General features: G+C 37.7%; 3 protein-coding genes and 1 long non-coding RNA gene across 6 annotated transcripts; 1 reads left to right on the top strand and 3 right to left on the bottom strand.

The window, feature by feature from the left end:
* Positions 1 to 977: 977 nt before the first annotated feature.
* Positions 978 to 26576, top strand: LOC141393428 (uncharacterized). 3 transcript variants are annotated; one of them, XR_012410091.1, is made up of 5 exons: positions 978 to 1148; positions 1778 to 2005; positions 19745 to 20141; positions 25999 to 26068; positions 26148 to 26576. It is a non-coding gene; the product is annotated as an uncharacterized lncRNA (long non-coding RNA). The 3 variants fall into 3 exon arrangements; XR_012410093.1 differs by having other exon boundaries at positions 1065 to 1300; XR_012410092.1 differs by lacking the exons at positions 978 to 1148; positions 1778 to 2005 and adding an exon at positions 19176 to 19443.
* A 17175-nt stretch (positions 26577 to 43751) lies between these two features.
* LOC141393427 (hydroxysteroid dehydrogenase-like protein 1) lies at positions 43752 to 73239 on the bottom strand. The gene is made up of 5 exons (XM_073966421.1): positions 72557 to 73239; positions 45463 to 45585; positions 45187 to 45297; positions 44343 to 44791; positions 43752 to 43998 (listed from the first exon to the last, which is right to left on the bottom strand). The coding sequence occupies exons 1-5, from the start codon at positions 72741 to 72743 to the stop codon at positions 43885 to 43887; spliced, it is 984 nt and encodes a 327-aa protein (XP_073822522.1). The 5' UTR covers positions 72744 to 73239; the 3' UTR covers positions 43752 to 43884.
* A 17088-nt stretch (positions 73240 to 90327) lies between these two features.
* LOC141392584 (hydroxysteroid dehydrogenase-like protein 1) lies at positions 90328 to 98492 on the bottom strand. The gene is made up of 5 exons (XM_073965516.1): positions 98321 to 98492; positions 98132 to 98254; positions 97938 to 98048; positions 90478 to 90929; positions 90328 to 90345 (listed from the first exon to the last, which is right to left on the bottom strand). Exons 1-5 carry the CDS (start codon positions 98490 to 98492, stop codon positions 90328 to 90330), a joined length of 876 nt encoding a protein of 291 aa, XP_073821617.1.
* A 12456-nt stretch (positions 98493 to 110948) lies between these two features.
* On the bottom strand, positions 110949 to 115405 carry LOC141393426 (hydroxysteroid dehydrogenase-like protein 1). The gene is made up of 5 exons (XM_073966420.1): positions 115192 to 115405; positions 115017 to 115139; positions 112408 to 112518; positions 111883 to 112334; positions 110949 to 111818 (listed from the first exon to the last, which is right to left on the bottom strand). The coding sequence occupies exons 1-5, from the start codon at positions 115349 to 115351 to the stop codon at positions 111690 to 111692; spliced, it is 975 nt and encodes a 324-aa protein (XP_073822521.1). The 5' UTR covers positions 115352 to 115405; the 3' UTR covers positions 110949 to 111689.
* Positions 115406 to 121896: the final 6491 nt, after the last annotated feature.

Here is a 121896-nt window from a genome sequence, read left to right as displayed (position 1 = left end):
TGTATGTGATTTTATTCATAATAACACATTTTGACAAGTGGTATGAAGATCAGCTGTTTTTGGTATTACACCTTATTATTCCACCATGGACTGTATAGACCGTGGTAACACCTCACAAATTTGACAAATACTGCACAACCTGATTCGCAGTGAGGCATTTATGAGCTCGAGGAGTTGTCTATAAAAAGACATACTGCATTTATGAACTCAAGACAATGCCACACGGCATTTTCATGAAATCAGCCTATTTCTTGGTCGTCTATATCATAAAATATTCGAAGTTAGATACATTGGGAATACCTACTAATGGGTACTTTACACGATATGTTTTTTACATATGAGTTGTCATTTCTCCCATATAAAATATATATGCAAAGTGACAGCTCATATGTAAAAAACATATCGTGTAAAGTACCCATAAGCAACTAAACATGTTTTTGGAACTTCTAATGATCATTCCTAGCTTTATTTCCATATATATGTACATCCAGATTTTTTTTGAGACGGATTCTTTAATCAGAGACGGAGTCTAATCTGTTTCATTTTGAATATTTTCCTTTAATGAAAAAATTTTTTTATGTTTTATTGATCTGCTCTTTAAATCCTCTCTAACTGTATTTTTTGAAAAACAGAATATGTCACAATATACACAATGATATTGGACTAAGGAAAATCTTCTTGTCATTTTCGTTTAGAGAGAATTTTGGAAGAATTTGACGACAGATGTATGCGTGAGTGTGTGTCTATGGCGTCTCCTTTAATGTGTATTTCATGTTGGTGCTGGCTGACTGCTACCCGTTGTCGAGTATTTGGTTGGAAACCAATGGATGGATTAGCATATGTTTGTCACCACTTTTCGAAATAATCTATATCCGTTGGTACATTTGTATGTACAAACATACATACATATCTATGTACATACAAATACTCACCTATTTATTTAGATATGTATTATTGAGTGGTTTTTCTTCTTTTGCAATTCAAAAAAAAGAACTATGGAAGAAAAGAGACGTTTTACTTTTATTTTTGGACTTATTTTCAAATTTCTAAATATTGATGTACTCAGTTAAGACCAAAACTTGCTGCAGTTAATAACCCAAAAAGTAACAGTTTGTGAATTTTTTCAAATTCGAAAACAAGAAACAAAGGTTCGTTAAATTAAATATCCAAAAAAAGGATTATTCGATTTGTGTACTTTGATTTATGCGTGTGTGTGTGTGCAAAGAAATTGTCTATAAATTTGGTGCTTCGAGGCCAAGGGTATAATAAAACTTTTCAATAAAAATGTGTGCCTCTAAATGTGCGTCTATTTTGGAATAACTGACAAATCAAAATGACTGAATTCAACATTTTTTATGAGATTATTAAGAAATATTTGGCTTGGAGCCAATTTAATTTAAAATTTTGTTTTTGTTTTTCTGGTCCAGTGCATGGAAAAATCATCACTTAATTTAATAATTTTATCAAGAAAATGATTTTCCGAAATATTCAAATAAATATTTTGTGGTTGTTGCTAAAAATTGGCAAATGATGTTTTTGGTTTTTTATAACCTTCATAAAAAATGTGGTCGGAATTTTATTGGCTTCGATCAACTGATAATCTGCAAAAATCGGCTTAATCAAATACATTTTACTACTTTTGTTAGATAATTATAAATAAAAAAAATATTGCCAATTTGTATAATGGAAAATTAATAGCAATAAAAATGTATCTTTTTATTTATTTCTTTTATATTTTGTTATTGTTGTAATTTCTTTGTCTGCTTCTCTAATCTAGCCAACACCAAACATGAGTGAGGGACAGAATTTGCTGACCACCTTCATCATCTTGTTCTTCTTGTTGCTCCTCTTATGGATGATTTACGCAATGTTCTAAATCAGAATCAGAATCTTCGCCCCACCACTTCGCCTGCCATTCATGAGGAAAACACCCACAAATATGTTGTTGACTAAATAAATAGAGGGCCGTTGCTGTTAATTAATTTATTTAAAAAAAAAAAAATACGTAAGTAATTAAATACAATTCAAAACACTTTGTTAAACAAATAAATACTATTAAATTACTATCGCATCAATCTCATACAGTTTTGGATATTAGGGTATACCGTTAGTAGTTGTTTAAATTTACATTACATGTAACAAGATAGACAAGATATCATACCTATTAAATTCACTATTATATAACAAAATTCAAATAAAAATTTTATGAAAGTATGTTAAATTCGGTGTCTTAAACTTTTTTATACCCTCTGATTTTAGCAATTTCGGTCAATAAGTAAAAAATCGTTAAGTTCGATCGGGCCGAACTTTTTATACCTCCACCATAAAATATCCTTAGTTTAATTTCCTGTCCAAGTGCCTAAATCAGAAAATGTAACAAAATATGTCTTCAATCGGGCGGCTCCTTTATATGGGAGCTACATCGAAGACTGGACCTATTTTGACATTATTTCGTGGCGAAGTTTTGAGAACACTTACTTACTTTACTTAGAACATTTGTTCCGTAGACCGAACTAAGAAAAGATCTCCAATTCTCTCTGTTTAGTGCTTCGCTTTTTGGAATACAGCGCCTTGTCATCTCTTCATCCACTTGTTTGCGCCATCTATTCTTTGGCCTGCCAATTCTGCGTGCACCGCCATGTGGCTCGAATTTATATGCCTTTTTAGCGGGTTCATCATCGCTCATTCTTATTATATGGCTTAGCCAACGCAATCGCTGCATTTCGATACGTTTAACAATATTGATGTCGTAGTATAGCAGATACAGCTCGTGGTTCATACGACGTCGATATTCACCGCCAACGCAGATCGGTCGGATCGGTGTTTTTAAATTGCTTACTTAAGCCACAGTAGCATATGTTGGGCAATACAATTCTTCTTTTTTATTTCAAAACTGATGTCGTTTGTTATGTTTACGGAGGTGCCGAGGTAGACGAAGTTTTTTACTACCTCAAAATTATAGGAACCTGCTTCAACAGTTGGTCCGATCTCAACGGACGCATTGCGCGCCGACACCATCAACTTGGTCTTCTCGCCATTTACCGCCAGACCCACTTTAGTAGATTCTCCTTCGACCTTCATAAAGGTATCGGTTACTTCATTTACTGATCGTCCCATGATGTCTATATCATCAGCATAAGCAAGTAACATGTGGCTATTGGTGTAGATTGTGCCATTTCTTTTGACGTTTGCTTCTCGTATTACCTTTTCCAGCAGGATGTTGAAAAGATCAGACGAAAGGTTGTATCCTTGCCTGAAACCTCTTTTGGTACAAAACTCTTCGGAGAGGTTTTTTTAACTGAAGATCTTGTGTCAGTTAGAGTCATTTTACAAAGCCGAATGAGCTTTGCGGGGATACCAAATTCAGACACGGCTTGGAATACCTTTGAACGTAGCGGGCTGTTTATAATCGACAAAAAGGTGGTAGGTGTCGATCTGCATCTCTTGGGTCTTCTCCAGGATTTCCCGCAGGGTAAATATCTGGTCAATGGTGGACTTGCCATGTCTAAAGGCGCATTTGTATGGTCCGATTATTTCGTTGACCATGGGCTTTAGTCGTTCGCACAATATCCCTGACACTATCTTGTAGGTGATAGGGAGAAGACTTATGCCCCTATAGTTGGAGCATAAAGTCTTATCTCCTTTCTTATGGACGGGACACAGGATGCTCATGTTCCAATCGTCGGGTACGTGTTCTTCCTGGCAGATGGAGCTAACTAGCAGATGCACACACCTTATCAGCGTGTCGCCTCCGTTTTTAAACAGCTCGGCTGGTAGGCCATCAGCTCCTGCTGCATTATTATTCTTCAGCCGATTGATTGCTGTCTTTACCTCATCTTGGCCGGGTGGTGTTCATTCAATACCATCTTCTGGGTTTGGATCTGTGGTATCTTCGTCGTCTTCGCTGCTATTGGATACCAACAGTATTGAAAAATGGTCTTTCCATATCCTTAGCACACTATCTGTATCAGTTACCAGATTACCTTGCTGGTCTCTACAGGAGGATGTGCCTGTACCAAAGCCGTCAGTTTGATGCTTGACTCTTTGGTAGAATTTTCGGACTACATTTTGGCTCCTGTACATCTCGATTTTTTCACACTCCCGCTTTTCCATCTCTCTCCTTTTCCTGCGGAAAAGACGTTTCTCCTCTCTCCTTTTCTCCCTGTATCTCTCTCGTGCGCTACGCGTTGCTAAGGATTGTAAAGTAGCACTATATGCCGCATTTTTCTCTTCGGTGGCAGCGCGACACTCCTGATCATACCATGGATTCCTTGGTGGAGGCCTCTGGTATCCATGTATGGATTTTGCGGCTGTTTGCATGGAGTGGGCAATGCTTTGCCATTGCGCTGATATGTTATCGGGATGAGGAGTGCTATGATTAAGCAGTTGGGCTAGTTGAGTGGAATATGCTGTGGCTATCTGTTGTGATTGCAGCTTACCGATGTCTAACTTTCGTGTTGTGTCTGTTCGTACTTTGTTTGCTACGTTTAAACGGGTGCGTACCTTTGCTGCAACAAGGTAGTGGTCCGAATCAATGTTTGCGCCTCGGAACGATCGTACATCCAACACGCTCGATGAATGTCTTCCATCTATCACAATGTGATCAATTTGATCTCTTGTTTTCTGATCTGGAGACAGCCAGGTGCCCTTATGAATATCGAGATTGATCGACTTGAATCTGGTACTGCTAACTGCCATGTTTCTTGCAGCTGCAAAGTCTATCAGCTTCATACTATTGTCAGACTGTGGGCCAAAGATATTCACCTTTCCAATTTTGGCATTAAAATCGCCTAGTATAATTTTAATGTCATGGGCAGGGCAACGGTCATAAGTTTCTTCTGGGTGCTCGTAAAATATATCTTTGGTCTGTACGTCCTTGTCTTCAGTGGGAGCATGAGCGCAAATAATGCTGATGTTGAAGAATTTAGCTTTTAATCGAATTGCAGCGAGTCTTTCATTCACTGGGGTGAAGCTGGAGACCAGATGTTTATACCTCCGACCAACTACAAATCCGCAAGCAAACTCATTCTTTGTGTCATGGCAGCTATAATACAGTGCGTCACCTTTAGGTGTTGTTGTGACGCCTTTCCCAATCCATTGTATTTCCTGTATGGCGGTAATGTCGACCTTGTACTTTTCAAGTACGTCTGCCAATGCGAAGACTGCACCTTCTCTATAAAGAGTGCGAACATTCCAGGTGCAGATGCGCAGATCATGGTCCTTAAAACGTTTGCGGGGTTCGTCAACTTTAGAGGGGTTTGTTTTTCTTTCGTTTTTTCATAGTAGGCTGTTTTTTCTAGGGGAGGATAACTAAACCGACGCCCAAACACAAGTTTTTAACGTTCTTATGGGTGAACGCGCGGCACATATTAGCTCACTGCCTTTAACGGATGTTAAAGGCAGTTCCCCAGGTGACACCACGGGGAGGTCTGTGTCCACGTGAGATGAAAGAGGGACCAAGATAAGTCCTGGGCTTTGCCATGTTAAAGCCGATCAGGACCGTTGCTTGGTATCTTCCATCCCCTACGTTACTGGGTACCTCAAATGTCAAATTACAGATAGTTTGGCGAACAAATGTAGCTAAACTCTTCAAAATACATAAAATTGGGAGGTACCGTCATATGGGGGCCATACCCACATATGTTGACAATTGTTGGTGGAGAAGTTTTGTGACCACTGGGAACCTCAAATGTCAAATAACAGGTAGTTCGGAAAAAAAGTAGCTAACTTTCTCAAAAATACCTAAAATCGGGAGGTACGGTTATATGGGGGCTTATATTGACAACTGTCAGTGGAGAGAACAAATGACAAATTACGACTAGTTCGGTCAAAAATTGTGTCTACAATCCTTAAAATACTGAAAATCGGAAGGCACCGTTATATGGGAGCTGTACCAAAACATCGAACTATGTTGACAATTTTTTGTGGAGATAGTTTATGAACCCTACGGACCTCAAGTGTTAAATCACAGGTATTTCGGTCCAAAAATACCGAAAACCGAGAGGTACCGTTATATGGGTGCTATAACAAAACAAGGACCTATGTTGACGATTTTTGGTGAAGATGTTTTGTGATCACTGAGAAACTCAAATGTGAAATTACAGGTAGCTCGGTCCAAAGTTTAGCTAAAATCCGCAAAATACCGAAAATCTGGATGTACCCTTATAAGGGAATTATACCAAAACATGGACCTATGTTGACGATTTCAGGTGAAAATATTTTGTGACCTCTGGGTAGCTCAAATGCGAAATTACAGGTATCTCGATCCAAAAGTGTAGCTAAAATCCGGAAAATACCGAAAATCGGGAGGAACCGTTTTATGGGGGCTATTCCAAAACATGACCTGTAATGACGGTTTTGGTAGAGATATTCTGTGGCTACTGGGAACCTCAAATATTAAGTCACAGGTAATTCGGTTGAAAAATGTAGCCAAAATTTTCAAAATACCGAAAATCGGCAGATATCGTTACCAAAACATGGACCTGTGTTGACGATTTTCTGTGGAGATTTGTGATAACTGGGAACCTCAAATGTGAAATTACAGGTACTTCGGTCCAAAAGTGTAGCTTAAATCCGCAAACTACAACAAACAAATCGGGAGGTATCGTTAGGTGGGGCCATACCAAAACATGGGCCTATGTTGACGATTTTCTGTGGAGATTTGTGGCCACTGGGAACTTCAAATGTGAAATAACAGGTAGTTTGGTCGAAAGATGTAGCTAAAAGCATCTAAATACCGGAAATCGGGAGGTTCCTTCATATGTGGTTTATACCAAAACGAAGAGAGAAACTCGGGTGCAAAAATATAGCGTTCTAACTCAATTATTGCGGACACAGTGATTACCACAAAAGGACAGACGGGCATGGATATATCGGCTCATAATTTTATCCTGATCAATAATATAAAAATGACCAAATCAATGCGTTACAAAAGGAACAACAAACAAACCATCATACTATGGATGAGGGTATAAAAATGGTTTGTAATTAGTTGATCTCTCCAAATTATCCAATACCTTTTCTTGTTATGCAAGATTATACTTTGTTGCAACGAAGTGGTGGTCCTATTCGGTATTGCTCTTTGAATCGGTTGTACGTCTAATACTTCCGATGAGTGTCTTGCATACCCTATATCCAAAACATACTTTGTTGGGTAAAGTTTCTTCCAAAAAATCCAATTTTGTTGTATATTATATTGATTATGCGGTATATAAGGTAATGTACAGTATCCATTAATATATTGCAGTTTTTTATTCAAACCTGCTTTATTACATTATTACGAATTCAGTTGACGTTTTAGACAATTAGAATGTCGAAAATTTTAAAGAAAATTCCCATACATGCCATACCTTTGTGTTGATCATTAAAAATTTATGTTTCTCAACTAAAAATGTTGTCGGTAATAACACTTTAAGTGTTTGTTGGCCACGATGTTTATACGAATACAAATTACCAAATAAATCATTTGAATGTCTTAATTGAGGGAAATAAACATACATTGTTAACATTTGTTTTATAGTTCTATAAATCTGAAGAATTGAAGGAATACCCACAGAATTGTGGGTTTTGGGAATTTTTTGGAAAAACATTATCATTAATTATGTAGATCTGACTTAGTTGAGTTTCTTTCTTTTAAATCAATTTGTCTGAGTTCATTACTTTCCAAACGTAACACATACATACATGTTGAGAAATGTAATAGACGTTTCCGCTATGGCATTTTTAACTTTGAAATCATTATATATTAGTCATTAGAGGATTGTCTATTTTGAAAAACACTTGTCGTTTGTTCATTGACAAGTGCCATACCTCCATAACATTTAATGTATATGTATGTTTGTTTGCCTTCAGTGTTTCCTTAAACAATGAATATTTTTAACTTTAGTAATCTATATTTATTTGTGTATATGGATTTGTCCCCTTTTCAGGGTTTCGGGGAGATTATTCGGACTCCACAAATAGAATGCCCCCAGTTTAGCAAGAAAAAAAGTTCATAGCTTCATAATAATGCATTTAAAAAACGAATATGTATGTTTGTATATATAGAATATATATGTGGACACACACACGTCTCTTATAAACATTCATATATGTACAGAACACTGAACGAACAACAACAATAGCGTTGTGATATTTGGAAAAAATTATACGTAACGTATAAAGAAAAGTCTGTGTTGTGCACCCACATAGACAACGAAAAGCGAAAACACAAGAGATGACCGACCGATCATCACACGCATGGAATTAAACACCAACAAAAAATACGCCGTGTAGTGTAGGAAAAATTCGTGATGTAAAGTTTGTGGTTAATCGGATAAATGGGAAAAAATATTCGCAATATAGGTTTCGTTAGCTATAGTCGGGACGGGGCCGACCATGTGTACCCCTGTGCATAAGGTTTTCACTGGTAAACATTTCTTTTAGGGAATATTATCCGACTACCACCAAAAATAATATACCCCTCTCTCTTTCTGGGACCCCCATGAGCATCCAAAATTTGGTGACCATCCGATCAAAATTACGACCTGTAGCTTGATTGCAACCTGCAACCACCTTTGCCAACCTGCTTTACACCAATGTAAAGGTAATATTTTCTTCTTCCATTGACAGGCTTTGCCGTTGGAATACCCCTACTAGAAGCCGATATATTCAAAAAGAATAAAACTCAGAATTTGTCTCCAAATGAGTTTTCCCCTTTTCTGACCTAAAATTTATCGGACTATCACCAAAATCAATAGGCTTCTTCCTCTGTGGAGCCCCCATCTACCCCCAAAATTTCGTCACTATCCGATCAAAATTCCAACTTGTAGCGTGATTACAAAAAATGGAAACAAATGCGTTTATTACTGAATTTTGCAATATCTCGGTTTGCTCACTTACGCCAACATACTTTGCATCAATATAAACGATATCTTTACTTCTTCCATTGACGGGTATTCCTTTCAGAATACTCCAACCAGAAGCGGAGATATTCGCATAAGAAAAAAACGTTCACTTTTCTCCACATAAGCTTTTTGCTTATACCGACTCCTGAATATTATCCGACCATTCCCAAACTAAATAGGCTTCTTCCGCTGGGGGACCCGCATCAACTCCCAAAAAATTCGTGACGATCCGATCAAAATTGCGACCTGTAGCGTGATTACAAACAAATCGGAAAATGGGATGCATTATCGACTATTGCGATATCTCTGTTGTTTGAGCAGCTACGATAACCTACTTTACATCGTTGTAAAGGTGATATTTTCTACTTTCCTCGCCAGGTTTTGCTTTTGATATACCTCCTCATGAAACAGAGATATTGGCTTTATAATAAAATGTTGACTTTTCTCCAAATGAGTGTTTGCCCATTCCGACCCCTAATTATTATCCGACCATCACCAAAATCAATAGGCTTCTTCATCTGTGAAACCCCCATTAACCCTCACCTACGCCGACCTAGTTTGCATCATTGTCAAGACGGGATCTTCTACTTTCATAGTCAGGCTTTGCTTTTGGAAAGTTTTCAACCAAAGCTGTGATATTCGTCAATGTAATTAAAATCGCAAAAATGAAAATTGGGGTTTTATTTGCTACTATTGCGATATCTTCGTTGTTTGATCACCTACGAGCACCTGTTTTACATCATTAGAAATGTGATATTTTCTACTTTCATTGTCAGGTTTTGCTTTTGGTATACCCCATACAGAAGCTGAGATATTCGCTTTGGAAAAAAACGTTGTCTTTTTATCCACCTAAGTTTTTTTGCCCTTTCCGACCCCTAAATATTATCCGACCATCACCAAAATAAGCAGGTCCCTCCGGGACCCCTATCAACATCCAAAATTTCGTGACGATCCGATCAAAATTGCGACCTGCTGCGTGATTACAAGGTTTAGATGGACAGACGGACGGACACACATAGCCAGATCGACTCAGCTCGTCGAGACATTCATTTTGGTATATATAAGTATGGGTCTACGACCATTATTTCGATGCGTTACAAACTTTTTGGCCAAAAACAACTTATAATACCCTCCCCACATAGTGGTGTAGGGTATAACAAGTAAAACAGTATCAGTCGGCTTTGCCGAGGGAGATATACCCTCAGCCTGTGTGAATTGAAACACTTTTTCCAAAAATGTATGTATTTAGGGAGTTTTTTGATTATTTTGACGTATGAACTTGTCGACGAAAATATGGATTTGGATTAAAGCTAAAAAGTTTTGCGGAGTTGGTAGCTAAGGAATGGACTACATTTTGAAATTGGTTCTTATTATCAGGAAACATGGACTTGTCCATGAAAAAAATAATATCGCTGTAAGTAAACAAGGCCACTAGGAGTACCTTCGGTAAAAATTTACAAAGGATCCGCGAACAGACTCTTAACTGCACCTAAACAAATATTTTGAAAAATATGGAGCACTTTTAAACATAAGCAAAGTATGGAAAAAATATTTCGAGATCTATCTTAGCGAATAATTTCGAGATTTGCCGTGCTGGCTGTAGCGGGTTTTTCTGAAGAAGTGTGGACTTGCCACTTAAAAAACTTGTACCATCGTAATAGAACCCTTGAGTGCAACATGTTGTAAGAAAAATCGAGAGGAGGTCCCAAACTGCACTTTTCCGAAAAATAGTTCATTTTCTAACCGAATCTATGTATCGTAGAATTATTACGATGTAAAATAAAGACCAAATCGGTTACTGTCATCGAGAGTTATCGTTCGCACCATTTTAGCGAAAAGTTTTGAACTTTTGTAGGGGAGGTGCCCAAATGAGCAGACCAATATGACCCATCTTCGAACTTGAATTAGGTTTGTGCAAAATATTACAACTGCCAAATTTTTGACCGAATCGGTTTATCCGTTCGAGAGTCGTGTGCTCCATCCACTACACATGGTACCATAGCTGGTTTTTACAACTTTCGGGTCATTTTTTTGGAAGTATGAACTTGCCCCTGAAAAAAAAACTTGTACCACCGTAATGGGGGCAGCGAATACAAGTTGTTACAACAAAAATCAAAACAATTCGAGAGAAGGTCTTAAACTACTTAAACTTTTAAACTTAAACTTTTCCGAAATTTTGTGTGGGAAGTACCTGAAGTAGTGGACCGATATAGTCCATATTCGAAGTTTATCTATGTCTGGTAGAAATATTACGATGTGCAAAGCATGGCTCAAATCCGTTATTCCCATCGGGAGTTATCGTGCGCATAATTTTTGCGAAAAAATTTGAACTTTTGTGAAAGCCAAACTTTGGATCAAATCCGTTCGGGAGGTAGTGCGCTCCAGCCAGCCAGACATACAGATAGACGGACGGAATTTGCTAAATCGACTCCAAATTGTCTGAAACGGATTTTGTCCAAATAAAATTGGTGTATAAAACCGTAATTTCGATGAGGCACATTTTGCCCGTATGAAAGTGTATATATCCTCGTTAACATAAATACTGAGGGTATTAAAAGTGACAACCCATTTGTAAAAAATATCGTGTATAGTATCCATAAGATGTACAACGTTTGGACGAAATCGGTTTCTCCCATCGAGGATTATTCTACGTACTACCTAATTTAGTTGGTACAGGCAGGCTTTTTTTGGAGATTTAGGGCCAGGACTTATGGGCTTGCACCCAAACAAATCCGCCGTCGTAATAGGTCACGCAAATTTCTGGAAGAGATTTCAAAACGATCCGCGCTGTTAAACTGCCCTTTTCCCAAATTTTGTGTGGGAGGTACCCGAAAGACGGGACCGATATAGGCCATATTCCAACCTGATACATGACTAGATGAAATAATACGATGTGAAAAGTTTGAACAAATCTGAAACTCCCTGCATGAGTTGCGGATTTGCCATTTTAGTTGGAAGCGTCGAGGTTTCTAGGGGCTTTTAGGCCAGGACAATCTGCTGAAAAAAGTTCAAAACGATCCGAGAGGAGCTCTTCACTTTTTCCGAATTTTGTGTGAGAGGTACACGATGGAGTGGACCGATATAGTCCACATTCGAATGGAATGGTCTATTTACTTAAATAAAGTTTCGACAAAATATTATGATACCCAAAATTTGATATAAATTTGTTGATACGTTCAAGGGTTATCGTGCAGCCAGACATACAGACAAACGGACGGGCATTGCTAAATCGACTCCAAATTGTCTGAAACGGATTTCGTCCAACCATACTTGGGGTCTAAATCCATTATTTCGAGGAGGCACATTTTGGCCGTATGGAAGTGTAGATACCCTCGTTAGTCTAAAGACTGAGGGTATGCTGTTCGTTGTGGTTCTGTTTAAAGCGATAATATGTTTTCTTAGACAAGTCCATGCTTCCTGGCATACTGGTCCAAAAGTTATACGATGACCCACTACAAAATTCAGAAAAGACTCTAAATACGTGCGATCTGTTCATAGATGAACGCTTCAATTCACATAGGCTGAGGGTATATCTCTGTCGGCACACTCAAACCTATATAATAACAAACAATACCAATTACCCTTAAAAAGCCAGAACATGAATAATAACTTCTTTATCAGGACCAAAACGAAGGTTCCAAAGGACGAAAAATCGAACGTCGTATATAAAATAAAATGTAATGGGGAATCGTCCAACATATGCACTCAGGTATATGTTGGCACAACAAAAAACAACTAAAAACTAGAATAAGTGACCATAAGTCAAAGCAGAAGAATAAAAGCAAAACACAAGAACAAAAAAACTGTCATGCAGAACACTGTGCAAACACAGGACACACGTCTAATTTTAAAGGCGTTGAAATATTGGCAAAGGAAAGAAACTACAAACGTAGATTTATGCTGGATAGGCTTCATATCATAAATGTGCCAGGGAAAATCATAAAAAGTACAAAATGGATACGGAACACTGTGCAAACATTTTAGAAATGCAATAGATAAATATAAAAAGCTTTAGTTTAGTTGTAAAATACTCGTGCAAACTTAAAGATGTGCACATTTGACTTTCGCTAAGGAAAGGAATCTTAAATATAATTATTGTTAAAATATTTTTGTTTAATATTTATATGTAAATAATTGTTAATTGTTCTTTTAAAGTCAATTTCCCTGATGATGACCTTCGGAGAGGGTCGAAATATTGGTAAAATAAAACTAAAATTAAAAAACAAAATCCTTTTGTTTTTATTTTCTGACCAAAAGCCAAACAAAATCAAGAAGTTAATACAGTTCAAAATCAACAATAATTCAAACAAAATTGTATAAAATACTAGCAGACCCCGGTCCGCGTTGCTGGTCCATCGTAATGAGTTTTAGTGACAACATTTTGTCGGACTTTGTCGGTCCCTGTCTTTATCCTAAAGCGATCTAATTATAAAAGTTAAAAAAATTATTAAATCGAATTCTCCCGCTTATTTAGGCCTATATGTTTTAGCTTTTCATGGCTGATGGACCGTTGAACCTCACCATTTAAGTACATTTGTAAATATATAGTATAGACAACCACCGTTGTCTAGAAAACTAATTTGCAACCTGATGCACTCATAAGTTTAACAAATACACCGATTATAAAATAATAGGCCACGAAATTCGTCTAAAAATATATAGCATTTTGGACCACGGGACATTCCTGAATATTTTCTGAAAATTTTGAAATTTTGGAAAAATAATCTTTTGAAAATAGTGGGCGTGGTCATCAGTTGGTCCGGCCCTAGGGTGCACACAACTTCATTGCCTACCAAAATGTATGCTGAAACCGATATAATCATAAGTTTGGCTTATACATACATATAGCGTTTAACAGAAAGGCATGTGGAAGGTACCCCACATAACAACGGCAAACTTTGAGCTTTTGCTGCACATTTTATAGAAATCCCTTCAGTAGTATTGGAGTTATGACATACTAAAAAAACAGGCTTGGTCGGGCCTATAGGCCCCAAAGAAGTACCTAGATTGTAGATTAATCCGTAAATTTTTATTCCGATACATACATAATTTTTGCAAATATAAAGTTTTTTTTTTTTAAATATCGCATAGGGGAGGTACCCCGCCCCCTCTGGAATTCAATAAAATATGCAACCTGTTTTCGGGGGCGTGGTAAACTTTTCTTTCCAAAAAACCTAAGTTGGGTTATGACAGCATTTGATTTTTATTCATAAAGGTAAGGCGTTTTTTTAAATATGCCCTCTTCAAAATTCAAGAAAATATGCCTGTACATTCCCTGACATTTTCACGAATATTGGTTCAGTAGTTTTGTAGATGTAACATATTTTAAAAAGTGGGTATGGTCAAGTCTGTGGTTCCTAAAAAAGTAGGTAAGGTCGGAGACACAACCACAATTGTCTCGCAAATTAACTTCCAAATAGATACATTCGTAATTATTGTAAACATAACATTTTTAAAAAAGTAGTGTATAGGCGAAGTTCCCCGCCCTTTCCGAAATTCAACTGAATTTGTAGCCTATTTTAAGCGGGGATCATCTCTATACATTCCCTGGCAATTTCAGGAAAATCGGTTCAGTAGTTTTTGTAGAAATGATAAAAATAGAAAATTGAAAAAAGTGGACGTAAAAGTGGGCATGGTCAAATTTTCTTTGCATAAAAACCCAAGTCGAAAATCGGTCCAGCCGTTCTCAAGTGATGCCATTACCAACGAACGATATTTGATTTTTATTTATAAAGATTTAAAAGTTTAGACAAATCGCGATTTTCTTGAAAATCCCCTGTAGATATAACCTAATTAGAAAGTGAGCGTGGTCGGATCTTAAGTCACGAAATAAGTACGTAAGATTGGAGACACAATCGCCATTGACTCGCAAATAAATTCCCAAACCGATACATTCGTATTTGTTGCAAATATTGCATTTTTACAAAAATAGGGCATAGGGGAGGTACCCGCCCGATCCGAAAGTCAAAAAATATGTAGCCTATTTTTATCGGGGACCAACCCTGTACATTCGCTGAAAGTTTAAGGAAAATCGATTTAGTAGTTTCGTAGATATAACATATTTAAAAAAGTGGGCGTTGTCCAGTCTTAATGCCCCAAATAAGCACGTAAGGTCGGAGACACAATCGCCATTGACTCGGAAATTAGTTTTCAAGGCGATACATTTGTAATTGTTGCAAATATTGCATTTTTACAAAAATAGGCCATAGGGGAGGTACCCCGCCCGATCCGAAATTCAACCAAATATGTAGCCTATTTCAACCGGGGGCCATCATTCTACGTTCCCTGCAAATTTCAGGAAAATCTATTGAATAGTTCCGTAGATATAACATATTTATAAAAGTGGGCGGAAAAGTGGGCGTGGCCAATTTTTCTTTGCATAAAAACCTAAACTGGACTATGACTAACATTTCCACAAAAAATTATCCAAATCGCTCTAGCCGTTTTCAACTGATTCAATTACCAACAAACGACAATTGAGTTTTATATATAAAGATTAGGAGGTCCAAACTTTGGACAAAATCGGTTAATCCGTTCGAAAGATATTCTGCTAAATTGTTTGCATATTAAAACAAGTAAGAAAAGTCTATAGTCGGACGGAGCCGACCATGGGATACCCTATACCACTATCCCTGTACAATCGCTCTCCACGGAACTTCTTTTCAATGATTGTGAAAATTTAATTATCAAATATCAGAGATGTAAAGTATAATACTTATGACCAAAACCAACAAGTTATCTAGCATGACAAAGACATTTTTGTAGCAGGAAAGGAACATTTAGTTCACACAAACTAAAATGTAATGAAACCCGCTTATGTAGTACTACTATGTACTTCCAATTTCACACAAAAGATTCAGTCCATTTAACCCGTTAAGTATTATCTGATCTTCACGGTGGTTTGTACGCTTCTTCTTCATCATAAACTCAAACTTTGTTTAAAATTTTGCGGGTTATTATTTTGACCTACAGAGCCGCTACAAAATTGGTTAAAATTTTGTTTTTGGTTCATTTCATCCCCTGAACATTTCACGATCATCACCAAAAACTAATCATTTCAATTCTGGCCCGAACCCAACCTCCTTAAAAAATTCGTTACAATCGGTCCATAATTGCGGCCTTAAGCTTGTTTACAATTTTTAATGGACGGACACACATCGTTAAATCGCTTTATCTTGTCGAGATATGAATTTTGGCATACTAAATAAGGGGTCTAGGTGTTACATAAACTTTTGGAGAGACAATATGTAGCATGGTATAAAAATGTGGTTCTCTACACAGAACCCATTATATATTAGGCAGTAGGCCCGTTATCTAGCAAACACTTCATTGCAATTTACATCAGAGGAAAGGTCTGTAGTTTTTTTTCCTTATATAGGCTACTTTGCGAAATATATATGGTAAATTTCAAATTTCTTTTGCAATTCTATTGGAAGAAATGTTAAAAAATTTTTTGCAAGCACATCCGCAATTTTTGGAACATAGATTAAGAAAAAAGTCGTTGTTTCAAATCTGTTCGCGTTCACAAAATTGGATGCTGCGCTCTAAAGTTAAGGGCGGTTTTATTCCCTTATAAAGAAAAAATATTTAAAAATTCCATTTTTGCTGTAATAAGAAAATGTATATATAAAGCGTTAACAGCATTTAATATCTATCCGTAGATGCCTAAATATTTACTAAATGTATTTCTATTTTCGCGGAAAATCAAGAAATACTGAAAAAATCTTGGAGTAAATTTAATTTATTCTAATTTAGAGTCCACATAAAACTCGAAAAAATAAATTAAAAATACGTACAGATTCTAGACAACGCGTAGAAAAATATGAGACCAAAATTTTAAAGATAGGATTTATAACTGCCATATTACAGCAACTATAAAAGACGAAAACTTATTGTTGGAATATTATTTCAAAAGTATATTTTTTGTTCAATACGAAAAATAGAAAAAACTTTTTTGGGAGTTATTCTACTATTTCGCTAAATTTTGATGCAAGGACTGACGGACTTTGCTGAAACTTCTTCAGGGAAAATGCGATGACAAACCCGAACGTGTATTTGCTTACTTTGATAAACAATAGGATTATGAAATAGAAAGTAATATTGAAATTACAACCAAAGAAAAAACATAAAAGTTAAAAAACGTATAATTCGCGAATTCGTTAAAATCAGTTAAGGCGGATGCGCTTTTCAGATACAGCGAGTGCATCTCTATCAATATGTAGCGATTTTTCCACTTTTCATTCAGCGGCCAAAGTGTGCCGTCAGCTGCATCTTACTGTTCAAAAAACCTTTATGTGGGTAAAAATTGCGCGATGTACATAAGATTATAAGGCGCATCCGGTTTCAGTGACCGCCTATAAAAAATACGTCATTATAACAAATTTTAAACAAATTCGGCAAGAACCGCGGATGTGCTACCAAATTCTATTTTATATGAAATACGAATATTACTCCAGAATCTCGGTAATTTATGCCATACGGTTTTGGAAAATAATATCATCGCGTATAAAGGATTCCATTTATGTAAAAATAACCAAAGAAAATCGCGGTTCAATGCGCGGAATCATCAAAATATAATTTTGCAGAAATTCCTACTTTCAAGGTATCTATAACTGCCGTTTTAGTGGATGGATTTGAAAGCGGAAGGGTTCATTAGATCCGGCGCGTAAAAAAACTAAAATCACGCGGGGTTCAAGGGTACCTAAGTCACAGTTGTGAATTTTGAAGCCAAAAAATAGGGTTTTAAAGAAAATTTACGCACCAAAATTTCGACTTTGTACTCCTATTTCTAGGGAGCTGTGTGAAGCACATTCATGAGATATACATCAAACGACGTGGAATCACGAGTTCTACAATCCAATAAACAGTTTGGGTAATTATCTGGTTGCGCCCTCCAATTATAAGAAAAATTCAAAAAACCCAGATTTCAAAACTTCAAAATGTCAGCATCGATTTTAGGGGGATGCAGTGTATACATCAAAAAGTCATACATTAGAACCATGTAGCCCAAGGGGTATTCTCCAATTCTTTCTTTGAGCTCAGGTCTAAATTTTCCGTCGTTTGACCAGAAATCAAGAAAAAACACAAAAAAACTTGTAAACTTCAACACATTTTTACCCATTTTTTAATATAACCACCAACACAGCTTCCACATAAATTATTTGTTATGTTTCATTTTATGCGACCACGGCTAAAACACTTCAGTTAATATAAATATATTCATATTCTATAAATTATATTGACAGTTCGCGACTTATTAAATGGTGAACCTCAACTTCAACGATTGTAAAACATTTTTGAATATTGCCATATGTCCTCAAGGAATTAAAATATCGACCAAAAATAAAATGTTTATATTTTTCATACAAAATTAATGGTCCATTTCACCCGCTAAAGAATATCAGATAATCAGTCAAAATTGTAGGCATCTTTTTCGACCTATACTCTTACCCTGTGCAAAATTTCGTGACTATTGCGACTTCTAGCGAGTTTATTTTTACACTTCAAACAAATAACGGAATATATTAGGCTGTAACTCTGTTATCCGATCATGCACACCAACATAATTGGCATCAATTGAAAGGTCAAGCGTTCCACTTTAAGGTATGTCTCACTTGTCCGGAATGCCACTTCCAGGAATTAAGATATAAGCTGTATATTAAACATTTTCACAATTTTCACACAAAAGTTTTAGTCCATTTAACCCTCTAAATATTATCCGATCGCCATCTCAAATTGCAAGCTTCTCCTTTGTGATATACTCTACCTTATTTAAAATTACGCGTTGATCGGACTGTTATTGAGACCTTCAGAGCCGCTAGAAAATTGGATAAATATTATGTTTTTGGTCCATTTCACCCGCTAAATATTTCACGATCATCACCAATAAGAATAGGGATCTATTCTGATCTGAACCCGACCTCCATACAAAATTTCGTGACGATCGGTCCACAATTGCGGCCTGGAGCGTGTTTACAATTTATAATGGACAGACGGACGGACGGACGAACGGACACACATCTCAAAATCGCTTTATCTCGTCGAGATATGAAGATTGGTATACCACATTGGGGGTCTCCGACGAATATTTCGCGGTGTTACATGAATTTTTACCAAAACAAACTTATAATACCCTTTTCCGCATTGTGGTATAGGGTATAACAAATATTTCTTCTTTTCATAATCGAATATTTCACAACACTAACATGGCATGCAGAACGGAGTTCACTGTCTGTATGAATTTTCCAACAATAACAAACAAATAAAGAAAACAATAATAACAACAAACTCAATGATGTTTTTTAATAACTTATTCGTGTTCATCTCTGCTTTCTTAAGGAATATTAAAATGTGAAAAAGAAAATTTTTCTTTTTATTTAATTTATTTGTTTTTGCTGTTGTTGTTGATGTGTTGGTAATTTTGGAATTTATTTGATTGTGTTTCCAAGCATTTCGCAGATGAATTTTCCAACGTATCCAAAATAAAAATTTCAGTTTGAACGTGTCAATCGCTTCGAACGGTTTTTCGAACAACCAACCAGAAAATCTTTTTTGAAAAGTGCGTTGCGTATAAAAATATATATAAATTTATTAATTTAATTAAATAAACCAACAACAGAAAATAAAGAATAAAAAGACAATTAAGATATTTTTTACTAATTGTGGACATTTGAAAATAAAATTTGTTGAACTAAATTATTAAAATAAAAAAATTAAAAAAACGAAAATTATTTTGAAATATAATTAAAAAAATAATGGAGTTTTAAGACTAATTAAATTAATATTGAAAACATATTGATGCCGTCCGTGTTTCTTCAAGTGATTTTAATAAAACGTATTTTCCTTTTTTCTCGCTCCAGTACCAAGCACCACCATCAACCAACAGATTCAAAATGAGTGAAGCCCACAATTTGATGACCACCTTCCTCATCCTTGCCTTCTTGTTGACCATCATGTATGTCCTCTACGAAGTTGCTTTCTAAAGACCCAATCTACGACATGAAACCCATATCCCATTATCATCACGACCGTCGTCTTCGTCCACATTGTTGTTATGATTAGCAGCAATTGCCGTCGTCGTCGTCGCTGTCGTCATCATCATCATCATCATCATCGTTCGTTTCTACATAAACTCCGTTGCCTTTTCTATTAAGAAAATCAAAATTCCACATTATGATGAAGTACTTTAAGCAGCAATTAGTATCTAAAGGATTTAGATAACTTTTTTTCATCGTAGTTAAATAAGGATAACAAAAGGTAAGTTTAAAATACAAAAGATAACATTAAAATGATGTGGCAGTGCTTTGAAAAGAGCGAACATAAAATAATTTATTTCGTTATCAACTCTCTCCTAAAAACGGGAAAAATAATTCTTGGAGTTGAGCTGGTTGTTCGAAGATTTTCACTTGCAAAAAATCTTCGATTCACTTGCAAAAAATCTTCGATCATCCAGCTCTACTCCAACGAGAAAAATTAATAGAATTTGAAACAATTCTTAGTCGGCGGCGAAGTGGACAAAATAGGCACAACCTCACATTTTTAGTTTTCTACTTCTACCGTAGCGTGAAAACGGATTGATAGTGGATTGTCCGGTCAAAACCACATTGGCATGTTGTAAAGTTAAAATTGCCCATAGATGTTAGATGTCCACCGCGTACGCTCAATAGTATTTGACACACATGGCATATATACATACTTTATTCAAAACTAGCCGAAAAAAGTGGTAAGGTTCCACATGAAACAAAAATCTAAAACAACAAATGTGATAAATTTGCATATGCAGCACCCTAATGTACATCAATTAGTCAATACATATAAGATTCATTCATTAACATTACTTTCAAAATTCTCAATTTAATTAAATTATGAAACAAACTGAATTTGAGATATAAAAAAGAGGCTATATTACCGCTATATGAAATTTAAAGTGAAATAAATTTTATTTTAAGTTGATGTGCAACAAATTTTTTACTTATGGATGGTGACTACACTGGTGGTACAACTAGACAATTATACATATCTTGTTGTTGTTGAATGAAAGTGAACGAACAAAATATCCAGACCAACCAATTAAGCAGCTGGCTGGCTGACCAGAAAAACAAAACACCACTTGAATTCATCTATGGCAAATGGAAATTGAGCAGTACCGTTCGCATTCAGTTCAACCTTCAGTTTTTCTCCGTTTCGCTTTGATCGGTAATCTGAAATGTTTTCTTTTTCATGACATTGTGAGATGTGTATCCGTTTATATATCCACTCTACCTATTGAGGTATACGTGCCGATAGACATCAATCCTATAAACCCCTCCCCCCCTGCTTTGGACACATGCTACACATGCCATTTCATTTTTACATATATAAAGTGAAAATTTATGTTTCATCGTCAATCTTTTGAGGAAAAAAAGAATATGTAGAACAAAATTTGTCAACTGGGGTGATAAGAGACATTTTGAGTGAAACGTGCGCAACTTTTCCATCAAAAAATTTTGCTTCTATTTTTTTCCCGCTGCTTTGCCGGATAAAAATTATAAAAAAAAATATATAAAAATATATCTTTAATTTACACTGTCCTACAGGGGAAGCAATTGAAAATGGTTCAAAGTCGTTTAATGTTGTAAAAATAATATTTCATTTTGAGTGCAATGCTCAATTGTACCAATTTGGAATCTAATTGTAGCTGTCTTTGAAATCAAATGGACGTTTTCTTTGAATTTGTTGGATATGACTTTAATACTCGTATACTAAAGGTGAAAACACAAAGAAAATTTCTTGCTCCACGCTCATTTTATGCAAAATAATAAAAAATGACAGATCCTATTTGAGTTGGATCGTACTTGTCCCTTATTCTTTTACATAAAATGAGCTTGGAACAAGCACAAATTTTTCATTGTGTTCTAGCCGTTACATATCCTACAATAAGAGTTGCCTAATTTCTAAAAAAGAATATCGATAGGATTGTGTTCCGTAATCGAGGACTATGAATCCTTTAATTTCCAACGTTTATGCACATTAGGGTGACCTCTAAATGTTTTTCATTTTATCCAGAAAACATAAATATGAAATTTTATGGTGATCGGTTAACGTTAACCCGTGCGCCCTGAGCGATCTTTATTTCCATAGTAAGACTAGTTTACATTAGCTATCAATGTCAATGACACGAAATAAAAACATTCCATATCTACCCACGCAGGCAATATGGAGACGTAATTTCACTGCATTCTTGCTGGTGTGAACGCAAAACGTAAATGGAGTAAGGAAAATCTTCAATATTGCACAGATAAGCGACTGCATAACGATAGAACAATCTCTAATTTGTATGGGAACCAAAGGTGAATTTTCACGAAATTGCTCTACTGGTCAAATTTATTGTCTACTGGCCCATTACAGAACATTTGTTCCATAGGCCGAACTAAGAAAAGATCTCCAATTCTCTCTATTTAGTGCTTTGCTCTCTGGAATACCGCGCCTTGTAATCTCTTTATCCACTTGATTGCGCCATCTATTCTTTGGCCTGTCAATTCTGCGGGCACGCCAAGCGGTCCGTATTTATACGCCTTTTTAGCGGGTTCATCTTCGCTCATTCTTATGATATGGCCTAGCCAACGCAATCGCTGAATCTCGATACGTTTAACTATATTGATGTCGTTGTATAGCAGATACAGCTCGTGGTTCATGCGACGTCGATATTCACCGTCAACGCAGATTGGTCCGTAGATCTTTCGAAGAATTTTTGTCTCAAACACACCAAGCACTGCCATGTCTGCTTGCGCAAGTACCCAGGCTTCGGAGCCATACATCTGCACGGGTAGCATCAGTGTTTTGTAGAGCGTTATTTTTGTTTGACGAGATGTGGCTTTGTTTTTAAACTGCTTACTTAAACCAAAGTAGCATCTGTTGGCCAATACAATTGTTCTTTTTATTTCACAACTGATGTCGTTTGTTGTGTTTACGGCGGTGACGAGGTATACGAAGTCTTTTACTACCTCAAAATTATAGGAACCAACTTCAACAGTTGAGCCGATCTCAATGGACGCATTGCGCGTCAACACCATCAACTTGGTCTTCTCGCCGTTTACCGCCAGACCCACTATTGTAGATTCCTCTTCGACCTTCATAAAGGTATCGGTTACTTCTTTTACTGATCGTCCCATGATGATATCATCAGCATAAGCAAGTAACATGTGGCTATTGGTGTAGATTGTGCCACTTCTTTTGACGTTTGCCTCTCGTATAACCTTTTCCAGCAGGATGTTGAAGAGATCACACGAAAGGCTGTCTCCTTGCCTGAAAACTTTTTTGGTACAAAACACTTCGGTGAGGTTCTTTCCTATTTTAACTGAAGATCGTGTGTCAGTTAGAGTCATTTTACAAAGCCGAATGAGCATTGCGGGGTTACCAAATTCAGACATGGCTTGGAATACCTTTGAGCGCAGCGGGCAGTCGAAGGCTGCTTCATAATCGACAAAAAGGTGGTAGGTGTCGATCTGCATCCCTTGGGTCTTCTCTAGGATTTTTCGCAGGGTAAATATCTGGTCAATGGTGGACTTGCCAGGTCTAAAGCTGCATTGGTAGGGTCCAATTATTTCGTTGACCATGCGATTTAGTCGTTCGCACAATATCCCTGACACGATCTTGTAGGCAATATGGAGTAGACTTATGCCCCTATAGTTAGAGCATACAGTCTTATCTCCCTTCTTGTGACGGGGCACAGGATACTCAGGTTCCAATCGTCGGGTACTCGTTCTCCCTGCCAGATGGTGCTAACTAGCTGATGAATACTCCTTATCAGCGTGTCGCCTTCGGTTTTGAACAGCTCGGCTGGCAAGCCATCGGCTCCTGTTGCCTTATTATTCTTCAGCCGATTTAATGCTGTCTTTACCTCATCTTGGCTGGGCGGTATACATTCAATACCATCTTCTGGGATTGGGACTGTGGTATCTTCCTCGTCGTCGCTGCTATTGGATACCAACAGTTTTGAAAAATGTTCTTTCCATATCCTGAGTACACTATCTGTATCAGTTACCAAATTACCTTGCTGGTCTCTGCAGTAGGATGTGCCTGTACCAAAGCCATCAGTTTGATGCTTGACTCTTTGGTAGAATTTTCTTCATTCACTTCATTCTGGCTCCTGTACATCTCGATTTTTTCACACTCCCGCTTTTCCATCTCTCTCTTTTTCCTGCGGAAAAGACGTTTCTCCTCTCTCCTTTTCTCCCTATATCTCTCTCATGCGCTACGCGTTGCTACGGATTGTAAAGTAGCCCTATATGCCGCATTTTTCTCTTCGGTGGCAGCACGACACTCCTGATCATACTAAGGATTCCTTGGTGGAGGTCTCTGGTATCCAAGTATGAATTTTGCGGCTGTTTGCATGGAGTAGGCAATGCTTTGCCATTGCGCTGATATGTTATCGGGATGAGGAGTGATTTGATTAAGCAATTGGGCTAGTTGAGTGGAATATGCTATGGCTATCTGTTGTGATTGCCGCTTACCGATGTCTAACTTTCGTGTTGTGTCTGTTCGTACTTTGTTAGCTACGTTTAAGTGGGTGCGTACCTTTGCTGCAACAAGGTAGTGGTCCGAATCAATGTTTGCGCCTCGGAACGATCGTACATCCAACACGCTCGTTGAATGTATTCCATTTATCACAACATGATCAATTTGATTACTTGTTCTTTGATCTGGAGACAGCCAGGTGCCCTTATGAATATCGAGATGATTAAATCTGGTACTGCTAACTACCATGTTTTTTGCAGCTGCAAAGTCTATCAGCCTCATACCATTTTCAGATGTTTCACAGTGGAGACTGAATTTCCCGACAGTTGGGCCAAATATATTCTCCTTTCCAATTTTGACATTAAAATCGCCTAGAATAATTTTAATGTCATGGGCAGGGCAACGGTCCTATGTTTCTTCTAAGCGCTGGTAAAATATATCTTTGGTCTGTTCGTCCTTTTCTTCAGTGGGAGCATGAGCGCAAATAAAGCTGATGTTGAAGAATTTAGCTTTTATTCGAATTGCAGCAAGTCTTTCATTCACTGGGTTGAAGCTGGATACCAGATGTTTTAGTCTCCGACTAACTACAAATCCGCAACCAAACTCATGCTTTACGTCATGGCAGCTATAATAGAGTGCGTCACTCTTAGGTGTTGTTGTGACGCCTTTCCCAATCCATCGTATTTCCTGTATGGCAGTAATATTGGCCTTGTACTTTTCAAGTACGTCTGCCAATGCGAAGACTGCACCTTCTCTATAAAGAGTGCGAACATTCCAGGTGCAGATTCGCAGATCATGGTCCTTAAAACGTTTGTGGGGTTCGACAGCATTAGAGGTTTTTTTCTTTTCTTTCGTTTTTTCATAGTAGGCTGTTTTTTCTAGGGGAGGGTTACTAACCCGGCGCCCAAACCCAAGTTTTTAACGTTCTTATGGGTGAACGCGCGGCACATGTTAGCTCACTACCTTTAACGGGTCTTAAAGGCAGTTCCCCAGGTGACACCACGGTGAGGTCAGTGTCCACTTGAGATGAAAGAGGGACCAAAATAAATCCTGGGCTTTGCCATGTTAAAACCGTTCCTTGGTATCTTCCATCCCCTACGTCACCCAAAATTAAATATGAACTGTTGTTTAAAGTGTCCCATAATAATTGTTTGTACATTCTAACGGACTTTGTAGCACTGTGTTAATTATGCAATAACGCAGAATATTCATGATTATAAACTACCTCCACCGCCAAGATTTCTTTCCCCGGGCTGTTCATAATCCGTACACTGAAACGTGTTGAGTTTTATGTTCATTGTTTTGTTTTTGGGAATGTTTCAAAATGAGATATTTAGAATTTATTGCTGAATCGTATTTTTATCGGAAAAAAGAAAAGAAAGAAATGATGGCTAACATAAACAAATAACGCCGGCCAAGAAGTTGACTAATTTAAAAAAAAACAATTCTTGGGCATAACAAACAAAATCACACATATAAAAAGTAAAGCACTGCCAACAAAATTATGTTACTCAATATATAAAAATAATATTATTTACTTTTTAATAAATATTTATGCAGCTAAAAAATGAAAAACACACACTAATTAAAATGTATTTTTTATTGCATTTTCTTTTAGCTGACTGACGCCATAGACCAAACCGCAGCATATAAGTTCCTTAGCGGTTCTGTTTGTGCCACCCACAAAGGTAAGGAAAACACAATAACTCGCTTAAGTTTGTAAACAAAACAATTAATCATTTGTTTTTCTTCTTGTTTTCTTTTTAGGATAATGTGATCTGGTCAGCATTTGCATATTATTTTATTTTAATTAAATGAAATATTGTTTTTTATAAGTAACTAAACTTTTTACCATAGATTTTGACATTTTTGTTAATGTCTCAGTTTTCATTTTTGTTTAACTAGTCACTAGTATTAACATTTATATATTTATTTATTTACTTATACAAATATTTTTATGAAAAATCCCAACATCAAGAATCGGAAACCAGGATGTGTTGTAATAAAGTTTTGTTTTCGTCCAGAAGTGTTCATGAGAAAATTCCATCAATTCCATCCTCATCCTGGGAAGAACAAAATCGAAGTTTAAAAAAATGGTATCTGTGTAAAAATTAACATCTAAAGTTTGTTTTGAGTTCCTTCCCAACACTTTTTAGACGAAATGACGAAATAAAAATTACAATAAAACATTAAAAAGTGGGTTTTATTTTGGCCATAGGATATATTGCCACATACTATTAAACTTACTTGGGTGGGTGTACAGTGAAATTTGTTCCTACAATTCAACATTGAACAAGTAGAAAAACAAAAACAAGTATCAGTCGGCTTTGCCGGCAGAGATATACCCTCAACCTATGTGAATTGAAACTTTCTCAAAGTGTTTTTGTGGGTCTTTCCAAATTGTTGGCCCTTTTTGGATATTTGAACTTGCCGACAAAAATGTGGATTAGGATTAAAGTTCAAAAATGTTGCAGAGGAGATACTTAAAGGAATGGATCGGCATAGTCCATTATGTACTTGGATCTTATTTTGGGAATCATATCTTTTCGATAGATATCGCGTCACTAGTCATTTCATTGGTCATCGTATAACTTTTGTATCACTATGCCAGGAAGCATGGACTTGTGTACGGAAAACATAATGCCGCTGTAAACAGGGCCATAATGAACAGCTTCGGTATACATTTCCAAAGGATGACAAATTACAACATTGACATCCTAGGCCTGAGCGAGGTGAGATGGTTGAAGAGCGACGTCACAAATATGGTCTCGGGTCACCAATTCCTGCACTCGGGTCATAAAAATCTTCGAATTAACGGTGTGGGACTACTACTATCTCCGAATGCCAGAAAAGCTCTCATTCAACATATCGCGATTTCTGACCGCCTAATCTCTGTCCGGTTTCGAACAAATTTCCGAAACATCACTGTCCTATGATCCCACCGACCCTGATGATGAAAAAACACGCCGTGGTGCTGATATTGATAGCGATCACCATCTTCTTGTAGGCCGCTTCAAACTACGTCGCGACGCCATCCACACCGCCAAGAAAAAAATCCAGATACAACATAAAGAAACTGCAAAATCCATAAATAGCTGTGCAATACAAAAATGCAGTAGCACAATACTTAAATTCCCCTCGCAGAGAGCACACTTGGTCGAAAAGATGCGCGCTGCCAAAGTGCGAACCAAATACTCGGCACCTATAAGCGCAGCCACAAACCATGGTTATCTGACGAAACCCTCCGAGAAATCGCGAACCGCAGAAGGCTTAAAAACAAGATCAACCGAAGTAAATCTGCTACTGATAAAATAAATGCCCGAACCTTATACCGCCAGTCGGCCGCCAAAGTTACATATATGGCAAGGAGAGATAGAGAAGCTTATTATAGTAGCATCGCAGAATCAGCAAAAATCGCATCATCAATGGGTAATATAAGAGATGTACATGCTGCTATTAAACAGCTGAGTGGCAAACAATCACGTACCACAAAAATACTCAAAGATGGAAATGGCAATGATCTCACCAACCCAAAGGAGAAACTGCTGCGCGATTTCTTCTCGGCATCGAGCTCTGTCGCAGTCTCCACCGACGCGCAGGGTTACACCTGGAATGAAAATAGGCGTATGCCTAGAAGAGAAATCTCCACTGCCACACCTAATTTTGCAGAAGTACTTCAAACATTATCCAAACTGAAGAACTCTAAAGCACCGGGCCCAGAATTACTTCAGAATTACTGAAATACGGTGGCGAACCCATCGAAGAAGCTCTCACGCTGATAATTAAAAGTATTTGTGAGCATGAGACTATTCCAAGTTGCTGGAAGGAGGTAGTAGTCGTAACAATGCCAAAAAACAGGAGATCTGAGACTATGCAGTAATTGGAGAGGCATCACCTTATTAAATGCGGTCAATAAAATTCTTGCGTCGATAATAAGGAAAGAGGAAGCAGACTTTAGACCAGAGAGATCCTGTACTGACCACATTAACACAGTACGCATAATCATCGAGCAGTCTATCGAATTTAACAGCAGTTTATACCTGCTTTTTGTGGACTTTGAGTGAGCTTTCGACACAGTATCCAGACCAGCACTATGGGATGCACTGAGCTCCAAGGGTATCCCAGATAAAATTATAAGCCTCATTCGCGAATTATATACAGATGCGAAATCCAGAGTACGTTTTAAAGGCGAAGAAAGCCTGCCCTTCGAACTACACTCAGGGGTGAAGGAAGGATGTGTCCTTTCGTCCAGCTATTGCGAATTATGTTGGTCTGAAGATAAATGCGAAGAAAACCAAACTAATGCGGATCGGTTCTAATAACACAGCTCAGTTATCGCTCCATGGGCAGCTTCCACTCTCTACACAAAATCTGGAGAAGCAAACAACATATCAACCAAAACAAAGCTCAACATTTTCAATAGCTGTGTAAAATCTGTTCTTTTGTATGGTTGCAGTACCTGGAGTACAACACAGGTCTCTCTTAGGAAGATTCAAGCCTTTTACAATAGATGCCTGAAACAAATCCTACGAATCTTTTGGCCTAACTGGGTAACTAATGAGCAACTTTACGTGATGGCGAACTGCAATCCAATAGAACATGAAATCCGCAGACGCAAATGGACATGGATTGGGCACATTTTGAGGACACCTCCTAGTGAAATCTCAAGACAATCTCTAGATTGGAACCCACAAGGCCATCGAAATCCTGGCAGGCCTCGAAATACATGGATCCGTGTTGTGAAGAAGGAATGTCTCTCTTGCAATCTTCCCTGGAATCAAGCAAAAATTCTAGCTAACGATCGACATAGATGGAATTTGTAGACGCCCTATGTTCCTCGAGAACTTTTATATAATTAAACTTTTGCAGGGGAGGTACCTTAAGGAGAGAACCAATATGGGCCATATGGACCGAATCTGCAGATCCGTTCGAGAGTTATCTTGCGCCCCACCAACAAGAGTCTTTTTTGTAAGTTTAAGGCTATTTTGTCAGGATGTATGGATTTGCCCCTGTTGGAACTTGTACCGTCGTATGGGGAGCAGTGAGCTGGTCCTAAACTTAATTTTTCCGAAATTTTGTGTGGTAGGTTCCCGAAGGAGTGGACCGATTGAGTCCATATTGAAACCTCATCTAAGTCTGGTAGAAATTTTTGGATGTGGAAAATATGGACTCAGTCGGTTACTCCCTTCAAAAGTTATCGTGCGCACAAATTTTCCGAACATTTTCGAACTTTTGTGGTGGAGGTACCCGAAGGAGTGGACCGATATGGTCTATCTTCGAACTTAAACTAAGTTTAGACAAAATATTACGATATCCAAAATTTGGTTCGAAACGGTTTATCCGTTCGAGAGTTATCGTGCGCACCATCCAGACAGACAGACGGACGGACATTGCTAAATCGGCTCCAAATTGTCTAAAATGGATTTCGTCCAAACATACTTTGCCCGTATTAAAGTGTATATAACCTCGTTTGCATAAATGTTGAGTGTATAAATATCAGTCGGCTTGGCCGGCAGAGATATTTCCACAGCCTTCGACCTAAAGAAAAGAAGTAAGACACAACATTTCTGACGTCTATATAATACGATGTACACCGTTTCGATCGAATCGGATTCTCCCTTCGAAGGCTATCTTAGTACTACCCAATTTAGTTGGTACAGACAAGCTTTTGGACCATTATCTTAAGAAGTAAGGACTTGCCGCTGAAAAAACATGCACCGTCGTTATGGGGAAAGCGAATACAAGTTGTTACAACAAAAATCAGAGAGAGTCCAAATTTAGGACCGATTCGGCTGATCAGTTCGAGAGTTATCGTGCATTCCGGCCACTGGACATGGTGCCATAGAATTTTTTTACAGCTTTTGAACTATTTTCTCAGGAAGTATGGAAGTGTATCATCGTAATGGAGACAGCGAACACAAGTTGTTAAAAAAAGAAGCACAACAATTCGAGAGCAGGCCTTAAACTGCACTATTCTCAAATTTTGTGTGGAAGGTACTCGAAGGAGTGGACCTATACAGTCCATATTCTAAACTGATGTATGTATCGTAGAAATATTACGATGTGCAAAGTATGGACCTGATTTTACTTAAAAAGAAAGGTACCTCACTCCTCTCAGTGAATTGACTGACGTCACGAGTGAAGTAGAAGAGAAAAGTCTTGTCTAGTCTGCGGCCGCCTGTTTCCTTAATCCCAATTTTGCTGATTCATGCTGTTTTTAATTGTTCATTAAATCCGGCAGAAAGCAGTACCCGATGTTTGGTGATTCAGTCGACCAATGGAGCTCAGCATCTAGCACATGCTGTTGAACTTTTCTCTTGGAACATTTGGTGCAATCGAACGCCTGTCATTTAGCTGGTATTAAAGCTTGTTGTATCTGCAACAATCATCACAATTGATCCAAAAGGTTTGACACATCTAACATATGCTGTCGAGTACTTCTGCGACTGTTTGAGTTTCCCATCTTTCAAATTGAGCTCAGCCAACTTAATTTCTATAGATTCATTTTTGAGGAACACTGTTTAGTATTCAAAGCACTCAAGGTGTTTGTCGTCAAAGTAGGAGGTCTGATCAAAAATAACTGTTATAAGCTTATGGAAACTATCAGTATTAATTGATTACTCATAGGACGTTTGGTATTGAAAATGGGATATATCGGTACACGTGTTGATTTTCGGTATTTTTATGGTTGATGCCACAATGGCTGAAAGTTGGTATTTACTTTTCGTTAGGGGTTTAAACATTCCACCTGATATTTGCCGGTACATGTCCACGTCATCATATAGAACAGTGCCCTCCGATTTTCGTTGCGGAGTAGGTACCTGAAGGAATGCATATGGATAGTCAATTTTGGAAATGGATCTTGTTATACCCTCCACCATATGGAGGGTATAATTAAATTTGTCATTCCGTTTGTAACACATCGAAATATACGTCGGAGACCCTATAAAGTATACATATTATTGATCAGCATAAAATTCTATGTCGATTTGACCATGTCCGTCCGTCCGTCCGTCAGTCCGTCTGTCTGTTGAAATCAAGATACAGCTCGCAATTTTAAAGATAGAGAGTCAAAATTTGGCACAGAAGTTGCTATTACTTGCAGGATGGTTGGTATTGAAAATGGGATATATCGGTCCCCGTTTTGATATAGCTCCCATAGAACGGTACCTCCCGATTTTCGGTATTTTGAAGGTTTTCGCTTCATTATCACACCGAAATGGCTGAAATTCGGTACGTAGTCTTCTTTAGGGCTACAAAACTTTCTCCCAGAATTTTGTCGGTGTCGGTCCATACATTCATATAGCCCCCATAGAACGGTACCTCCCGTTTTTCGGTATTTTGAAGGTTTTCGCTTCATTATCACACCGAAATGGCTGAAATTTGGTATTTAGACTTCGTTGGGGGTACTCAAACTTCCCCTTAAAATTTGTCGGTATAGGTTCACGCCTTTATATAGCCCCCATGGAAAGGCACCTCCCGATTTTTCGTGTTTTGAAGGTTGTGTCTTCAATATTCCACCAAAATGGCTGAAATTTGGTATTTAGTCTTCAATGTGATATAAAACTATTCGCCAGAAATATGTCTGTACAGGTCCACTCTTTCCTATTGCCCCATTTCTGACTAAAATTCGTCGGTATAGGTCCACGTTTCGATATAGCTCCCATAGAACGGTACCTCCCGATTTTCGTAATACTGAAGACTGCGACGTCAATATCCAACCGAAATGGCTGAAATTCGTTATTTCGTCTTCCAAGAGTAATAAAATATTCCAGAAGAGTATTATCAGTATAGGTCCACGTCTTCCTATATCCCCATAGAAGCGTACTTTTTGATTTTCGGTATTTTTTTAAGTTTTAGCCACATTCTCTTACCGAAATATAGGAAATTTGGTATTTAGTCTTCTTTGAGCCTAAAAACTTTCCGTAAGAAATTTGTCGGTATAGATCGACGTTTTGAAATAGCCCCCATAGGCTGGTGCCTCACATTGTTTTACCGAAATTGCTGAAATTTAGTATTAAGTCTTCTTCATACACGAAAGGAAACAAATTATTCCATTTTACTTCAATACAACTTGTGGTGGAGGGTATAACAAGTTCGGCCCGGCCGAACTTAACGCCGTTCTTACTTGTTTTGGCAGTCATTTCTTTTCGATATATAGCGAGCCCTCCAGCCATTATAGCTTGTCACAGTATAACTTACAGGTTTTGCACCAATACGTCAGGAAGTATGGAGTTACACTGTAAATAGGACCACAAGAAGTAGCATCGGAATAAACTAACAAAGGATATTCGAACGGACCGTAAACTGCACATAAATGTTGAACCTAAGAAGAAGGCCGATATAAACCCGGCAAAAAATTTTGGAAGTTGTGCAATTGGAGTTATGATTTCACAACATCTTTCGATGTAGTCCAACAGAGTTATGAAAAATGCACTCCGTTCGATACATTTTATAAGCAGTTGCTGTAGTGATCCGTACAGAAAATAACCAGTTGGTTGATCCCTACATATTTCTTCAAAAGACAAACACGAGTGTATATATTTCGGAGAATTTGTTATAAAATAAAGAAATAAAAACTTAAGTTGCGAACATTTTTGCGGTAATTCACGAGACGGAAATTTTTAATGGAGCGGAGTTGGAGTCCATGTCGAAAGCTGAACTAGTGATAGGAAGGCAACATAAAAAATATTTTGGATGATGAAGCCAAATCAGATGCGCTTGGATTAAATTGAGAACGAAGGAAGTAAGCTCAAATGTTATTGAATATAATGGAATCTTTTTTTTAGTTTGTGTTTATATAAAAAATATATTAAAGTTTTTTGAGTTCTTGTTTTACACAAATAATAAATGCATTTTATTTATTTTGGGATATTTCGCAATGGCTTGCATTTTTATTGCATCTTTAGACTGATTAAAAATTCAATCCGAAGAATGAATATAAATTCAATCCAAAGCACTGCATCTTAAGCTGTAATTTGTATCGAAAATGGAGTGCATCCTAGCTGTGTGCCGTGGAAGCTTAATGGAGTGCATCCTAGCTGCGCGCTCTCTTGTAAAATTCATAAGTGAATTTAACGGCAATTGTACTGTACACTTGTACAGATTAAACTGCATCCACGGATGCAAACTTTTTGCTGGGAAACTATTTCGAAAGTAAAACTACATTTGGACAAAATATTAGGACATCCGAAGTTTGGGCGGTTGCTCCGTTCAACAAATATAGCGCGAAAATTTTGGAATTTTTGTGAGGGGTACACGCAGTAGTGGACCGATATAACTTATACTATGTTTTGGTCAAAATATTACGAATGGCAAAATTTGGACCGAATCGGCTGATTCGTTCCAGAGTTATTGTGCGTTCCAGCCACTACACATGGTGCCGCATGGGTTTTTTAAAGCTTTCGGGCCATTTTCTGAGGAAGTATGGATGTGCCCCTGAAAGAACTTGTACCGTCATATCGAGGGCAGCGAATGCAACTTGTTGCAAACACGTTTCGAGAGCAGGTCTTAAATGTACCCGAAAGAGCGCACCGATATAGTTGATCTATGTCTGGTAGAAATATCACCATGCGCAAAATATGGATCAAATTGGTTAGTCTATTCGGGAATGCGCATAATTTTTGACACCAGTTTTGAACTTTGTCCATCTTCGAACTTGATATAAGTTTGGAAAAATATTACGAGAGACAAATTTAGAACCAAATCGGTTGATCGGTTCAAGAGTTATCGTCCGCACCAGACAGACAGGCGGATATGGTAAATCGGCTCCGAATTGTCAGAAACAGATTTCGTCAAAACATACATGGGATCTAAAACCATTATTTCAATGGGACACATTTTTGGTCGTATCAAGGTGTAACGAGGGTATAGCCTAAAGGCTAAGGGTGTAAAAAGAGAAGGAAAGTCATCACCCTAGTATACAACTGAGTTCTTCGGGTATACATTACAAGTACATCTACCTCGATAGATAATGAGATCATATACCTCTTTAGTGTTCAGGTTTCCGTTTACTTATCTTTATAGGAACATTTAGTTCCAAGGCGTTAAATATTAAATAAAATATTAAATAAAACCTTTGAAATTTTCTGAAAAATCAAAACTTTTGCTGAACACAAGCAAGCATATAATCTATGCAATCATTTTACCTCAATCCCATATGTTACGCTTAAACACATTTCAGCAAATGAATTACTTATTTTACTGCTTCAATTACATACAATAAGACTTTGCTGCAAGGTTATTAGACAACCTTTGATTTATGACGATGACGTTTAACAACCATAACAATGGAGCAAAGAAACGAAAAAAAAATAATTGTGTCAATAGCTGCCGAACATAAATAACTTGAATTACCGCTTACAATGGAGGGCTTAAAAATAAACAAGTGAAACTTTAACAGAAAAAAACAATAAAAATAAACTCGCAGTTCCAACTCAAACATCACATACGATGGACGGCTGCAATGATTCCCCAAACATGTTTTTTTCGGGTTATAGAGTTTTAGTTTTCAAACTTGATTTTTTTTTGGTGGAAATTTTTTGAACACCATAATTTTTGGCTTGAAGGTCATACAACCAACATTAGCAATGTACTACCACCAATCTAAGCCAAGAACAAGTAGTACCTACGAAGTTCTGTTAGGTAATTTCATGGAAGATTTCAACATTATGAGCTTAAAATGTCTTTAATTACAATTATTTTTAAATGACTGAATGTCAATCCCACAAGCAACATGAAAGAAACACACTCCATGCTACATGAAGTATGATCCAACCATACAGTTTCTAGTTTCATGTGTTACTTGTAAAGGAAATCTTCATGCAATGCCGCAACAACAACAGCGGTGGAATTGTAGATGTGAATGCAATCAAGCGTCAATTGATGCCAATTGTTTCCTCTGACTTGAAGTATCTGCTGCTTCATCGACCACCACATGGAAGTGTTTAACGGTCAACGACATGAGTGCTGTTGTTGAAGTAAATTTTTTACAGATATGAATTTTTTCTACATTTCGAAACTGGTTACATACGAAATTGAAAGTTTAACTGAAATTATGCAACAGTCAGGTTGTTTTGTTGTTGTTGTTGTTTCTTATGACCAACATTCAGGTTTGAATGATAAAATGCAGTGATGGAACTGGTCTTGCAGTTTTGGCAAAAATATGTAAATGCATTTATGGCCATGTGTTTACAAAAAATAAAAGGAAAATGATTCAAAACTTGGCAATTCAGCTAAAAGCGAATATATTTAAAATTTTGCAATTAAGAATTTTGAGTAGAACATGTACGACAATAAAATAAAGTTCTATTTACAACCACAAAAGTAAAGGCACTGTGTAGAGTTCTTTGAACTTATTAAGCGATGAATTATTGTTCATTTCATACCGGCGAAATGTGCATAACCGAGTATGTTTGGGCGAAATCCGTTTCAGTCAATTTGGAGTCGATTTAGCAATGCCTGTCTGTATGGCTAGATCGCACGATAACTCTCGAACGGATCAATCGATTCGGTCCAAAATTTGTCCTACCTAATATTGTGTCCAAACTTAGTTTAAGTTCGAAGATGAACCATATCGGCCCACTCCCTCGGGTACCTCCCCTAGAAAAATTCAAAAATGTTCGGAAAAATTCTGCACACGATTACTTTTGAAGGGATTAATCGATTTGGTCGTGAAATCTCTACCAGACATAGATGAAGATCCAATATGGACTCTATCGATCAGCTTCTTCGGGTTATTCCCACACACAATTTCGAAAAAGTTTAGTTCAAGACCTGCTCTCGAATCGCTTTGATTTTTATACCCTCCACTATAGTATTATTAAGTTTGTCATTCCGTTTGTAACACGTCGAACTAATCATTTGCGACCCTATAAAGTATATATATTCTTGATCAGGATAAAATTCTAAGACGATCTAGCCATGTCCGTCTGTTGTAATCACTCTAGCGTCCGCAATAATTGAGATAGAGTGCTGCACCCGAGGGTCTTTTTTCCATAGGCAGGTCAAGTTCGAAGATAGGCTATATCGGTCCACTCTTTGGTATAGCCCCATATAACGGTACTTTCGGATTTTGACGTTCTTCGCCACATTTGCAACCCTAATTAGCTTTAATTTGGCACTTAGGGTTCCTAGTGATCAACAAACTTATATCCCAAAGGATATGGGCGTAGGTCCATGCTTTGGTATAGTCCCCATATAACGGTACCTCCCGATTTTCGGTATTTTGAGAATTTTAGCCACAATGTTTAACCGAACTATCTGCAATTTGACATTTGATGTTCTCAGTGGTCATGAAACATCGTCAACATAGGTCCATGTTTTGGTATAGCCCCCATATATCGGTACCTCCCGATTTTCGATATTTTGAGAATTTTAGCTACAATTTTTAACCGCCATTTTAATTTGCCATTTGAGGTTCTCAGTGGTCATGAAATATCTCCACCAAACATCGTCAACATAGGTCCATGTTTTGGTATAGCCCCCATATAACGGTACCTCCAGATTTTCGGTATTTTGAGAATTTTTGCCACAATTTGTAACCGAACTATCTGCAATTTGACATTTGAGGTTCTCAGTGGTCATGAAACATCTCCACCAAACATCGTCAACATAGGTCCATGTTTTGGTATGGCCCCCTTATAACCGTACCTCCCGATTTTCGGTTTTTTGAGCATTTTAGTTACAATTTTTAACCGAACTAGCTGTAATTTGACATTTCAGGTTCTCAGTGGTCATGAAACATCTCCACGAAACATCGTCAACATAGGTCCATGTTTTGGTATAGGCCCCATATAACGGTATCTCCCGATTTTCGGTATTTTGAGAATTTTAGCTGCAATTTTTAACCGAACTAGCTGTAATGATCGGTATTTTGAGAATGTTAGCTACAATTTTGTCTATTCAAAAATGATCGTCAATATAGGTCCTTGTTTTGGTATATCCCCCCATTTAACTGTACCTCCCGATTTTCGGGAATTTTCAGTGGTCACGAAATTTCTTCACTAAAATTCGTCAACATGGGTCCATTTTTGAGGGTCTACATTGTTTTGATGAAACTACCCTCAATTTGACTCTTAAAGTTCCCTGCAGCTATAAAACTTTTCCGCCATAAAAATTAAAGATAGGTTGACTCTTTGATATAGCCCCGTAGGTGGCTAGCTGAACACATTTTTTAGATTAGATTAGATAACACTGTGCAACAAAATGGAGGTGAAAGTCTGGGGCACGAAAAATTCCTCTTGGGGAAGAAAGGCCTTGGTGAGTATATTATGAACCCCGAAGGACAGATCCGCCGTGAGTCGAACTTCCGCGTTATGGCGTGATGAAATTTTTGTTAGAGACCCTGTGGGCCGCAGGAATTAGGAATTAATTAATGCTAATTCATGATGGCTTACAGGGTCTCATGCAAAAACTTCATCACGCCATAACGCGGAAGTTCGACTCACGGCGCATCTGTCCTTCGGGGTTTTTAATATACACACACCAAGGGCTTTCATCTCCAAAAGGAATTATCTCTGCCCCAACATTTGTGTTCACAGTGTAATTTAAGCAATAGTGGGAGGCAGTTGGAGTCTACCCATTGTCGAAAAGTTGTTCCACCTAAAATTGTGAAAGGACCCTAATTATTCCATTTTAATTAAGACAATTTTATGGTGGAGGGAATAAAAAGTTCGGCCCGGCCGAACTTAACGACTTTTTACTTGTTTTTGTAGCAACTTGTGTTCCCTTCCCCTTTACGACGGTACCACTTATTATAGGGACAGGCCTCTACTTCTTAAGGAAGTAGACCGAAAGGTGTAAAAAGTAGGGGTTGGAGCGTAACAGTAACTCTAGAACGGATCAGCCGATTCGGTGCAAAAATTCGACTTCGTAATGTTTTGTGCAAACTTAGTTTCAGGCAAATGGTGCGCATGATAACTCTCGAAGGCAGTAATCGATTTGATCCATACTTTGCACATCGCAATATTTCTAAGAAACATAGATCAAGTGAGAATATGTCAACTCCTTCGGGTACCTCCCACACCAAATTTCATTCTGAAAAGTGCAATATAAGAGCTGCTCTTTAATCGCTTTGATATTTTTTGTAACAACTTGTATTCGCTGCCCCCTTCCCCTTCTTCATAAAATACCCAGAAAGCTTTTAACGAGGGTTTTATCTAAGGCTGAGGTAAGTTCAATCGCAGCCATAGTCAACTCAAGGACCCGCGGAACCTTAAGTGAAAACACGAGTGATGACAATTCAATTCTTTATTATCAACTATTGGTGCTATACTTGAATATGTTGATTGTTCGTCTCTTATTGTGGGCTCAGATTCAATCGTCTTCGGGTGACACGAGAAAGAGAGGTGTTGATAAAGTTGTGGTAGTGGTTCGGCGATGCTCGTACCAAATGGTAGTGGTTGTTGTGTTGGTACTCCGCTGTAGTACTCGTACGAAGCGACTCGTCTTGTTGTATTCGGATTGATGATACTCGGCTTGGTGTTGTCGTCGGCTTGTTCTTGTTGTGACCCTCGGCTGTTATATTCGAAGTCGCGGAAGCGAACGAATCCCAGTGTATACACAAGAAGCGAACGAGTCGCGGATGCGAACGAATCGCAGGAAGCTTCGACTATGTTTAGTACCAGGTGGACTGCGGACACTGCCAACACTTCACGACTCCTAGTGTACAAAACCGAAATACTTAGATGTGGAGCAAAAGGAAGCGAATAAGAATTATTTTCCCACACTTAAGAATTGATTGCAATTTTTTATACACTGAGGTCAAATAATTCCACTGCAATGCACGTTATGAACTGATGGAATTTTATGAAGATTGTAGAGTATGTAATGACCAATGGTAAATTCATAAATAGCGGGACTCATAGAAATATGTACATTAAAGTGGGACATATAATGAGTTAAATAAACAGTAATAAATGTAATGGTCACGTTACAAGCTGTAAAAAATCCCCTATATCACTCATCATGTGTAGTGGCAGAAGCGCACGATAACCCTCGATTCGGTTCAAGATGTGTACTATCGGTTCGAAGTTGTGTACTATCGGTCCAGACCTTGCGGTACCTCTATGGCCTATGTCGTTGTATAGTTGATACAGCTCGTGGTTCATTAACGAAGATTGGTCTGTAGATCTTTCGAAGAATTTTTCTCTCAAACACTCCAAGCACTGCCTTATCTGCTTGCGCAAGTACCCAGTGTTTTGTAAAGCGTTATTTTTGTTTGACGAGTTGTTGCTTTGTTTTTGAAGTGCTTACTTAAGACAAAGTAGCATCTGTTGGCCAATACAATTCTTCTTTTTATTTCACAACTGATGTCGTTTCTTGTTTTTACGGCGGTGCCGAAGAATACGAAGTATTTTACTACCTCAAAATTATAGGAACCAACTTCAACAGTTGGTCCGATCTCAATGGACGCATTGCGCGTCGACACCATCAGCTTGGTCTTCTCGCCGTTAACCGGCAGACCCACATTAGCAGATTCTCCTTCGACCTTCATAAAGGTATCGGTTACTTCTTTTACTGATCGTCCCATGATGTCTATATCATCAGCATAATCAAGTAACATGTGGCTATTGGTGTAGATTGTGCCACTTCTTTTGACGTTTGCCTCTCGTATAACCTTTTCTAACAGGATGTTGTAAGGATCACACGAAAGGCTGTCTCCTTGCCTGAAACCTCTTTTGGTACAAAACTCTTCGGAGAGGTTCTTTCCTATTTTAACTAAAGATCTTGTGTCAGTTAGAGTCATTTTACAAAGCCGAATGAGCTTTGCGGGGATACCAAATTCAGACATTGCTTGGAATACCTTTGAACGTAGCGGGCTGTCGAAGGCTGCTTTATAATCGACAAAAAGGTGGTAGGTGTCGATCTGCATATCTTGGGTCTTCTCCAGGATTTGCCGCAGGGTAAATATCTGGTCAATGCTGGGCTTGCCAGGTCTAAAGCCGCATTGGTAAGGTCAAATTATTTCGTTGACAATGAACTTTAGTCGTTCGCACATATCCCTGACACTATCTTGTAGGCGATAGGGAGAAGACTTATGCCCCTGCAGTTGGAGCATAAAGTCTTATCTCCTTTCTTATGGGCCGGTTTTAAACAGCTCGGCTGGTAGGCCATCAGCTCCTGCTGCCTTATTATTCTTCAACCGGTTTATTGCCGTCTTTACCTCATCTTGGCCGGGTGGTATACATTCAATACCATCTTCTGGGATTGGATCTGTGGAATCTTCGTCGACTTCGCTACCATTGGATACCAACAGTTTGGAAAAATGCTCTTTCCATATCCTTAGCACACTATCTGTATCAGTTACCAGATTACCTTGCTGGTCTCTACAGGAGGATGTGCCAGTTCCAAATCCATCAGTTTGATGTTTTACTCTTTAGTAGAAATTTCTGACTTCATTATGTCTCCTGTACATCTCGATTTGTTCATACTCCCGCTTTTCCATCTCTCTCTTTTTCCTGCGAAGAAGACGTTTCTTCTCTCTCCTTTTCTCCTGATATCTCTCTCGTGCGCTACACGTTGCTACGGATTGTAAAGTAGCCCTATATGCCGCATTTTTCTCTTCGGTAGTAGCACGACACTCCTGATCATACCATCGATTCCTTGGTGGAGGTCTCTGGTATCCAAGTATGGATTTTGCGTCTGTTTGCATGGAGTGGGCAATATTTTACCATTGAGCTGATATATTATCGGGATGAGGAGTGCTTTGATCAAGCAATTGGGCTAGTTGAGTGGAATATGCTGTGGCTATCTGTTGTGATTGCAGGTTACCGATGTCTAACTTTCGTGTTGTGTCTGTTCGTACTTTGTTTGATACGTTTAACCGGGTGCGTAACTTTGCTGCAACTAGGTAGTGGTCCGAGTCTATGTTTGCTCCTCGGAACGAGCGCACATCCAACACGCTCGATGAATGTCTTCCATCTATCACTACATGATCAATTTGATTTCTTGTTTTCTGATCTGGAGACAGCCAGGTGCCCTTATGGATGTCGAGATGTTTAAATCTGGTGCTGCTAACTACCATGGTTTTTTGCCGATGCGAAGTCTATCAGCATCATGCCATTGTCAGATGTTTCATTGTGGAGATCAAAGTTATTTTCCTTTCCAATTTTGGCATTAAAATTGCTTAGAATAATTTTAATTTCATGGGCAGAACAACGGTCATATGTTTCTTCTATGCGCTCATAAAATATATCTTTGGTCTGTTCATCCTTGTCTTCAGTGGGAGTATGAGCACAAATTAAGCTGATGTAGAGGGATTTTGCTTTTATTCGAATTGTAGCAAGTCTTTCATTCACGGGTGTGAAGTTGGAGACCAGCTACAAATCCGCAACCAAACTCATGCTTTATGTCATGGCAGCTATAATATAGTGCGTCACATTTAGGTGTTGTTGTGACGCCTTTCCCGTTCCAACGTATTACCTGTATGGTAGTAATGTCGGTCTTGTACTTTTCAAGTACATCTGCCAATGCGTAAACTGCACCTTCTCTATAAAGTGTGCGAACATTCCAGGTGCAGATTCGCAGATCATGGTCCTTAAAACGTTTGCGGGTGTCGTCAACTTTAGAGGGATTTGTTTTTCTTTTCTTTCGTTTTTTCATAGTAGGCTGTTTTTTTCTAGGGGAGGGGTACTAACTCGAAGCTCAAACCCAAGTTTTTAACGTTCTTAACGCGGCACATGTTAGCTCACTATCTTTAACGGGTGTTAAAGGCAGTTCCTCAGGTGACACCACGGGGAGATCAGTGTCCACTTGAGATGAAAGAGGGACCAAGATTAATCCTGGGCTTTGCCATGTTAAAGCCGGTCAGGACCGTTCCTTGGTTTTCCCATCCCCTACGTCACCCAGTCAACTGTTCTACGTTGAAGAATTTGAAAAACTATTTGGAGCTCTGAATGCCTTTCCAAAAGCTCTCAAATGCTTAAAGACCCACTGGAAATACGGTTATCAACATTACCCGAAGTAACCAGTGCTGTGGGCGTGCGATTAAAGTTATCCTGCCGCAATAAGGACAATCTCCCACTGAAATTTATCCTCTCCAATGACATCGTGAATATTTTCCTCACTTGTGTGTTTGATTATCCTATGTAATGTTACATATATGTGTTTCCAAAGCGTTTGTACGAGTTTTTATCGGATCCCCTTATGTGTAAGATTGCATATAATCATAAATAAAAACTCATCATAATATCCTACACGGATACGAGGTCGTTTAAGATCTTTGATCATGCGCTGTATATGCAAATAGCCACGTACCTATCCAAATTCGGTCCGATTTCTAATCGATTTTCTAAGGGAGTTTTTGTTTGGTTGCTGTCGAAAAAAAATAATAAAATTCGCATATACAATTTTTAAATTTTTTAAATATAATGCAACATATAATAATTGGAGATAGTGTTGATTCAACTTAACAACAAAATGATAACAACAGTGAAAATCATTCGAACGTTTGAAATAAGAATCTTTCAAAAAAAAAAAAAAAACATTATAAAAATTGTCTAAAAGTGGGGATTTGTTCTGTGGTGGTGTGTCAATAGAAAGCCGTCGGCGAAAAAATTTTGTTTTTTTCATTTTCATGGCTTCTCTTCCGATTTCCATATAACTTTCGGACCGAATTCGGTCAGAATTTGGATCCGAAACCGGAAGCAGCATCAGATTTTCGGACAATTTGGTTTGCTGGTTATCTATGATCAGAGCAGAGAAGAGGGTTTTGGTTCTTTTAATGTATAAATAGACACTGAAGCCGGTAGCAAGCATCTTTTGGAAGACTTTAGCCCTCCTCAACATATAAATTATTAGTTACTGTATCCACATATATAAGTCGACGACTTATCCAGAACAGGCTGTGAAAGTAATCTTTAATACCGCCAATTACTCCACACTGTGGATGTCCGGCCTATTTTATCTAATTCCTTATTCCAAACCTTTCCTCTTTTGCAATTTGCTCTGCTCAAGCCGAAACTTTCATTGTTGTGAACGGTTTGTTAATGTATTGGGCGCCACTTTGGTGCAATGATTAGCTCGTCCTTGCACAACCTGACAAGAACTCTTTTTTAGCGGTGGTGGATATTCTTTCTCCACTTCTTGTCCGATCAGATATTGTTTCTAAAACCCGTTTTGATGATCGGTTGTATGGTTATCCCGCATTCTAGCGACGTGTCCAAATATTTTTATATTATTTTCCACAACTCTGTTTTAGCTTTAGGGGCTTAAATACGAAATACCGAACTAAATTGTTGCCATTTGTTTATTGATTTTAGTTCAGGGAACTAAAATGAACTGCGCCGATCTACCTTGATCATAGGTTCATTCCAATGAACCCCTCATTCGAACTAAATAATTCTAAAACACAAGTTCGAAAATGATGAGTTTTATTTTTTTAAAACAATTATTTTTATTTTTACAAAATCTTAAAAATTAAGGGACAAACTTATTAATACGTATTTTTAAAATTAGAAAAACAAATACATTGCCTAGAAAAGATACTTTGGAATCAATTAAATTACATGGCCTTCTCTTTGTGTTGGGTATCCAGGTACTCTTGACGTAATTTTTTACACATTTTTCCTCCAATACGTGTTCTCACTCTTTCGGGTGATAATTTCATAATGAAATACTGCAAAAAATCAAAAAAGAATTTTTGAAATTTCAATTTAAAAAATTCTAGAAAGTAGTTTAGTAAATTCACATTGACAAAACATTGATTACAAATTACAAATAATATGCCTATTCCAGAACCTGCAAGAATCAACAAGTTTTTACTTCGATAACAATTTTTTCTTTATAGAAAAAAATAGTAAAAATTAGTAGTTTCTTGCATTTCTGGGACAGACCAAATATTTGAATCAAAAAAAAAAAAAAAAATATATATATATATATATATATATATATATATATATATATATATATATATATATATATATATATATATATATATATATATATATATATATTCCTCACCTGTAAACCATGTGACCAATAACCTGTGGTCTCCTTGGTTTTACCCAAAGTAAAAACGGTTGAACGTGCATAGGCCTGAGCACTGGGCACCATTAAACTACCCTGCATCACTGTCTCGGAATACTGATTCATTTTGGTGACAACAAATAATGGTGTCACACACTGCACTTCAATGTTATGTTCCGACAATTCTTGTTCAATGGCCAAGCTGAAGGTTCGTACAAAACGTTTTGTGGCCCCGTATACAGCCATATAGGGCAAAGGTTGTAATTCACTACCCGATGAAATGTTGACAATGATTCCTTTACCCTGTTTCTTCATGTAGGGTATGATCATGTGAGTCATCATGGTCACGGAACCAATGTTAATATTGATAATATCCCATAACACATCTTCCGGAACATTTTCCAAGGCATCGGGATAATCGTACATTTTACCAACATTATTAACTAGAGAGAGGGAAAAAGGTATGTTCAATATAGGAGAAGAGTATAGGTTAGATGTTTAACAATTGCTTTAAAATATTTCTAATAGCGCTTATTACCATGATAATGACTATATATATATATCAATAGCTCTATTCCTTTACGTGGAAGAATCTTCAAGTTTTACAATTTTTTACTCGAAAAGCGTTCCTTAACTTCAGACACCATACAATTCATATGGGAGCAGTTTACACCTTTTAATTCTTTTGCCGGTTTTACAATTTTAAAAAGTAAAGGAACAAACCGTATTTATATAACAAGATTGTTCAATTTATTTATTATGCTAATAGGAGCTAATTTAAAGGTCATATTACTAAATCCCCAAAATCCGTAAAACATTAGATTCCTTCCCCACTTACCCAATATTCCCACTGGTATGCCAGCCAATTCATTTTCAATATGGCTGTAAACCTCTTTGCCCTTGGAAAAGTCGGCAGCAATCCATTTCGTTTTAACTTTGTATTCAGATTCTGTAATCCAAGAAAATAAAAAATCACATAAAAACAAACAAATTGCAAAATATTTCTCAGTCAACCGCTAAAAACCGTTAAATGTTTTTTTATTTGCACAGATGTATACGAGTATGTAGTCTCTATATTCCGCTAGTCTTCACACATCCATCCGCGTGTACTTACCAATTTGATTACAAACCTCCACTAATTTTGCTTTGGTACGTGAAATGAGCACCACATTAAGACCTTGTTTGGCCAACTCTTTAGCGTATTCCTTGCCAATGCCATCGGTGGCTCCCGTAATTACTGAAAACAGAAAAAAATCATAGAAGCTTGAGTTACAAATATGAAACCATAAACAGTAGAAAAACTGGCAATAATCGTTATATTAAAATAGCTTAACGAACACCAAAGAAAACAACCAAAAGCCGAAATAAAAATGAAGTAATTAACACTTACATGTTAATTAGTAAAAGTTTAGACCAAAATTATTTACCAAAAAGTAATGAAATGACGTCTTTTGAATGTTTATACAAATTACATTAACAACAATCGCTATGGAGAGGTTTTTAGGCAGTGCATCAATTAACGGTAGCAGCATTTTAAATCTTAACTAGTTAACCAGAATTTGTCGGCTTAACAAATGCTGAATACCCCCAACCTATGACTGTACAAAAATAAAACTTTAATAGGTGTGGCTGACCTAAATATCCTATAAAAAGATATCTTAGCTATTCGTAGGTGGCAAAATAAGAGTTGGAAGTTTTCATTTTAATTTCATAGACGTTTTTGGGTTAGGTATCTACATACCGATATCGACATACTAGTTGGGCGCCGTTGGATTTTTTGAGCTTTTGGGTCATTATGTCGTTGTAATCGGTATTTTAAATGATATGTTTTTTACATATGGATTGTCAGTTTATATATACAAAATGTATGTGCAAGGTGCAAGTGACAACACATTTGTAAAATAAAATATGGTGTAAAGTACCCATGGGTGACGTAGGGGATGGAAGATACCAAGGAACGGTCCTGACCGGTTTTAGCATGGCAAAGCCCAGGATTTATCTTGGTCCCTCTTTCATCTCAAGTGGACACTAACCTCCCCGTGGTGTCACCTGGGGAACTGCCTTTAACACCCGTTAAAGGTAGTGAGCTAACATGTGCCGCGCGTTCACCCATGAGAGCGTTATAAACATAGGTTTGGGCGTCGGGTTAGTAACCCTCCCCTAGAAAAAACAGCCTACTATGAAAAAACGAAAGAAAAGAAAAACAAACCCCTCTAAAGTTGACGAACCCCGCAAACGTTTTAAGGACCAACTGATCTGCGAATCTGCACCTGGAATGTTCGCACTCTTTATAGAGAAGGTGCAGTCTTCGCATTGGCAGACGTACTTAAAAATTACAAGGCCGACATTACTGCCATACTGTAAATACGATGGATTGGGAAAGGCGTCACAACAACACCTAAACGTGACGCACTGTATTATAGCTGCCATGACGTAAAGCATGAGTTTGGTTGCGGATTTGTAGTTAGTCGGTGACTAAAACGTCTGGTATCCAGCTTCACCCCACTGAATGAAAGACTTGCTGCAATTCGAATAAAAGCAAAATTCTTCAACATCAGCTTTATTTGCGCTCATGCTCCCACTGAAGAAAGGGACGAACAGACCAAAGATATATTTTACGAGCGCTTAGAAGAAACATATGACCGTTGCCCTGCCCACGACATTAAAATCATTCTAGGCGATTTTAATGCCAAAATTGGAAACGAAAATATCTTTCGTCCAACAGTCGAAAAATTCAGTCTCCACAATGAAACATCTGATAATTGCATGAGGCTGATAGACTTCGCAGCGGCAAAAAAACATGGTAGTTAGCAGCACCAGATCTAATCATCTCAACATTCATAAGGGCACCTGGCTGTCTCCAGATCAAAGAACAAGTAATCAGATTGATTATGTTGTGATAGATGGAAGACATTCATCGAGCGTGTTGGATGTACGATCGTTCCGAGGTGCACACAAAGACTCGGACCACTACCTTGTTGCAGCAAAGGTACGTACCAGATTAAACGTAGCAAACAAAGTACGAACAGACACAACACGGAAGTTGGACATCGGTAAGCTGCAATCACAACAGATAGCCACAGCATATTCCACTCAACTGGCCCAACTGCTTAATCAGAGCACTTCTCGTCCCGATAACATATCAGCACAATGGCAAAGCATTGCCCACTCCATGCAAACACCCGCAAAATGCATTCTTGGATACTAGAGATCTCCACCAAGGGGTGTCGTGCTGCCACCGAAGAGAAAAATGAGGCATATAGGGCTACTTTACAACGCGTAGCGCACGAGAGAGATACAGCAACGCGTAGCGCACGAGAGAGATACAGGGAGAAAAGGAGAGAGGAGAAACGTCTTTTTCGCAGGAAAAAGAGAGAGTTGGAAAAGCGGGAGTGTGAAAAAATCGAGATGTACAGGAGCCAGAATGAAGTCCGAAAATTCTACCAAAAAGTCAAACTGATGGCTTTGGTACAGGCACATCCTCCTGTAAAGACCAGCAAGGTAATTTGGTAACTGATACCGATAGTTACTCAGGATATGGAAAGAACATTTTTCAAAACTGTTGGTATCCAGCGAAGATGACGAAGATACCACAGATCCAATCCCAGAAGATGGTATTGAATGTATACCGCCCAGCCAACATGAGGTAAAGACAGCAATAAATCGGCTGAAGAATAATAAGGCAGCCGGAGCCGATGGCTTACCAGCCGAGCTGTTCAAAACCGGAGGCGACACGTTGATAAGGTGTATTCATCAGCTAGTTAGCACCATCTGGCAGGAAGAACGAGTACCCGACGATTGGAATAGAATAGAACAAATGTTCTGTAATGGGCCAGCTAAGTAAGTAAGCAAATCGTCATTTAATTGTTGCTATCTTTCAATCTCCTGCCATTGCCTGTTTATGCGATTATTTTTCGCAATTCTGATTGCAGATTGTATTTCTTTATTTAATTCGTAATATAATTCTTAGTTTCGATTTTTATGTTTTCGACTTTCCTCCATCAGATCCAGTATCTCCTTTGTCGTCCATTCATTCTTTTGTCTTTTTTGCGATTCCCAGATTTTTTTAATAGAATTCTACATCTGTTCAATATCTGCAGCTTCAATTCTTCTAAATTCTTGATCAATGATTTCCCTCATTGTCCTAAACCTTGGTTCCTACAGTTTTCCAGTATTGAGTTTTCCACGTATTTTTCTCTTTGAGTTTCTCTTCAATTTTGCTCGTATTTTTGTCATTAACAGGATATGGTCCGATGGAACATCTGCCCCTGGATATGTGGATGTTTTCATTACACATGAAGAGAAGCGTTTATTGATCAAAATATAATCTATCTGGTTCCGTATTATATTTGTTGGTTTGTCTTGAGGCGGTTTCCAGGTATATAATCTTCTTTTTGTAATTTTCAACTCATATTCCTAACAAATTGAATAAGTCTGTCAGCTCTATCATTTCTCTCGCCTAGACCAAATTTGCCTGTTATGCCTTGTCCAACTTTGGCATTAAAGTCTCCTTGGGGTTTTGTCATATTTATTAAGTATCTTACATCTTCGTAAAAATGTTCCACTTTTTTTCTTAAACATTTTTTTAAACATTGTCTTCAAAATTTTACATATTGTATGTTACTGTGTGTGTTCCCGCACAGCAAAACTTGAAAACTGTTCTTTTATAAAGCAAAAAATTGCAAAGCTTTTAGATTCTTGTAGATTCTGGAACCGAACATTTAGGTGAATGTTGTTACCATATCTGTGTAAGATAAAAATTTGTTAATTACCGTAAATGTTGTTTTATTTATTTTATTTATATTTACAAGATCCTCTTCCCTCCTATAAATATACATAAACAACAATATTGACCTTGAATTCGCTACTCTAGTGTTCAATACAAGACATCATATTTTGCTATAAATACCATAGTTTATATTTATATATAAATCGCTGATAAACACATTTCCTTGCAGTTTATAAACAAATTATTTATTTGTCTATTGCATCAAAAATATAAAATTGTTTTTATTACATTCCATGTGCAAATTCCTGACATTTAACAGAATTTTGCTATAAACATTTGTGAGGAGAATATGCAATGACGTACAAAGAAAGGTCCACCTGATGATGCAGAGATGACACGCCAACGAAAAGAATATTGATGAAATAGAGGCAATATGTTTTTGGAAATGGGTAGAGACATTTTGTGTTTTACGTCATGTTTGAGGAATTCATTTGACAATTAAGAAATTCAAATAAAAATAAAAAAAAAAAAACAAAACAAAAACTATTAAAAACTATTCTCTAACTAATAACTAATAACTGGCAGAGCGAGGAATTGGCTACCAATAGGACACGGTTTCTGGAGTCCATGTTAAAAATTACTTAAAGAAAGAATTAAATTGTTTGCAAAGCTTCATATTTAAATGCTAAATATGTATGTAATAAGATAATTTCTGGCTGTGACTTTTATGTGCAGAAATATTTAATTTTTTAACAGTTCATATAACTAAACTTTTATGTACAAAAACAAACAACTTGCGAAACTTTTCAAATCTATATATGAAAAACAGGTCAAAAAATTAATAACTTTTAGATTTTTGCTGATTCTGGAACAATGCGTTGATTTGAATCAATTAATGTGATTAATTTTGGCTATGGCGCTGACAAATTCGATGTATCTATGTGTGATACCCAAAAAAAAGTAGCAAATCAGGAAAAGTTAGCCTGCTTTGTTTTGTCCTTAACTCAGCTGAAGTAAAATACAGGAACAGAAGACAAAGGGATTCCAAAAAAGAAATGCGACTAGAGTTGATAAACTGGTAAGTTGTATGCATGAATTCATTAGTACCATCATAAACAAGTCGAGTTAACGGAACAAGTGTTAAAATATTTAATAAATTATTGAAGGTCTAAGTTAATTTGAATTTACAAATGTTTTCTACTTTGAACCTACAGTTAGAGTATTAAATGTTTGCAAACCAATAATATAACGCAATTTAAAAGAAACACACTTGTATACCCGTCAGCCTTCAAAGAAACTTGGTAAATATACTTTGATACGATACAAAATTTACCTAACCGAATTGATGGCTAGGGACCCCATGAATGTTTGGACGAAATTAGTTTCAAACAATGGGGGTCGACTGATGCAAGTGTGACTGATGCAAGTGTTAACTCTCGAATGGATCAAACGATTTGATCCTAACATTGCACCTCGGTCGATCAAGTTCGAAAATGTGCCATATCGGTCAACTTCTTTGGGTACCTATTTAATTAATTAATTCTCTTTCGAGTTGAGCTGTTATGACCTTCGAAACACATTGAAGAAATAGGAGTGTATCGAAGTCCGATGCATTCAACCATTTGCTACGTTTCACGGGTGGTTAAGTCACAATCTTTCGCTAAAATGGTGCAAATGATAACTTTCGAAGGGAGTTAAAAATTTGGTACAAACTTTACACCCTGTAATAGTTTTTTTCAGATAGACCAGGGGCTCAATTCTTGTTCTATGAAAATTTGAAATGAAAAATATTTCCTTTATAAAATGTTGGCATGCCCGGACATGCTGTCGAATGTGACGCTAGAATTTTGGGGTTGTTTGTGGTCAGAATGCTGCTACATCGACCATAACTTCAACTCAGTTCTCACATCTGCCGTCCATCTGCAGATATTTACATATTTTTCACGCGGATAAAGGTGTAAACATCAGTTAAATGTATTTATTTATTTATTTACAAATGGCATCAGGGAAGGTACCTGACGCCAAGAGATATCACGCAACCTTGGGAACTCCCTGTTTCACTCCACGAGGTTTAAACTTCTTATTTCTGACTTCCACGTATGGCTGGCGTCCACACATATAATTGATTATCCAACGTTTCAAACATGGCCGAAGGGTTGTCTGTTCTATATCCTCAAACAGCGAGGAGTGTTTAACAGTATCAAAGGCTTTTAATCACCACCATCATCACTGTTCTATCACACGGTTTGCTATGGTTGAATTCTCGAATGGATGGCTTGCAGCGCTGTTGTCGTGCTGTGCTCCTTACGGAACCCCATACTGATGATCGGCTACGGGCCACCAGTCCCGGTTCCGTTTGGGGACCAAATGGTAGTAGCCTTATGGTTACGAGATCGTAGCTGGGACTTAATTCTGGGACCACGGGTACCAGTTGCCCCTAGGTGGGATGGCCTAGTCTGGTAAATGTTGTCGGTCCTCTTGTGGGAGTATCGTGGTGATGGTGGTTGCACCCAAATCGTGGATAGAGTCTACGGCTTGATTGTGGAGTTGCATTTCAACCGGCTGTCTGAATCATAGGAAGACAGGAATTTTAGATGGGTTCCGCACCAAACCAAGGTGTTGAACAGGGCCAAACACTTGACCACAAATACTCGCCTCGCCGTCCAGCTGTTTTACCATTATCATGGAAATTCCATCGGGGCCCAACGCTTTGGATGATTTAGCGTTCCTGATGACATTCGTAACATCATCCATTGGCTTGTGCTGCTCGGATCAGTCAGCTTAACGTTGACATTTGTTCCGCTTATGCTCACCGACCAACTTGTTAACTTTCAGTGTGACTCTGGGGTCACTGGGGTTGGCACGTCGAAGCTCATCAAACTCATTTGCTAATCCCGTCGCCTCTGCTGGGAAGTTTGGTCTCAATTCGGGCATTCGATCAGCAGCTACATGGCTAACGACTGCAGCGGAAGCACATTGGAAGAATAAGACAGATTTCTGAAGCTGAGATTAGTGAACTCTGAAACAATGTCAATTGGTTTTATCAGGATTGATGAAAGTGCGGCGTTCATAGGTGATGAAATCGCGCGGTCTGCTGATGGAGACAATTATGGGGAGATGGTCTGATCCAAGAGGAACGACGGATTGTTAGGTAACGATGGTTATGTCTGGCGAACTGTGACAGTCTGCTCTAATTCTGGTAAGAGCGTCCTCATTGACCGTGCAAAACGTAGTGCTATCAATCTGCTCAGCCAGCACTATACCCCTCCGGGACCGATTTCCATAACTCATGATGAGCATTAAATCTCCTAAGACCAGGCGTTATAACATGACACGTTATATCCTGGAGTATAGCTATTTTTCGGCGGGATGTATATGTTCAGCAACTCTACCCCGGCACTTGCACACCTCACTACTACATCTATTCATTCCATGTAGGGCCATTAGAGCCATGCTCAATTGAAATAGGTCTGTATGGAACAGACTGGTGCAACAGGAAAGATAATCCCCCACCTGCAATCCTGGTGCGATCCTTCCTCAGTACGTTGCAACCATCATAACGCTGAAAGCTGCAGTTGTTGTTGAGCTTGGTTTCCTGCACCTCCACGGCCATGATATTCTTCGGACTCATGAAATCCACTGTTTTCTCGATCTTACATCGGAGTCCATTGAAATTAAATTGCAAAAAGGGTTAATTTTCAGGGATTGGAACAACAACGAATGGTGTTAAGTGCTGCGTGTGCGACTGCTGTTGGGGTGTTTGCGTGGGAGTCGCATATTCTGATGATGACGATTCATTGTGGGCTGTGTTCACACGCATGGATGAGTCCAGAACAAACCCAGAGATGCATATACTCCAGCCATGTATTGTATCTCACCGAAATTAGAGTGTAGTGGATGGGTATGTAACAAATCTAAGATGGTCCTGTGTTTTCCTCCATTCCGGCACGGGCCAAAGGAATACGGAGCAGACATTCCGCGATGTGCTGTTCCCAACACAGGAAAACGATATAAATACAAACATGTTTACACTGATGTGGCAGCCGCTGACCGGAACACGAATTTTGTGTGGTTCCGGGTCAATCCGGTATCGAAGAACCCGCCGTCGCGGTATTTTTTTGTATTGGTCAAAAAGGATCACGTTTTCATATACTGTACCTCCCGATTTTCGGTATTTTTAAGATTTTAGCCTCATTATTTCAGCGAAATGGCCTGATGTATAATCTTCCTGGGAGCTACAAAACTTTTCTCCAATATATTGGGAATTTTTAAAGTTGTAGCCACATTTCCCAACCGAAATAGCGGAAATTTTGGTATTTAGTCAACGTTGAGGTTAAAAAAAATTGTGCAGAGCATCGTAGGTATAGGTCCACGTTTTCATATACTTCTAATAATTTATAATGGAGGGTATCAAAATTCGATCCGGCCAAACTTAACGCCAGGAGGACAATCGGAAGAGTGGTGCGAATACGAATAATTATATTTGTCAATCCTCTTCAAAAGTCAACCTCACCCACTGTCTTCTTGCGACTTGGTGTCCTCTGTTTACGCAAACGAAGCTCTGGCGACCGATGATGGGCGGTATAACTCGTTGCACGGAAGAAATACCAGCATCAATACCAAAATATCTGTAAGAGTCAACTCGAACTACTTGGGGAATAGGATCTACAGATATCTGCGTTGTTATGGCGGACAAAGCAGTAAGGATGGCAGCGGATGAGCCCATATATGTAGGTCAACGGTGGCGCCCACAGACTTCCAAGAAGTTTACGCTCGTGCTTAGACGTTGTTAAGTGCTCTTCCTTGTGCTCACAAGCAAAGAAGAAATCCTGACGAGTTTTGTCACCAAAAACATGAAAGAAAGAACCGAAAGAAATTTAATTCTCCCAGGAGGTCATAGGCATATGCCAAATCCTTCCGCAACAGCGGCAAGCTCCACATGTCTGGGAGGGAGCACTTCATGTTCAGACAGTGTTTCAGAAACCTCTTGAGGCCCTATGCTCCTCAAGGTGTTAAGCGGAAAAGAAACTTAACGCCGTATTCACTTGTTAAACCTAAGTATATACTGGCTAGGTCATGTTCAAGATGCTTTACCAAAAAGGAGTTCCAATACATTCCTAACTTCGTACATTCCTAACTTGGTAAGCGATACATGACCTCATGATCCACAAATCAATCACTCATTAACAAATATTGGTTGCACCTGGGTGCAATGACTTGAGTAAGCCGACATTTTTCCTGAGTATTTCAGCTACGTAATACATCCCTATATCATTGAGCTTATACATATTGCACCTGTTCAACAAAAGGGTAGTAACTCAAAATTTGGAAATGTTCGCTTTTTAATAAAAAACGATAGATAATGATCAACTCCATCCACTGTAAAAATCGCACATTTGTTTGTCTACTCTTTCGTCAAAAAATACCGTTATTCCACTCTTCGTGTACTCAGAGTTCCTAGTTAAGTATGAACAGGTTTTTGTCTCTACTGACAAGTTAGACATTTTGAGTTGCTTTCCTTTTGTTGATCAGGTGCGATATGTATAATGATGTTAGTGGGAAATACTCGTATATATACGCAGATATGTATTTTCTTCATCATTTTGAATAAATTCAATTTGAAATACTGAAACATGTCAATCTAGATTCTAAAGACCACTGGGTCTTTAGGCCACGAGAACGCAACTAATAACTAGTTTTCCAAAAATAGTTCTTACTAATGTTATTTCAACTAATCTTCTAAACAAAATAATCATGAACTTGAACTTGACTTGAGGTTCAGGTTTTCAATTGCGTGAAATGAGAATTTTTAATAATGCGAAATATAACCATTAAACTATTTGAATGAAGTAATTTCACGCACTTTACAAAAGTATGAATAATATGATGGTAAATGCGGGTTCACTAAGCCACAGATTATGACGTATCACAGAGCGTAAACAATGCAAGGTCGTTTAAAGCTTCATTATAACTAAGCCGTTTGTCTTTCATTGTGTTATAATAAATTATCAGAAAAAATACCAACAAAAGAGAAAAAAACATAAAGAGAAAACAAACAAAATATTACACAAAAGTCGTGGTACTGCCTGAAGAAGTAGAGTATAAAACGCTTGGGATGAATGAACATAAAGTTGTATAAACAATTAAACGCACGCACGATTCACAAACAATTTGATAAGCATACAGTGTGAGCTGTAACCGCATCAAAACTTAATCGAAGCATAAAAAGCCGGTTAGTTGTTCCTCCAATGTGTTTATTTTAATGAATACATGACTAATGTATCGCCAGCATGCTCGGAAAGTGACGATGCGGTACATGTTACTAGTTCTGTGTTACACTAAGTACAATTACGGAGTTAACTTTCTTAAAATTACCTTGGAAGATACCAAGGAACGGTCCTGACCGCTTTAACATTGCAAGTCCAGGATTAATCTTGGTCCGTCTTTCATCTCAAGTGGACACTGACCTCACCGTGGTGTCACCTGGGGAACTGCCTTTAACACCCGTTAAATGTAGTGAGCTAACATGTGCCGCGCGTTCACCCATAAGAACGTAAAAAACTTGGGTTTGGGCGTCGGGTTAGTCACCCTCCCCTAGAAAAAAAGATCCTACTATGAAAAAACAAAAGAAAAAAAAAACAAATCCCTCAAAAGTTGACGACCCCCGCAAACGTTTAAGGACCATGATCTGCGAATTTGCACCTGAAATGTTGCAGTTTACGCATTGGCAGATGTACTTGAAAAGTACAATGCCGACATTACTACCATAAAGGAAATACGATGGAACGGGAAAGGCGTCACAACAACACCTAAAGGTGACGCACTGTATTATAGCTGCCATGACACAAAGCATGAGTTTGGTTGCGGATTTGTAGTTGGTCGGAGGTTAAAACATCTGGTCTCCAGCTTCACCCCAGTGAATGAAAGACTCGCTACAATTCGAATAAAAGCTAAATTCTTCAACATCAGCTTTATTTGCGCTCATGCTTCCACTGAAGACAAGGACGAACAGACCAAAGATATATTTTACGAGCGCTTAGAAGAAACTTATTACCGATTTTAATCCCAAAATTGGAAAGAAGAATATCTTCGGTCCAACAGTCGGGGAATTCAGTCTCCACATTGAAACATCTGACAAGGGTATGAGGCTGATAGACTTTGCAGCTGCAAAAAACATGGTCGTTAGCAGTACCAGATTTAAGCATCTCGATATTCATAAGGGCACCTGGCTGTCGCCAGATCAAAGAACAAGAAATGAAATTGATCGCGTTGTGATAGATGGTAGACATGCATCAAGCGTGTTGGATGTACGATCGTTCCGAGGTGCAAACATAGACTCGGACCACTACCTTGATGTAGTACGCACCATATTAAACGTAGCAAACAAAGTGCGAACAGACACAACACGGAAGTTGGACATCGGTAAGCTGCAATCACAACAGATAGGCCCAGCATATTCCACTCAACTGGCCCAACTGCTTAATCAAAGCACTCCTCGTCCCGATAACATATCAGGACAATGGCAAAACATTGCCCAATCCATGCAAACAGCCGCAAAATCAGTACTTGCATACCAGAGACCTCCACCAAGGAATCCATGGTATGACAGGAGTGTCGTGCTGCTACCGAAGAGAAAAAATGCGGCATATAGGGCTACTTTACAAGCAGTAGCAACGAGAGAGGTATCGGGAGAAAAGGAGAGAGGAGAAACGTCTTTTCCGCAGGAAAAAGAGAGAGATGGAAAAGCGGGAGTGTGAAAAAATCGAGATGTACAGGAGCCAGAATGAAATCCGAAAATTCTACCAAAGAGTCAAGCATCAATGGATGGATTTGGTACAGGCACATCCTCCTGTAGAGACCAGCAAGGTAATTTGGTAACTGATACAGATAGTGTGCTAAGCATATGGAATGATCATTTTTCCAAACTGTTGGTATCAATTAGTAGCGAAGTCGACGAAGATACCACAGATCCAATCCTAGAAGATGGTATTGAATGTATACCGCCCAGCCAAGGTGAGGTAAAGACAACAATAAATCGGCTGAAGAATAATAAGGCAGCAGGAGCCGATGGCTTGCCAGCCGAGCTGTTCAAAACCGGAGGCGACACGCTAATAAGGTGTATTCATCAGCTAGTTAGCTCCATCTGACAGGAAGAACGAGTACCCGACGATTGGAACCTGAGTATCCTGTGCCCCGTCCACAAGAAGGGAGATAAGACTGTATGCTCTAACTATAGGCGCATAAGTCTACTCCCTATTGCATACAAGATCGTGTCAGGGATATTGTGCGAACGACTAAAGACTATGGTCAACGAGATAATTGGACCATACCAATGCGGCTTTAGACCTGGCAAGATATTTACCCTGCGGCAAAGCCTGGAGAAGACCCAAGAGATGCAGATCGACACCTACCACCTTTTTGTCGATTATAAAGCAGCCTTCGACAGCCCGCTGCGTTCAAAGGTATTCCAAGCCATGTCTGAATTTGGTATCCCCGCAAAGCTCATTCGGTTTTGTAAAATGACTTTAACTGAAACGAGGTCCTCAGTTACAATAGGAAAGAACCTCTCCGAAGAGTTTGGTACCAAAAGAGGTTTCAGACAAGGAGACAGCCTTTCAACATTTTGCTGGAAAAGGTAATACTAGATGCAAATGTCAGAAGAAATGACACAATTTACACCAATAGCCACATGTTACTTGCTTATGCTGATGACATAGACATCATGGGATGATCCGTAAAGGAAGTAACTGATACCTTTATGAAGGTCGAAGGAGAATCTGCTAAAGTGGGTCTGGCGGTAAACGGTGAGAAGACCAAGTTGATGGTGTCGACGCGCAATGCGTCCATTGAGCACGGACCGACTGTGGAAGTTGGTTCCTGTAATATTGAGGTAGTAAAAGACTTCATCTACCTCGGCACACCCGTAAACACAACAAATGACATCAGTTGTGAAATAAAAAGAAGAATTGTATTGGCCAACAGATGCTACTTTGGTTTAAGTAAGCAGTTTAAAGACAAAGACACATCTCGTCAAACAAAAATAACGCTCTACAAAACACTGATACTACCCGTGCTGATGTATGGCTCCGAAGCCTGGGTACTTGCGCAAGCAGACATGGCAGTGCTTGGTGTTTTTGAGAGAAAAATTCTTCGACAGATCTACGGACCAATCTGCGTTGACGGTATGAACCACGAGCTGTATCTGCTATACAACGACACCAATATTGTTAAACGTATCGAGATGCAGCGATTGCGTTGGCTAGGCCATATCATAAGAATGAGCGATGATGAACCCGCTAAAAAGGCGTATAAATACGGACCGCTTGTCGGTGCACGCAGAATTGGCAGGACAAGGAATAGATGGCGCAAACAAGTGGATGAAGAGATAAAAAGGCGCGGTATTCCAGAGAGCTAAGCAACAAATAGAGAGAAATGGAGATCTTTTCTTAGTTCGGCCTATGGAACAAATGTTCTGTAATGGGCCAGCTAAGTAAGTAAGTAGGTGGTATAAAACATTCCACCCGAAATTTGTCACTATATGTCCACGTCATCATGCAGACCCCATTGAAGAATATCTCCAGATTTTCGCTATTTTGCCGGTGGTGACCTCAATATCCAAACGAAATGGATGAAATTTGGTATTTAGCCTTCGCAGGGGGTATAAAATATTCCACCTGAAATTTGTCGCTATACGTCCACGTCTTCAGGCAAACACCATAGAAGGGTACCTTCCGATTTTCAGCATTTTGAAGGTGGTGACATCAATGAAATGGCTGAAATTTGGTAATTAGTCTTCGCAGCCTCCCTCATAGAGGGGTACCTCCCGATTTTCGGTATTTGGAAGGTTTCAGCGTCATTGGCATACCAAAATGGATGAAATTTAGTATTTAGTTTTCGCAGGTGGTATAAAATATTCTACCTAAAATTTGTGTACGTTTTCATATAGCCACCAAAAGTGTACCTCCCGATTTTCGGTATTTTGAAGGTTGTGGCCTCAATATGCAACCGAAATGGCTGAAATTTGTTCAGTTGGGGGTATTTCACTTCCCACTTGAAATTTGTCGGTAAATGCCCACATCTTCATATAGCCCCCATAGAACGGTACCTCCCGAATTTCGGTATTTGGAAGGTTCCAGCGTCATTATTAGACCGAAATGGATGAAATTTGTTATTTAGTGTTAGCAGGGGGTATAAAACATTCCACCTGAAATTTGTAGCTATACGTCCATGTCTTCATGCAGCCCCCATATAAGGGTACATATCGATTTTCGGTATTGTAAATGTTGTGGCATCAATATACCGCCGAAGTGGCTGAAATTTTGTATTTAGTCTTCGTTGGTGGCATAAAACTTTCCACCGGAAATTTGTCGGTATATGTAGGTCCACGTCTTCACATAGCCCACCACAGAATGTTCCCTCAGGACTTTCGGTATTTTGAAAGTTTCAGCGTCATTATCAAACCGAAATAGATGAAATTTTGTATTCAGTTTTCGATGGGTATACAAAACATTCCAGAAGAGAACTATCAGCATAGGTTCTGATTTTCATATAGCCCCCTTAAAAGGGTACCTCCCGATTTTCGCTATTTTGAATGTTGTGGCCTCAATATCCAAAAGAAATGGCTGAAATTTGGTCTTCATTGGAGGCATACAACTTTCCAGCAGAAATTTGTCGGTATAGTTTCAAGTCTTCATATAGCAAAGAACGGTACCCCGGTAACGGAATAACTGAAATTTGACATTTTGTTTTCTCTAGAGATACCAAATATTATAACACTAGCAAAATGCCCGCTACTTCGTATGCGGAAAAGGAATAATATACAAATAAGCAATATTTAATTTGGTGAAGACTGAAAATTTTGATGAACTAATACCTATTCGAATTGATATTTAATTCCATTCAAGTATTGTTCGTACACGTTTTGTTCGAGTTTCAAAAGAAGACCTCTACACTTCAACTGCGGCCTACATTTTAAATTCCAGTCCATGTTTTATTAGAACGGTATGGGTATTTTTGAACATTTGATCCACATTTTCCAACCGAATTTTGGAATTTGTGATATCAAAATGTAGAAAACCTTTATTCAAAATATGTTGCCCTATATAACAGTTAATTTTTGAGACATATTATTTTATGCCTTTTTATTCTCAGGGTGTAAAAACCTTCTTGTAAAACATTAGCCGCATATATCTATTTTTTCAAATGAACTAACTATAACGTTTAGAATAGACATCAAAAATAAAAACAATTTTGTTGAAAAGGTAAGTTTGACTTTTTGATATCAGAACATTATTAAGAAACCGAATTAGTGTTAACATAGAAATAATAGTACATTATTCAGTACAATTTTTAAAATCCAGGACCTTAGCTCAAGTGTTACAGTTTTAGCTCTACTTGTTCACCAATGCTAATGGTATTACATCTAGAAACCTTTCATACATTTAAAGGCGGATTTTAATAAACATTCTGATCCAATCTCAACAGTAATCCTCATAACAAATTTCATTTATCGATTCACTTAATACCAGTGCTTCAATATTTAGTATTAGACCACCTCTAACAATGAACTTGACAAATAGTACATTTCGTATTTCTCAATAAATCAGCCCGCCCTCAACCAAATTTTAGAAATTTGTATGTATTCAAAAAATCCTTATCTAAACACCATACAACAATTCGAAGTTCCACCTATATCCCTTCATGCAACACTAAACTGGTACCAAATTTAGTACTTATAACCTGTATAAGTTTCAAAACTTACTTCCTTTTATCCAAAACTATATCCCAACCGCGATTTAGTATTTTTCGTATACATAAGTGCGAATTTCAAAAACTTCCTGTCTATCTCCACTCTAAACATCAACTGCTATACTAATACTGAATTTCACAATTTCAGCCTACCCCTGTACACAATAGCAATTTGAACCAAATCCTGTGCCACTTAGTAATTTTCGTACACTTATTGTACGTATATCCACATCCATATCTATTCATAATACCATTAATACTTTTCGTATGAAAGTACGAATTTCAATAACTATCTCCAACAGTAACTCTAAATTGTACCAAATTTAGTACCATTTAGTACTTTTCGTACCCATAAGTACGAATTTTCAAAACTTCCTCAATCCTACACTTCAATAATAACCTTTACACGAAATTTCAGGATTCCAGCTCTTTCCGTTCACCCAAATATAAATTGTACCAAACTTAGTACCATTTAGTACTTTCCGTACTCATAAGTACGAATTTCCAAGAATAATTCAATCCTACATTTTCAAATTTCAGGATTGCAGCACTATTCGTTCCCCCAAATCCAAACTGTACGAAATTTAGTACTTTTCGTACCCATAAGTACGAATTTCCAAAACATCTCCAATTCTTCACTCCAACAGTAATCTTAACTCGAAATTTCAGGATTCCAGTTCTATCCATTCCCTCAAATATAAATTGTACCAAATTTAGTACAATTTAGTACTTTCCGTACCCATAAGTAAAAATTTTCAAAACTACTCAATCCTACACTACATAAGTAATCATAATTCCAAATTGCAGGATTCCAGCTCTATCCGTCCAACTAAATTCAAATTGTACCAAATTTAGTACCATTTAGTACTTTCCGTCCCCATAAGTATGAATTTCAAAACTGCCTCAATTCTTCACTCCATCAGTAATCTTAATTCCAAATTTCAGGATTCCAGCTCTATCGGTTCACCCAAATCTAAATTGAGTACCATTTAGTACTTTTCGTACCACTAAGCACGAATTTCCAAAACTTGCTGAATCCTACACCCCAATAGTAATCTTAATTCAAAATTTCAGAATTCCAGCTCTATCCGTTCTCCTATGTTTAAATTGTACCAAATTTAGTACCATTTAGTACTATCCGTACACATAAGTACGAATTTCCAAGACTAACTCAATCATACAGTCCAACAGTAATCTTAATTCCAAATTTCAGGATTCCAGTTCTATACATTCACCCAAATCTAAATTGTACCAAATTTAGTACTTTCCGTACCCATAAGTACGAATTTCCAAAACTACCTCAATCCTTCACTCCATCAGTAATCTTAATTCCAAATTTCAGTTTTCCAGGTCTATCCGTTCACACAAATCCAAAATGTACCAAATTTAGTACCATTTAGTACTTTTCGTACACATAAGTATGCATTTTTAAAACTACCCACATATCTCAATCTTACACTTTGACGGTAATCTAAATTCCAAATGTAAGGTTTTAAGCTCTATCCGTTCACCCAAATCGAAATTGTACCAAATTTAGTACCATTTAGTACTTTAGTAACATGAGTACGAATTTTTAAAACGTCTTACAAACCTTGATTTCCATACCAAGTTTCAAGATTCTAGCTATAGCCGTTCAAAATATACAATTGGTACTAAATTTTATAACTTTTAGTACTTTTTGTACACTTATAGGTCGAAATTCCAAAAACCCTTTGGTACATCTTTCTAACTCTCCATCAGTGACCCTCATTCCAAATTTCAGAATTCTAGCTCTTCCCGTTTGCCTAATACAAAGGGTACCATATTTAGTACCTTTTAGTACTTTTCGTACCCTTCCAGTTCGAATTTCCAAAAACCCAGCCTTATCTTACCCCTACACACCAACAGCAACCCACACTCAAAATTTCAAGCTTCTAGCTTCAGCCGTTTCGTCTGGGCGATGATCTGTCACTCACTCACTCACTCACTTATCACTAAGCTCTTTTATATAATAAGATGTACAAAACATCCCCTACAAATAATAACTGAAATTTGACATTTTGTTTTCTCTAGAGATACCAAATATTATAACATGTACAAAACATCCCCTACAAAAATCACATATTATAGGTCTATGTTTTGGTTTAGCCCCCAATTAAGTGTACCACCTAGGTTTTTGAAGATTTAAGTCACAGTTTTCAACCGAATAGGTTGGAATTTTGTATTTCCAACGATAATACCCCATGTGAGCTCTTTTAAAGGGTTTGCTACATTTTCCTTGGAAAGTGGATGTAACGTGGTATTTTGGAATCTCAATGGTTAGAAAACCTCCACACAGAAAATTATCAATACAAATTGATTATAATAAGTTAAGATATTCTACTCCTTCAAGGGATAAACCTTAACGTGGAGGAAGAGCTTAGTACAAGGTGGCGCAAAAGTAATCCTCCTATCAGAAAATGCTATAATTTTTGCGATTGGCCCCTAATGTCAGTTCTGTTTTGACATTTGTGAAGTAAACACATGCGAAATACACGTTGATAAACAATGTTACGCTACACTACTCCAGAACGCGGAATATTGGTGACTATTTATTTGACCAATAATCGGTCGGTGACTTTGGCACAACGGGATTTTCGTCGCAGACGTTTAGCCGCTCGCTTCGAAGAGACTGGCACAACACGAGATGCTGCCAGGCATGTCAGACCCCGGAGTATCCGTTCTGCAGAGAATATTGCTGCTGTAGCCGAGGATGTCACGGAAGCGCCTTCGACATAGACCAGACGACGTGCCACGCAAATGGGTATCAGTTGACGGTCGATATTTGAATATGTTTCCGTACAAAGTCCAGACGGTGCATCAGCTGTTAAAAGGTTGACCGCCAATCGCGTCTAACATACGATCAATCCATCCTTAATCACCACCAAGAGGAAGATGATTATTCATCAAAAATAATCATGAGTGATAAGGCGCTCCAGACTTCTTTTTGTGGGGCTTTTGAAGTCGCGGGTTTATGTCAACAAGCCTCAGACTCTTTCAGCTCTTAAAGGCAATATCCGCCAAGAATGTTAGGACCTATCGCCGGAAGTTTTGGCCAAAGTGATGTAAAATGCCATAAAAAGGCTCAAATGACAATAAACTGTGGCGGCGGCCATTTATCTGATATCATATTCTCGACTTGATGTAAAAAACTTAAAAGACCAAATAAAAATAATCCACAAGAAAAATCAAAGTTTTTCATTTTTTTTAAATTACAGCCAAAAACTTCGGAAGATTACTTTTGCGCCACCTTGTACTTTCATAAAATAAAGGATACTTGTTGTTCCTCTTTACTTCAATATGTTTCGTGGTGGAGGGTGTAAAATGTTCGACCCCACTGAATTTAACGGCGTTCTCATTTGTTTTTTTTTAATTAGCTTTAATTTCACATTTCTTAATCCCAGTAGTCGTGGCAACTTCTCCACCAAAAAATTTGGTTATGAACCCATCGTTTTTTTTTATGTGATTATCATATTTTAAGTCTTTTAAATGTTTAAGCTAAATATTCTGGGTAGGTGTATGTTGGCAGTAATATAGCATGAATAGTGGAACTGATATTAGATCAGTAGTTCCATGCGCTAAGTGGAAGTCTTCATACTTTAACATTTGGTTATATTTAAATCTCAACATTATTATAATATGTTGATTCCAATATTATAACGGGTATGCAGAGATATCTGGAAATCGAAAGGGGCGTTTATGGGGAAATTTATGTGAAAAAAATTACATACATATTTACATATTTATGTGAATATGTCAAATGTTTACATTGCACTGATCACATTCATCTCAGGAGACCTTGTGTTGGCATGCTGTATCCGAAGGTTGTAACCACTGTTTTTGTTATTGCTACTATTTTGTAAATATTTATTTTGGCTAAATAAAATTCAACAACCTACAACAACAACGCACTGTTTGTAAAAGAAATACAAAACTAAATAAACAAATAAATAACAACAACAATTTTATGGCACTTGAATTTTTTGCACAGAAAGGCAAAAATTTGCTATTGGCGGGCCGGGCCGGGCATCAAAAATCCAACTATCGTCAGACATTGCGGAATAAACAAACAACAACCACATACGATACATGACTGGACATAAAAACTGCAATGTTATCACCGCTAATGAGTCCGCGCATACATCCATACAAATATTACATTACGCAGCGTCTTTTTGGAGGATTTAATATTGCTTTTTATGATTACATTGATGCAAAACAATACCCTCGTATTCATCAATACCCTAGCATTATTCAAGTTTAAAATTTTATTGTGTTTTATTGTTTTCGTTCCTCCTTTTTGCAAAATCTATATAAAGATTGCTATAAATAAACTAATTAATTGTCTTCAAAATTCTATATGCATGGGGTTTATTAGTTCTCGAGAATACGCAGCATTTATTGGTTTGACGTATGTATGTATACATAAATAATTAACTCCCCTTACTTATTCAACAACTATATTTTTTTCGAAACGAAATAATAATATTGAATTCATAAACCAGGTTTTTTTAAATTGTTTGCTTGTTTGTGAAGTTTCTTTCTGCATAAAAACCTGTCAGGATAGGAAAAAGAAGTTTTCAATTCATTTTCATAACTTAAAAGCACATACTCGTATGTACGTACATAGATCATTAAATTATGTTGGGCATTAACATACTGGGAGTAGGTCAACACTTAGAAACATTGAAATAACAGTTGGAATTAGGAATCTAATTGAGTATGTTTGAACGAAACTGACAGTCATCGAGGTCAAATCTCAAAGTGTAGCTGAATAAGTACCCAGCAAAATCTTCGATGCCAAGGATGCTATTGAATCATGGGTGCAAGTGATCTGGCATGTCATCTTTTTAGCATTTTCACTCATGAATTTTATATGAGCGTGACCACCATAAGATGACATTCATTTTCGGATCTTAAGATGACATTCATTGTCGGATCCTAAGCATGTCATTTTGTCCAATGCTTTGACATGTCATTTTCACCTACCCTTTGGAATGACATTGTCATGTCTTGTTTGGAAAATGGAAAATTCTGTATTGAAATATGATTTTCATGACAAACCAAAATCTTTATTACTTCAAACTAATTCATGAAATAACTAGAACTAATTTATCAGCATAAAGTTTACACCCAAAATTTCAATTTTATCACCGCAACAGAGTTTACTTCGTCTACTCTCACCCACTGATTTTGTTTCATCTTACAAAAGCTTTTCTATTATCTTCTCATCACCAGTTCAGATTTCGACATGGACTCCAACAGCACTCCTTTAAGAATTTCTAGTTCATGAACCTACATTTATGGCCTGTTCCCGTACTTTATAAAATGGTAAAAGTCGTAAAAGTTGTAAAAGGCCTAAACGATTTTCATATAAATTTTGTGTACGGGAACGCAAAATGTGTAAAAGTGGTACAAATTGTAAAAACTTTTTAGTTCTGGAACAGAGCTTTAATTTGTAATTTTATAACAAAATTTTTGGAAATGTATACTCTTTTGTTTTGATGTCGCTACATGTAGGGATGTACAAATTGACTTGTTTTTTTTTTGTAGTGATCTGTACAAATGATTCAAATGCTGATGAAAAGATCGGATCTTTCACGACTTCCTTTGCATGGGTTTAAATGCTAATGAAAAGATCGGATCTTTCACGACTTGCTTTGAACCAAGGCAAAATATGCCATGAAATCAAGTCATCGCATAGAACCCCTTCCTTCAAATTTTGCTGGGTACTTTCCTAATCTCTAAATAATAATTTACATATTTAGCTAAACACATGTTTTTATTTTCCAGAAAATTGTCCTAATAGTACGATGACTGTTAGTTTTGAATTATAGTGCGTACTCCCCTTTAGACAATTTGAAGTCGTCCGCCTGTCTGACTGGTGGGCACGATAAACTTTGTTTTAGCTCGACGATAGGCCATATGGGACCTCTCCTTCGATCATCTCTCTTATAAAAGTTCAAAATGTTTCTCTGATATGGTGCACACGGTAACTCTCAAAGCCATTAGCCGATTTGGTCCGAATTTCCCAATTTTAGCATCTTAATATTTCTTTCTTCAGGTTGGAATATGGACTATATCGGTCCACTCCTCCCACACAAAATTAGTGTGGACATGTCTCGGTCGTTCTCAAGTTTTTGCAACAAGTTTTCCTTGTGACCCCAATTATGACAAATACAATTTTTCGGGGCCAATGCCATACTTGCTGAGCCATAAAAAACATGCCGACACCAAATAAAGTTACTGATGAACATACACGAACACGAACACAAACACATAATTGTAGAGGTGACGGCCCCTAGTGGAAGATTCCTCCGAGTCAATCCGGTGCATAGAACCGGCCGCCGTGGGATTGACTGGTTCAGGACAAGTAAATTGTGGGCAACGGTTAAATCATTCTCGAATCCTGAAAAGAAGGATGACAGAAAAGCAGTTACTTTCAACGGCGTGGCAGTAACTGACCCAAAGAGGTGCGCGTGTTATTTTAACCTGCAGTTCATAGAGCACCCCGAGAGTGATAGGGCGAAGAGAAGTGTGCTACGCCGTATAAGAAAAGCTCTTCCAGCCGCGGAGGTACCCCCACTATTTACGATGAGCGATGTTGCAGGTGCCATCCGAAATGCGAAATCATCCAAAGCGTTGGGCCCACACCGAATATCGATGGTAATGCTTAAGCAACTGGATGAACCTGGAGTTGACAAGTTAACAAGTGTCCTCAACCTATCGTTAGCCACCCATATCATGCCAGATGGTGCACTGATTCCGACCACTAACTACCCCAAATACTGGGTGTAACGTTCGATAGCATGTTTAAGTCGTCCGCGCATGCCACAGATATTTGCGATAAGATCAAGTCGCTGGCCGGCAGCAATAGGCCAGTCTGCGGTAAGCTATGCGGCGCCAGCGTGGTCTGCAAAGGTTAGCACTACGCAGTGGAAGAGGATTCGAACCTGCCAGAATGCTGCCCTGAGGACTGCAACAGGGTGCCTCCTCATGACACCAGTGGACCATCTTCATGAGGAGACGAAGATTTTACCGGTGCGTCAACACAATAAAATGTTGTCGATGCAGTACCTGCTTGGGTGTTATCGCAGTGAGCATCCCTGTCACGATTTAATGGACAGGCTTCCTCCACCCAGGCACGTCAGGAGAGATCTTCATGATCTCGAGAGAGAGGTCCAAAGGTATAAAAGAGAACCTCTAGACCAACGAGCTTATCAGGCAGGCTTGGATAGCATTCACACTGACATGGTTGCACAGGCAGTACAGAGATACAGTGTGAATGCCGTACTTGGCGACCACCCCCCATCACAGCAGAAGAACGCCAGCTGCCAAGACAAACACGAGTCGTTTTAGCCCAGCCGCCTCAATTCGTATTTGGCTCGAAATGACGCCACGATACCCAATACCATTGGGAAGCCATTGCTTTCTCAGACATGTTCCCCAAAATGTTCCAATATTTAGGATTTACTCCTTAATGCAACACCGTGTGCCTTAACCAAATTTAAATGGAAGGTACTTACACCTCGAAAGTTTTTGCTGATTCTGAAACTACAATGCTCATAGATGAGAAATATAAAGAAACAAAAAAAATCACCGGAGGGACTTTAAAATAAATCGCGATTTAAATTCACATTTTTAGGGGTTCTTTAGGTTTTCACGATTTTGCTTGGAAACCGCGAGTCCTATGTAAATGGGCTTAAAGAAAATGTTATAGCTGTGAAAATTCTCCACAAGATTGACTTTTATGATACTTTCGTAGTTTTCACCGTTTTTGAGTTATAGAAGTTCAAATTGAGACAATGCACTGACTGCAATTTCACAAATAAAACTTTTATATCTTGAAAATGGTACAATACAGGAAAAAATGAATCACCCAGTCTTGTAGAGGATTTTCACAGCTTCAACATTTTCTTTAGTCCCATTGTGAATTTTGATCGCGATTTATTTAAAAATCCTTCCGGCGATTTTTTCTGTTTTCTTTATTTTTCTTATCTATGAACATTGCTGCATCAGAATCCGCGAAATCTTCCCATATGTAAGCGGTTTTCATCAAAAGTTAGTTAAGGGGCACTGAACATGATATTGTGTTATAAGGAGGCGATACAGTCAGTGCTTTGTCTCAATTTGAACTTCTATATCACAAAAACGGTAAAACCTACAAAAATATCATAAAGAACAATCTTGTAGCGAATTTTCACAGCTACAACATTTTCTGTAGGCCCTTTTATATAGGACTCGCGGTTTCCAAGCAAAATCGTGAAAACCTAAAGAACTCCTAAAAATGTGAACTTAAATCGCGATTTATTTGAAAATCCCTCCGGCGATTTTTTTTTGTTTCTTGATATTTCTCATCTATGAGCATTGTAGTTTCAGAATCTGCAAAAACTTCCCAGGTGTAAGCACCTTCCATTTAAATTTAGTTAAGGCATACCGTGACAACCATATCAAATACTAAATACTAATACTAAATACCAAATTTCAGTCATTCAGTGACTAAAACTTTTAAAACTTTTAATTTGTATACCCCAACTAAGACTAAATTCCCAATTTCAGCAATTTCGGTGGTATATTGAGGCCACAAACTTCAAAATACCGAAAACCGGGAGATACCGTTCTATGGGAGCTATATGAAGACGTGGACCTATACCCACAAATATCAGGTGGGAACGTTCATGCCCGCAACGAATACTAAATAACAAATTTCAGCTATTTCCGTGGGGATTTGAGGCCACAACCTTCAAAATACCGAAAATCGGGAGGTTTTGTCCTATGGAGCTAGATCAACAAGTAAGGCCTATATTACCAAATATCTGAGGAAAAGTATTGTAGCCCCATATACGCCTGAATAACAAATTTCAGTCACAAATTTCTGAGGGAAAGTTTTGTAGCCTCTAAGAAAACTAAATACGAAATTTCAACCACTGTGGCAAGACAATGTGGCTCAAACCTACAAAGTACCGAAAATTAGGAGATACGGTTCTATTGAGGCTGCTATATCAAAACGTGGACCTATACCGGCGCATATCAGGTGGAATGTTTAATACGCCAAACGAAGACTAATTACCAAATTTCAGCTATTTCCCTAGGAAAAATATCGAAAATCAAAAAATTTCTTGAAAGTTTGGTAGCCCCAAAGAAGACTAAATATAACAATTTCAGCCATTGAAACCTTTAAAACGCCGAAAAGCGGAAGGAACCGTTCTATGGGGGCTATAGGGCAGGGCGGGGTTATGGACCGATATAGTTCATATTCCAGCCTGATACATGACTTGATGAAATAATCCGATGTGCAAAGTCGGCACCAATCATAAACTCCCTGCGAGAATTATCTTGCGGATTTGCCATTTTGGTTGGTGCCATCAGGGTTTCTTGGAGCTTTTAGGGCAAAATCTTATGAAGTGTGGACTTGCGCAAGAAAACAATTGTACCGTAGTAAAGGGAGACGCAAGGACAATCTACTGGAAAAAAAAAACAAGTTAAAAAGGATCAGTGGGCTTTGCCGACAGAGATGTACCCTCAGCCTGTGTGATTTTAAAAACTTTATATTTATGGGGGTTTCAAAATTTTGGACTCATGAACCGACACAAATATGGATTTCGATAGAAGCTCAAACGTTTTGCGGGGAAGGTACCTAAAGGAAGGGACCGACATAGTACGTTTTGGAAGTGGGTCTTATTTTGAGTCCATTTTGGAAGTGGGTCTTTTTTTGGGTGTTATTCCCCTTGATAGATATCGCAACCACCTGTCGTTTTAGTTTGTCACCATATAATTCAGAAGTTTTGGACAATTATATCAGGAAGCATAATATCGCTGTAAACAGGACCACTAGGTACGATATCTATTTTCAGGGGATCCTCGAACAGACTCTCAACCGGGTTGCTCTGTTTATGAGATATCGCTCGTACAATTTTAGCGAATATTTTCGAATTTTTGTGGGGGATGTATCGAAAGGAGTTGACCTACAAGCACCACCTTCGAATTTCATCTAATATTCGAAGAAATATTACGATATGCAAAGTGTAGACCAACTCAGTATTTGGCTCGAGAGTTGTGCTCTCCAGCTACTACATATGGTGCCATAGAAGGTTCTTACAGCTTTCGGGCTGTTTTCTCACGAAGTATGGACTTGCCCCTGAACAAACTTTTACCGTCGTAATTGAGGCAGCGAATGAAAGTTGCTTCAACAAAAATCAAAGTGATACCAGAACAGGTGTGCACAAATATAGTCCATATTCCAACTTGATATATATTTAGTAGATATAATATATGAGAGTTATCATGCGCACAATATTTCCGAACATTTTTGAACTCATGTGGGGGAGGTACCTGAAGGAGTGGACTGATATGGCTTATATTAGAACTTTAACAAAGTTTGGACAATATATTACGAAGGCCAAATTTTGGACCGAATAGGCGGATCCGTTCGAGAGCTGTCTTGCGCTCCAACCACTACACACGGTGTCATAGGGGTTTTTTTTGCAGCTTTCGGGCTATTTTCTTAGGAAGTATGGACTTGTCCCTGATGAAACTTAAGCTGTCGCTACAACAAAAATCAAAGCGATTCGAGAGCAGGACCTAAACTGAACTTTTGCGAAATTTTGTGTGGGAGGTACCCGAAGTAGTGGACCGATTGGGGCCATATTGGAACCTTATCTAAGTCTAGCAGAAATTTCACGATGTGTTAAGCATGGTCCAAATCGCTTACTCCCTTCAAGAGTTATTGTGCGCACAAAATGTCCGAACATTTCCGAAGTTTTGTGGGGAGGTACCGGAAGGAGTGGACCGATATAACCCATCTTCGAAGTTAAACTAAGTTTATCGTGCGCACCAGCCAGACAGACAGGCGGATAGACGGACGGACATGGGTAAATCAACTCCAAATTGTCTGAAACGGATTTCGTCCAAACATACTTGGGGCCTAAAATCATTATTTCGATGAGGCACATTTTGCCCGTGTATATACGAGTACCCTCGAGCAAATTGTCTGAAACGAATTTCGTCTAAACATACTCGGGGTCTAAAACCGTTCTTTCGATGAGGCACAGCTTTGGTCGTATCAAATTGTATGTATATACCCTTTCTAGCCTAAAGGCTGAGGGTATAAACATAGGGGATATAGATTACTTTACGACTTTTGCTACAAGTTATTCGTTATTGATTTAAAGTTCTGTTGGTCTTTTGTGAAATCATTTGAATACATCTAATACAATCAAAAATATTTCAAAATATTAAACTTGGGAAAGCTTTCGTCTTTTGAAATTAATACTAATAATAAGCTTTTGCAATTATGACAATAGTACCATATCTTTGCCCTTCCAACTAATTTTGGGATGTAATAATACGCATGCCTTAAAAATCATCCACCGGCAAAATTCTTATGTTCTTCAATCACACAACAGACTGGCCTTCTATTACCATACACATGTGAAAGTTCTCAGCAGTAGTTCCTAAAAATATTGATACGTATCGAAACAATTGAATAAAAACACAAAACCTTAACACTCTTATTTTTGTTAAAGTTTTTTTCTTGAAACATTTTAAACTATTCCAAAATCCACAGGCAAATTTTCATAATACAATTTAATTGCCTGCTTTTTGCATATTATGAATATTTATTGTCCGATATCGAAAGTCTTTGTTACAGCAATTTAATTAGGAGAATTTTAATGCACATTTTATTTTCACTTTTCATACTCTTTCTTCTCACCTGCCCATTTTCCGTATTTATCCACCAGTGTTGTTGGTAGCTGAGGTTGAAAATATGGCTGCAGCAGAGATTTGATTATCGATACCACGGAAACAAAATTATCGTAAATAAATACGGCAAGAGCCCATATTCCGACAAAATAAACGAAACCGGATAGTAGGGATAACATGTCGAACGCGAATAACATAGTGAACTATTTGTGGACGGATTGTAATTTCTTTATCGGAAGTTGCCACTGTTTTTAGTACTACTTTTAGTAAATATTACAACAACAACAAAACATTAACATGGGTTATCTTCACTAAACTGATAATGAAACGCCCGCTGTCGGTCAATCAGTTTGCTCTGTTTGTTATCAGCAAAGCGAATAAACTATGTTTGTTGTTTGACTTTTGCACACAAAAATTTAGATTAAATGCAATATTGTTTTTTTATTTATTTTTAGTTTTTCAATTTTCCACCATCAACCATTACTTCCTTATCATTAACATTGTACACTTTCCGTTGTACATCAATAATGTTAAATGATTTTAATTATTTATTTTTTTTTTCGTTCAGTTACATTTGAACAACCATCATTACACAAGCGTGTTGTTATCACGAGCCTCTTGAATTTAGCACTAAATTTCCATCAATTGTTTATTTGGTTTCCATGCTTCACCATCCGGCAATTGGACACAATCAAACAACCTATGCGAGGTTCGCTTGCTGCATAAGCTGTTGCTGTTTGATGGCAAATGAGTTCGAATGAAGCTTGGTTTCGTTATCAACACTTAAGCCATGGTTTATGTTTCATAGCAGGCAAACGATGCCACCAATTACAATGGGTTGTTGACTGAGTCTTCAGACTTCTTTAAGCATGTGTTTGATACGAACATGTATTACAGTGAATTGGCAATGACAACAATCCATCTTCTGTCTCGAAATTAATTAATTTGTTTGTTGCAATAATAAAAAACTACATATATTCAAAATCCCGTTATTTAATTAAATCCCATACCTGAAGATTGGTAAATTAGAATTTCTATAAACTGAATGTATAACCTCTTAATTGAATTCATTATCATATTCCGAAAGGTCTGGATGAAACGTTCATGCGAAAAATGTGACCAAAACTTAAAAATACTAAAAACCGAGTTAAACTTTATATGGGAACATAAAACGACAAAAACCCTAGTTGGGTTTTGTTGTGTCAGATCCAGCTGGGATTTTATGGTTCCATCTAAACAGGGTTAAATATTGACTTTTTAAAGCAATTCTGGGCTATATCTCTCAAACCTATGCGAATCTTCATCTGACCTCTGAAGCAAATTTGTAGATAAGGGGAAGAATAAAATATTTGAAGAAATAATTAACTCGAAAAACTATCCAGCAAACCAAATTTCGGATGTCCGACACATCAGAACAATTTCGGAAGCAAAATCGTTCAGATTTCGTTTCGATTTCTATACGATTTTTCGTAGGGGAATTCATTCAGATTCAGGAGAGAATGTCGGAAGTAAATTTGCCTTCGAATATACCAATGTTTTTCTTCCGATTTCGGTACGAATTCTGAGCGAAAGGTCGGAAACCAATGCCCTTCGCACAACAACTATCTTTTGCAGGTATCTAACAACAAGGGGTTAATTTCATTTTAGTTCGTTGTCATTTTAGTGGTTGGTTATAAAATTCGCAAATACAATTTTTAAATATTATAAATATAAATTCAACATTTTATAATTCACATAAACTCAACATATTTGTACACAATGTTTACTTTGTTCTACTATAACTACGAAATAATAACAACAGTGGAAATATCATTACAACGTTTGAAATTACAATCTTCCAATAAGAAAAAAAAAACATAACAAAGAAAAATTGGTCAATAAAAAGGCGTCAGGGAACATTTTTCCTTTGATCTTCCTACGACATTACTCCGAAATCGTTCAGAAATCTTTACGAAGATTCGGAAGGTATATCCGATTTTCATACGACATTATTCCGAAATCGTTCAGAAATCTGTACCAAGATTCGGAAGAAAAAATTCCCATTACGAATTTCCCAAGGATTTTCTTCCGATATCGTTCGAAACCGGAACGACATCAATACGATTTCGCTCCGACATTTCGTTCCAAAATTATGTCAACCACTTCATACAACTTTCGTTAAGATATCGCTACAATTGCGGTTCCGACATCGGACGTAGCGTCCGAATTTTGTTCCGATTTAGTTACGATGTCGGTACGATTGGTTAGCTGGGTATATTCATTGCCTCAAATTTTATAAAATACCGAAAATTTCCATAATTTTTATACATTGTATACATTTCGCACCATATCTCCAAAAGCGTTAATTTTTTCTGAAAATTTTCTTTTGGAAAAATATTCGCTGGAATGTAATCCGCAACTCTCCAGAACATTCCAGTGGTTTAAAGTGTCTCTATTACGTTGTTTTCAGTACATTTTTTAACGACAATTTAATTGGTTGGTTGGTTGGTTTACGTGGTGGCTATAATCTTCATAGCCTCAATTAGTATATTAAAATATACCGTTTTGAAAACCACACCACTCGGGTAGAGATTGTTATTCCGTTATGTGTTGGTAAATTATATCCAGCCTGATAAATTGAGAAACCTCAGAAGGTCCCCCAGACCTAGTTCGGTTGTCTCAGAAAGATCGTGTAGGAACGGTCGTCCAAGAGTTTTAAATATTCTTTGCAATTGTGCAGGGCAGGAACAGAGGAGGTGTTCAACCGTTTCATCCTCTTCTTCGTTTCCGCAGCTGCGACAGTAGTCATTGTGTGGAATATGTAAGCGCTTTGCATGGTTACCAATGGCCCAATGACCGGTTAGCACCGCAATTAGTCTTGCCAGGTTCCGTCGATTTTGGCTAATCAGGAACTTTGTACGTTTGATGTTGTAGTGTGGCCATGTAGATTTTGATATTTTGCAGGTTTCAGTCTTGTCCCATCTGATCTCTGCTTGTGAAAGATAGTATTTGAAGATATCCCCTTTAACTACTCCCATTGGTGTTGCGACTGACGCCCTTGGAAGTTCGTTAGAGGCAGATCCCGCTCTAGCTAGTTCGTCTGCTTTTTCGTTTCCAACAAGACCCTTATGACCTGGGATCCAAGTAAGAACTACTCTGGTCAGAAGCCCTAGCTTAGCAAGTTCTTCTTTACATTCCTTCACCAGCTTTGATGAGACAATGTTTGACTTCAATGCTAGGAGCGCCGCTTGGCTGTCGACAAAAATTCCTATTGAGTTGGGTGAGGGGTGCTGTAGAAGTATATTACAAGCTTCCTTTATAGCCAGTATCTCCGCCTGAAAAACACTGCAAACTTCAGGTAGCTTTGTGGATTTAGATATGTTTGCTTCTTCCGAGTAGACACCAGAGTCGACTCCACAATTCATCTTAGAGCCGTCCGTGTATACACTGATGTCGTACCCCGTTAGTGGAGTTATATTTTTCCATTCTTTCCTGCTTGGAAATTTAACTTTAAAAGGCTGATCAAAAGTTATTGCAGGTGTGCAGTAATCAGCATTAGTTGCTATTTTTCTTGGTAGTTTGAGAAGCACACAGGCATGTCCGTAAGCTCTTTCTCTCCACGTTCCTAGAGCACGTAGCCTTGCAGCACTGCAGGCCGCAGTTGCTTTGATGTGTAGATCTATTGGCAGTATATGCATCATTGTATTGAGGGCTTCAGCCGGACAAGTTCTCATTGCCCCTGTCACCCCGATGCATGCCGATCTTTGTATGCTGTATAGTTTTCTCTGAATTGTTTTCTTTCCCACTGTTGGCCACCAAACTAGTGCTCCATATGTGAGTATTGGTCTTATTATGCTGGTGTACATCCATAACACCATTTTGGGTTTGAGACCCCAGCGGCTCCCAAACATTTTGCGACATGTGTAGTATGCAACGGTTGCTTTATGAGCACGATGTTCCATGTTACGTTTCCATGACAGTTTTGAATCTAGGATAACGCCTAGGTATTTGGCGTGATCTGATAGTGGTATTTCTTGACCTCGTAGTCGAGGAAGATTGGTGATTGCATATTTGGTTTTTGTAGTAAATAGCACCATCTCAGTCTTCCCTGGATTCACCCCCAGACCACTACTTGTGGCCCATGTATCCAGTGATTTCAGGGCTCCGCTCATGATGTCACTCAGCACGGACGGAAATAAACCAGAGACGAGCATTACCACATCGTCCGCATAAGCAACCACCTTAATCCACATATGGTCAAGTTTGCTTAGGATTTCATTAATCACAAGGAGCCAAAGCAGTGGCGAGATCACCCCTCCCTGTGGGGTTCCTCGATTTACGTGCTTCGACAGCATGCTATTTCCCAGTGTGGCATTAATGACTCTACTCTGCAGCATGGTGGTAATCCAACCACTGATGAATGGTTCCACGCCGAAGTTATATAGAGCATGTTCTATTGCTGAGGTGCTAACGTTGTTGAAAGCGCCTTCTATATCCAAGAAAGCAGCTAAGGTGTATTGTTTGTGCTCCAAGGACATCTCAATAGTCCTAACGACTTCATGTAGGGCTGTGTCTGTCGAGCGTCCTTTAAGGTAAGCGCGTTGACTTGAAGATATGTTATTTGAGTTCTCCATCTTTTCTCGATTATACACGTCGATGAGCCTTTCGAGTGTTTTAAGCAGAAATGATGAGAGACTTATGGGTCTAAAGTCTTTAGCATTTTCGTGACTACGTTTTCCAGCTTTGGGTATGAAAACAACCTTTACCTGTCTCCAACTCGTAGCGACGTAGTTTAGGGATAGACATCTACTGTAGATGTGTATTAACCAAGGGTTAATTATGCTCTCCGCGCTTTGAAGCATTTTTGGTATAATACCATCTGGCCCCGGAGATTTGTAGGGAGAGAAGCTATTAATAGCCCATGTGACTTTACTCGGACTTATTATCTTTTCGGCTTCAATGTTGTCTTTATTTATAGCTGTATTGGGTTGCTCTTCGAATGCTCTTCAGAATGTTCTGAAGGATTGCTTAGAACTTTATTTGGAAGATTTTTGTAAAAGGATACTTGGTTCAACTCCCATTAGTTTACCTGATACTGACCAGAATATCAATTTCAAAATTTTCTATATTTTATCGATTTTGATGCCATAGATGGAGTGGTCTTTTTGGTTTTTATGTGGTCTCCTCAAAGGACAAGTTCTACTAGTTTAGGGCTACAATATTGCCAAAGACAGACAAGGAAAAATTCCTAATCGTAAAATCCGAACTCTATCTGACAGGACAAAACCCTACTAGGGTTTTTGTAGTCTCTAGTATACATTTACACAGAAAAAAATATTTCAAGAATGTACAAAATAAAAGAATTAATAAAAGTAGCTAAATTTGTCTCTGGTTTGCTTTTTTTTGCTTTACGAAAAGCGTTCATGAAATACAGAAATTTGAACCTTGGCAAGACTTTATGAACACTATTTCTGAAATGCAGTAATTATTTTTTCTGTGTAGTGTAAAGCGTTTAGCTGTATCTCAGTTAGGTTGTTGATACAGCACAACACAACACGTTTGTTGATACAGTGCCAATGTGATGATGAGACAATGAGACTATTCAATAGAAAAAGAGAACAAATTTTAGAGAATTTACCGGGACAAGTGAGGAAATATGAGAGCAAATAATGGGAATGTAGGGAAAAATAGTAAAGTTATTTTGCATCTCATGAAATGGTTTTAGAATGGATATAAGAAACTGCACATGTATCTTATGTGAGGTATCTGTACAGTATGAAAAACTACATCACGAACGAAAATATCTAAAAATTCTTGACATATTTTTTTCTGTGTAGAAGTTGTTTGCATTTCCAGTGTTGCATAGTGATATATATTCAAAGGCAAATAACACTTGATTTTAGGTAAACAAAAATATATGCAAATATTTGAGCAATGTGCATTCGCAATGAGCGTAATGTGCACACAAAATTAATTTGGGCAAATATGGGAAAGCAAATTCTGATCAAAAATTTGCATAATGCGACCTTCCTTTGAGACTCTTTACTGTTACCCAGAGCTTGTGTGAGTTAGCTTCATCCATTTTTCTCTGGGATTTTCATTGGGCAGAGCGAGAATTCTTGGCTTATCTAAAGGTGAGCGTTGTTTTGTGAGTCGCGCAGCAACTGATTGGGATTCTAACGTGGAATTCCGCTGGAATAAAGCGTTTGGTCGCTCGTTGGATGGTGGTTAAATGATTCTATCAGGCATGTCACAAAAACTAAACTTACACTCTACCAGACTCTGATACTACCCGCACTTATGTATGGAACTGAAGCATGGGTACTTGCGAAAGCAGATGAGACAGAACTTGGTGTGTGTTGAGAGAAAAATTCTTAAAAAAGATTTTTTGACCAATATGCGTTGGCGGTGAATACCGACGTCGTATGAACCACGGCTGTACACACAGAAAAAAATGGCCTCCCTAACATATGTCCCAAACATATTTTGCAGCAAACATATATTTGTTTGCAAGCAGTCTCAAACATAACATATGTTGGGTCCTGCAAACAAATATACAGTTAGGCAACAAATGTATTGCAAAAACCAAAATTGTAGAAACTTTCATATTAATTGTTCGTTTATGGCAACCAATTATGTAAAAACTGTACGGTTTTTTGTGCAAATCTCTTGCTATAGGTCCTTACAACAATATTCCGTCAAAATATGCAAAGGTTATTTGCGATTTATAACATATACGGTCAAAAATAAGAATTAACTACTACTTGGGGGTGACAATAAAAGTATTGCAACGGGAAAATCAGTACTATTAAACTATAACATTTTTGCAAATTATTATGTATTTTTATGACTATGACTTTTGTATTGAATGTAATAAAGTTTAGTGATAAAAATGCGGTCATAGAGGGTTTTCAGACAGTTAAAAAACGCATGGGACCATATTATACAATAAACAATGACGAATCGGCCACAGGCAAGTATGCAAAGAATGAATATTTGACTTAATATGTATTGTAGGATAATGGAACAATGCAACACAGTCCGATTTTGGCTTTGAGAACATCGAAATACCTCTGGAAACTATATTGAAAAAATGGACACCAGTGTAGTATTTTGAATCGACCTACAACAGAGCTGTATTTCCTCCCTCAATAGTATTGTAATGACTTTATTTTTACTATCCTCTGCTATCATAATACATCCCAAAAAGTGCGACAAATCCAATAAAACCCATCAAATATGGAAATTAAGCCCCTCTGGAATTTACCGAATACCGAATTTTTGGGTACTATATTCTTTACCAAGGAAAAAAGTATGCAAAACGGGTTCACGGACATAATAATGACTGGGAAGACATCCCCACTGGCGTTATTAGGAAATATTTAATAGTCATTATTCTGAAAGTCAGTAAAAGGGATTCAGAAAGCTCAAACAAGTTCAATTGCCACCATCCCAAAGGCCAGATCATGACATATTAATCTTATTTGTTTAAGTTGCTGATGTAATATAACAACACTAAACTGAATCCCTTATAAATTTTTTGGGTCCAGTTTAAGAAAAAAAAAACTCGAGAAAGGTCCTCCAACGAAAGATCAATATTTAATAAAAATTGCGGAACCAGTACCCTTAGAGTGTAACACATCGAACCTTAATTTTTGGTTTAAGTAAGCTCATTAACGCTTCAATGAATGCTTAAAGTGAATAGACAACTCAATAAGGAACACAACTTTGGTAGTTCTCCAAGAAACTATCGATTTGGTAATTTTTGCAATACATTTATTCTCACCCCCAAATAGTTGTTAGTTCTTATTTTTGACCGTATTTTTATAAATAAACAAGTAAAAAGTCGTTAAGTTCGGCCGGGCCGAACTTTTTATACCCTCCACCATAAAATAGTCTTAATTAAAATGGAATAATTAGGGTCCTTTTACAATTTTAGGTGGAACAACTTTTCGATAATGGTTAGACTCCTACTGCCTCCCGCTATTGCTTAAATTACACTGTGAACACAAATGTTGGGACAGAGATAAATCCTTTTGGAGATGAAAGCCCTTGGTGTGTGTATATTAAAAACCCCGAAGGACAGATGCGCCGTGATTCGAACTTCCGCGTTATGGCGTTATGAAGTTTTTGCAAGAGACCCTGTAAGCCATCATGAATTAGCATTATATCTTTGTTTGTTGTTTTTGTAGAGCACTTAAGCAACAGTAAACAAAGATATAACGCTAATTCCTGATGGCCCACAGGGTCTCTAACAAAAATTTCATCACGCCATAAGGCGGAAGTTCGACTCACGGCGGATCTGTCCTTCGGGGTTCATAATATACTCACCAAGGCCTTTCTTCCCCAAGAGGAATTTTCCGTGCCACAGGCTTTCACCTCCATTTTGTTGCACAATGTTATCTGATCTAATCTAAAAACATGTGTTCAGCTAGGTGAAAGGTACCACCTAAATTTTTTGGCGGAAAAGTTTTATAGCTGCAGGGAACTTCAAGAGTCAAATTGAGTTGACGAATTTTAGTGAAGAAATTTCGTGACCACTGAAAATTCCCGAAAATCGGGAGGTACAGTTATATGGGGGGATATACCAAAACATGGACCTATATTGACGATGTTTGGTGGAGATGTTTCATGACCACTGAGAACTTCAAATGTCAAATTGCAGATATTTCGGTTACAAATTGTGGCTAAAATTCTCAAAATACCGAAAATCGGGAGGTACCGTTATATGGGGGCTATACCAAAACATGGACCTATGTTGACGATGTTTGGTGGAGATGTTTCATGACCACTGAGAACTTCAAATGTCAAATTGCAGATATTTCGGTTACAAATTGTGGCTAAAATTCTCAAAATACCGAAAATCGGGAGGTACCGTTATATGGGAGCTATACCAAAACATGGACCTATGTTGACGATGCTTGGTGGAGATATGTCATGACCACTGAGAACCTCAAATGACAAATTACAGCTAGTTCGGTTAAAAATTTTAGCTAAAATTCTCAAAATACCGAAAATCGGGAGGTACCGTTATATGGGGACTATACCAAAACATGGACCTATGCCCATATCCTTTGGGATATAAGTTTGTTGATCACTAGGAACCCTAAGTGCCAAATTATAGCTAATTCGGTCTGCAAATGTGGCGAAGAACGTCAAAATACCTCAAATCCGGAGGTACCGTTATATGGGGGCTATACCAAAAAGTGGACCGATATAGCCCATCTTCGAACTTGACCTGCCTATGGAAAAAAGACTTTCGGGTGCAAAATTTCAGCACTCTATCTCAATTATTGCGGACGCTAGAGTGATTACAACAGACGGACAGACGGACAGACAGACGGACATGGCTAGATCGTCTTAGAATTTTATCCTGATCAAGAATATATATACTTTATAGGGTCGCAAATGATTAGTTCGATGTGTTACAAACAGAATGACAAACTTAATATACCCTCCATACTATGGTGGAGGGTATAAAAACAAACGAACTTTGCATATTTTGACGGGATATTGTTTTGGAGACCAATAGAAAGAGCTTTGCTATTGGTCTCTCATAAGAGATGCGAACGCATATACGGCCAGAGGTAAAAATGCACTATATAGAATAAAGATATAATGTTACTGGCCTACGTAGACGATATTGACATAACAGCCACCTTTGTAAAAATTGAAATTGGAGTCCGCCAAAGTGGGTCTGGCAGTCAACGGCGATAAGACGAAGTTTATGGTATCAACACGCAAGATGACCAATGGACTCGGACCAACTGTGGATGTTCAGAACTAAAATTTTGAGGTAGTAAATGACCTTATTTACCTCGGCACCGCCATGAATAAAACCAACAACATCAGATTTGAAATCAACAGTTCAAAAGCAAAACCACCTCCCGTCAAACCAAACTTAAGTGGAGTACACACGGTCAGTTTTGCTTAAATAATCGGTTGCTTGCCAGTGTGGCCGCTAATTTTTGTCAGTCATCAGGCAACCACAAAATATTTTGTGGTTGCTGGACAGTTTGACATTTATCGATATTTTTCGAAAAATCGACAGTCAAAACTGATCGTGTGTATCCCGCTTTACACTCTACCAGACACTGATACTACCCGTACTTATGTATGGAACTGAAGCATGGGTACTTGCGAAAGCAGATGAGACAGAACTTGGTGTGTTTGAGAGAAAAATTCTTTGGACAAATATGCGTTGCCGACGTCGTACGAACCACGGCTGTACCAGCCGACCGACATCGATATAGTAGAACGTATCAAGCTACAACGATTGCGTTGGCTGCGCCATGTCAGCAGGATGTTTGAAGATGCCCTCGCCAGAAAGACATTTAAATACGAACCACACGTCGGTATAAGCCTCCAAGGGAACGCCAAAACTCCGAAACATGACATCCAAAATTGGAGAAGTAAAACAAAAGATCGGTGCGTTTGGAAATCTATTCTTAGTTCGGCTTATGGTGCAAGACGTTCTGTTTAGTATAAAAGCCATCTAAGTGAGTAAGATCAGTAGTGCGATTCTCTATCTCTTTTTTTTGAGTTACCGACAATTGTCGGTAAAATTAAAATGCTTATAATTTCGGTAATCACCGATTTTTTTCGGTAACTTAGCGACGAATAAAAAGTAGTCGTAAAGTTCTACCGATAGCAATAGTGTTGTCAACTTTTATATGAACTTTTCTTTCATAATTTTGCTTTTTAATTTTACCGATTTTTGTCGCACTACAGTTGAAGTAGATCGGCACAACTCTACTACATTAAAACATGGAGTAAGTTGTGCAATTCCACATTGATTGCACCATTTTCAATTTTGTTGGATATTTTAGTTAAATTCTATTTTAAGTGAAAGATAAAAGATAAGTAATACCAAAATTTTTATAAATGAAAATAAATACTTTAATTTTTTTAATTGTAATGTATTTGTAAAGTAATTTTCAATCTCAATTTTGTTTTTACATTTGAAAAAAAAAACGACAAGTTTTTACAATTAATACAAGTTAAATAGGTTTACTTTTGCGGAAAGGCAAGCAATACGTTAACAAAACTGTCATTATTGTTCGATGGTGTGTACCTTCACACAACACATTGAATATTGTTATCGTCAATGTTGTTATTTCACATCTATAAACAGAAAAGCTCAAACTTCTACAATAAAACAACGGGTTGATGTCCACGATTAGTGGATAAACCGCGTACTGCAGTAATCAAAAGCTATTTCTGTTTTCATTACTATGATTCGTTTTTGTAAGCATATTCAAGTTTATATGTACATGAAATGATGAATGATGTATTTAGTTTAAGTTTTTATAGCCTACACCATACTGCGGTAAGGGGAATTACGGGGTGTTAAGCGAAATAGACCTACGTCCATCCGCCCGTTCGCAACGCACATTTATTGTCCGATTCAGATGAAAATTGGGGAAGATAATTTTTTTGGCCATAGGAAAAACACTATTACATTTGGTGAAAATCGGTTTCGATTTAGATATAGCTCACATGTATATTTTCACACGATTTGAGCTATTTTGTGCACAAAACTTGCAAATTCTTTCCAATGTTGATGTATTTGGAAAATGTCACCGAATTCTGAGTAGAAATGAGTTCTCCTTCGTTATAAAATGAAAAACTTTTTTATGGAATATAATTCTTATGGAATATAATTCTTATCAGGCCCGTGTGGGGATTGCTAGATCCTCCATCGGGACCCTCCCATTTTCGAATTGGGGAATCTCGCCATATTTTTTTAACAAATATGGAGGGCACCAAGGAAATAATATACCTGGGGGTGACCAAAATCTAGCCTAGAGAACGGCAGCTGGTCCTCTAGTACCATAGGCAAGGAGATGTTGAATCAACAAGAATGGTTGTCTTTGGATAACAAACAGCGCGGTAGAGTCTACTAAAACGGTGTTTGTACAGCGAAAGCGGATATCGGCCTTGCATCAAGCGGTTCACTATAGAAATGTGATATACTTTAGGCAGGATGGAGTCTATGATCTGGCAGCCCCAGGACCATTCTAGGATACTGTAGGGTAATCACCTACATATCTGAAGATCAAATGATTACTGAAACTTCGAAAAGAGTAAGAGAAAATTAACTCCCTTCAACGTTGACGAATATTGGAACTCGGAAAAGGATTAGGATTGGACAATGGAACGTAAGGACTCTTAGTGAAACATCAAGAGTGGCACAACTAGAATCACAATTTGCTAAATATAAACTGGGCATTCTGGCAATAAGTGAAATGCGATGGTGTCGCACAGGAGAAGAAACATACAGTAATGGAAACACTATTCTATTCAGCGGAAAGGAAAGGCACAGGGAAAGTGGTGTCGGATTTATAATAGCCAAATCTTTGAGGAAAACTTTGAAATCATGGTTGCCGATTTCCGACCCAATAATAACAGCACGTTTTCAGACAAATATTAGGAAACATATCACGATTGTGCAATGTTACGCTCCAACTGAGGATTCGGAGGATGAAATGAAAGACGAATTCTACAGCCAACTTACGGCTACTCTCAAAAATATACCATCCTTCTGCTTAGTGGAGACTTTAATGCGACGATTGGAAGCGAAAACAATGGATTGTCACATATAATGGGTAAGAATGCACCTGGAAGAAAGAATAAAAATGGAGAGAGACTGATAGAAATCTGCCAAAGTTTTGACCTAGTTATTGGAGGATCAATATTTCCACACAAGGCAATACACAAATACACATGGTCACACCCCAATGGCCATTCCCGAAATCAAATAGACCACATCGACGCCTCCAAACAATAGTATGCTAAGTCGACTTAGCATGTTTTCAAGTTCTTTACATTTTTATATTTAACGTCCCTTAACTTAAATTGATCGGACAATCCGAACAGGAGTTATAAACAAATATTTACTTAGCCTAGTACTGAAGGTCAAAGAAATGTCCAAACTTTTAGAGCTTGTCCTGCAAAACTCGCTTTTCAGAATTAGCAAACTATTATTTGGAGGTGTTGAACGTCCTTTAACTTAAATTCTATCTAATTTTGGTAATGATCGGTCAATCCGAACAGAAGTTATAAACAAATATTGACTTAGCATAGTACTGAAGTTCAAAAAAATTTCCAAACTTTGAGAGCTTCTCCTGCAAAACTCACTTTTTAATTAAATTACCGAAAAAAAAACGATCCAACCATTTGCGACAATTGGAGAGGGATAACTCTCCTTAATACTATCTACAACACTATTGCAATTTTAATAAATAAAAGGTTTAATTTGTGGAGGAAACTTTAAGAGAAGAACAGACAGGGTTTCGACCACATCGCAGCTGCATCGACCAGATCAACACACTACGAATCATAATTGACCAGTCAATTGAATGGCGAGCTCCATTATACCTGGTGTTTATCGACTTCCAAAAGGCATTTGATTCTATTAAACGAAACGCCATATGGGAGTGCCTGCGCATTAGAGGTGTACGACTAAAAATAATAAATATAATCAAACGAATGTACGACGGGTCCACGCTACATGTTATACATAATGGGATGCCCTTCTTTTTGCTGTTGGTTTGGACGAAATCATGACAAAAGTAGGCCAGAAGAAAAGAGGAATAGTATGGAAGCTACATAATCATTTAGAGGACCTTGACTTCTCGGACGATATCTGCCTAATATCACACAAATTCAGGGACATGCAAACAAAAATAAATGACTTGGTGGATACAGCAGAGTCAATAGGCCTAGAAATAAATATACAAAAAACAAATGCGATGTGTATAAACAACACTTCATCGAACAAAATAAAAATAAAAGGCCAGGAAATAACATATGCGCAATCTTTCTGTTACCTTGGATCGATCATATCAAATGATGGCGATATTGGAAAGGATGTATTAAACACTATTATAAACTAAATTAAGAATATTTAATGCATGTGTGAAATCTACCCTATTGTATGGCAGTGAAACGACGACGAAACAAACGGCTCAATTATTACAATCCTTCATCAACAAATGCCTACGAATAATATGCCGTATATTTTGGCCCAACACAATCAGAAATACAGAGCTATGGTCCTTGACAAATGAAGAGCCTATATTGCGGCAATTATTAAGTAAGAAATGGAGTTGGATAGGCCACACTCTGCGGAAGCCTCAACACAGCATCACAGGGACAGCCCTAGAATGGAACCCACTGGGCACCCGACATCCAGGCCGTCCAAGCAATACATGGCGAAGAACAACGATGAAGGAACTTGAAAAATAAAATAAATCATTCCATTTATTGTGCCACAATAAACCTCTGCATAAAACTCTTGTAGAAGCCCTGTGTTCCCAAGTGGAATAATAAAGAAAATAAAAAAAATTCTTATGAGGGCGAGTATTCGGTATATTATCAATCCTATACGAATGGGAGTAATAAATGAAACCAAAACAGCGGAAACTATTGGTTTTGGGATCCGTCATTTCAACAAAATCTGCAATATTATCCCATTATAGGATAGTTGTTTTTGAACGTAGAAGCTTGAAATTTGCCAGAGCATGTATTTTAAGTTTATGTATCAGATACCATCAAAAACGAATTTCGATTTGGGTGTGGGTTTCGTCTTCGGGCATTTTTGGTGACGATACAGTAGTTCGTTCGATTTCATGTATTTGAGGCACCAATCAAGCTATGTATGCCCAATTTTCATCAAATTTTAAATGTTTGATGGAATTAGATCTAGATTTGTATATACATAAATCTATATACATATGTATATATTCTGCCCCGATTTTATATAATTGATACACCAAACATGCTATGTCTGTCCAATTTTAACAAAAACTTAGAAAATATGTGTGGAAACAATTTTGATTATTTCATTGAAATCCGTTCAAATATAACACCCGTACATATTTTCGCCCGGTTTCATGTAGTTGATTCGCCAAACATGCTGTGTTTGTCCAGTTTTGGTGAAATTTTGAATGTGTGGAGGAATTTAGTCTAAACAGAATTTAGCAAATTAATTCAAAATTGATTAAGATTAAATATTTTTGTATTTTATGCAACACAAACATGTTGTTTTTCTACATATGTATGTATATTTTTCATGTCTCTGATGCGCTAAACAAGCTATGCAAATGTTTATTATGAACTTCATGCAAATAGCGGTCTATAGCAATACTGACCTATTAAAATTAGTTAAGATTATTAAGATATAAATCTATTCGGTTTTATATATATGTACATTCACTGTGGTAGGGTATCATATAGTCGACTCCGTCCGACTTTCATCTTTTCCTTATTGTTTTTTTTAGTTTTTATCTACATTTTCGGGCAAAAACTTTTCCATCTAAAACGTCTCCACATGAAATTGTGGGCTTAAAGAAAGAAAACAAATTATTCCATATAAATTTAGAATATTTCATGGTGGAGGACATATAAATTTCGGCCCGGCCGAACTTAATGTTTTCACTTGTTTTATATATTATTACATTACTAAAAATGTTAGTAATTATTTCTATTTTTTAACTTTCGTTATTGGACAAGACTGAATGATCCTTTTTTACTTTTTATACCCTACACCACTATGTGGTAAGGGGTATTATGTGTTAGTGCATTTGTATGTAACATACAAAAGGAAGCGAGATAGACCCATAGTTCCTTCTAGGGATATACATAGAATCACTTTCTGAGTCGATTTATGCATGTCCGTCCGTCCGTCCGTTCGCAACATACAGGTCGCATTTGTTGACCGATTTCGCTGAAAATTGGGGAATACCATTTTTTTTAGCCGTCGGAAGATCAAGTTCGAAGATGGGATATATCGGTCCACGTTTTGGTATAGCCCCCATATAACGGTACCCCCCGATTTACGGTATTTTGACGTTTTCAGCTACATTTTCAGACCGATTTGGCTATAATTTGACATTTAGGGTTCTTAAGTGTCAATAAACATATATAACAAAACTTGTGGGCATAGGTCCACGTTTTGGTATAGCCCCCATATAACGGTACCCCCCAATTTGCGGTATTTTGCCGTTTTTAGCTACATTTTCAGACCGATTTAGCTATAACTTGACATTTAGGGTTCTTAAGTATCAATAATCTTATATAACAAAAGTTGTGGACATAGGTCCACGTTTTGGTATAGCCCCCATATAACGGTACCCCGCAATTTACGGTATTTTGACGTTTTTAGCTACATTTTCAGACCGATGTAGCTATAATTTAACATTTAGGGTTCTTAAGTGTCAATAAACTTATATAACAAAAGTTGTGGACATAGGTCCCCGTTTTGGTATAGCCCCCATATAATGGTACCCTCCGATTTGCGGTATTTTGACGTTTTTAGCTACATTTCAGACCGATGTAGCTATAATTTGACATTTAAAGTTCTTAAATGTCAATAAACTTATATAACAAAAGTTGTGGACATAGGTCCCCGTTTTGGTATAGCCCCCATATAACGGTGCCCCCCGATTTACGGTGTTTTGATGTTTTTAGCTACATTTTCAGACCGATATAGCTATAATTTGACATTTAGGGTTCTTAAGTGTCAATAAACTTATATAACAAAAGTTGTGGACATAGGTCCACGTTTTGGTATAGCCCCCATATAACGGTACCCTCCGATTTGCGGTATTTTGACGTTTTTAGCTACATTTTCAGACCGATGTAGCTATAATTTAACATTTAGGGTTCTTAAGTGTCAATAAACTTATATAACAAAAGTTGTGGACATAGGTCCCCGTTTTGGTATAGCCCCCATATAATGGTACCCTCCGATTTGCGGTATTTTGACGTTTTTAGCTACATTTCAGACCGATGTAGCTATAATTTGACATTTAAAGTTCTTAAATGTCAATAAACTTATATGACAAAACTTGTGGACATAGGTCCACGTTTTGGTATAGCCCCCATATAACGGTCCATTAAAGTTCATATTTTCGTATAGCCCAAATACCTCCGAACTAGCTGTTAATGACATTTGAAGTTCCCACGATATTTTGAAGATTCTAGCTAAATTTTTTAACCGAATTAGGAGTTATTTGACATTAAAGGCTCCCATCAAAAACTGTCAACATAGGCCCATGTTTTATTATAACCCCTATATAACAGTACCTCCCAATTTCTAGCCCACCAAAAATTGTCAACATACATAGTTAGATATAGGCATCATAAAAAATTGCCTCCCGAATGAAGCATAAATTTTACATTTGAGGTTCCCAATGGCCGCGAAATTGCTCCACTAAAAATTGTCAAGATAGGTCCACGGTTCGGTATAGTCCCCATATAACGATACCTCCCGATTTAAGGTATTTTAGGGATCTTAGCCACAGTTTTTGCTTGAACTAGCTGAAATTTTACATATGTGGTTCCCAGTGGCCACGAAATTTGGCCACTTCAAATTGTTAAGATAGGTCCATGTTTTTTTGTAGCCCACATATAACGGTACCTCCCGATTTTAGGTATTTTAACTATTTTCCCCAAATATGGCTCCAATTTGCCATTTGGAGTTTAATGAGTTCAAAAAATTTACTTTAATGTTTGTTTTGGGTTATTAAAAAACTTCTCCACCAAGAATTATGGACATACATATGTCCACGTTTTGATATAGCCCCGAATTTTGGTATAGCTTCCATATTAATTAAAAACTAATTATTCCATTTTTACATATTTCGACTGGTGTAGGGTATTACATAGTCGGCCCCGCCCGACTTTTGTCTTTTCCTACTGGTTATTAATACTTTATTGTAAGAAAAAACTATTACTACCAATGTTACTGCTGCTAATGTTATAATTAACCATATTGCCTTCTTATATTAGTTCGTTTCATGTATGTTGTGTCATCTGCAAGTGTGAATGCAACCAGTTTAAGGAGTACACATCTCATGCGCACAGGTAAACATTTCCAAAATGTATCCTGTAAAAGTGAAATTCTATACTTTATCAAAGCAGTTATTGTATTCTTCCTCCACTCACATGTATGCCATGCCAGAAATATCCTGTAGTGGTACTGCTTTTACCCAATGTATATACGGCCTGTTTGGCATACTCCTCAGTTGAGGGAATCCATAGATTTCCTTTACGCACCCAAGATGAATAACCATTGATTTTTGTTTTAACAGCACCTGGAGATAGCAGTTGGACGTCAATATCAAATGGAGCAGTTTCATGTTGAAGTGCTGTTGTGAAACTCTGCAGATAAGCTTTGCTTGCACCATAAACGGAACCATATGCACATGGTTGTAATTCCAAAACGGATGATACATTAACCAGACAGCCGGATACTTTCTGTCTTAGCCATAAGTCAACAAAGTGTCGCGAAATTTGAGTGGCAGCGGCAATGTTAACATAAATCATATCCCATAGATGATCGGCTTTAAACGAGGAGATAATACCAGGTGGATTGTGGCCAATACCGACATTGTTGACTGAAAAGTTTTAGATTTTTAATTGTAATACTGCGATTTAAAACAGTCATGGTTAGATTGCGAATAAAAGGAGATTCTATAAATTTGCATTCATCCTGAGTCATATCATACATATATAATAGGTCGGGGCGATTTGTATGGAAGGAAAAACAACTTATTGGTCTCTTCGCGTTTGTGATTCCAGGGATTATACAGAACAAAAATGTCCACCAGACCATATCGTCGGTGTCATGCTTAAGTGTTCCATACACCATTTTTTACTTTTTGAGATATAGGTGGTTTCCAAGGTTTTTGCGTATGCACTTTCTGAATTTTTGGTTGGCTTTTTCCTATCTGCTCTAGTTTTGGAGATATCCACCTTTCGGCCCGATAGTTTAAGTTTATTTCAGTAGGCCTATTCTGTAACTTTTATCGATTAAAAAGTTGTTATAATTTCTCTTGTTTTTGTAACAACTACAAAACAAACAAAAGAAATTGTTGTAAAATGAACAATGAGTAAATTTGTTAAAGACGTAGGAGATGGAAGATACCAAGCAACGGTCCTGACCGGCTTAAACATGGAAAAGCCCAGGATTTATCTTGGTCCCTCTTTCATCTCAAGTGGACACTGACCTTCCCGTGGTGTCACCTGGGGAACTGCATTTAACACCCGTTAAAGGTAGTGAGCTAACATGTGCCGCGCGTTCACCCATAAGAACGTTAAAAACTTGGGTTTGGGCATCGGGTTAGTAACCCTCCCCTACAAAAAACAGGCTACTATGAAAAAAACGAAAGAAAAGAAAAACAAACCCCTCTAAACTTGACGAACCCCGCAAACGTTTTTAAGGACCATGATCTGCGAATCTGCACTCTTTATAGAGAAGGTGCAATCTTCGCATTGGCAGACGTACTTGAAAAGTACAAGGCCGATATTACTGCCATACAGGAAATACGATGGATTGGGAAAGGCGTCACAACAACACCTAAAGGTGACGCACTGTATTATAGCTGCCATGATGTAAAGCATGAGTTTGGTTGCGGATTCTTAGTTAGTCGGAGGCTAAAACATCTGTTATCAAGCTTTACCCCAGTGAATGAAAGACTTGCTGCAATTCGAATAAAAGCTAAATTCTTCAACATCAGCTTTATTTGCGCTCATGCTCCCACTGAAGAAAAAGACAAACAGACCAACAGAAGAAACATATGACCGTTGCCCTGCCCATGACATTAAAATCATTCTAGGCGATTTTAATGGCAAAATTGGAAAGGAGAATATCTTTGGCCCAACAGTCGGAAAATTCAGTCTCCACAGTGAAACACCTGACAATGGTATGAGGCTGATAGACTTTGCAGCTGCAAAAAACATGGTAGTTAGCAGTACCAGATTTAAGCATCTCGATATTCGTAAGGGCACCTGGCTGCCGCCAGATCAAAGAACAAGACAACAAATTGATCACGTTGTGATAGATGGAAGACATTCATCAAGCGTGTTGGATGTACGATCGTTCCGAGGTGCAAACATAGACTCGGACCACTACCTTGTTGCAGCAAAGGTACGTACCAGATTAAACGTAGCAAACGAAGTGCGAACAGACACAACACGGAAGTTGGGCATCGGTAAGCTGCAATCACAACAGATGGCCACAGCATATTCCACTCAACTGGCCCAACTGCTTAATCAAAGCACTCCTCGTCTTGATAACATATCAAGACAATGGCAAAGCATTGCCCACTCCATTCAAACAGCCGCAAAATCCATACTTGGATACCAGAGACCTCCATCAAGGAATCCATGGTATGACCAGGAGTGTCGTGCTGCTACCGAAGAGAAAACTACGGCATATAGGGCTACTTTACAATCCGTAGGAACGCGTATCGTACGATAGAGCTATCGGGAGAAAAGGAGAGAGGAGAAACGTCTTTTCCGCAAGAAAAAAAGAGAGATGGAAAAGCGGGAGTGTAAACAAGTCGGGATGTATAGGAGACAGAATAAAGTCCGAAAATTCTACCAAAGAGTCAAGCATCAAACTGATGACTTTGGTACAGGCACATCCTCCCGTAGGGACCAGCAAGGTCATTTGGTAACTGATACAGATAGTGTGCTAAGGATATGGAAAATGAGGTAAAGACATCAATAAATCGGCTAAAGAATAATAAGGCAGCAGTAGCCGATGGCTTGCCAGCCGAGCTGTTTAAAACCGGAGGCGACACGCTGATAAGGTGTATGCATCAGCTAGTTAGCTCCATCTGGCAGGAAGAACGTGTACCCGACGATTGGAACCTGACCATCCTGTGGTCCGTCCATAAAAAAGGAGATAAGACTTTATGCCCCAAATATAGTGGCATAAGTCTTCTCCCTATCGCCTACAAGATCGTGTCAGGGATATTGTGCGAACGACTAAAGCCCATGGTCAACGAAATAATTGGACCATACCAATGTGGCTTTAGACCTAGCAAGTCCATCATTGACCTGCGCCAAATCCTGGAGAAGACCCAAGAGATGCAGATCGACACCTACCACCTTTTTTTGTCGATTATAAAGCAGCCTTCGACAGCCCGCTGCGTTCAAAGGTATTCCAAGCCATGTTTGAATTTGGTATCCCCCCAAAGCTCATCCGGCTTTGTAAAATGACTTTAACTGACACGAGGTCCTCAGTTAAAATAGGAAAGAACCTCTCCGAAGAGTTTGGTACCAAAAGAGGTTTCAGACAAGGAGACAGCCTTTCATGTGGTCCCTTCAACATCCTGCTGGAAAAGGTTATATGAGAGGCAAACGTCAAAAGAAGTGGCACAATCTACACCAATAGTCACATGTTACTTGCTTATGCTGATGATATAGACATCATGGGCCGATCAGTAAAAGAAGTAACCGATACCTTTATGAAGGTCGAAGGAGGATCGGCTAAAGTGGGTCTGGCGGTAAACGGTGAGAAGACCAAGTTGATGGTGTCGACATGCAATGCGTCCATTGAGCTCGGACCGACTGTTGAAGTTGGTTCCTATAATATTGAGGTAGTAAAAGACTTCGTCTACCTCGGTACCTCCGTAAACGCAACAAACGACATCAGTTGTGAAATACGAAGAAGAATGTATACATCCCGCCGAGAAATAGCTGTATAATCAGGGGATTATAGGCCTGACATTAGCCCGCTCTTGCAAGGTCATAATCGTCTGGTCCTGGGGGATTTTAATGCGCATCATGAGATGTGGCATTCGGCCCTCGGAAACGACCATCATAAAAAAGCTGATTGGCCGAGTTTCAGAGAGTTCACCAATCACCGCTTCAGAGAATTGCCCAATCCTTCTGATGTTCGGGTAGCGGAAAGGACGTTCCGGGACATCATCACTGCTGCAGCCGCTCGCCATATCCCTGCTGGTCGAATACCCGAAGTAAGACCAAATTTCCCAGCAGAGCCAACGGGATTAGCAAATGAGCGTGATGAGCTTCGTCGTATCAACCCCAATGACCCCAGAGTCAGGGAGCTGACACTGGAAGTTAACAGGCTGGTCGGCGAGTATAAGCGGAACAAATGGTTAAATCATCTGAAGAGCTGCAACATTGGAGCCGGTATAGGTGAATTGTGGGCAACGGTTAAGTCACTCTCGAACCCTGGAAGAAGGGAAGATAGGACCTCAGTCACGTTTGGCGACGTTACGTTGACTGACCCGAAGAGGTGCGCAAGTAATTTCAATCGACAGTTTGTCGAGCATCCCGAGAGTGACAGGGCGAAGAGAAGAGTATTACGTCGCATCAGATCTCTTCCTGCCGAGGATGAACCACCACAATTTACAATGGATGATGTTGTCAATGCCATCAGGAACGCTAAATCATCCAAAGCGTTGGGCCCTGATGGAATCTCCATGGTAATGTTGAAGCAGCTGGATGAGCCGAGAGTCGAGTATCTCACCAAAGTCTTCAACTTGTCGCTAGCCACCCTCGTTGTTCCCGAAGTCTGGAAAATGGGCGGGGTGGTCCCACTACGGAAGCCAGGCAAGGATGGCAGCAAAAGTGAATCGTACAGACCGATTTCGCTTTTGTCGCCCGTAGCAAAGACACTTGAGGCCTTGCTCCTCCCCAGTATCAGAAATAGCTATCAAGTTGCCGATCATCAACATGGATTCCGTAAGCAGCACAGCACGACAACAGCGCTGCACGCCATTACCACATATATCTGTAAAGGACTCAACCAGAGACGGCCGTGCGATAGAACAGTGATGGTGGCGCTTGATTTATCAAAAGCCTTTGAAACTGTCAAATATAACACGCTGTTTGGGGACATTGAGCAGACAACCCTCCGGTCAAGCTTTAAACGTTGGATAGTCAACTATATGTGTGGACGCCAGTCGTACGTGGAATTCAGGAATAAGAAGTCCAAACCCCGTAGAGTGAAACAGGGAGTTCCCCAAGGTGGGGTGATATCTCCGTAACTGTTTAACCTCTACCTCTCATGTATTCCACCCCCTCCAGACGGCATTGAGATCGTGACGTATGCGGATGATTGCACGATCCTGGCGTCGGTACCTATCCTGATGACATCTGTGAAAGACTGAACAACTATTTAACCGATCTTACCACATTTTTCCATTCGAGGAATATGCAGATTTCCCCCACAAAATCTACAGCCACTCTGTTCAGCACATGGACAGCGCAGTTTGGACGTGAGTTGAATGTCGTGGTCGACGGTAGCAGAATTCCGACCACAAACTGCCCTCAAATTTTAGGGGTCACATTCGACACTACATTCACGTCGTGCGCACACGCCACAGCTATCTGCGACAAGTTGAAAAGTGGGAACAAGGTCCTCAAGTCCCTGGCCGGCAGCACTTGGGGTGCAGATAAAGAAACCTTGTTGGCCACGTATAACGCGATAGGTCGGTCTGTGGTAAGCTATGCGGCTCCAGTCTGGTCCCCGAGATTGTGTGATTCGAACTGGAAAAAGATTCAAACTTGCCAGAATGCCGCCCTGAGAACAGCGACAGGGTGCCTCCTCAAATCTTCAGTGGACCATCTACATGAGGAGGCAAAAAATTCTTCCTGTAAAGCAACACAATGAGATGCTTTCGTTGCAGTACCTGCTTGGATGTTATCGTGTGAGCCATCCCAATCACCATCTTGTGGGTAGGCCCGGCCCATTCAGGGAGATCAGGAAGGATATCCATAATCTAGAGGGAGAGGTCCAACGATACAGGAGAGAACCCCTAGATCAGCAAGCATATCAAGCAGGATTGAATAGCATTCACACGGACGCAGTTGCCAAGGCCTTAAGCAATTATAGTGTGAATAAAGTACTCGGAGTACATCCTCGATCTATCGCAGCTGAGGAGCGTCAGCTGCCACGACAAACCAGAGTAGTTTTGGCTCAACTACGCTCAGGATATTGCAGTCGCCTAAATTCGTATTGGGCGAAAATGGATCGCGCCGTGCAAGACATATGCCCAGTATGCGGCATGGGCCCGCACGACACACAACACCTTTTTAACTGCCCCGCCAAACCTACCCATCTAACTCCAGTGGATCTGTGGCTTCATCCCATCGAAGCAGCCACTATTCTGGAACTGGAGATAGACCCAGAACCAGATTGAACAGAGGAACGAACAAATAAACATAACAAAAACACTGTTACAACAACAACAACGAAGAAGAATTGTATTGGCCAACAGATGCTACTTTGGTTTAAGTAAGCAGTTTAAAAACAAAGCCACATCTCGTCAAACAAAAATAACGCTCTACAAAACACTGATACTACCCGTGCTGATGTATGGCTCCGAAGCCTGGGTACTTGCGCAAGCAGATAAGGCAGTGCTTGGCGTGTGTGAGAGAAAAATTCTTCGAAAGATCTACGGACCAATCTGCGTTGACGGTGAATATCGACGTCGCATGAACCACGAGCTGTATCTGCTATACAACGACATCAATATAGTTAAACGTATCGAGATGCAGCGATTGCGTTGGCTAGGCCGTATCATAAGAATGAGCGATGATGAACCCGCTAAAAAGGCGTATAAATTCGAGCCACATGGCGGTGCACAGAGAGTTGGCAGGCCAAAGAATAGACGGCGCAAACAAGTGGATGATGAGATGACAAGGCGCGGTATTCCAAAAAGCGAAGCACGAAACAGAGAGGATTGGAGATCTTTTCTTAGTTCGGTCTATGGAACAAATGTTCTGTAATGGGCCAGCTAAGTAAGTAAGTAACTTGTTAAAAAGTTACAGAATAGGGGGGCTGGTATGGAATTAATATTTTAAAAAGTTACGAATTTAAAAATACATTCTTAAAATCCGTAGGCTTATTCTGTAACTTTTATCGATTAAAAATTTGTTAAGATGTCTTTTGTTTTTGTAACAACTACAAAACAAACAAATGAAATTGTTGTAAAATTTATTGAGTCAAAAATGGGAAAATGTATTTGTCACTTTGTTCCATGTGATTTTCAATATTTTGCATTTTTGTCATAAGTGTGCGTATGGAATAATTCGAGAAAATTCTATTTTTAAGAAATTCTCTATTACTATTTTTTCCAACAGATATTTCTCTTACTTTTGGCAAAGATTTTCTATATACTATCTATTCAAAAATATAAATATTTTCTTCAGTCAGCTTTAAGCAGTTGGGAAACGGGAAAATGGCGTATGGAACACTTAAGCATGATACCGACGATATGTCTACGGTTAAAATGGAGCCTCTCGATTCTGAATGTTTTTATCCACGTTTTTTTTTTTGGATATTTTGACTTATAACAGCGAACCATTGATATTTTCGATCCAACACTATGACACCAATTGTAGCCAAGACAATAACTAAGAACTCTCTAGAACATCGCAAAAGTAAAAGAACTTTCCTTCAGGCAGTTTGTGGATAAAAAACTTTAATTAAAATCGGGAGGCTCGATTTTCACCGTAGACATATAGTCTAGTGGACCTTTTTGCTCAGTACAATCCCAAGAATGAAAAACGCAAAGGGCACAATAAGGTGTTCTCCCCACCCTAGTAAATAACCATAGCACAGTTTCTAATCCATTTAGGCTTACCCATTAATCTTATTGGCTTCTTATCCAATTCTTGAAATAATTTTTCATAAATTTTGGGACCATGTGAGAAATCAACTTTTACAGTGAACACTTCTACCCCGAATTCATTTTCTGTTGAAGAAATAAAGCCATTTAAAATATTTAAAAACTAAATCATAATTCATCCATCGTTTAATGTTGATGGTATCAGTTACCTATTTTATTTGCAGTTTGCTTCAGTTTTTCCTCATTTCTGGCAATTAGAACAACATTAAAACCAATACGGGCCAATTCCCGGGCATAAGCCTTACCAATGCCGTCCGTTGAACCTGTTACAGCTTTGATAAGAAAAAGATATTAAAAAAGATAAAAACAATATTTTATTAGCAATTAAATTTGCTTACCTGCCCATTTACCATATCTCTCTGTTAAGGGCACGAACTTATTGATCCTCTCAAGCCAATGATTATACAAAAGTTGAAGGGGCGACTTTAAACTTTCATAGAGAATACAAAGAAAAGTAGCTAAGCCCAAAGTTGCAAGGCCCCAAAGGAAGAGTTGTGAATACCACGACATTATACGCAATGTAAACCACACATAAATATATAATATAAATCCTTGATCTTGACAATCACCCTATAGAAAGGCAGAACTGGGTACTTTGAAAATAGGAAAATTTGCGACAAATGTTTTCGAAAATATCGCGTATTCAATACCGTATTTTGTAGTTCGTTTTACCACGACAATAATGAAACTCAAACGGCGATTGGCAACACACTGAAGTTTAAAAAAATTACGGTACTTAATGTTGTATTGTATTCAAATAGAAATGCATAGATCAGAGATGCTTCTTCTTATTTGTCTATATACTTGTTTCTTCGCATTCAATATCAACTAATGACGTTGTCTTAACATGAATATTCACTCAGTGTGAAAGATGGAAAGTGAAATCTTGCAAAAAAAACACCGGTTTTTAATTAGAAATTCCATAAGAAATCAAAATATGGAATATTAACTCTAATGCGTATTGGAAATAAAATTAAGTACCTGTCATTTCGTTATACCCCGTTTCCATTTAGACGGATTTAATAAACTCTCTGAATTTCTAATGCCAATTTCATAGCACAAACGTAATCAAATAATTCTTCAGAAAGTAGGTTAAACCGGCAAAATGCTCTAATGCAAACGCAGTTTTAGCGAAAAGTTCACATTAATAGGAAAGATGATATGAAAAGAATTTTAGTTCACATTGCTCGTATTTCGAAAAAGTACAATTTGAACAAGTAGGAACGGCTTTAAGTTCGGCTGGGCCGAACTTTTTATACCCTCCACCGCGAGTTGTATAGAAGAAAAATGAAACAATTATTTATCTTTCATTTATGAACGTACTAAGCTCTTCCGACATGGTAACTGAAGAATACCAATGAAACATAAGCTTTGTTCCCGTACTTTTTAATAGTAAAGCTTGTAAAAGAGAGGAAGAGAAAAAATTGTTGTCACACAAAAGTTTTTGAAAAAGTACGGGAACGCAAAAATAAAAAAAACGTCAAAAAAGCTGGAATAAATGTCGAAGTCGGCGTAGCAGCCAATCAGACACCGGCATCCATGTTAATATTTTTTACATGCTCAAATTTGTCGAGTAAAAAGTTTTTAAAGAGAGCGCCGTTCAGCTCCATTTTTGTTTAAGGAGAAGTGAACATTTTACAACGTTTTTGTGTACGGGAAGGGGCTTTCGGGTAAAATGTGTAAAAGTCGTAATAATTGTAAAAACTTCTTAGTTCTGGAACAAAGCTGTAGACGTATTGTGCCCATTAAGGATCCGAATACATAAATACATAAAATCTGGAGGAAGTTTCATACTCATATATAATACTAACAATCGAATTTCAGTCATTTCGCTAAGATAATGTGGCTAAAACTTTCAAAATACCGAAAATCCGCAGATACCTTTTTATAAAGGCTATATCAAAACGTAAACCCACACCTACAATTTTCTGCAGGAATCTTGTTTATTCCCAACGAAGACTTTATACCGATATTTACCCATTTCTGTGAGATAATCTGGCTAAACTTAAAAAAAATACCGAAAATCGGGAGGTACCGTTATATGGGGGCTATTTCAAAATGTGGTCCTATACCGGCACATATACCTTTGCAGAAGTGCACAAATACATACATAATTATGAACATAATCTAATTCTACACGGATAATCCTACAATAAGTGTGTTCCATATGATACGTTCAGATCATTTTCCAGTAATTACACATGTATTTTAAAACTTTTTTGTAATATTATTTAGAGTAATTTTTTTTAGTATATTGCATTTCTTTTTGTCATGGAGAGAATTTGTGTTTTGAACATTTTCAAAACAAAAACAAATGTTCTATGTTTTGAACACCCTTAATGTATATTCTATATTCAGATATTATAGAATTAAAAAAAGAAAAAAAGCGTCAATGTGGGTTAGAATCACAAAAATATCAAATAAAACTGGCATTTCTTTATTTGTGACTAGACTTTGTCTTTTTAATTTTATAATTAATTCAATTAGTGTTAGTATGATAATATATGATCCAAGGCCTATTAAAGGTCGCGCAGTTAGACAGGAACAAGAGAGACTTCTCAGTGATATCTGACCTACTTTTATCGGCGAGTTCGAATGGCGCACAGTGTTGCCGCAGTGGACGAAACTCGAAGAATTAGATGTTAACTTGTATATGGGGATTTCTGTGTGAAATCGGACTCTTTTCCAAATTGAGATTTTTGATTTCCTTTATTTTTTGCTGTGGTGATGCTGCTCAATTGCAAACGCTATCCCAATAAAAAACGCCACAATGCTTCAAATTGAAGACACTGGCACGACGTGTGTTGTTTTTGCTGTACAGCAGACCAACCAAATTTTGGTGTGTGCATTCGTCAAAATTCGACGACACATACAAGTGGAAGAGGTTTGAATTGTTTTCGCAGACACTTTCGTCGGAGTTGTATGAGGTTGCCAAGGAAAAACTTCTCATGGAACTTTTTTCTTTGCTTACCTTTATACTTCGAGCTGACGATTGATGTTTGGGTATAAAAAAGTTTCTTGTTGAAGAAGTTATTGAAAAATAACTTCGGTGGAGAATATCCACAAACAAGAAACAAGGGAACTGATGAGATCCAGTGGCGTGGATCGAAACTATAGTATTCCCTGCCTTACTCCTTGGCGAACAATGCCAAATCTTTTCCACTAATAAAATAGTTGTTTTAAAATATTAAAACAAAAATATTTTAGTATATTTTCAGAGATATCTCGTCTTCAAAAAGTCGAAACTATATATAACTTCTTTACCCAGCGAAAAGTTTGCCTCCAAAGAGGCAGTTAAATGATATGTACAAGTGATTTGGAAGTGCATCAAATTATGCATTTTCACTCATGATTTTTACAAGGGAGTGACCCCGGAAAGAGGCACTCCATTGCACCGCATTTTAACTGACCCTTTGGCATTGCATTTTAACTGAACCTTTGGCACTGCATTTTAACTGACCCTTTGGCATTGCATTTTAACTGACCCTTTGGGGTAGAATAGGAGGCAGTCCAGAGCACATGTTTTGAATAACAAAATAAAATACATTTATTATTTGTGTAAAAGAAAAATATTAATAACTTTATTAAATTAACACAAATTATGAAAATTCTCTATTGAATTCAATCGCAAACATGTGTGTTTCCTCCGCTCTTCATTTAATCCAATCTCAAGTGCTTTTGCTTCTTCTGCTAAATGGGTTTGATATTGTCTTCCCATCACCAGTTAAGATTTCGACATGTACTCCAACAGCACTCCATTGGGAAATTTTCTTCTCGTGAGTCACCGGAAAAATGTTCACAAATTAAATATCATTTAGTTTGTATTAAGAAATGTTTGGAAATGTTAACACGATTATCTCTTTTTGGAAATGTATTCCGCTGCCTGTAGAGATGTACAAACTGATTTATGTACATGTAGGGACCTCTAACAACTGCTAATAAAATGTAGTGAACGGAGTGCCTTTTTCACGATTCCGTTTGCACTGCATCCGGATGCTGTTAAATTGTGAGGAATTTGAGTGCCTTTTTCACGACTCCGTTGAACTGCCTCCGGATGTTGTTAAAATGTGACAAATGGATGTGATTCTTTGGATTGCATCCAAATGCGGTTAAAATGTGAGGAATGGAGTGCCTTTTTCACGACTCTGTTTGAACTGCATAAAAACATGCCGTGAAAGAACTAGTTTACATTACACTACTTCCAATTTATTTTGCTGGGTAATAATAATGATAATGATCGAAATAGAAAAAAAACTTTTTTTTGTATTTTTAAATTTTTTATCAACTAGCTAAAAAAAGAAAAAATTTTGCACAGTGGGCTTGGATGCAATTAACGCGGTTTAATATTTAAAATCAATTTTTATGAAAAATTGTACTCTTCGATTTTCTTCAGTTTTTTAACCTACGAATAATTAAAAAATTTTAAGTCCTGTTTGGTAGTGGGATTCGAATAATTATTCTCTTTTTAAACTCAAATAAATGTTATAAATAAAAATTTCCATGTGTAATAAAGCTATAATTTATATGGGAAACGGTATGGAAAAAAACCATTTTTATCCATGTAATTTAAAAAAAATTAAAAAAGTGTTAAGCGAACGGAACGGGACAGGTACAAAAGTATATATTGGGCTGAAAATTTTGAACATTAGAACATTTTCAAAACTAAAATAAATGTTCTCTGTTTTTGATTTCCTTTATTTTTTTGCTGTAGTGATGCTGCTCATTAGAAAAACATTTTAGTATATTTTCAGAGATATCTCGTCTTGAGATAGTCGAATTTTGTAAAAAGAACTACACTGTAAGAAAATTAAGTTGTATCAATGAAATTGATTTTGAACCAACGTAAGACTTTCTTTGTATTAATGAAGAAGTTCATTGAGTTTCATAAAATAAGTTTCATTATTGTTTCATAGTATTAATGGGAAAGTCTTATAGCAATAATATAATTGTGACTTCTAACTACTTTATTGAATATAATAAACAAGTAACAGTGCATAATTGAGGAAATTTCATTGGAATAATAAAGAAACTCATTATTTTTATTTAATGGAACTTTTCATTTATTTTATGAAACTTTACGTTGGTTCAACATCAGTGAAACCTTTTTCTTTCAGTGTATGCACGGTGGGCTTGGATGCAATTTTCGCGATTTAATATATAAAATTAATTTTTATGAAATATTGTACTCTTCGATTTTCTTTAGTTTTTGTATTAAACTACGATTAATTACGAAAATTTTAAGTCCTATGTGGTAGTTGGATTTTTTCTTATAATTCAAATAACTGTTATAAAAACTCATATATTCATACATTTTTTCATTTCTGTAAAAAAGCTATAATTTACGGTATGGAAAAACAAACAATAAAAATTAAAAAGGACCGGGACGGGTACAAAAGTATATATGGGCTGTAAGAGAATACCCTCGAGAATCATTCTGTGAAAACAAAACACTGTTTCACAAAGTTCTAGTCCACTAAATTTGGAATTTCATAAAATGTAGTACCTCAGGAAAAATAAAATAGGCCTATAGTATCGTCTATAAATGTTCCATGCTATGGATTATCCAAATACATTGGAAAAATACTAAAACACACCATTTCTGATACATACAACATTAAAAACTCCACAGATCTAAAACAGAAACTAAAAGATACAAGAATTGAAAGTGACGAAGTCCTGATATCTTTTGATGTAATTTCGTTATTTACAAACATACCAGTCAACTTGGCAATCAAAATAATTATGAATCAATGGGAAGCAATTAAAACACACACAAATATACCAAAGACTAAATTCTTAAACATATTAAATTTCTGTCTCAAAGACAACAACTATTTCAATTATGATAATGATATATATCACCAGATATTCGGAATGCCTATGGGGAACCCCCTTTCACCAACCGTAGCAGATATTGTCTTAGATGATCTTCTTGTCAATACTATCCACGAACTAAGCCAAAAAGACATACAAATGAAATTTATAACCAAATATGTGGATGACACACTTGCAATTATTAAGAAGAAAGACACAAATGAAATTCTCAAAACTCTTAACAAGTACCACGAGAAAATACAATTCACTTTTGAAATTGAAACAAACAACTCAATTGCATATTTGGACACAAAATTAATCAGAAATGGAAATTCTATTAAATTTGATTGGTATCATAAAAGCATTGCTTCTGGTAGAATCATGAATTACCATACAACACAGCCAAAATCCCAAATCATTAATACAGCTAAAAGTTTTATAATGAGAGTTTTGCGCATAAGTGATCAAGAATTCCACAAGAACAACATAAAAGAAATCACCACAATTTTAAGCAACAATAGTTTTCCCCAAAAATTAATCCCACAACTTATCCAAGACAGCATACGAAAGCTAAACGATGGCAACCCTGTTAATAATGAAGAGAATAAAAAATACTGCAGCATAAAATACATCCCTGGTCTAACAGACAACAGAAACATGAGAATGATAATAAACAGAACAAAAAACATATGTTATGCCTACAAAGCAAACCAAACAATAAACAGAATATTTTCAAACGTCAAAACACCCATAGAAAAAGAACAACAACACAATGTAGTCTACGAAATAGAATGTATGGGAAACGATAAACAAAGCTGCGATCTTGTATACATTGGCACAACAAAACGAGCACTTCAAACGAGAATGGGAGAACACAAAACTGACATTGAAAAGGGAACACAAAAAACGGCGCTAGCACAACATATTTCAAAAACAGGGCACCAAGCAGATTTTGAAAACGTCAAAATTCTGGATAAGGAAAATAAAGACAACAAAAGATACACAATAGAAAGTTTACGCATACAACAAAAAATAGACAGAACAATGAACCTCAAAGAGGATACCAACAACATAAGTGTCAGCTACAGAATTGCAATATAGGAGCCTGTGATACTAGTTTTTTAAGTCGTTTTTTATATTAATTAAAGAATTGTATTTTTAATAATTCTATTTTGTGCATTGACAAAAACTCCATGTAAATATTATCCAATTTATTGTAAGTTGGTTACATTTATCATGAAGATTTGATTTAATGAAATGTTTTAATTAAATAGACGCATCCCCTGAAGATGTCAACAAGTAATTGACGAAACGTCGGGATAAATGAAATAAAAAGGAATTTTTATTTACTAAACTTAGGTCTACAAGCTTAAAAAACACAACAAAATAAATCCAATTGGACCAAGAAAATCAAAACTCAAAATAGCTCATGTTGTGTAAACGCAACTGTAATTTATTAAAACTATTTTATAGGTCCCAATCCTACCTACCTAACAAAAAACAATGAACACAATACCTGCACGTAGGAAAAAAAGAACGCCTCTCTAATATATCGACGCCTCCAAACAATAGTATGCTAAGTCGACTTAGCATGTTTTCAAGTTCTTTACATTTTTACATTTTACGTCCTTTAACTTAAATTCTGTCAAATTTTGGTAATGATCGGTCAATCCGAACACAAGTTATAAACAAATGTTTACTCAGAATAGTAGTGAAGGTCAAAGAAAACTGTAAACTTTGAGAGCTTCTCCTGCAAAACTCACTTTTCAGACTTAGCATACTATTATTTGGAGGTGTCGATATGTCTCAAACATATTTTGCAGCAAACATATATTAGTTTGCAATCAGTCGCAAACATAACATATGTTTGGGTCCTGCAAACAAATTATATGTTTGGGTGCAAACAAATTATATGTTTGGATGCAAACAAATATTTGTTTGGTTGCAAAGATATACAAACCCAAAAGTCACAAAAAAGCAAACACATGCACCAGTGGGCGCTTTCTGAGAGCAAGAAAGCGTAAATTTCAATATGAAACACATTGAAATGTATGCTCAATAGCTTTCAGTAAGCGCTCACTGGCTATGTCAAACATATACACACATTTATAAATGGTGGTGGTTTATTGAAAGGCATAGAAAAAGCAAAAGCAACAACAAACACATAGGTACATAAAAATTGCAAAGAAATACATAACAAACTTTAATAAAAGAAAAACTGAATGAAATAGTTTATAAAAAGTCGCACTTTTAAAAAGAAACAAGTAAAAAAGCGTTAGGTTCGGCCGGGCCGAACTTTTCATACCCTCCACCATAAAATATTTTGAACTAAAATGGAATAATTAGTTTTCATTTCTGTCCCTAACTTTAAAGTGGTACGTTGAAATGCCAGATAATGTACATAAAATGCTTCATTCGGGAGGCCCTTTTTTGTGGTGCCTTTATCTAACTAAGTATGTTGACAATTTTTGGTGGGCTAGAAATTGGGATCTACCGTTATATAGGGGTTATAATAAAACATGGACCTATGTTGACAGTTTTTGATGGGAGTCTTTAATGTCAAATAACTCCTAAATCGCTTAAAAATTGTAGGTAGAATCCTCAGAATACCGAAAATCGGTACATAACGTGGGAACTTCAAATGTCATTAACAGCTAGTTCGGAGGTATGTGGGCTATACGAAAATATGAACTTTAATGAACAATTTTTGTTGGCTTTTAAATTTCAAATTACAGAAAGTTCGTCCAAAAAATAAAGCTAAGGTACGGAAAATCGGGAGGTTTGTTTTTGGGGTATACCAAAACATGGACCTACGTTCGATTAAACATTTTAAGTAAAATCCTCAAAGTACCGAAAATCGGGAAGTATCGTTATATTGGGGCTTTGTTGAAAATTGTTGATGCAGATGTGTGTGACCCCTAAGAACTTCAAATGTCAAATGTTCAAATTACAGCTAATTCGGTTAAAACTTGTAGGTAAAAATTTAAATATACCGAAAATCGGGAGGTACCGTTATATGGGGCTATACCAAAACATGTACCTATGTTCATAATTTTTTCGAATATAAGTTTTTTGGTCACTAAATTATAGCTAATTCGGTCTAGAAATGTGACTTAAAACGTCAAAATACCTGAAATCGGGCGGTAACGTTATATGGGGGCTATTATTAAACATGGACCTATGTCCACTAGTTTTGTTATATACGTTTATTGACACTTAAGAACCCTAAATGTCAATTTATAGCTAAATCGGTCTGAAAATGTAGCAAAAAACGTCAAAATACCGTAAATCGGGGGTACCGTTATATGGGGGATATACCAAAACGTGGACCTATGTCCACAACTTTTGTTATATAAGTTTACTGACACTTAAGAATCCTAAATGCCAGATTATAGCTAAATCGGCCTGAAAATGTAGCTAAAAACGTCAAAATTCCGTAAATCGCGGGGAACCGTTATATGGGGGCTATACCTAAACGTGGTCCTATGTGCACAACTTTTGTTATATAAGTTTACTGACACTTAAGAACCCTAAATGTCAAATTATAGCTACATCGATCTGAAAATGTAGCTAAAAACGTCAAAATACCGTAAATCGGGGGGTACCGTTATATGGGGGCTATACCAAAACGTGGACCTATGTCCACAAGTTTTGTTATATAAGTTTATTGGCACTTAAGAACCCTTAATGTCAAATTATAGCTACATCGGTCTGAAAATGTAGCTAAAAACGTCAAAATACCGTAAATCGGGGCGTACCGTTATATGGGGGCTATACCAAAACGTGAACCTATGTCCACAGCTTTTGTTATATAAGTTTATTGACACTTAAGAACCCTAAATGTCAAATTATAGCTACATCGGTCTGAAAATGTAGCTAAAAACGTCAAAATACCTTAAATCGGAGAGCACCGTTATATGGGGGCTATACCAAAGCGTGGACCGACATAGCCCATCATCGAACTTGACCTGCCTGCAAACAAAAGACGCATTTTCCCAAAATTTCAGCGTCCTATCTCCATTTTTGTGGATGCTAGAGTGATTACCACAGACGGACGGACGGACGTGCACAGATCGACTCAGAATTTTACCCTGATCAAGTATATATATGCTTTATAGGGTCGCAAATGAGTATTTCAATGCGTTACAAACGGAAAAACAAACTTAATATACCCTCCATACTATGGTGGAGGGTATAAAAAAAATACAGTGTCAAAAATATTCGGTTCTTACCAATAATAACATTTCAGTATTTTAGAAGCCCATACTCAATAAACAAAAAACCAAATATATAATAAAATGTTGGTCCTGTGGCTATAAAAAAATGTATATAACATGGATCCACTGCAACCCTATAAGCGAGAATAGGAGTCATGGTAGGAGTCGATCTGCATCTCTTGGGTCTTCTCCAGGATTTGCCGCAGGGTAAATATCTGGTCAATGGTGGACTTGCCAGGTCTAAAGCCGCATTGATATGGTTTAATTATTTCGTTGACCATGGGCTTTAGTCGTTCGCACAATATCCCTGACACTATCTTGTAGGCGATAGGGAGAAGACTTATGCCCCTATAGTTGCATAAAGTCTTATCTCCTTTCTTATGGACGGGACCCAGGATGCTAAGGTTCCAATCGTCGGGTACGCGTTCTTCCTGCCAGATATAGCTAACTAGCTGATGCATACACCTTATAAGCGTGTGGCCTCCGGTTTTAAACAGCTCGGCTGGTAGGCCATCAGCTGCTGCTGCCTTATTATTCTTCAGCCGGTTTATTGCTGTCTTTACCTCATCTTGGCTGGGCGGTATACATTCAATACCATCTTCTGGGATTGGGACTGTGGTATCTTCGTCGTCTTCGCTACTATTGGATACCAACAGTCTTGAAAAATGCTCTTTCACTATCTGTATCAGTTACCAAATTACCTTGCTGGTCTCTACAGGAGGATGTGCCAGTTCCAATGTCATCAGTTTGATGTTTCACTCTTTGGTAGAATTTTCGGACATCGTTCTGTCTCCTGTACATCTCGATTTGTTCACACTCCCGCTTTTCCATCGCTCTCTTTTTCCTGCGGAAAAGACGTTTCTCCTCTCTCCTTTTCTCCCGATACCTCTCTCGTGTGCTACGCGTTGCTACTGATTGTAAAGTAGCCTTATATGCTGCATTTTTCTCTTCGGTAGCAGCACGACACTCCTGGTTAAGGCATGGATTCCTTGGTGGAGGTCTGATGGTACTGATTTTGGTCGTACTGATTTTGCGGCTGTTTGCATGGAGTGGGCAATGTTTTGCCATTGTCCTGATATGTTATCGGGACGTGGAGTGCTTTGAATAACCAGTTGGGCCAGTTGAGTGGAATACGCTGTGGCTATCTGTTGTGATTGCAGCTTGCCGATGTCCAACTTCCGTGTTGTGTCTGGTCGCACTTTGTTTGCTACGTTTAATCTGGTACGTACCTTTGCTGCAACAAGGCAGTGGCCCGAGTCTATGTTTGCACCTCGAAATGATCGTACATCCAACACGCTGGATGCGTGTCTTCCATCAATCACAACGTGATCAATTTCATTTCTTGTTCTTTGATCTGGCGACAGACAGGTGTCCTTATGAATATCGAGATGATTAAATCTGGTACTGCTAACTACCATGTTTCTTGCAGCTGCAAAGTCTATCAGCCTCATACCATTGCCAGATGTTTCACTGTGGCCCGACTGTTGGGCCAAAGATCCAATTTTGGCATTAAAATCGCCTAGTATAATTTTAATGTCATGGGCAAGGCAACGGTCATAAGTTACTTCTATGCGCTCGTAAAATGTATCTTTGGTCTTTGGCGCAAAAAAAGCTGATGTTGAAGAATTTTGCTTTTAATCGATTTGCAGCGAATCTTTCATTCACTGGGGTGAAGCTGGAGACCAGATGTTTTAACCTCCGACCAACTACAAATCCGCAACCAAACTCATGCTTTGTGTCATGGCAGCTATAATGCAGTGCATCACCTTTAGATGTTGTTGTGCCGCCTTTCCCGTTCCATCGTATTTCCTGTATGGCAATAATGTCGGCCTTGTACTTTTCAAGTACATCGTTTATTCCAAGTTGCGATAAATGATGCACAATTTTGTTCAGGCTACATCGAATTCCGAAATATTTCATATTCGGCTGGTACAAATTTAATTCTAAGAAACACAATTTTGAACCGATTTTCCGGAATTTTATTTTGAGAGTCCAGAGAATATGTCAACCAAAAATTGTCGACATAGGTACACGATGGGGTATAGCTCCCATATTAGGGTACCCCCAATTTAAGATAATTTGACAATTTTAGCCATATTTTTAAGCCGATTCAGCTGTAATTTTGCATTTTAATTTCTTAGAAGATATGAACAATTCGCACCAAAAATTATAAACGTAGGTAGAAGTTTTACTTTAGACCCCGTACAATGATATCACCCTGTTTAATATATTTTAACGTTTTTTTGGAAATTCAGGGTGAATATAATTCTGAATTAATATTTTGTGACAGTAATTATAAATAAAACTAAATATCAATACATAAAGGACGTACAAATGGTTTTGGCCAGAAAAATTGAATTTCAGACCAGTGTGCGACGGTACAAATTGTATCAGGGGCAAGTCCATACTTCCTGAGAAAATGGTCCGAAAGGTGTAAAAACTTCTATGGCACCATGTGTAGTGGTGATCGATAACTCTCGAACGGATCGGTCCAAATCGTAAAATCTATATGGAAAATAGATCAGGTTTGAATATTGACTCCTTCGAATACCTGCCACACACAATTTGGGAAATGTGCAGTTTATGGCCTGCTCGCGAATCGTTTTGCTTCTTTTCGTAACAACTTGAATTCGCCGCCCACTTTAGGATAGTACACGTTTCAGGGGCAAGTCCATACTTCCTAAAAAAATGGTCCGGAAGCTGTATGATTCTCAGAATTAAACAAAAAAAAAAAAAAATAGTAGGAACAAATGTTATGTGAGTTTGGTTATCTCATATGACTCAATTAATTAAATGTATATTTGCTTCAATTAAATGTATATTTGCTTACAGTGACTTCAAAAAATTGCCCATAATTCTGATAAATTCAAATTTTAAAATCATTTTGTGCGTGAAGTTTTTTCACCGAATCACCTTATAATTAAGATTCACGATATGAGGTTTTAAAAAAAGTCATAACCCAAGTACATATATTTATTCTTGATCAGCATAAAATTCTACATCGATTTAACCATGTCCGTCCGTCTGTTGAAATTAAAATACAGCTCACAACTTTTGAGATAGAGCTCTATAATTTGGTATGAAAGTTTCTATTACTCCTAGGATGTTTGGCATTGAAGATGGGCTACATCGGACCATGCCTTCATATATCTCCGATTTTCGGAATTTTGGAGGTATTTTAGCCTGATTTTCGCACCAGAATGGCTGAAATTTGGTATTTAGTCTTCATGAGGGATATGAAACTTTCCATCTGAAATTTGTCAGTAAAGGTCCACGCCTTCATATAGTCCCCATAGTACGGCACATCCTGATGTTTGGTATTTTGAAGTTTGTGGCCTTAATATCACACCGAAATGGCTAAAATTTGGTATTTAGACTTCGTTGAGGGTACTAAGTTTTCCACCTGAAATGTGTGGGTATAAGTCCACGCCACAGAACAGTAGCTTCCGATTTTCGGTATTTTGAAGGTTTTATTTGTATTACCTTACAGGAATATGTAAAATTCGGTATGTTGTCTTCGTTGGGGATGCACAGCAATCCTGCATAAAATTATCAGTAAAGATTCACGTTTTCAAAAGTGCCGAAAATCGGCAGGTACCATTCTTTGGGGACTATATGAAGGCGTGGCCCTATGCCGACGAACTTTAATTGGCCGATGGTATTGATAAACGATGCCTCATAAATGACCATATCGTCTTCTTATATCAGCTTCATTCATAAATGTTGTATCATCTGCCATTGTAGATGCAAACAGTTTAACGAAAACACATCTCAAGCGCACAGGGAAGCATTTTAAAATGGTAGCCTATGAAAGGGAGTAATTAATCTATTTAATCAAATCAAAGTTAGTTATCTTCTTCACCACTAACCTGTATACCATGCCAAAAGTACCCTGTACTGGTATTACTTTTACCCAAAGTATTTACCGCCCACTTGGCATACTCTTCAGCTGAGGGAATCCATAGATTTCCTTTACGCACCCAAGATGAATATCCATTGATTTTAGTCTGAACACCACCTGGAGATAACAGTTGTACGTCGATATCAAATGCGGCAACTTCATGTTGAAGTGCCAATGTAAAACTCTGTAAATAAGCTTTGCTTGCACCATAGACAGAACCATATACACAGGGTTGTAATTCCAATACGGATGATACATTAACCAAGCATCCGGGTACTTTCTGTTTTAGCCATAAGTCAATAAAGTGTCGCGAAAGTTGAGTGGCAGCTGCAATGTTAACATAAATCATGTCCCAAAGATTTCGGGCTTTAAAAGTAGAGATAATACCGGGCGGATTGTGGCCAATACCAACATTGTTGACTGAAAAAAATTTAAAGATAATATGTATGTATGTATATTACCATAGCACAATTTCTAATCCATTTAGACTTACCCATCAATCTTATTGGCCTCTTATCCAATTCTTGAAATAGTTTTTCATATATCCCCGGCCCTTGTGAGAAATCAGCATTCACAGTAAACACCTCTACTCCGAATTCTTTTTCTGTTGAAAAAAATAATAATTAAACATAAATATATTTTTGGTACAGCTGCGAATCAGAAAGTCAAAAGAAGGGATTTCAAGAGTCAAGTCAACAGTTGTCTTATACGCTCAGCATTTATGCTAACGAGGGTATATACACTTTTATACGGGCAATATATGACTCATCGAAAAAATGATTTTAGACCCCAAGTATGTATGGACGAAATCCGTTTCAAACAATTTGGAGTTGATTTAGCAATGTAGGTCAGTCTGTCTTGAACTCTTGAAGGTAGTAACCGATTTGGTCCATACTTTTCACATCATGAAATTTCTACCAGACTTAGATGAGATTCCATTATATACTCAATCGGTTCACTCTTTCGGGTACCTCCCACACAAAATTTCGGAAAAGTTCAGTTTACGACCTGCTCTCAAATCGCTTTGATTTTTGTTGTAGCAACTTGTGTTCATTGTCCCCTATACAACAGTATAAGTTTCATCAGTGGCAAGTCCATACTACCTGAGAAAATAACGTGAAAGGTGCAAACAATGAAAACAGCCCCTATGACACCTTGTGTGTGGAGAGCAAGATAACTCTCGAAGAGATCTGCCGATTCGGGCCAAAATTTTGCCTTCGTAATATTTTGACCAAAGTGACACCATATGTCAGCATCAGGCAAAAAGGGGCACACGTGCCCTTGATGAGAGTAACAACAAAACAACCACCATTTAGCCTTCACTCAGAAGTCAATGGAGAAGGTTGTGCCGTCGCTTTTTTCAATGATTTTTAATTTTAGCAATGTATTAACCCACACAATGTTTGTGGAGAGAAAAATTTAAGCTCTCGATGCCGCATGCGTGTGACCGCACATACTTCATTTGTATTGGTGTCAATACCTGCCATATGTAGTGGCAAGAGCACGATAACTCGTGAACTGATCAACCGATTTGGTCCAAAATTTGGCCGTCGTCATATTTTGTCCAAACTTAGTTTCATTCCTAGGATGGGCAATACCGGCCCACACATTCAGGCACTTTTCCGCCACCTTTTTTTATACCCTCAGTCTTTAGGCTACAAAGGGTATATACACTTTCATACGGGCAAAATGTGCGTTATCGAAATAATGGTTTTAGACACCAAGTATGTTTGTACGAAATGTGTTTCAGACAATGTGGAGTTGATTTAGCAATGTCCGTCCGTCTGTCTGTCTGTCTGGCTGGTGCTTGGCTTTCGTAATATTTTGTCCAAACTTAGTTTAAGTTCGAAGATGAGCTATATCGGTCCACTCCTTCCGGTACCTCCCCCACAAAAGTTCCAAAATGTTCGGAAAATTTGTGGGCATGATAACTCTTGAAGGGAGTAACCGATTTAGTCCATACTTTGCACACCGTGAAATTCAATCGGCCCACTCCTTCGGGTACCTCCCACACAAAATTTCGGATAAGTTCAGATTAGGACCTGCTCTCGAAAAGCTTTGATTTTTGTTGCATCTTGTATTCACTGCCCCCCAAACATAGTTTAAATTCGAAGATAAGCCATATAGGTCCACTCCTTCAGGTACCTCCCCCACAAAAGTTCAAAAATGTTCAGAAAAATTGTACGCACGATAACTCTTGAAGTGAGTACCCGCTGTAATCCATACTTTGCACATCCTAATATATCTATCAGATATAGATCAGGTTCGAATATGGACTATATTTGTCTACTCCATCTGGAACCTCTCACACAAATTTTCGGATAAGTTCACTTTAAGACCTGCTTTTGAATCACTTTGATTTTTGTTGAAGGGATTAGCATTCGCTACCTCCATTACGACGGTAAAAGTTTTTTCAGGGGCAAGTTTATATTTTTTTGGGAAAACAGCCCGAAAGACGTAAAAAGCCCCTATGTCACCATAAGTGGCGGTCGGAGGGCACGATAACTCTCGAGCTGTTGAGCCAATTTGGTTTAACATTTGGTCTTCGTCATATTATATCCAAACTTAGTATCGTGGGGCAATACCGGTCCACAACTTCCGGTACTTCCCCCAATATTTAAAAAGTGTCACTAAAATGCTAGGACGATATCACTGTAATGAGCCAACCAATTTGTTCGAAACTTTGGATCTCCTAATATTTGGTCTGTTCCAGAACTCCAAGAATCTACTAATTTTTACAATTTTTTCCGATAACATAAAGGAAAAAATGTTATCGTAGTAAAAATTAGTAGCTTCTTGCAGGTTCTGGAACATATATATTTTGTCAAAATTTAGTTTAACTTCTAATATGGCCCATATCGGTCCTCCCTAAGGGCACCTCCCCCACAAAAGTTCAACATTTGCGTCTTAGTGCAGTTAATTTCTAATCCACATTTTTGTGGGCAAGTTCAAATGTCGAAAAAGGGCCACAAAATTCTGAAGAGACCTTATATACATTCGATCTGTCCGTAGGTGCAAGTTTCACTTCACATTGGATGAGGCTATATATCTGTCGGCAAAGCCGACTGACGCTTTTTTACTTGTTTTTTATTTATTACTTACCTATTTCATTAGCTGTTTGTTTCAGTCTTTCCTCGTTTCTGGCAATTAGAACAATATTAAAACCAATACGGGCCAATTCTCGGGCATAAGCCCTACCAATGCCGTCCGTTGAACCTGTTATAGCTTTAATAAAAATATATAAACAAATATTCTGTTTCCAATTAAATTTACTTACCAGCCCACTTTCCATATCTCTCAGTTAAGGGCACTAATTTCTTGTTCCTCTCAAGCCATTGATTATACAGGAGTTGTATCGGTGACCTTAAACATTCGTAGAGATAACAAAGAAAAGTAGCAAAGCCCAGCGATAAGAAGAATTGTGAATACCACGACATTATATGCACTGCAAATGAAAATAGACCTCTATATCCATTGAATTCAGTTATTTGACTGGCAACACATTCCCACATGCACTGAGGCAAGCCATTATTTGCCACATTAAACATTTAATTCGACTATCATTGCAGCACGTAATGTTGCCTATATGGATATTTATTGATTTTACGTGAACGATATTTCACTTTTTTGCATAAATTGTATATTTTTAGTATTTGTATATTTTAAACTATAAGCATGTCTACATTAACATTGACTGGGTTTCGTAAATGTAAAGGTATTTAATCTCAGCCAATAACCTATTACAAATTTATGGAAACAAGTAAGTTGAAGAATAATGGGTTATTTTCTAACAAATACGAGGTGAAACTACTTAATTTACTAGTTACTAAATAATGAGTACGGCGGCACAGAGCATGTGAGAGTTGTGAGTTCAACCTCACCGTCGGCATGCCAATTTTTTCAGCAAAGATAGAATAACTAGTTGTTCAGTGCGACATGCCCTTACAACGAAGCTGTTGACTGAATGAACGTTTCAACGCCTCTTAACGCTAAACTGAACAAAAGTTAAACGGAAATGTGCACTTATCTTAAAAGTCACTTCAATGGACACTCGTAAATTAGACGACAAAAATTAACATCTATAGAATATAAGAATGACTATTTGTCTAAGTCCTTGTATTTGTTCGAGGGAGAGCATAAAATAAAAATAAACAAGTAAAATAGTATCAGTCGGCTTTTTTTGACAGAGATATACCCTCAGCCTATGTGAATTGAAACTTTCATTTCAGTATTTTGTGGCCTTTTTTGGACATTTGAACTTGCCGACGAAAATGTGGATTATGACTAAAGTTCAAAAGTGTTGCTGAGGAGGAATGAAAGGAATGGACCGACGTAGTGCATTATGGAAGTGGGTCTTATTTTGGGAGTCATATCTTTTCGATAGATATGGGTCATTTCAGTGGGTCATCGTATAACTTTTGGACCAGTATGCCAGTAAGCATGGACTTGTCAACGGAAAACATAATATCGCTGTAAACAGGACCACAACGAACAGCATCGGTATACATTTCCAAAGCATCTTCGAACAGACCTTAAACTGCACTTAGACACAAATGTTGAACTTTTGTGGGGGAGGTACCCTAAGATACCTCCATTTTAGAAGTTGAAATAAATTTGGACAAAATATTAGGAGATCCAAAGTTTGGGCCAAATTTCTTCAAGAGATGTCGTGCATACCGCATAAGTGGAATTTTTTAAAATATTCGGGGGAAGTACCGGACGTTATGGGCCGGTATTGCCTATCTTCGAACTAAAACTATGACAAAATATGACGAAGACCAAATTTTGGACCAACTCGGTTAATCAGATCGAGAGTTATCGTGCTCTCCAGCCACTACATATGGTACCATAGGGCTTTTTTAAAATTTTCGGGCTATTTTCTCAAGAAGTATGGACTTGCCCCTGAAAAAAACTTTTACCGTCGTAATTGAGGTAGCGAATGCAAGTTGCTTCAACAAAAATCAAAGTGAATCGAGAGCAGGTGTTAAAGTGAACTTATATGAAATTTTGTGTGATAGGTACCCGAAGGAGTGGACAATAGGGTTATGAGTTTTTGAAACTTTTTCTCAAAAATTATTTCCTCTACTGAGAATGAATGAACTTTTGCCTACTTATGCTTAAAATATCATTCATTCCATTTTATTATAAAAAAGGTTTTTTTTTTTGAAAAATACTATGAAGTGAAAAAAAAATTCTCAAAAAATTATTTCCTGTTGTACGAATGAATGACCTTTTGCCTATTAATGACTAAAATAACTTTTATTTCACATAAATATTTGAAAGAGATCCCACACAGACCGCTTTTAATTTTTATGATATATGAAATAGGGTACCACCTTGGTGCAATGGTATGCACATCCGCCTTGCACACATAAGGTCGTGGGTTCGATTCCCCGGCCAGACAACATCAGAACACTTTTCAACGGTGACAAAATACCCCTCAGTAATGTTGGCGACATTTCCTGAGTATTTCAACCGTGTAAAACTTCTCTACAAAAGCGGTGTCTTAGACACGCCGTTCGGACTCAGCGATAAACTGTATGGGACCTACAGTTTATCATTAAGCTAAATATGAATCGGGGTGCACTCATTGATATGAGAGAAGTTTCCCTTGTCCCTTATGGGATGTTTGTGGAACAATTATTATATATGAAATAATGTTATACGATGATAAAATAGTGAGAAACCAACGGTTATGTCATTTCGGTTATGTAGTGTGCCCCTATACCTTGTATTGAGTTAAATATCTGCTTGCAGTGACTTCAAAAAATGGTCAAAAGTTCTGAAAAATAAAAACTTCAAAAGCTTTTAGTGCAATCTTATGTATGTAGTAAGCTTAAGTAGAAACTCATCACGCTATGTTACTGAGATATGAGGTTATAAAAAAGTCATAACCCTAGTGAACAAATATAGTCCATATTCGAACCTGATCTATATCATGTAGATGTATTAGAATGTGTAATGTATGGACCAATTCGTTAGTTACCTTCAAGAGTTATCGTTCGAAAAAATTTCCGAACATTATCTTCTTACTTATCTTTGAACTTGAACTAAGTTTGGACAAAATATTACGAAAGCCAAATTTTGGACCCAATCGATTGATCAGTTCGAGATTTATCTCGCACACCAACCACTACACACGGTGTCATAGGGGTTTTTTGCAAATTTCAGGCTATTTTCTCAGGAAGTATGGACTTGCCCCTGATGAAACTTGTGCCGTCGTATGAGGGCAGTGAATACAAGTTGTTACAAAAAAATCAAAGCGTCCGTGCGTCTGTCCATTTAAACCTTGTCGCAATTTTAATCCGATCGTCATCAAATTTTGGGTGTTGATGAAGGTCCCGGAGGAAGAAAGAAGCCTATTAATTTTGGTGATGGTCGGATAATATTCAGGCGTCGGAATGTGCAAAAAACTTATTTGGAGAAAAAGTCAACATTTTATTTCAAAGCTAATATCTCCGCTTCTATATATTAATGATAATAGAAAATATTGCAACGATGTAACATAGGTTGTCGTAGGTGGCCAAACAACGAAGATATCGCAATAGCCGCTAATAGAACCCAACTTTTCATTTTTGCGGTTTTAATAGAAATGACGAATATCACAACTTTGGTTGGAGACCATCCAAAAACAAAGTTTGACTATAAAAGAAAAAAATCAATCTTTACAATGATGTGATGTAAATTTTCATAGGTGGTCAAACAGAGAGATATGGCAATAGTCCGTAATGCATCCCTTTTTTCAATTTTTTGTGCAATCACACTATAGGTCGGAATTTTGATCGGATGCTCACGAAATTTTGGAGGTTGATGGGGGTCTCACAGAGAAAGAAGCCTATTGACCGTTGGCGTACATCCCACATTTCCATTTTTATTTGAGTTGTATTTATGTTCTATTAATGATGACAGTCAGAGCAAAAGGGGCTAAGCTATCCCAATTTAATTATATTTATAATTTTGCCAGTCAAAATCACAGGGGTAGTGGTGTAGGGTATCACATAGTCGGGCCCGACCCCTCTGTAGCCTTGGCTCACGTGTTTTGATATATAATGCTCCATACAAAATGGAAATCAAGTAAAATGTTAAGTTCGACCGAACTTTATTATACCCCCACCAAGATATATTCTGACCTATGTTATATAATTTGATCGTTCAAATCCTTACATCAAATCCTTACATTTACCGCGCTATATGTGTAGATGCCTGACTACCACGTTTTCCGCTTCGAAGTTTATCAGTCTCATTCGTCTGTCAAATATTTTACTGTGAAGGCTTTATTTTCCGACAGTCGTCCAATGATGTTTCCAACTTCTTCAGGAGTTCTTTATTATGAAAATCCTAACGACAAAGTACAATTGATTACTTATACAACATTTTGTGTAAAAAGATTTTTCGTATACTTACAACTTTTTTTGTCTGCTTGTCATTCGGTTGACTGACGTTGAAGAATTTAGCTTATCTGAATTGTAGCTAGTCTTTCATACGCCGGGTTTAAATTGGATATTTTATCCTACGGCTATGACGTTTGCCGCGGTCATCAATACTAGGTGCTTAATTTACATTCTTTTCGATTTTTTCGTAGCAACGTTTTTTAGCCTGCAACCCATGACTTTTAAAGTTATCATAGGTGAACTTAACATTGAATGTTCTAGTGAGCTCCTCTGAGACAATACACGACGTCCGATGAATTGTCCTTGGATGCTTATTTTTAAGTCACACGGTAGCATTCAGCAATGCTTCCCCGCAATGCACAAAGATCTATTAGAATCAGTAAAAGTGACGTCAATATTTTCAATACATTCAACAAATGTTTAAGGTAACTACTACCACGCGAATATCAACGCCGACAATTCGTCGGTGTCATGCTTAAGTGTTCCATACGCCATTTGCCTGTTTCGAGAAAAACTCAAGTTAATGTTTAAGGCCATACAGGATAAAAATGGTGCAATAATCCAATACTTTAAGAGCTCAGTTCTACCTAACTAAACTCATAGAATATATCAGTAGTTTATTTTAGTCAGATATCTGTGATAGTCTAGAAGTTATGGCCAATTTTTATGATTGTAAAAGGTTGCTGAATTGTTCCATGGAATCTTTTTTTTCATGTTTTTGGCAGTTTGTGTCACATGGAACACGTTTTGTCACATTTCAACCAAAACACTTTTTATCAATCGTGTTCCATCTCCCTTATACGAAGTGCTACTGTGGAGTTTAAAAATCAGGACTTTAAATGAAATCTTTATTTTTCTCATATAAATACAATAAGGACCATTATTATAGGTTTCCTTAACATTTATTTAAGGGATTGCCTCCACTTATCACTATTTTTTGTGGTAAAAATTGCGATCGGACAAAACGGATTGATATTTTGCATTTCTAAGGTAACATAAAACATTTAAACGTGTTTTTCTTATAATACCATTGTTATAGTCAATGTCCATACTAGCTTCAGGTCGAATGGACGTTTTTAAGTATATTTTTGTGGGCTTACATCAAAATGTTGTTTTTAAACTAGGGATTTTTTGTTTAAACGATTGATACATTTTCGTTTTCATATAACAATACAATTTTCAAAAATATTTGGATTTAGAAACTGTTATTCTTCAGTTTTTAAACCAAGTCCTTTAAAACAATTTAGAGAAAGAAATATCAGAAAGAGCATGGTTCAAAACCTTGTAAGGTACCATTATCTCGAAATGTCAAAAATGGCGTATGGAACACTTAAGCATGACACCGACGAATTGAGGTAGTAGATGGACCAAGGATAAGCCAGAGCTTCCACATGTAAAAGACACTATCGTTTGGTACTATTATATTTAAATATATGTTATTTTATTATTATGCCGACATTTAAACAAGTCAACCTAATGTGCAATTTTTAGTGCCAAAGAATAGTTTAATTTTTACACAACACATAATTAAAAAAAATCTTTAAATATTTACATTACACACACACACATCTCAAATTCAAAAATGTCTCACTTTGTTACGCCTTATATGACAATGGTTGGCATTTTCATCCTGTGAAATGCATGGAAATTATAGTTTGTTGTAAAGGCTTAAATTTGATGTTGTTGAGGAGAAAATTTGTTGCTGAGCTTAGAGACAATAATTAATTAGATGCATTTTTAAGTTGTTGGTTAATTTATTGCTTATTTGTTCGCTCGCACGTTCAGACGCATAGTTTTAGTCATATTTATGTGGTAACTTTAGCTAATCCATTTTAATTGTTTTTTAAAGCATACGTTTAGGCGATGGGTAAAAAGTGATGTCACTGACTCTATTTCTTCGTTGGAAATTTTAATTTGTTGTATGTGGGTATAGAGTAATTATGGGTAGTAAATGAATGGATTTCGATTTAAGAAGTGAAGTATTGTATCGTTTTCTGCCATGTTTATATCATTTTGTTATAAACATAATATTTTTTCTATAAAGAAAGACTTTTCTTGAGATAGAGGGCAAATATTATTCTTATTACTTTGCAATATTTCGCAATGAGTTAGATTGTATCTTAAGGGAATCGACAAAAATAAATATTTTTATTTATATAAATTAAAAGGTTCGAATAAAAGAGCATCGAATAATATTGTTTCTTATAAATCAGTTTAGAAAGAAGGAAAGAAGTTTACTTTAAGAGATACCACTAAAGTTTCATTTTTGAGTGATAAACTGTTTGCCCATTTCAACGAACATTCCAACAATGTATGCTCGTATGTTTGTTTATATCCTGACATTTAATGTTCACTTTCCGGCCTCAAAAGAAATTTGTCGTTGTTAAATGCCGCGAATGACACATTGCTGTGAATACAAATTGTGTATTTCTACTTCGTGGTTTTATCGTGGCTTGCAAGGAGGAGGATGGTAGATTGAGTTCTTTTTGGGGGATTTAAGTGAAACAATTTCGAAGTACGTACATGCTGGCGCTACATTTCTATTATTGCTATTGTTGTTGTTGTTGACTTTTGCCAAATGCTAAGAGACA

Source organism: Musca autumnalis, unplaced genomic scaffold, assembly GCF_047663935.1.
Source record: "Musca autumnalis isolate F117 unplaced genomic scaffold, ASM4766393v1 scaffold_2, whole genome shotgun sequence".
Taxonomy (NCBI): domain Eukaryota; kingdom Metazoa; phylum Arthropoda; class Insecta; order Diptera; family Muscidae; genus Musca; species Musca autumnalis.
The sequence above is the reverse complement of the archived record's forward strand: the minus strand, read 5'-3'. Positions and strand labels throughout refer to the sequence as shown.

Excerpts from the sequence above, each read along its gene's own strand:
- LOC141393427 (XM_073966421.1), bottom strand. The coding sequence starts at position 72,743 with ATGTTATTCGCGTTCGACATGTTATCCCTACTATCCGGTTTCGTTTAT. Across the intron at positions 45,298-45,462 it reads GGAGGTTTGTAATCAAATTG|AATCTGAATACAAAGTTAAA; the intron begins GTAAGTACACGC and ends CTTGGATTACAG. Across the intron at positions 43,999-44,342 it reads ATTGGTCACATGGTTTACAG|TATTTCATTATGAAATTATC; the intron begins GTGAGGAATATA and ends GATTTTTTGCAG.
- LOC141392584 (XM_073965516.1), bottom strand. The coding sequence starts at position 98,492 with ATGTCGTGGTATTCACAACTCTTCCTTTGGGGCCTTGCAACTTTGGGC. Across the intron at positions 98,255-98,320 it reads GAGATATGGTAAATGGGCAG|CTGTAACAGGTTCAACGGAC; the intron begins GTAAGCAAATTT and ends TTCTTATCAAAG. Across the intron at positions 90,930-97,937 it reads GAAGCCAATAAGATTAATGG|TCAACAATGTCGGTATTGGC; the intron begins GTAAGCCTAAAT and ends AAAACTTTTCAG.
- LOC141393426 (XM_073966420.1), bottom strand. The coding sequence starts at position 115,351 with ATGTCGTGGTATTCACAATTCTTCTTATCGCTGGGCTTTGCTACTTTT. Across the intron at positions 112,335-112,407 it reads GAGGCCAATAAGATTGATGG|TCAACAATGTTGGTATTGGC; the intron begins GTAAGTCTAAAT and ends AATTTTTTTCAG. Across the intron at positions 111,819-111,882 it reads ACTTTTGGCATGGTATACAG|GCTACCATTTTAAAATGCTT; the intron begins GTTAGTGGTGAA and ends TCCCTTTCATAG.